Source organism: Carettochelys insculpta, chromosome 22 (assembly GCF_033958435.1).
Source record: "Carettochelys insculpta isolate YL-2023 chromosome 22, ASM3395843v1, whole genome shotgun sequence".
NCBI classification, from domain to species: domain Eukaryota; kingdom Metazoa; phylum Chordata; order Testudines; family Carettochelyidae; genus Carettochelys; species Carettochelys insculpta.
In genome coordinates, this window is record NC_134158.1 from 11,043,126 (window position 1) to 11,168,672 (window position 125,547).

General features: G+C 64.4%; 7 protein-coding genes across 18 annotated transcripts; 2 read left to right on the forward strand and 5 right to left on the reverse strand.

Moving 5' to 3' along the window:
• Positions 1-22,023: 22,023 nt before the first annotated feature.
• Positions 22,024-29,648, reverse strand: LOC142025122 (class I histocompatibility antigen, F10 alpha chain-like). Of its 2 annotated transcripts, none has more exons than XM_075017647.1 (8): positions 29,551-29,648; positions 28,018-28,278; positions 26,308-26,586; positions 24,114-24,389; positions 23,550-23,666; positions 23,205-23,237; positions 22,687-22,816; positions 22,024-22,156 (listed from the first exon to the last, which is right to left on the reverse strand). In XM_075017647.1, exons 1-7 carry the CDS (start codon positions 29,642-29,644, stop codon positions 22,707-22,709), a joined length of 1,170 nt encoding a protein of 389 aa, XP_074873748.1. In that variant the 5' UTR covers positions 29,645-29,648; the 3' UTR covers positions 22,024-22,156; positions 22,687-22,706. The 2 variants fall into 2 exon arrangements, with proteins under 2 accessions (XP_074873748.1, XP_074873747.1); XM_075017646.1 differs by having other exon boundaries at positions 22,026-22,156; positions 22,683-22,816.
• A 3,031-nt stretch (positions 29,649-32,679) lies between these two features.
• Positions 32,680-41,551, reverse strand: LOC142025131 (major histocompatibility complex class I-related protein 1-like). 2 transcript variants are annotated; one of them, XM_075017663.1, is made up of 7 exons: positions 41,435-41,551; positions 39,743-40,000; positions 38,774-39,049; positions 35,170-35,445; positions 34,607-34,723; positions 34,276-34,308; positions 32,680-33,254 (listed from the first exon to the last, which is right to left on the reverse strand). In XM_075017663.1, exons 1-7 carry the CDS (start codon positions 41,493-41,495, stop codon positions 33,181-33,183), a joined length of 1,095 nt encoding a protein of 364 aa, XP_074873764.1. In that variant the 5' UTR covers positions 41,496-41,551; the 3' UTR covers positions 32,680-33,180. The 2 variants fall into 2 exon arrangements, with proteins under 2 accessions (XP_074873764.1, XP_074873765.1); XM_075017664.1 differs by lacking the exons at positions 32,680-33,254; positions 34,276-34,308; positions 34,607-34,723; positions 35,170-35,445 and adding an exon at positions 38,220-38,542.
• A 3,141-nt stretch (positions 41,552-44,692) lies between these two features.
• LOC142025173 (HLA class II histocompatibility antigen, DM beta chain) lies at positions 44,693-52,122 on the reverse strand. The gene is made up of 6 exons (XM_075017727.1): positions 51,822-52,122; positions 50,273-50,549; positions 47,595-47,881; positions 46,950-47,066; positions 45,893-45,928; positions 44,693-45,626 (listed from the first exon to the last, which is right to left on the reverse strand). Exons 1-6 carry the CDS (start codon positions 51,871-51,873, stop codon positions 45,616-45,618), a joined length of 780 nt encoding a protein of 259 aa, XP_074873828.1. The 5' UTR covers positions 51,874-52,122; the 3' UTR covers positions 44,693-45,615.
• A 2,133-nt stretch (positions 52,123-54,255) lies between these two features.
• Positions 54,256-67,991, reverse strand: LOC142025146 (class II histocompatibility antigen, M alpha chain). 3 transcript variants are annotated; one of them, XM_075017692.1, is made up of 6 exons: positions 67,428-67,991; positions 65,112-66,759; positions 60,044-60,304; positions 59,425-59,706; positions 55,174-55,302; positions 54,256-54,557 (listed from the first exon to the last, which is right to left on the reverse strand). In XM_075017692.1, the coding sequence occupies exons 2-6, from the start codon at positions 65,248-65,250 to the stop codon at positions 54,553-54,555; spliced, it is 816 nt and encodes a 271-aa protein (XP_074873793.1). In that variant the 5' UTR covers positions 65,251-66,759; positions 67,428-67,991; the 3' UTR covers positions 54,256-54,552. The 3 variants fall into 3 exon arrangements, with proteins under 3 accessions (XP_074873793.1, XP_074873792.1, XP_074873791.1); XM_075017691.1 differs by having other exon boundaries at positions 65,112-67,991; XM_075017690.1 differs by lacking the exons at positions 65,112-66,759; positions 67,428-67,991 and adding an exon at positions 63,774-64,438.
• A 1,029-nt stretch (positions 67,992-69,020) lies between these two features.
• On the forward strand, positions 69,021-84,909 carry BRD2 (bromodomain containing 2). Of its 7 annotated transcripts, none has more exons than XM_075017627.1 (12): positions 69,021-69,170; positions 76,989-77,289; positions 78,789-78,926; positions 79,026-79,167; positions 79,433-79,644; positions 79,946-80,317; positions 80,797-80,925; positions 81,006-81,254; positions 81,616-81,842; positions 82,907-83,217; positions 83,815-83,937; positions 84,066-84,909. In XM_075017627.1, exons 2-12 carry the CDS (start codon positions 77,017-77,019, stop codon positions 84,194-84,196), a joined length of 2,307 nt encoding a protein of 768 aa, XP_074873728.1. In that variant the 5' UTR covers positions 69,021-69,170; positions 76,989-77,016; the 3' UTR covers positions 84,197-84,909. The 7 variants fall into 7 exon arrangements, with proteins under 7 accessions (XP_074873728.1, XP_074873727.1, XP_074873725.1 ...); XM_075017626.1 differs by lacking the exon at positions 69,021-69,170 and adding an exon at positions 72,993-74,336 and having other exon boundaries at positions 81,655-81,842; XM_075017624.1 differs by lacking the exon at positions 69,021-69,170 and adding an exon at positions 72,996-74,336.
• Positions 84,910-106,833: 21,924 nt separating this feature from the next.
• Positions 106,834-111,009, reverse strand: LOC142025129 (HLA class II histocompatibility antigen, DR alpha chain-like). 2 transcript variants are annotated; one of them, XM_075017660.1, is made up of 5 exons: positions 110,589-111,009; positions 109,243-109,503; positions 108,027-108,308; positions 107,673-107,823; positions 106,834-107,006 (listed from the first exon to the last, which is right to left on the reverse strand). In XM_075017660.1, exons 1-5 carry the CDS (start codon positions 110,992-110,994, stop codon positions 107,003-107,005), a joined length of 1,104 nt encoding a protein of 367 aa, XP_074873761.1. In that variant the 5' UTR covers positions 110,995-111,009; the 3' UTR covers positions 106,834-107,002. The 2 variants fall into 2 exon arrangements, with proteins under 2 accessions (XP_074873761.1, XP_074873762.1); XM_075017661.1 differs by having other exon boundaries at positions 107,627-107,823.
• A 413-nt stretch (positions 111,010-111,422) lies between these two features.
• On the forward strand, positions 111,423-117,457 carry LOC142025147 (DLA class II histocompatibility antigen, DR-1 beta chain-like). The gene is made up of 6 exons (XM_075017694.1): positions 111,423-111,568; positions 112,942-113,211; positions 113,662-113,949; positions 116,499-116,609; positions 116,742-116,765; positions 117,099-117,457. Exons 1-6 carry the CDS (start codon positions 111,463-111,465, stop codon positions 117,110-117,112), a joined length of 813 nt encoding a protein of 270 aa, XP_074873795.1. The 5' UTR covers positions 111,423-111,462; the 3' UTR covers positions 117,113-117,457.
• Positions 117,458-125,547: the final 8,090 nt, after the last annotated feature.

A 125,547-nucleotide genomic window follows, 5' to 3' on the forward strand; every position in this document is an offset into this window, starting at 1 on the left:
CCCCGCCTGGCCCCCAGCGCACCCCCGCCTGGTGCACCCCCGCCTGGCCCCCGGTGCACCCCAACCTGGCCCCCAGTGCGCCCCAACCTGGCCCCCGCCTGGCCCCCAGCGCACCCCTGCCTGGCCCCCGGCGCACCCCAACCTGGCCCCCGCCTGGCCCCCAGCGCACCCCAACCTGGCCCCCGGTGCGCCCCAACCTGGCCCCCGCCTGGCCCCCGGCGCACCCCCACCTGGCCCCCGCATGGTGCACCCCCGCCTGGCCCCCGCCTGGCCGCCTGATGCACCCCCACCTGGCCCCCGGCGCACCCCAATCTGGCCCCCGCCTGGCCCCCGGCACACCCCAACCTGGCCCCCGCCTGCCCCCGGTGCACCCCCGCCTGGCCCCCGGCGCACCCCAACCTGGCCCCCGCCTGGCCCCCGGTGCACCCCCGCCTGGCCCCCGGTGCACCCCAACCTGGCCCCCGCCTGGCCCCCGGTGCACCCCCGCCTGGCCCCCAGTGCACCCCAACCTGGCCCCTGCCTGGCCCCCGGTACGCCCCCACCTGGCCGCCTGGTGCACCCCCACCTCGCCCCCAGCATACCCCATCCTGGCCGCCTGGTGCACCCCCACCTGGACCCTAGCACACCCCAGCCTGGCCCCCGGCACCCCCCAGCCTGGCCCTCCGTGCACCCCAACCTGGCCCCTGGTGCCCCCCAGCCTGGCCCCCGGCACACCCTGGACTGGCCGCTGTGCCAGGGGGTGGGGGGGAGGAATGCGAGTGACTGGCCAGCCCAGGCCTGGGGCTCTCCCCAGCTGGCGCAACCTGCACGAACCAAACTCCCAGAGTGCCTGTGAGGGGGAAGGGGGCTGCCCCCCTGCTGTCTGTGCCAGGCCCCCCCTTCCTCAGGTGTGGGGCAGAGACTCTGCCGGGCCCTGCGCTCGAGCTGCGGCTCTGCTCTCCTCCCGGCATCCATCGTGCACGGGGCAGGGTCCCCCCTCGGCCGGAGCAGGGATCCTGTTCAGCGTCTCGGGGGCAGAACCGAGGCGCACCAGCCTGGCAGCGGGGGCACAGGTGTTGTGGTAAGGCTGGTTAGAGCCCCTCACCTGGAGCGCCCTCTGCCCCGCCGGCATGTGCCCCAGCCCTTGGGGTCAGCCGGAGAGCGCCGGGGCTCCGGGCTTCGAGGAGCGGTAGTGGCGCTGGTGGAGCGAGGGCCTGATGGCTCCAGGGCAGACCCAGGGCTTTTGGGAGAAATCTCCACCTTCTCGTGGGCACAGAGCCTCTGGGTCCGACGCGTGAGCGGGTCCTGGCCCCCAAAACCTCCTGCTCCAAGTGCCTGTTAGTCCATCAGGCGCCCCGGGACTCCTCGTTGTTCTCCAAGACACAGACTAACCCGGCTCCCCTCTGCCAATCAACGCCAGTGACGACGGCCTGGGCGCACAGCCTGCCTGGCGGCGGCTGACCACAGCGCTTCGGCGGAGGGTTATGTGGGTGTGCCAGGGCAGCCCTGTGCGCACGAGGAGTTGCCTTTGACTGGGCTGGAGAAGGAAAAACCCGCGTCACTGGCAGAAACTGCTCTGGAGCCCAAGAGCCGCAGCGGCTGGAAGCTGCTCGCCTCCAGGGAGGCTGAGCACCTGGTGAGGACGGCCGGGCAGAGCCCCCGGCGGGGCACTCGAAGGGGAGCTCCGGGGCGCCGTCTCCCTGCACTGCGATCTCGCAGCCGGCTCCAGACGGACACAGGCAGTTCTGGTTCTTCAGCCCCTCCCGTGAACGAGCCGCCAGCTGCCCCTTGCTCCTCTGGGCTCACGAGGGAATCCCGCATCTGAGGGACCCGGTTATTCCGACTTCTCGTCGGGTTCTCGGTGCATCCCTGAGACCCCCACCGACTTGTGGGTGTTTGGGGTGAGGGTTCCAGGGCCCTTTTCCTGGCCCTGGCAGCCACAACCTTCCCTGGGCACCTGGGAGTTTTAATCTCGCCTGCGGCCTGCGGAGGGCCCACAGCCACTGCCAGGTCCCATAGCACTGGGCAAAGCTTTGCCCTCCTCGAGGTCTGTGCCCACGCACACAACCCGTTGTTAGAGAGGCCTCGAGTAACCTCCCCGCCAGGGTCTCGGGTATCCTGTCATAGTTACAGGCTTTCCCGGGTCAATGTTGAGCTCTCCGCACCGGTCCTTGAGCACGTGGACACCGTCATGCAGAGTCTGACATCCAGCAACAGCAAGACTGTTCTCCACACCGGCCTGCGCAGGGGAGCTACCCAGCAGCAGTATCCCGGACAAGCCCGTTTACGTCACCCCTCTATCGACGGCAGGTGACCGCCAGACGGGCCTGGTGCACTTCCTTGGGGTTTCCATTAATAAAGCAACCAGCCGGCGGGAGCCCCCACTCAGGACCCTGGGACAATCTCATCCCACCTGCTGGCTGCCTGTGAAAGCCGTCTCGCCCCCCCACCCCCCAGCACAGAGGTGGAGACAGAAACAGCTTTTTTACTGACACTAGCCTAACACACGTACCCGCAGTGGCACATGCAATGTGCCTAAACAAAGGGGCAGTGAACCCCATTAAGCCAGGCGCTGTCCCCAGAGTCTGTGCAGCCAACTTCCCTACTTAGAGCTCTTTATCTGTGCACGCGCGCGCGCACACACACAGTGATAGAAAGTGCACCTCCACCTCACACACACACACACACACACAGGTGATAGAAAGTGTACCTCCACCTCTCTCTCTCACACACAGACACACACACACAGAGTGATAGAAAGTGCACCTCCACCTCACACACACACACACACACACACACACACACGGTGATAGAAAGTGCACCTCCACCACACACACACACATACACACCCCCGGTTGATAGAAAGTGCACCTCCACCTCTCTCTCTCTCTCTCTCTCTCTCTCTCTCTCTCACACACACACACACACACAGAGGTGATAGAAAGTGCACCTCCACCTCTCTCACACACACACACAGTGATAGAAAGTGCACCTCCACCTCTCTCTCTCTCTCTCACACACACACACACACACACACACAGAGGTGATAGAAAGTGCACCTCCACCTCTCACACACACACACAGTGATAGAAAGTGCACCTCCACCTCACACACACACACACACACACACACACACACACACACAGAGGTGATAGAAAGTGCACCTCCACCTCACACACACACACACACACAGTGATAGAAAGTGCACCTCCACCTCACACACACACACACACACACAGAGGTGATAGAAAGTGCACCTCCACCTCACACACACACACACACACACACGGTGATAGAAAGTGCACCTCCACCTCACACACACACACACACACACACAGAGGTGATAGAAAGTGCACCTCCACCTCACACACACACACACACACCCCCGGTTGATAGAAAGTGCACCTCCACCTCAGCTCTCCACTGGCAGTGCAGTCTGGTCCGTACCAACCCAGAGCTCACAGGTACATCAGCACGGAGACTCCTGCCCACCAGGGAAGGATCACTTGCTGGCTGCTTGCCCGCTGCCTCGTGGGTTTGGCTCTCGGCAAAGCCCAGGGCCTGCAGCTACCAGCAGTTTCAGCTCTGGGCCCAGCCACAAGAATCTCAGGATCCCGCACGGATGGATTCTCACCAAAGAGCTGCAGACCTCAGCACAGGTGTGGGTCTTAGTTCTGTCTTTGAACAGTGGGGGAAGGCGGCAGCGGGAGGGCAGAGGGAAGAGGACTTATGGCTGCAGCGCCAGGCAGCCCCAGCTGGTTCAACCAGTTCCCCTTCTAACCCTGCTGCTCCACAGCGCTTTGCTGAGGGGAACCCTGTCTGATCCACATATTACACAACGTGGAGGTTGCCCTGTATCCCCACAATAGTCTTCAAGGGATGGTGATAGTCCACCGTTCTCACCCCGAGTGGGATAGCTCAGTGGTGAGGGCATTGAGCCTGTAAACCCCAGGTCGCACTTCCACCGTTCTCACCCCGAGTGGGATAGCTCAGTGGTGAGGGCATTGACCCTGTAAACCCCAGGTCGCACTTCCACCGTTCTCACCCCGAGTGCGATAGCTCAGTGGTGAGGGCATTGACCCTGTAAACCCCAGGTCGCACTTCCACCGTTCTCACCCCGAGTGGGATAGCTCAGTGGTGAGGGCATTGACCCTGTAAACCCCAGGTCGCACTTCCACCGTTCTCACCCCGAGTGCGATAGCTCAGTGGTGAGGGCATTGACCCTGTAAACCCCAGGTCGCACTTCCACCGTTCTCACCCCGAGTGGGATAGCTCAGTGGTGAGGGCGTTGAGCCTGTAAACCCCAGGTCGCACTTCCACCGTTCTCACACCGAGTGCGATAGCTCAGTGGTGAGGGCATTGAGCCTGTAAACCCCAGGTCGCACTTCCACCGTTCTCACCCCGAGTGCGATAGCTCAGTGGTGAGGGCATTGAGCCTGTAAACCCCAGGTCGCACTTCCACCGTTCTCACACCGAGTGCGATAGCTCAGTGGTGAGGGCATTGAGCCTGTAAACCCCAGGTCGCACTTCCACCGTTCTCACACCGAGTGCGATAGCTCAGTGGTGAGGGCATTGACCCTGTAAACCCCAGGTCGCACTTCCACCGTTCTCACCCCGAGGGGGATAGCTCAGTGGTGAGGGCATTGAGCCTGTAAACCCCAGGTCGCCCTTCCACCGTTCTCACCCCGAGGGGGATAGCTCAGTGGTGAGGGCATTGACCCTGTAAACCCCAGGTCGCATTTCCACCGTTCTCACACCGAGTGCGATAGCTCAGTGGTGAGGGCATTGAGCCTGTAAACCCCAGGTCGCACTTCCACCGTTCTCACCCCGAGGGGGATAGCTCAGTGGTGAGGGCATTGAGCCTGTAAACCCCAGGTCGCCCTTCCACCGTTCTCACACCGAGTGCGATAGCTCAGTGGTGAGGGCATTGACCCTGTAAACCCCAGGTCGCACTTCCACCGTTCTCACCCCGAGTGCGATAGCTCAGTGGTGAGGGCATTGACCCTGTAAACCCCAGGTCGCACTTCCACCGTTCTCACACCGAGTGCGATAGCTCAGTGGTGAGGGCATTGACCCTGTAAACCCCAGGTCGCATTTCCACCGTTCTCACACCGAGTGCGATAGCTCAGTGGTGAGGGCATTGAGCCTGTAAACCCCAGGTCGCACTTCCACCGTTCTCACACCGAGTGCGATAGCTCAGTGGTGAGGGCATTGAGCCTGTAAACCCCAGGTCGCCCTTCCACCGTTCTCACACCGAGTGCGATAGCTCAGTGGTGAGGGCATTGACCCTGTAAACCCCAGGTCGCACTTCCACCGTTCTCACCCCGAGTGCGATAGCTCAGTGGTGAGGGCGTTGAGCCTGTAAACCCCAGGTCGCACTTCCACCGTTCTCACACCGAGTGCGATAGCTCAGTGGTGAGGGCATTGACCCTGTAAACCCCAGGTCGCACTTCCACCGTTCTCACACCGAGTGCGATAGCTCAGTGGTGAGGGCGTTGAGCCTGTAAACCCCAGGTCGCACTTCCACCTTTCTCACCCCGAGTACGATAGCTCAGTGGTGAGGGCGTTGAGCCTGTAAACCCCAGGTCGCACTTCCACCGTTCTCACACCGAGTGGGATAGCTCAGTGGTGAGGGCATTGAGCCTGTAAACCCCAGGTCGCACTTCCACCGTTCTCACCCCGAGTGGGATAGCTCAGTGGTGAGGGCATTGAGCCTGTAAACCCCAGGTCGCACTTCCACCGTTCTCACACCGAGTGCGATAGCTCAGTGGTGAGGGCATTGAGCCTGTAAACCCCAGGTCGCCCTTCCACCGTTCTCACACCGAGTGCGATAGCTCAGTGGTGAGGGCATTGACCCTGTAAACCCCAGGTCGCACTTCCACCGTTCTCACCCCGAGTGCGATAGCTCAGTGGTGAGGGCGTTGACCCTGTAAACCACAGGTCGCACTTCCACCGTTCTCACACCGAGTGCGATAGCTCAGTGGTGAGGGCGTTGAGCCTGTAAACCCCAGGTCGCACTTCCACCGTTCTCACCCCGAGTGCGATAGCTCAGTGGTGAGGGCGTTGAGCCTGTAAACCCCAGGTCGCACTTCCACCGTTCTCACCCCGAGTGCGATAGCTCAGTGGTGAGGGCATTGAGCCTGTAAACCCCAGGTCACACTTCCACCGTTCTCACCCCGAGTGGGATAGCTCAGTGGTGAGGGCATTGAGCCTGTAAACCCCAGGTCGCACTTCCACCGTTCTCACCCCGAGTGCGATAGCTCAGTGGTGAGGGCATTGAGCCTGTAAACCCCAGGTCGCACTTCCACCGTTCTCACCCCGAGTGGGATAGCTCAGTGGTGAGGGCATTGAGCCTGTAAACCCCAGGTCGCACTTCCACCGTTCTCACACCGAGTGCGATAGCTCAGTGGTGAGGGCATTGAGCCTGTAAACCCCAGGTCGCACTTCCACCGTTCTCACCCCGAGTGCGATAGCTCAGTGGTGAGGGCATTGAGCCTGTAAACCCCAGGTCGCACTTCCACCATTCTCACCCCGAGTGGGATAGCTCAGTGGTGAGGGCGTTGAGCCTGTAAACCCCAGGTCGCACTTCCACCGTTCTCACACCGAGTGCGATAGCTCAGTGGTGAGGGCGTTGAGCCTGTAAACCCCAGGTCGCACTTCCACCGTTCTCACCCCGAGTGGGATAGCTCAGTGGTGAGGGCGTTGAGCCTGTAAACCCCAGGTCGCACTTCCACCGTTCTCACCCCGAGTGCGATAGCTCAGTGGTGAGGGCGTTGAGCCTGTAAACCCCAGGTCGCACTTCCACCGTTCTCACACCGAGTGCGATAGCTCAGTGGTGAGGGCGTTGAGCCTGTAAACCCCAGGTCGCACTTCCACCGTTCTCACCCCGAGTGCGATAGCTCAGTGGTGAGGGCGTTGAGCCTGTAAACCCCAGGTCGCACTTCCACCGTTCTCACACCGAGTGCGATAGCTCAGTGGTGAGGGCGTTGACCCTGTAAACCCCAGGTCGCACTTCCACCGTTCTCACCCCGAGTGCGATAGCTCAGTGGTGAGGGCGTTGAGCCTGTAAACCCCAGGTCGCACTTCCACCGTTCTCACCCCGAGTGCGATAGCTCAGTGGTGAGGGCATTGAGCCTGTAAACCCCAGGTCGCATTTCCACCGTTCTCACCCCGAGTAGGATAGCTCAGTGGTGAGGGCATTGACCCTGTAAACCCCAGGTCGCACTTCCACCGTTCTCACACCGAGTGCGATAGCTCAGTGGTGAGGGCATTGAGCCTGTAAACCCCAGGTCGCACTTCCACCGTTCTCACCCCGAGGGGGATAGCTCAGTGGTGAGGGCATTGAGCCTGTAAACCCCAGGTCGCACTTCCACCGTTCTCACCCCGAGTGGGATAGCTCAGTGGTGAGGGCATTGACCCTGTAAACCCCAGGTCGCACTTCCACCGTTCTCACCCCGAGTGGGATAGCTCAGTGGTGAGGGCGTTGAGCCTGTAAACCCCAGGTCGCACTTCCACCGTTCTCACACCGAGTGCGATAGCTCAGTGGTGAGGGCATTGAGCCTGTAAACCCCAGGTCGCACTTCCACCGTTCTCACCCCGAGGGGGATAGCTCAGTGGTGAGGGCATTGAGCCTGTAAACCCCAGGTCGCACTTCCACCGTTCTCACCCCGAGTGGGATAGCTCAGTGGTGAGGGCATTGAGCCTGTAAACCCCAGGTCGCACTTCCACCGTTCTCACCCCGAGTGCGATAGCTCAGTGGTGAGGGCATTGAGCCTGTAAACCCCAGGTCGCACTTCCACCGTTCTCACCCCGAGTGCGATAGCTCAGTGGTGAGGGCGTTGAGCCTGTAAACCCCAGGTCGCACTTCCACCGTTCTCACACCGAGTGCGATAGCTCAGTGGTGAGGGCGTTGAGCCTGTAAACCCCAGGTCGCACTTCCACCGTTCTCACCCCGAGTGCGATAGCTCAGTGGTGAGGGCGTTGAGCCTGTAAACCCCAGGTCGCACTTCCACCGTTCTCACCCCGAGTGCGATAGCTCAGTGGTGAGGGCGTTGAGCCTGTAAACCCCAGGTCGCACTTCCACCGTTCTCACACCGAGTGCGATAGCTCAGTGGTGAGGGCGTTGAGCCTGTAAACCCCAGGTCGCACTTCCACCGTTCTCACCCCGAGTGCGATAGCTCAGTGGTGAGGGCGTTGAGCCTGTAAACCCCAGGTCGCACTTCCACCGTTCTCACCCCGAGTGCGATAGCTCAGTGGTGAGGGCGTTGACCCTGTAAACCCCAGGTCGCACTTCCACCGTTCTCACCCCGAGTGCGATAGCTCAGTGGTGAGGGCGTTGAGCCTGTAAACCCCAGGTCGCACTTCCACCGTTCTCACCCCGAGTGCGATAGCTCAGTGGTGAGGGCATTGAGCCTGTAAACCCCAGGTCGCATTTCCACCGTTCTCACCCCGAGTGGGATAGCTCAGTGGTGAGGGCATTGACCCTGTAAACCCCAGGTCGCACTTCCACCGTTCTCACACCGAGTGCGATAGCTCAGTGGTGAGGGCATTGAGCCTGTAAACCCCAGGTCGCACTTCCACCGTTCTCACCCCGAGGGGGATAGCTCAGTGGTGAGGGCATTGAGCCTGTAAACCCCAGGTCGCACTTCCACCGTTCTCACCCCGAGTGGGATAGCTCAGTGGTGAGGGCATTGACCCTGTAAACCCCAGGTCGCACTTCCACCGTTCTCACCCCGAGTGGGATAGCTCAGTGGTGAGGGCGTTGAGCCTGTAAACCCCAGGTCGCACTTCCACCGTTCTCACACCGAGTGCGATAGCTCAGTGGTGAGGGCATTGAGCCTGTAAACCCCAGGTCGCACTTCCACCGTTCTCACCCCGAGGGGGATAGCTCAGTGGTGAGGGCATTGAGCCTGTAAACCCCAGGTCGCACTTCCACCGTTCTCACCCCGAGTGCGATAGCTCAGTGGTGAGGGCATTGAGCCTGTAAACCCCAGGTCGCACTTCCACCGTTCTCACACCGAGTGCGATAGCTCAGTGGTGAGGGCATTGAGCCTGTAAACCCCAGGTCGCCCTTCCACCGTTCTCACACCGAGTGCGATAGCTCAGTGGTGAGGGCATTGACCCTGTAAACCCCAGGTCGCACTTCCACCGTTCTCACCCCGAGTGCGATAGCTCAGTGGTGAGGGCGTTGAGCCTGTAAACCCCAGGTCGCACTTCCACCGTTCTCACACCGAGTGCGATAGCTCAGTGGTGAGGGCATTGACCCTGTAAACCCCAGGTCGCACTTCCACCGTTCTCACACCGAGTGCGATAGCTCAGTGGTGAGGGCGTTGAGCCTGTAAACCCCAGGTCGCACTTCCACCTTTCTCACCCCGAGTACGATAGCTCAGTGGTGAGGGCGTTGAGCCTGTAAACCCCAGGTCGCACTTCCACCGTTCTCACACCGAGTGGGATAGCTCAGTGGTGAGGGCATTGAGCCTGTAAACCCCAGGTCGCACTTCCACCGTTCTCACCCCGAGTGGGATAGCTCAGTGGTGAGGGCATTGAGCCTGTAAACCCCAGGTTGCACTTCCACCGTTCTCACACCGAGTGCGATAGCTCAGTGGTGAGGGCATTGAGCCTGTAAACCCCAGGTCGCCCTTCCACCGTTCTCACACCGAGTGCGATAGCTCAGTGGTGAGGGCATTGACCCTGTAAACCCCAGGTCGCACTTCCACCGTTCTCACACCGAGTGCGATAGCTCAGTGGTGAGGGCGTTGAGCCTGTAAACCCCAGGTCGCACTTCCACCGTTCTCACACCGAGTGGGATAGCTCAGTGGTGAGGGCATTGAGCCTGTAAACCCCAGGTCACACTTCCACCGTTCTCACCCCGAGTGCGATAGCTCAGTGGTGAGGGCGTTGAGCCTGTAAACCCCAGGTCGCACTTCCACCGTTCTCACACCGAGTGGGATAGCTCAGTGGTGAGGGCATTGAGCCTGTAAACCCCAGGTCGCACTTCCGCCGTTCTCACCCCGAGTGCGATAGCTCAGTGGTGACGGCATTGAGCCTGTAAACCCCAGGTCGCACTTCCACCGTTCTCACCCCGAGTGGGATAGCTCAGTGGTGACGGCATTGAGCCTGTAAACCCCAGGTCGCACTTCCACCGTTCTCACACCGAGTGCGATAGCTCAGTGGTGAGGGCATTGAGCCTGTAAACCCCAGGTCGCACTTCCACCGTTCTCACCCCGAGGGGGATAGCTCAGTGGTGAGGGCATTGAGCCTGTAAACCCCAGGTCGCACTTCCACCGTTCTCACCCCGAGTGCGATAGCTCAGTGGTGAGGGCATTGAGCCTGTAAACCCCAGGTCGCACTTCCACCGTTCTCACCCCGAGTGGGATAGCTCAGTGGTGAGGGCATTGAGCCTGTAAACCCCAGGTCGCACTTCCACCGTTCTCACACCGAGTGCGATAGCTCAGTGGTGAGGGCGTTGAGCCTGTAAACCCCAGGTCGCACTTCCACCGTTCTCACACCGAGTGCGATAGCTCAGTGGTGAGGGCGTTGAGCCTGTAAACCCCAGGTCGCACTTCCACCGTTCTCACCCCGAGTGCGATAGCTCAGTGGTGAGGGCGTTGAGCCTGTAAACCCCAGGTCGCACTTCCACCGTTCTCACACCGAGTGCGATAGCTCAGTGGTGAGGGCATTGAGCCTGTAAACCCCAGGTCGCACTTCCACCGTTCTCACCCCGAGTGCGATAGCTCAGTGGTGAGGGCGTTGACCCTGTAAACCCCAGGTCGCACTTCCACCGTTCTCACCCCGAGTGCGATAGCTCAGTGGTGAGGGCGTTGAGCCTGTAAACCCCAGGTCGCACTTCCACCGTTCTCACCCCGAGTGCGATAGCTCAGTGGTGAGGGCATTGAGCCTGTAAACCCCAGGTCGCATTTCCACCGTTCTCACCCCGAGTGGGATAGCTCAGTGGTGAGGGCATTGACCCTGTAAACCCCAGGTCGCACTTCCACCGTTCTCACACCGAGTGCGATAGCTCAGTGGTGAGGGCATTGAGCCTGTAAACCCCAGGTCGCACTTCCACCGTTCTCACCCCGAGGGGGATAGCTCAGTGGTGAGGGCATTGAGCCTGTAAACCCCAGGTCGCACTTCCACCGTTCTCACCCCGAGTGGGATAGCTCAGTGGTGAGGGCATTGACCCTGTAAACCCCAGGTCGCACTTCCACCGTTCTCACCCCGAGTGGGATAGCTCAGTGGTGAGGGCGTTGAGCCTGTAAACCCCAGGTCGCACTTCCACCGTTCTCACACCGAGTGCGATAGCTCAGTGGTGAGGGCATTGAGCCTGTAAACCCCAGGTCGCACTTCCACCGTTCTCACCCCGAGGGGGATAGCTCAGTGGTGAGGGCATTGAGCCTGTAAACCCCAGATCGCACTTCCACCGTTCTCACCCCGAGTGGGATAGCTCAGTGGTGAGGGCATTGAGCCTGTAAACCCCAGGTCGCACTTCCACCGTTCTCACCCCGAGTGCGATAGCTCAGTGGTGAGGGCATTGAGCCTGTAAACCCCAGGTCGCACTTCCACCGTTCTCACCCCGAGTGCGATAGCTCAGTGGTGAGGGCGTTGAGCCTGTAAACCCCAGGTCGCACTTCCACCGTTCTCACACCGAGTGCGATAGCTCAGTGGTGAGGGCGTTGAGCCTGTAAACCCCAGGTCGCACTTCCACCGTTCTCACCCCGAGTGCGATAGCTCAGTGGTGAGGGCGTTGAGCCTGTAAACCCCAGGTCGCACTTCCACCGTTCTCACCCCGAGTGCGATAGCTCAGTGGTGAGGGCGTTGAGCCTGTAAACCCCAGGTCGCACTTCCACCGTTCTCACACCGAGTGCGATAGCTCAGTGGTGAGGGCGTTGAGCCTGTAAACCCCAGGTCGCACTTCCACCGTTCTCACCCCGAGTGCGATAGCTCAGTGGTGAGGGCGTTGAGCCTGTAAACCCCAGGTCGCACTTCCACCGTTCTCACACCGAGTGCGATAGCTCAGTGGTGAGGGCATTGAGCCTGTAAACCCCAGGTCGCACTTCCACCGTTCTCACCCCGAGTGCGATAGCTCAGTGGTGAGGGCGTTGACCCTGTAAACCCCAGGTCGCACTTCCACCGTTCTCACCCCGAGTGCGATAGCTCAGTGGTGAGGGCGTTGAGCCTGTAAACCCCAGGTCGCACTTCCACCGTTCTCACCCCGAGTGCGATAGCTCAGTGGTGAGGGCATTGAGCCTGTAAACCCCAGGTCGCATTTCCACCGTTCTCACCCCGAGTGGGATAGCTCAGTGGTGAGGGCATTGACCCTGTAAACCCCAGGTCGCACTTCCACCGTTCTCACACCGAGTGCGATAGCTCAGTGGTGAGGGCATTGAGCCTGTAAACCCCAGGTCGCACTTCCACCGTTCTCACCCCGAGGGGGATAGCTCAGTGGTGAGGGCATTGAGCCTGTAAACCCCAGGTCGCACTTCCACCGTTCTCACCCCGAGTGGGATAGCTCAGTGGTGAGGGCATTGACCCTGTAAACCCCAGGTCGCACTTCCACCGTTCTCACCCCGAGTGGGATAGCTCAGTGGTGAGGGCGTTGAGCCTGTAAACCCCAGGTCGCACTTCCACCGTTCTCACACCGAGTGCGATAGCTCAGTGGTGAGGGCATTGAGCCTGTAAACCCCAGGTCGCACTTCCACCGTTCTCACCCCGAGGGGGATAGCTCAGTGGTGAGGGCATTGAGCCTGTAAACCCCAGGTCGCACTTCCACCGTTCTCACCCCGAGTGCGATAGCTCAGTGGTGAGGGCATTGAGCCTGTAAACCCCAGGTCGCACTTCCACCGTTCTCACCCCGAGTGCGATAGCTCAGTGGTGAGGGCATTGAGCCTGTAAACCCCAGGTCGCACTTCCACCGTTCTCACACCGAGTGCGATAGCTCAGTGGTGAGGGCATTGAGCCTGTAAACCCCAGGTCGCACTTCCACCGTTCTCACCCCGAGTGGGATAGCTCAGTGGTGAGGGCATTGAGCCTGTAAACCCCAGGTCGCACTTCCACCATTCTCACCCCGAGTGCGATAGCTCAGTGGTGAGGGCATTGAGCCTGTAAACCCCAGGTCGCACTTCCACCGTTCTCACACCGAGTGCGATAGCTCAGTGGTGAGGGCGTTGAGCCTGTAAACCCCAGGTCGCACTTCCACCGTTCTCACCCCGAGTGCGATAGCTCAGTGGTGAGGGCATTGAGCCTGTAAACCCCAGGTCACACTTCCACCGTTCTCACACCGAGTGCGATAGCTCAGTGGTGAGGGCGTTGAGCCTGTAAACCCCAGGTCGCACTTCCACCGTTCTCACCCCGAGTGCGATAGCTCAGTGGTGAGGGCGTTGAGCCTGTAAACCCCAGGTCGCACTTCCACCGTTCTCACACCGAGTGCGATAGCTCAGTGGTGAGGGCATTGAGCCTGTAAACCCCAGGTCGCACTTCCACCGTTCTCACACCGAGTGCGATAGCTCAGTGGTGAGGGCATTGAGCCTGTAAACCCCAGGTCGCACTTCCACCGTTCTCACCCCGAGTGGGATAGCTCAGTGGTGAGGGCATTGAGCCTGTAAACCCCAGGTCGCACTTCCACCGTTCTCACCCCGAGTGCGATAGCTCAGTGGTGAGGGCATTGAGCCTGTAAACCCCAGGTCGCACTTCCGCCGTTCTCACCCCGAGTGCGATAGCTCAGTGGTGACGGCATTGAGCCTGTAAACCCCAGGTCGCACTTCCACCGTTCTCACCCCGAGTGGGATAGCTCAGTGGTGACGGCATTGAGCCTGTAAACCCCAGGTCGCACTTCCACCGTTCTCACACCGAGTGCGATAGCTCAGTGGTGAGGGCATTGAGCCTGTAAACCCCAGGTCGCACTTCCACCGTTCTCACCCCGAGGGGGATAGCTCAGTGGTGAGGGCATTGAGCCTGTAAACCCCAGGTCGCACTTCCACCGTTCTCACCCCGAGTGCGATAGCTCAGTGGTGAGGGCATTGAGCCTGTAAACCCCAGGTCGCACTTCCACCGTTCTCACCCCGAGTGGGATAGCTCAGTGGTGAGGGCATTGAGCCTGTAAACCCCAGGTCGCACTTCCACCGTTCTCACACCGAGTGCGATAGCTCAGTGGTGAGGGCATTGAGCCTGTAAACCCCAGGTCGCACTTCCACCGTTCTCACCCCGAGTGGGATAGCTCAGTGGTGAGGGCATTGAGCCTGTAAACCCCAGGTCGCACTTCCACCATTCTCACCCCGAGTGGGATAGCTCAGTGGTGAGGGCATTGAGCCTGTAAACCCCAGGTCACACTTCCACCGTTCTCACACCGAGTGCGATAGCTCAGTGGTGAGGGCATTGAGCCTGTAAACCCCAGGTCGCACTTCCACCGTTCTCACACCGAGTGGGATAGCTCAGTGGTGAGGGCGTTGAGCCTGTAAACCCCAGGTCGCACTTCCACCGTTCTCACCCCGAGTGCGATAGCTCAGTGGTGAGGGCGTTGAGCCTGTAAACCCCAGGTCGCACTTCCACCGTTCTCACACCGAGTGCGATAGCTCAGTGGTGAGGGCATTGAGCCTGTAAACCCCAGGTCGCACTTCCACCGTTCTCACACCGAGTGCGATAGCTCAGTGGTGAGGGCATTGAGCCTGTAAACCCCAGGTCGCACTTCCACCGTTCTCACCCCGAGTGGGATAGCTCAGTGGTGAGGGCATTGAGCCTGTAAACCCCAGGTCGCACTTCCACCGTTCTCACCCCGAGTGCGATAGCTCAGTGGTGAGGGCATTGAGCCTGTAAACCCCAGGTCGCACTTCCGCCGTTCTCACCCCGAGTGGGATAGCTCAGTGGTGAGGGCATTGACCCTGTAAACCCCAGGTCGCACTTCCACCGTTCTCACACCGAGTGCGATAGCTCAGTGGTGAGGGCGTTGAGCCTGTAAACCCCAGGTCGCACTTCCACCGTTCTCACACCGAGTGCGATAGCTCAGTGGTGAGGGCATTGAGCCTGTAAACCCCAGGTCACACTTCCACCGTTCTCACACCGAGTGCGATAGCTCAGTGGTGAGGGCGTTGAGCCTGTAAACCCCAGGTCGCACTTCCACCGTTCTCACCCCGAGTGCGATAGCTCAGTGGTGAGGGCGTTGAGCCTGTAAACCCCAGGTCGCACTTCCACCGTTCTCACCCCGAGTGCGATAGCTCAGTGGTGAGGGCGTTGAGCCTGTAAACCCCAGGTCGCACTTCCACCGTTCTCACCCTGAGTGCGATAGCTCAGTGGTGAGGGCATTGAGCCTGTAAACCCCAGGTCGCACTTCCACCGTTCTGACCCCGAGTGCGATAGCTCAGTGGTGAGGGCATTGAGCCTGTAAACCCCAGGTCGCACTTCCACCGTTCTCACCCCGAGTGGGATAGCTCAGTGGTGAGGGCATTGAGCCTGTAAACCCCAGGTCGCACTTCCACCGTTCTCACACCGAGTGCGATAGCTCAGTGGTGAGGGCATTGAGCCTGTAAACCCCAGGTCGCACTTCCACCGTTCTCACACCGAGTGCGATAGCTCAGTGGTGAGGGCATTGAGCCTGTAAACCCCAGGTCGCACTTCCACCGTTCTCACCCCGAGTGCGATAGCTCAGTGGTGAGGGCATTGAGCCTGTAAACCCCAGGTCGCACTTCCACCGTTCTCACCCCGAGTGCGATAGCTCAGTGGTGAGGGCATTGACCCTGTAAACCCCAGGTCGCACTTCCACCGTTCTCACCCCGAGTGCGATAGCTCAGTGGTGAGGGCACTGAGCCTGTAAACCCCAGGTCGCACTTCCACCGTTCTCACCCCGAGTGGGATAGCTCAGTGGTGAGGGCATTGAGCCTGTAAACCCCAGGTCGCACTTCCACCGTTCTCACCCCGAGTGCGATAGCTCAGTGGTGAGGGCGTTGAGCCTGTAAACCCCAGGTCGCACCTCCACAGTTCTTACGCAGGGTGACAATGTACACTGCAACTTGACAAGTGGTTTACAATAGGGGAAGCGCCTGCTTCATGTGCTACCCAGGAGGTCTTGCAAAGAAAACATCTATTTGCATATACACACCCTGAAGCTCTTCCCTTTCCATTACCTGATCCTTAAAGATCACATTCCCCAAGTGTCAGTGGTCTAGTAGTGTGGCGAGATGCACAATGAACGAGAGAGGGCCCAGGTTTCCTGTACAGCCTCTACCCTGATGGAAGGCAGGGGGTGTACTGGGGGTGACACAGGCTTGGGGAAGACTGTTCAGGTCATTGTGTTCCTTTCTGGGATGTTTGAGGCCAAACTCTCCCAGTTTGTGCTTCTGGCCCTGCCACCTGCCCGTGCTAACAACTGTACGAGAACATTAGACACGTGGACGCCAGGGCTGAGGGTAAAAGACTCCTGGCACCAACAGAAAGCTCAAGGGAATCCGAAGAAAGATGGCGCAGTGACCTCCACTTATCAAATGGTGAGCCACAACCAGCAGCAGCTTTCTGCTTCCCAGCACAGCCCCGTCTCCAAGCCTGCCCCAGGACAGCTCACAGCCGAGTAATTTCTTGTGTTAGTCTTGAGAGGGCTGCATGATGGCTGCTGCGTTTCGTCGGCAGCTTTCCAGGTGTAGAGGACGAGAGTGTATCTGGCGCTGCATCATTCTTGATGCAACCCATAAAATTAAGTCCTCAGCTGTGAAACCTGAATACTTAATCTGCTATTCCTGCAAAAGCTCGCGTCCTCCTCCCATGCACCCCGGTCCAGAATAGTCTACCTCCGAGGTACAGGGAAGTACCAGAGGGGAAGCTGTGGGCCAGTGGCCCAGGGAAAGATCACTGCATTAGGGCAGGGGTAAAAATCTCCACCAGCTTCCTCTCCGCTACGGTCCCTGGGCCAGAACCCAGAGTAGTGGGAGGGCCTGGTTTCCTCCCACACTTCCCCGGGGTGTGTCCTACTGAAGGGACAGGAGCAGCCCATAAAGACCTGCTGAAGGGAGTGTGCTTATCTCCAGCCACCAGCTAAGCGTGCACGAGAGAAGGGGTTACTCTGTCTTATCCTGCAACACAGCACTGTCCTCCTGCTCACAAGACAAGTAGGTGGCGTTGGCATGAACGTAACAGCTGCCAGCAGAGTGGGGATCTTGGATCCCAGTGGGACCTGCAGCAACTCTGGACAGATTTGTACTTTTGTATCACTCTTCCTAGCTGTTATTTTGTGTTCATAGACCCTTTGTATTGGACTCCACATTGTATGCAAAACTCAAGGCAGCAAAGGGGCCACCGTGAGTGAGAGGTACACAAGAAAACCTCCAGGGGGGCCAAACAGGGCTTGTCACAGGTGCCAGCAAGACAGAACGTAACAAAGCTAAAGGGAATCCCAAGGAGCAAGGTGCAGTGATCAGAACTCGTCAAATGGTGACCTGTAACGAGCAGCAGATTTCTAGGTTCGTGGATGAGAATGCGCCTGGGACTATATAATTCTTAATGAAGCCCATTAAATTAAGTCCCCCGCTGAGAAAACTAAGGATTTATCTGCTATTCCAGCAAAAAAAATTGCTTCTTCCTCACATGCTCACCAGGCCGAAATAGCCTGCCACAGAGGTGGTCTGTGACTGTGCAGTTCCTAGGAGTGACCCCCCCCTCAACGTGCAAAGACATTTAAAAAGGATACGAGACTCCTATCAAAAGGGCAAGGGAGAAAGATATGACTCCAGGAGATAAAGTGTTTGGACTTCAGGGCTCTGAAGGTCTAATGAGCATTGTGAGGCCACATTTTCTCCAAAGAGCAGAAGCCAAGGTCCTAAAGAAGTGCAGCTCTGATCGTCCTCCCGAGCATCGGAACCCAAACACTCCTCCTGCCACCTACCAGCTCTGTGTTTTCAGGGAACCAGAGCGTGAGCACCCCTCAGCCTTGTGCTCTTGGGGAGCCAGGGAACGCTCCCCCAGGCCTCTGCTGGAACCAAAGACCCCGTCCTGAAGCTGGCAGGAGCAGACAGCTACATCCCACTAACAACGATGACGGGATGAAGGAACCACCCCCAGCCCCATCTGCAAGGGAGAGAGAGGAGTCGTTCTGCTCCGGTAGCACACGGAGTGGGGAACAGCTCTTCCAAAGCAGGAACTGCATGGAACTGGGGGCTACCCACATGCAGCCTCCTGAGCCTGCCTGATGCAATTACCACTGTTAGGGCTGGCAAGCAACCACTCTATTTACCAGTGTAGCTGTTACGGTATTTCTGCGTAGGGAATATAAATCGCTTTCGTTGTAAAACTGGTTGCTGCTTTTCCTGGCTCAGTGTCAGGGGGCGAGATTTTGGCTTCCCCATTCACTCTGCAATAACGCTCCTTGTACCGAAGCTAAACGCTCCCTGTGGTGCCCGGCGCTCCTGTGGGGTTTGCCCCTGGCGTGGGTCTCTGGTAGAATGGTCGTGCTGTGACAGTGGGGATGGGGAGAGGGTGCTGAACCAGGGTGGCAGCTGAGAGTGCTGTTAACCCAGCCACCCAGTCCAAGGGCACCCAAGGGCCAACCACTGAGCACAGGGACATGGAAGGTAGCAGCTTGTAAGGGAGAGCGCGGGGTGTGTGTGTGGGGGGGGGGGCTCCAGGGATGGGAACGGGCACAAGGGAGAAGCGAAGCACCTTTGGGGCACAACTGCCACAAGCAGCACAGGGACAGAATTATCCACACCCACCGAGCCCCCCAGAAATGAGCACACCCCAGAGCAACGGGCAGGCCTGGTGACACGGCCGTGCCTGGGAAGAAGAGGCGAAGTGACTTCACCGGGTGGGTGCATTTAGCGCCGCTCCAGAGGAAAGGCGCTGAGCTCTGGATCACGCGAGGGAGTCGTTAAGGACAACGGGACCGGGGAGCCCAGGAGACCCCGCTCGGGTGGGGAAAAGGCAGCTCAAGCCGGCAGCCCGAGCTAGGGACGCGGGCAGTGCTGCAAGGCCGGTGAGCGCAATCGGCAATCAACCAGCGAGAGCCAGCTGCTCGGGCTGCCGGCCGCCCAGTCAGGCAGGGACAGGAGAGCGCGAGAGAGGTGGAGGAGACAAGGAAAAGGCCAACCAGGCCGGGGCGGAGGGAGGCCCCTCAGGGAGCTAGGGAGGGAAGAGCACCCAGGACCCTGTGCCCCCAGCAGGATTCCCTGGCCATGGCTCCCCGAGGGAAGGAGACCGGCCAAGGCCAGAGCAGCAGAGGCAGCCACGGCCCAAACGTCACAGCCGGGGGGCCCACGGCAGACAAAGGAGCAGCCGCCACACAACGGGGCCACAGGGCCTGAGGAGAACTGGGGGGAGGAAAGGGACAGACGGACGCAGGGCCGTGAGGTGAATCGAGTGGGGCCGAAGGGCCTGAGGAGAACCGGGGGAAGGGACAGACGGACGCAGGGCCGAGAGGTGAATCGAATGGGGCCGAAGGGCCTGAGGAGAACCGGGGGGACGGGACAGACGGACGCAGGGCCGAGAGGTGAATCGAATGGGGCCGAAGGGCCTGAGGAGAACCGGGGGGAAAGGGACAGACGGACGCAGGGCCGAGAGGTGAATCGAATGGGGCCGAAGGGCCTGAGGAGAACCGGGGGGAAAGGGACAGACGGACGCAGGGCCGTGAGGTGAATCGAATGGGGCCGAAGGGCCTGAGGAGAACCGGGGGAAAGGGACAGACGGACGCAGGGCCGAGAGGTGAATCGAATGGGGCCGAAGGGCCTGAGGAGAACCGGGGGGACGGGACAGACGGACGCAGGGCCGTGAGGTGAATCGAATGGGGCCGAAGGGCCTGAGGAGAACCGGGGGGAAAGGGACAGACGGACGCAGGGCCGAGAGGTGAATCGAATGGGGCCGAAGGGCCTGAGGAGAACCGGGGGAAAGGGACAGACGGACGCAGGGCCGTGAGGTGAATCGAATGGGGCCGAAGGGCCTGAGGAGAACCGGGGGGAAAGGGACAGACGGACGCAGGGCCGTGAGGTGAATCGAATGGGGCCAAAGGGCCTGAGGAGAACCGGGGTGAAAGGGACAAACGGACGCAGGGCCGAGAGGTGAATCGAATGGGGCCGAAGAGCCTGAGGAGAACCGGGGGGAAAGGGACAAACGGACGCAGGGCCGAGAGGTGAATCGAGTGGGGCCGAAGGGCCTGAGGAGAACCGGGGGAAAGGGACAGACGGACGCAGGGCCGAGAGGTGAATCGAATGGGGCCGAAGGGCCTGAGGAGAACCGGGGGGACGGGACAGACGGACGCAGGGCCGAGAGGTGAATCGAGTGGGGCCGAAGGGCCTGAGGAGAACCGGGGGGACGGGACAGACGGATGCAGGGCCGAGAGGTGAATCGAATGGGGCCGAAGGGCCTGAGAACTGGGGGGTGTGATGGAGTGGGGGGGGTGCATGTGTGAGTCAGGCTGGATGTCCGAGGCTAGCAGCAGCTCCCAGTGGCTAAGGATGACCCTGGGGCTACAACTGGCAGGTGACACCTCTGCCTGAACAAAGAGCAGGGAGGAGCTGAGAGGGGTTTTTTGAATCGGGGGCGGCAGTGAGAGGCGAGGAAAAGGGAGAGCTGGAAGGCAGCCAGCCTGAGGAGGGGGGAAGCTACACCCCAGAGGGGCCCCCCTCGGGGGTCTTCCCCCCAGGACGGGTTGGAAGGACTGTCTCTGGCTGCTGCACTGTCGCTTCTGTGAGAAACTGGGCATCTGTTGCCTAATAAAGCTTCTGTTGTACCTGCTGAGTGAGAGTCACTCCTGCCAGCGGACGGGGTGCAGTGCAGGGGGACCTCTGAACCCCATCACAGGGGGGAAAGGGACAGACGGACGCAGGGCCGTGAGGTGAATCGAATGGGCCGAAGGGCCTGAGGAGAACCGGGGGGAAAGGGGAAACCGGTGAGTTGCCATTACGGTTGAGTCTCAGGTTATGAGAAACTGAAGTAACACGTTCTCGCGTGAAGTCCCTGACACACAGTGGAAAGAGCTAAGGTGGACATGAAAAATGCTGGCACATTTCTGTGCACTCCTGCGGTGTCTGAGCTGCTCAGAGCTGTTTATCCTCCGGCCTCTTGGCAACGGGAAAAACCTAATGTCCTCATGGGGGACCGAGAGCCACAGTGACGAGGGGAAACGGCCGACCGACACACGAGGGAACTTTCCTTCGATAGTGGCAGGTTCCAGGTCTGGTGCCCATCGCTGGCAGGTGCTGGGACAGTCCTAGGGACCAGCCCTCCTTGGGGCACCATCTCCCCTGAAGCCCTGACGACTGGGGAGCAAACAGCCCAGCTGCTCACACTTCCGTGGTCTGTATTTTATTACTGTAGGATTTTGCTCAATAATCGAGGAAAAGCAGCAAACAAACTATAAACCCCGGACACAGCACCAAACTATCCACCTGCTGCACACAGGCTGGGCCATTAAACCACCCCAAGTCAATGAACAGCCCCTGCGGGGGGACAGGTGACAGTGGCAAGGCAGCGGGGCTGTGCAGCCAGCGGTAGCGCAGTCCCAGGGCAGACTCACTCCCAGCACTGTATCTGCAAGGTCAGTTCCAGCCGCAGAGCGGCCGATGGCTGCCCGGCTGAGGGGGCACTCGCAGCAGAGCTGTCGGCTCCACGAGAGCCCCCTGCCCAAGTCGCGACTGACGAGGTAACAGACAGTCTCCTCCGCGTCCCAGCAGGCAGCGCTCCCGCACGGCAGGTTACATGGGGTGCACACACGGCAAACGCAGGAGGAACACGTGTTTCTCAGGATTACCGGAGGGACCCTGCCCGTGGGATCGTGCCCCCCGCCAGGCCGGTTAACTGCGCGCCGATGCGGGCGTGTGAGCGGCTGTTCTAACGCACTCTGCTCACGGACGCTGGGGGTCTCTCACACACACAGGCCAGACTGCTGAGCTACAGGCGTCTGCACCTGCTAACGCCAGCTAGCAAACACGCAAAGGGCAGGCGCTTGGGCAGGCCGTTCCCGCTGACTCTCAGCGCTCCGGTCGGCTGGCGGGGGGCTCCCAGGTCTGTACATTTGTGAGACCCGGGAGGTGTTGGGCCAGCCAGGCTGACAAGGATGGCAGGCAGAATACACAAAGGCTCCCACGGAGGGGGTCCCTCTGACAGGTGGGCGGCGTGTGTCTGCGTTGCCGGTCTGTTCCCACTGTCTGTTTCCATCCACGTGAGCAATGCCAGGTGGTGGGTGCACCGAGGTGTGCACAGCCGTGCAACACTAGTAGGAAAGCACAAAGCTGTCAACAGACACGTTGCAGAATGCAGCCCGCGGGAAGGACTGCAGGCGGGACAGTCGGGCCGTTTAACGCTCACGGCTTGGGGCCTTCCCTCTAAGCGGGAGAAATAACAAGGCCGAAAGGCACAGACCAGCCAGCGCACCAGCCGAGCCCCTTGGGAAGGAACAGAAGTACCGAGCAGTCACACCAGCACTCACACGTGTGTGCTGGGAGGTGAGTGTGACAGAGGGGTGTGTGAATGGGGGACGATGGTACCAGGGGCTGGGGAAGTGCAGGGGGCCCAGTGGGACATCTCTACAGCCCCGGCCAGGGCAGAACAGGCCTGGCCAGTCCGCTGCCCCCCGGCGCCCAGACGGACGCTTATCGAGTAACCCCAGAGAGCTGCAGATGCCGCGGGAGCCAGATCTGTGCTGGTCAGACCTCAAGGGGCTCTCAGCCTGACCTTGCCCACAGCAGAGCTCCCCCCGTCCAACCTGCAGGTGGCTTTCCCTGTTCCACGGGGCCCACCTGCCTTAGGTGGGGCGAGAGCCCCTAGCTCCCCACGAGCTGGGCAGGGTCTGTCTGCCCCTCACTCTGGGGCCCCAGGCTCCGGGGCTCTGCTCCCGATGACGAGCTGGAGGCGGAATCTTCCCCCACCTTTGCTGCCGAGAGAGAAGATTGTGCAGAGGCGGCGTTAGCTGTGGGGACCCCGGCGAGGGAAGGGGGATGGGAATCCAGCTGTGGGGTCCCCCTGCCGTGCCCGATGGACCCCAAACCGGGCCCTGCTCTGCAACCCCCAGACCCGACAGCAGGACAACGGACGGGCCCCAGGTGTGCTGGCTCCCAGAGCCCTGGGTACGGTCACACTAAGGGCCCAGGGCATACCGGGAGGCTAGCTGAGCTCTGCTTCCAGGGGACCTTTGGCTGCTGTTCGGCTCGTTGGGTGATCGGGGCTCATCTCCACTCACTGCTGGGTGCCCTTAACCACGCGTGGGGACCCCCACCCATAATGCACTGGGCAGCTGGGCCCCGTACCCAGGAGTTACTCACTGGCTGCTGGAGCATAGCTGGATCTGCGGGGGCCTGAAACACAAAGAGAGAATGAGGGTGAGTGCAGGGGAGCAGGGTGACCCCGCTCCCATAGTGATCCCCCCAGACACAGGGCTCCTCCCCGTCAGCCTGCCCGCACCTCGCCCAGGACATCCTCAGCCCAGGGCCTCCCAGCACAGCACATGGCCCCCAGCTAACACACACGCTTGGCCTGCAGTGAGGCCAGACTGCAGTGACCGGCCCTGCCCCATGGACCTCTCCTTGGGGGGCAGTGGGAGAAGCCATCTCCCCTGGGGCCGGCTGGGCCACCCCGCTCCCCAGACCTCCCCACATCCCAGCTCTTACCTGCTGATTTTCTCCTCCACAGCCAGACTCCGACTCCTACGGCTCCGGCCAGACCCAGCGCGACCAGGCCGATGGCAGCCAGGATCCAGGGGGGCAGGGGGCCCTTCTTCCCAGGGGCTGTGGGATGGAGAGGGGCTCAGCTCAACGAGGGGAGCCCTCATTGGGGCAGCCAAAGGCCAGGGCATTGACCAGCTCCCCAGGGCCTCTGCAGAGACCTGGTCCCAGGGGAGGGAAAGGCTGAGCCGGGAGGGGACGGGGATGGGCCCAGAGCAGGGCTCTGCCAGGCACTGCCGGCCGCACACACCACACAGCTGGGCCCTTCCCTCGTAACACCAGCCTGTGGAACTCACTGCCCGGGAGCCCACCACGGCCAGACACTTCACCAGGTTCACAGGGGGATCGGCCATTTCCGTGGGTCACACCAGTACCCAGAGACAGGAGAGATCACACAGGCGCTGGGCAGGAGATGGACTCTGCCGGCACCAGGCTCACGTGGGGTATTCGTAATTCCCATAGGGTGGTGCCCCCCCACTCCAGCCCTGCCGTTCCCGCTCCCCACCATACCCCAAATGAGCGCAGGCTCCAGCAGGCTGGTGTGCTCCACCCGGCAGGCGTAGCGGGGCCCGTCCTCCTGCGGGGAGGTCTCCAGGGACGACTGGGTGTAGTAGGTGCCGTCGGCGTTGGGCAGGATCCCGCTGGAGCCCGTCTCCGCCAGGACGTCTCCTCCGTCCCGCACCCAGGAGAGGTGGATGGGACGCGGGTAGAAGCCCCTGGCCTGGCAGGAGAGGCTGACGGAGCCGTCGGGGGTGTCTCTGCGGGACACTGAGACCGAGGGGGACACTGGGGGAGACACAGCGCGTGAGCCCTGAACCTGGGGCCTGGGACAGCGTAACAGCGGAGAGGTAATATCCCCACAGCGAGTCTCGCTATCTTGCTGTTCACGAGCAACAGTCTTGATCGTCTAGCCTGGCCCCCTGCACATCGCAGCCCAAAGCGCCTCACCCACCTTCCTGCAACAGACCCGACCTCTGGCTGAGTCACTGACGGCCTCTGTCGGGGGGTGAAGATTTCAGGTGTCAGAGTTTCCAGCACTGACACTAGCTGCACCCTGGAGAGGACTGTGAGAAGGTCCCAAGGTCACAGCCCATCGGACTCAGGGGGAAATTCCTCCCGGGCCCCACATCTGGGAGATGGGTAGTCCCTGAGCACGTGGGTGAGAACAAGCAGGTGGACGCCCGGCAGAGAATTCCCGGCAGCGTCTCAGAGCCTTGCTCGGCCAGCGTCCCTTCACCGGCCGCTGGGGATTTCTGCTGCAGGCAGTCTCAGACGAACTGGACGCCACCTGAGGCATTCCCATCATCCCACCCCGCCAGGAACTCCTCCAGCTCAGGCGACGTCTGCCCTCGAACTTACCAGAAAAACCTTCTGAGCGCTTAACAGCCCCCCACCCCACAAACAAGCACGTGCCTGCTGCATGTGGGAATGAGGGTTCCTCTCGTGAGCGCTCTCCCGCCGCCACAGCAAAACCTGCTCCTTGTATGTGCAGGTATGAAGCCAAGCAGGTGTTTTTCTCCTTCTCCCATCCCTCTGCTCCCCACGGGAGGCTGGTCCCGCACGTCAGTCACCCCTCCGATGGCTAAACACCTTCGCCTAATTTCAAGCCAACCTGTTGATGGCCAGTCTGTAGGTATTTGCTCTGGTGCCCACGCTGGAGTTTAAGCGGACTATCTCCCTCAGCCTTTGTAAATCAGCCATTGTTTGGTCAGGGGACAAGACGAACCCTCTCCTAAGGCAGGTTTTCCCTTCCCTGGCTCACAGCCCTTCTCTGCAGATATTCCAGTTGGAATTCAGTGTTCACGTCTGACACGCCTGGTGTGCCCCGTTCACACTGCTTTGTCTAGGGAGCTGGTTAATGCGGTGTCAATCCCCTCTGCCAAGTCACTCAAACAGCTCCCTCCAAGCAGCTGAACTGGGCGGTTGCCAGTACAGGCCTGGGCCCAGGTCTCCTTCGCTGTGTCCTGTCCTGCGCTGTAACAGCTATTCCCTGGCAGGTGGCCACTGGGCCACTCGAACACTGTGTGTGATTGAGGGGCTAAGGGCCAGTTTCCAAACACCCCTCAGCGCCTCACCTGGGGGTTTCGGGGGCCTCCAGGTGCTCCTGTTCAGAAATCCCGGCTGGCCCCATCTGCATCTCCCAACCCTGAAATCTCAAGTCCCTGTCCCAGTCCCTCGGCTGGCGCCAGTAGCTCTGAACAGCTTTGCTCATACGTAACTGCCACATGCATCCGGCTCCCCCGCCCGCAGCCTGCCCACGTCACCCCCACAAACCACGGGGCCTCTTGCGGCTCCGACATGCCAAAAAACTGAACTCACGGCCCACAAGTGGGAAGTCTCAGCCCGACCAGGGAAGGCTGAGGGGGATGGAAACCAAGGAGGAAGGCCCTGTGAATGGAGAAGCCCACGCAGACAGCCCTGGCTTATAACCCTTCTGCAGTAGCCACAACCCACAGCTCTCGGCGTCGGTCAAACTCAAGCTTTAACAAAGGAGGCTGGTGCCTTTGTATGTGTGGGGAAACTGAGGCACGGAGAGGGGACAGGGAGTGACCAGTCAAGGTCACCCAGCAGCAGAACAGGGAACAGAACCCGGCTCTCTTGAGCCCTAGCCCAGCAGGCTAATCACTAGGTCACTCTGCCCCTCCCATGCCAGCTCAGGGACCCGTCGCCCACTCCCCATGGGAGCTGCTCCCTGCTCACTCACCCTGCTGCTCCAGGACATCCCGCCCCTGCTGCACCAGCCTCTGCAGGGTCCACAGGCACTCGTGCTCCAGGTACTGCTGGACCAACTGAGTAAACACTTTGCCCTCCACCTCCCAGCTCTGCTTCTGGAGGACGGCCGGCTGCGCGGCCGCCACCCACGTCCCCGTCTGGTTGTCGAAGCTGATGAAGTCCCTGCCGTCGTAGGCGTATTGGTACCGTGGGTCCACAGGAACCTGACTGCGCAGAGCACAGCCCACGTGAACCTGGTCGGTGTGAATCCCTGCAGGAGAGGGAGAGAGCTCAGCGCATGCCCTGAGAGCTGGGAAACGGGTCCGTAGGGCGGGCGAGTCAGAGGTCGCTCGGCCTGACCAGTGACACTGGCGCTTTGCCACCCCGACCGGCCGGGGTCCTCTGTTAGACCATCTGCCTGTTAACTTCCCTAGCGGCCCCAAGATCTGGTGCTGAAAGGGCAAATGACACCTTAGACTTCTCTGCACCGGTCAGGATGTGACAGACTGATCATCTCTCCGCCTGTGCCCATCCTTGTGGCTGTCTCTGAGCCTTTCCCAGCTGCACCATGTCCCCACCGAGATGCGGCCACCACGCCTGCATGCAGCGTTCCAGGCGTGGGCGCTCCGCGGACGTGTACAGGGGCTGCGTGATGTTTTCTCTCTTGGTTTCTACCCTTTCCCATTGGTTCCCATGTCTGTTTGCCTGGCAAAGGGGGTTTCCGCACAACTGTAATTGCTCATGAAAAAAAATGCAGTTTTGCAACAAATCATTGTTCTCCTGTTGCGGAACCTGAAAGGGGAACTCACAAGGCTGCCTGGCTCCTGGCCTATGTGTGATGGGGTTCAGGGTCCCCCAAGCTCTGCACCCCGTCTGCAGGCAGGAGTGACTCGCACTCAGCAGAACAGCGGGTTTATTAGCTGACAGGACACAGCGTTGTACAGATGAGTCAGTGCAGCCGGCAGAGACAGCCACTCAAATCCACGTTGGGGAGAGGAGGCCCCAAGGGGCCCCCAGAGCCGGGGCCTGGCCCCCTCCACTGTCTCTCTCTCCCTCAGCCCAGACTCACTGCTTCCAACTCGCAGTTCGGATTCAAACCTCTCAGGCTTCACCTCCTCCTCTGTCTCCAGTACAAAGGTGTTACCTGGTCGTCAAGGTTACTCTCAGCAGGAGCCCCACACCCTCTGTGAGCCCCTCTCACACACACACACACACACACAATGATTCTCCTGACACACTCACACACACACTCTCTCTCTCTCTCTCTCTGATTCTCCTGAGATGGAATTTCTGAAGTTTCCTTCCAGTGGACACCTCCCATCTTCTCACTTCCTCCAAGCGGGGATCAAAACACGTCTGGGAGTAACACATTTCCTGTGGGAAGAACACTCCACTTCCAGCCAGGCCTGGTGTGGGCAGTGCCTACCTCAGCGAGGCCCCTGTCCCCACTGGGAGTGATTCTTGGTGGCAGCTGTCGTGCCCACTAATAACAAAAACTCTCAGGCACTCATTGCCAGTGCTCCCTGTAAACTGTGCACTTGGGCAGACACCGAGGAGAACTTCAGATGCTGCCGGGCTCCTTAGCCGAGAGCCCAGAGCTGGCAGCAGCCAGCCACATGTGTTTCTACTGGTGGTGCCCATCCCCACATAGCAAAATTTATTCTGCGGAGGGATGGAATAAGTGAGAGGGGACATTGCTCACCGCGCGTCTGGTTGTGCAGCTGCATCCACCACCTGATATCGACCTCTGAGCGCACATCATGCCCCCAGAACTGCATGGTCTTATTCCTGATATACTCAGCGCCCACGGCCTGCACCACCCAGGCCAGGCTGGGTCTGACCTCTCGCGTGTCACTGCTGTAGTGCGCGATCTTGACGTCGTCCAGCAGGGCCATCATGGTGAACTGGTAAGTTCCCTGTTCGTCAATGAACGCTGTCACCAGCACGGACAGCCTGTGCAGCCCTGGAGCAACAGCAGAGAGGCTGAGACCTGCAGCAGCTTCCCCCCTTGCTCAGGGGACACCAGGGTCACCCTGGCAATCTCCCACCCACACCACATCACCCTGCCCTCAGCCCCACCCTCGGAGGAGAAGCTGGCACCTGTCGGTGACTCGCACGGAGCAGTGAATCAGGGAGGGCTGGCACTCAGCCTGTCCCTCTGAAAGTGGGGGCTTGTTTGGGGTGGGGGTGTCAGACATTGGTGTGAGGAGAGCTGCACCTGCTCGCCCCCAGCCAGGGCTCACCCTGTGCCCCCGCCTCCCCAGCCAGGCCTCACCCTTGCACCCCCCCCAACCCCCACTCACCCCCAGCCAGGGCTCACCCTGCACCCCCTACCCACCCCCAGCCAGGGCTCACCCTGCACCCCCTACCCACCCCCACTCAGGGCTCACCCTGCTCCCCCCACTCACCCCCAGCTAGGGCTCACCCCTCGCACCCCACCCCCCACTCACCCCCAGCCAGGGCTCACCCTGCACCCCCTACCCACCCGCAGCCAGGGCTCACCCTGCACCTCCCACTCACCCCCACTCAGGGCTCGCCCTGCTCCCCCCACTCACCCCCAGCTAGGGCTCGCCCCTCGCGCCCCACCCCCCACTCACCCCCCACTCACCCCCAGCCAGGGCTCACCCTTGCAACCCCCAGCCCCCCACTCATCCCCAGACAGGGATCACCCTTACACCCCCCCCAACCCCCAGCCAGGGCTCGCCCTGCACCCTCCACTCACCCCCATCTAGGGCTCACCCCTCGCGCCCTGCCCCCCACTCACCCCCAGCCAGGGCTCGCCCCTCGCGCCCCCCCCAGCCCCCCACTCATCCCCAGACAAGGATCACCCTTGCACCCCCCCACTCACCCCCAGCCAGGGCTCACCCTTGCACCCCCCCAGCCCCCCACTCACCCCCAGCCAGGGCTCGCCCTGCACCCCCCCAGCCCCCCACTCACCCCAGCCAGGGCTCGCCCTTGCACCCCCCCAGCCCCCCACTCACCCCCAGCCAGGGCTCGCCCTGCACCCCCCCAGCCCCCTACTCACCCCAGCCAGGGCTCGCCCTTGCACCCCCCCAGCCCCCCACTCACCCCAGCCAGGGCTCGCCCTTGCACTCCCCCAGCCCCCCACTCACCCCAGCCAGGGTTCGCCCTTGCACCCCCCCCAGTCCCCCACTCACCCCAACCAGGGCTCGCCCTGCACCCCCCCAGCCCCCCACTCACCCCAGCCAGGGCTCGCCCTGCACCCCCCACTCACCCTCATGGGCGGGTCCAGCCAGGCCCGCCCCGACCAGCGCCAGCAGCAGCGCCCCGACCATGGCCCCGACACCGACACCGGGACCGGGACACATTCCCTTTCACTTTGCTGCTCCCGCCCCGGCCAATCAGAGCGCAGACGGTGGCGGTCGTCACTAGTATCCGGGACGAGGAGTCTGGAACAGTCCAGGTAGACACGCCCCGGCGGGAGCCCCGCCCCGTGCCGGCCACTCAGAGCGCATGCTGTGCGTTTCGTCACTAGTATCCGGGCAGAAGTGTCTGGGAGAGGTTCCCCGGACACGCCCCGGCGGCGACTCCGGCCCCGTGCCCTAGGGGCGGGTCCGCGCCGCTCGGGGCAGAGCGGGGCTGGTACCGACGTGGGGCAGGGTGGTGGGGCAGGGCCAGGCTCGGGAGCCTGGGGTCACTGCAGGGTGTGGAGCCAAACCCAACGCTCAGGCTGCAGACGGGCCCAGAGCGGGGACAGGCAGGACCCCCCTCTGCCCCCCACCCCATGGGGGAGCGGGGTTTCATTCTCACCCTCTGACTGCTCACTGTGAGAGACCAGCGACAGTGCTGGGGCTTAAGGGAGGCTCCTGTGCCTGCCTTTGCCAGGATCACCTCTGGAGTCTTTTTAGAAACTCTGCATTGCATTGCATTGCATTGTATTGCATTGCATATCAGTGCATTGCATTGCATTTCAGTGCATTGCATTGCATTTCAGTGCATTGTATTGCATATCAGTGCATTGCATTGCATTGCATTTCAGTGCATTGTATTGCATTTCAGTGCATTGCATTGCATTGCATTTCAGTGCATTGCATTGCATTGTATTGCATTAACTCCCCGTCCTGTCCTGTCCCGTTTCCGGTCCGGGGGTCAGCAGTGTGACAGTCCACATGTCCTATTTCCTAATTCTGCCCTTTCACAGCTGAGCTCCTCCACCACTCCTTGACCTCTGCCTTCCACGTCACGCTCACCGAGAGCTCTCCATCCTCTGCAAACAGTGCACCCCGCTGGTTACCCCGTTTAAGTTATTCTGTGAGTGTCCTGTCCAGCATCGAATGGGGCTGAAGGGCCTGAAGAGAAGCGGGGGAAAGGGACAGACGGACGCAGCGCCGAGAGGTGAATCGAATGGGGCCGAAGGGCCTGAGAACTGGGAGGGAAGGGACAGAGGGACGCAGGGCCGTGAGGTGAATCGAATGCGGCCGAAGGGCCTGAGGAGAACCGGGGGAGAGGGACAGACGGATGCAGGGCCGAGAGGTGAATCGAATGGGGCCGAAGGGCCTGAGGAGAACCGGGGGAAAGGGACAGACGGATGCAGGGCCGAGAGGTGAATCGAATGGGGCCGAAGGGCCTGAGGAGAACCGGGGGGGAAAGGGACAGACGGACGCAGGGCCGAGAGGTGAATCGAATGGGGCCGAAGGGCCTGAGGAGAACCAGGGGGAAAGGGACAGACGGACGCAGGGCCGTGAGGTGAATCGAATGGGGCCGAAGGGCCTGAGGAGAACCGGGGGGAAAGGGACAGACGGATGCAGGGCCGAGAGGTGAATCGAATGGGGCCGAAGGGCCTGAGGAGAACCGGGGGGAAAGGGACAGACGGACGCAGCGCCGAGAGGTGAATCGAATGGGGCCGAAGGGCCTGAGGAGAACCGGGGGAGAGGGACAGACGGACGCAGGGCCGTGAGGTGAATCGAATGGGGCCGAAGGGCCTGAGGAGAACCGGGGGGGAGAGGGACAGATGGACGCAGGGCCGAGAGGTGAATCGAATGGGGCCGAAGGGCCTGAGGAGAACCGGGGGGGGGAAGGGACAGACGGACGCAGGGCCGAGAGGTGAATCGAATGGGGCCGAAGGGCCTGAGGAGAACCGGGGGAAAGGGACAGACGGACACAGGGCCGAGAGGTGAATCGAAGGGGGCGAAGGGCCTGAGGAGAACCGGGGGGAAAGGGACAGACGGATGCAGGGCCGAGAGGTGAATCGAATGGGGCCGAAGGGCCTGAGGAGAACCGGGGGGACGGGACAGACGGACGCAGGGCCGAGAGGTGAATCGAATGGGGCCGAAGGGCCTGAGGAGAAATGGGACCTCCCCATTCACAACAGCTGGAGCTCAGAAAGCGTCAGATCCAAAATGCGACCCACAGCCCTGTAAGAATCTGAGATGATGGAGGTCCTGGGCTGGCGCCAGCCTGCACAACTCCTGGTCTTATCTGAAATAATGCAAAACCGGTCACAAGGTAGAACTGGCCAAGAGAATAGCCAGTTCTGCATTCCCTGAGCCAGGCCGGAGCGGGACATCCCCTCGTCCTTCGTAGCTCCGGCTGCACAGACACGCTCGCCTCGCGCTGGGCTGACAGCGTGGGACTCGCAGCTCGGCGCTGTGCAGAACGCGGGAGCTGGGTGGGAAGAGGGTTTGGTGCACAGCTCCGATGTGAGCCTGGCCAGAGCACAGACTTTCCCTTCCGAGAAATCGTTGTCCTCACGGCTCTGCCTAGGACCTCTCAGGGGCGTAGGGCGAAGCGCCGTATTTACTGGTGAGACGTGTCTCGCTCACGGTGGTATCGTGTGCACGGGACACGTTACACTCGTGAGCTCACATGCGCACATTCCACCTGCTTCTGGTTAGCAGCTCGTCGCTCCCTGTGGCTTCAGCAATCATACGGGTGAGATCGGGGAGGGCTGGGGGCCGTTTTCTCCCCATCCAGATCCAGATGGATGCTCCAATGTTGAGGAGACCTGGGGTCCCCCTACAGGACAGTGTACAAGAATAGCGGCCTCTCTCGCACGCCAGGCTACACCAGTTAATCATCCCACGCACGTGCAAAGACCTATCCACCCTTGGCTGCTTCAGCCAACCCTGGCGCCTCCCTCTGGGCACCACCTTGGCGCTGCCACACCCATCCTCAGAGAGGCCCTTTGAGTCTGACTGCCAAGGTCAGCAGGACGCCTGGTTCTCCCCGTGACAGGTCGTCACTGCCCGTGGGTCTGGCCCTATTCCCCCTCCAACTGTTGCAGCTGCTTGGGGGTGCCGGCCTCCCACGCCTCATTCACGCAGCAGTCAAATGGGAGGATCCAACCTGCTACAAGGACGTTCTCTTTACCTGCATTATTCTCAGGGACCATTGCACCAAGATTTGATCCAAAAGATTTAATACTAGGGCCTCTATATGCATCTATTTACATCCAGAATCACATACACACATCTAAATTATATACAAATATACACGTACAAAGTTAACGAGAAAATGGTACAGAAATTTAGCTACGACATCAGCACTCGGGGACTGGGATTTGGCCCCTTTGCCCCTCGCATGCGGGTGGAACAGCCCATAATTCCCCTCCGTGGGGCTCCTGCCCTGCTCTTTGCCTGCTTGTTGGGCTCTGTGCTGGTTCCTGCAGTCGGACAGCAGAAGGGCCCGTCGCTGACGCAGGCGGCACGGCCCCTGCAGAGACGGGAGATGGACTTTTGGCCAGAAGAGAAGCGGAGTCGGTGCGGCAGAAGCAGAGAACACAAACACTTCAATTCAGCTTCCTCGCACTCAAATCCCAGAGGGGGGAATTGCTGGAACAGCCCAGTGGGAATCTCCTCAGGGCAGGGGGTCAGAAGACAGATCTGCCAGCCACACCTCCCTGCCCCTACCTCCGTGTCCCCACGCTCTGGCACTCAGCTCCTGACGACGAGCTGGAGGCAGAATCGTCCCCAGTCTTTGCTACAGAGAGAGAAGAAATCGTGCAGAGACGGCGTAAGCCGTGGGATCCCTGCTAGGGAATGGGAACGGGAATTTGCTCTGCGCTCCCCCCACACTGCACCCTCCCCGCACCCCAAGCGATGTCCTCTCTGTGCAGCGACCTGCCCCAGGCTGGATGGACCCGGGGTCCAACCCCAAAGGCCGTGTGTGAGCCGGGTTGCACCCGCCCCGACACGCCCCAGGGCTCTGACTTCCCCAGGCTCAGCGCTCCCAGCGACCTGCCCTCGGAGCGACAGTGGGACGCCTGCAGCCCAGAGCTGCTCCCTGGGGGAGGAGAGTTACTGCTCACGTCCAGGCACTGCTGGGCTCCCTTCCCCCGTGGGACCTGCCCGCCCTGATGCACAGGGCAGTGGCGGGTTTAGAGCTACTGGCGCCCTGTGCACCTCCATTTCCCACCCGCCCCACGGACCCGCAGGGCCCACCGGGCACCACTGGGACAGACATGGAGTGGGGGGGGGGTCGAGCTGAACCCACACCCCTTCCTGCTGCCCGCACCCCTCATGGCCCCTCGATCCGGAGCTGATCACTGGGACCCTGCATGCTGTGCGAGCCCAGCCCCTCAGACCCAGGCTGCCAGGGGACAGAGCAGGACCCTGGGCTGGAGACGGGGCCCCTGAGCACGCGGCCAGCCGCCGAGTGAGGCATGACACCGGCAGGGTCCCAGGCTGTCAGCAGAGCGCCCAGGCCCAGGGCTGGTGGCCAAGTGGGACTGGGAGCCAGCAGCGGAGCCCCCAGGGAGCAGCAGTACCAGCAGCCGGGATCGGGGTGGCTGGGTGCAGGGCTGGGACCCCAGTAGCCCCACACCCCCTTACGTCCATGCCTGTGAAGCCCTGGGCACAGGCCAGCGGCAGAGCCCAGCCCAGCGCTCCCAGCAGCCCTGGTTCCCGGCTGATGTCTGGGGCCTCAGGCCTCTGCACCGTTTGTTTCATGGTAAATCTATCCCGGCACTGGGCGTCTGGGCCTGTACCCGGGAGTTACTCACTGGCTGCAGGAGTGTAGATGGGCTTCAAGGGGCCTGAAACACAAGCAGAGAGTGAGGGTCAGTGCAGGGGAGCGGGGTGAACCCTCCCCCATGGGAACCCCCTCCCCTGTGACCTGCGCACGTCTCACCCAGGCCAGGCCCCCCAGCATGGCACACGGTGCCCAGCCATGGGCACAACCCACTCTGCCCCCAGCAGGGCTGGGCTGTGGCGATCGGCCCTGCCCCACGGTCTCACCCCACCTCTCCTTGGGGGGGCAGTGGGAGGAGCCATTCCCGCTGGGGCTGGCTGGGCCACCCCACTCCCCAGACCGCCCCACATCCCAGCTCTTACCTGCTGATTTTCTCCTCCACAGCCAGACTCCGACTCCTACGGCTCCAGCCAGACCCAGCGCGACCAGGCCGATGGCAGCCAGGATCCAGCGGGGCAGGGGGCCCTTCTTCCCAGGGGCTGTGGGATGGAGAGGGGCTCAGCTCACCGAGGGGAGCCCTCACTGGGGCAGCCAAAGGCCAGGGCATTGACCAGCTCCCCAGGGCCTCTGCAGAGACCTGGTCCCAGGGGAGGGAAAGGCTGAGCCGGGAGGGGACGGGGATGGGCCCAGAGCAGGGCTCTGCCAGGCACTGCCGGCCGCACACACCACTCAGCTGGGCCCTTCCCTCGTAACACCAGCCTGTGGAACTCACTGCCCGGGAGCCCACCACGGCCAGACACTTCACCAGGTTCACAGGGGGATCGGCCATTTCCGTGGGTCACACCAGTACCCAGAGACAGGAGAGATCACACAGGCGCTGGGCAGGAGATGGACTCTGCCGGCACCAGGCTCACGTGGGGTGTTCGTAATTCCCATAGGGCGGTGCCCCCCCCTCCAGCCCTGCCGTTCCCGCTCCCCACCATACCCCAAATGAGCGCAGGCTCCAGCAGGCTGGTGTGCTCCACCCGGCAGGCGTAGCGGGGCCCGTCCTCCTGCGGGGAGGTCTCCAGGGACGACTGGGTGTAGTAGGTGCCGTCGGCGTTGGGCAGGATCCCGCTGGAGCCCGTCTCCGCCAGGACGTCTCCTCCGCCCCGCACCCAGGAGAGGTGGATGGGAGGCGGGTAGAAGCCCCTGGCCCGGCAGGAGAGGCTGACGGAGCCGTCGGGGGCGTCTCTGCGAGAAACTGACACCACAGGGGGCCCTGGGGTGGGGGGGAGGGTGTGAGCCACATGCCTGGGGCTGAGACCATGTAGCAGGCAGAAGACAAAGACCCCACAGCACGGTGAGTCCTCGTGTGTGAGACCCGCCCCCACTCACACAGACTTGTGACGGAAGCTACTGAATTTGGTGGAAATCTCTGCAAGCTCATTCAGACTGCACTAACCCCTGCTCACATCGGTGTCGCTGAACCGTGTGCCGTCCTGCACTGTCCTGCAGGCAGCCTGTCAGCGGCCCATCACCAAACCACCAGGCTGGCTCAGCCCAAACGCCCCTCTTGCCCGGGGTCCTGTCGCCCCAGAATGGCCCATGCCGGGCGCCCCGGAGGGAGTGAACAGCACAGGGAATAACTGAGTGATCCCTCCCCATCACAAGCAGCAGTCAGGGGCACCCGCCCTGCCCAGCCCGGCTAACAGCCATTGAGGGACCCACCCCTTCGCTAGCCTGTTGTCTCAGCCTCTTGTAGTCCTGGCCTTCACAACACCCTCTGGCAAAGCGCTTCACAGGCTGGCAGTGCGTTGGGGGAAGACTCACTTCCCTGGGTTTGGGTTAAACCTGCTGCCCATTCATTTCAAAGGGCGAGCCCCTGTGATGTGAGACAGCAGATAACGCTGCCTACATACTCTCTCCATGCTGGCTGCCACTGGAAGGGCCTTCACCTTGTCCCCTTTAGTCAGCTCCCTCCCAAGCTGAAAAGACTCAGCCTTTCTGCTCACTCCTCAGATGGCAGCTGTCTCTTCTGCCCAACCATCTGTGGCCTTCTCTGAACTTTCTCCAGTGCCATCATACCTGTTTTGAGAGGAGGTGACCACACCTGTATGCAGCATTCGGGAGGTGGGCGTTCCACGGCTTTATACACAGGCAAGAAGATATTCTCAGTCTTATTCCCCATCCGGTTTTTTAATGATTCCTGACACCCCGTTTGCTTTTGTGACTGCTGCTGGGCACAGATTCGATGTTTTCGGAGCACTACCTACGACGACTCCCAGCTCTCTCTGGAGCGGTAACAGCTCGCTTAGACCCCTCGCTTTATACAGATGGTTGGGACTTATGTTTTCCAATGTGCGTCACTTTGCATTTATCAGCTCTGAATCCCATCAGCCAGCTTGCTGCCCTGTCACCCACTTTTGTGAGATCCTGGTGACGCTCTTCACAGTCTGCTTTGGACATAACTGTCTTGAGCAGTTTTGTGTCATCTGCAGATTTGGCCACCTCCCTGCTCACCCCTTTTTTATAGATCACGAATGAATATGTGGAATCAGACTGGTCCCCGGATGCACCCCCGGGGGATACAAATCGCTGCTGCTGTCTATTCTGAAAGCTGACCACTTACGCCTCCTTTGTTCCCTATCTTTTAACCGGCCGCCATCCCGGGAGAGGTCCTTCCTTCTTCTCCCGGAGCAGCTTACTTTGCTTAATGGTCTTTGGTGAGGGACCTTGTGCGAGGCCATTTGTGGTACATCTTTACAGATCATTTCCAACCCGTTATACGTTTGCAAAGGGGGCCAAGCTGAGGTGTGTACGTAATGCTCACGAGTCACTCGTTATGGCTGTATTTCCCGAGTGCCTGTATCACTTTGCACTCGGAGTATGAACATTAGGTGTGTGTCTGTATCGCATAGATCAGCTCCTGGAGCAACACCCACAGCACAGCTAGCCAGAGTGCCTGGCAAGGGCTGTGAGGCAGACTGGCCCATCAGGGAACATGCAATGAAGCACGAACACAGCTACACTGAAGAGACTTGCTGCAAGCCTTGAATCTGGAGTGTGGGCCAGGGCACCTGCCTGGAAAGGCCTGAGTCTGCTCAGGCGACAAACTCCATTTTGCAGCTGTACTTTTCTACAGAGAACAATGGAATTCCCTCCACGTGGCCCAGGTCCGGGGAGCTTCCTCCACTCTGACTTCAGCCCAGCTTCTCACCTCTGGAGGATCTTTGCCGTAAACTGTGCTTGCATGAGGGACGGGTGACCCATCCCAGCAGCGGACGTGTTCCAGAGACTTGATTTAAGCCAGCAGTTTATTCCATCTCTGCCACAAGCCTGACCCAAGAGCTTTGCCACTGGCACGTGTCATTTGATTCTTTTAACAATTTTAACTTTCTTTCTTTCAGTAAATCCTTACAAGTTAGACACTAAGGGGCCGGCTGGCAGCTTTCTGGGCCAGCGCTGAGTCCTACATCGACCTGAGAACGTGGGTGACCCCTTGGGATCAGAAGAACCTTTTCGGACTTGGTGAGGCGGGTTGCATAATCTCTCATCTGCACAAGGAGCAGCGCTGGTGGTGGCACAGAAGAACCGGGGTTCCCAAGGGGACGGCTTGCTGCCCAGCGTGGCAAACAGAAGAGCTTCTGCGTGGCAGGCTTGGAGCCTGATAGTGTACGTAACCCCCTCTCTAAGCAACTGGTTCTGATTGGAGCCTCTCAGCGATGCCCCCAGACCCCTCCTTCGGACAGTCTTTCTGAACGTCTACGTTCGCCATATCCCTGCCCATACCCAGATGGCCATTTAGGGCACTGAGAGCCAGGTTTGCAATGCCTTTTGTCGCCGATCCCCTGTGAACTCCTGGGGAAACAGGTGCCTTCATTTGGACACCCCGGGTGGCCCCATCAGCCGCTTCAATCCCTTTGACGCGAGGCCCCGTCCCCATCCCCAGCTCTGCCCTTGGCTGCGGATATGTCAGCTCTGGGTGCAAGGCATTCGGAACAAGCCTTTAATTTGTATAACAACAAAATGCAGAGCAATACCCCGCCCCCGCCCCCAGCGCTGCCTCCTTCACGGCCACGACGGCTGTGCCTTTCCCGGCTCCGACTTGCCCAAATGAACGGACTCACAGTGCAGAGTGGGAATGTTCCACCCCGGTAAGGGCAGGCTGAGGCACGCAGAAGCCAAAGGGGAAATCCCTGCAGAACAGGGATGCCCCAGCAGCCACACCTGGCCAATAGCACGGCTGTGCCAGCAACCATCCGGACCTCTCGGAGTCCCTTCCTGCCCTGTGGTTCTGTAACTCTGACACTCGCCACCCGTCTGGTTGTCCTGCTCCATCCACCACTTGGTCTCAAGCTTGGCTGAGCTTGAGGTACCTTACAAAGGAGGTCAGCGTCATTATCCCCACTGTACAGACACAGAAACTAAGGCACAGAGCTCGGGAGCGACTTGATGAACAGGACACCGGCAGAACTAGGGCCAGAAGGCCAAGGTCCTGAGTCCCAGGCCAGTGTGCTGACCACTGGGACAACCTGCCCCTCACAGGCACTGCCCCCTGGAGTCCCTGTGCACCAGGGCCCACTGAGAACTCACCAGAGCTCACTTACCCTGTTGCTCCAGCACCACCTTTCCCTGCTGCATCAGGCTGCGCAGGGTCCCCAGGCACTCGTGCTGCAGAAACCGCTGGACGTACTGCGTGTAGGTCCGGCCCGTCTCCCAGCGCTGCTTCTGGATGAAGGCCAGCGGCGCGGCCGCCACCCACGTCCCCGTCTGGTGGTCAAAGCTGATGAAGTCCCTCCCGTCGTAGGCGTACTGATACCTCAAGTCACGGGCGGCCTGGCCACTCAGTGCACAGCTCACGTGAACCTGCTCCGTGTGAATACCTGCAGGGGAGGCAGAGAGCTCAGACCCTGCCTTGTGAGCTGGGAAGGTGGGTCACAGGCAGGTCCATCAGTGGCTACGAGCCAGGCTGCGGGGAGGTTGTCCCTCTGCTGTCAGAGGCTGGGGATGGGTAAGAGGAGAGGGATCGGCTGACGATTCCTGGTTCTGTTCATTCCCTCCGTGGCTCCTGGCACTGACCACTGCCAGCAGACAGGACGCTAGGCTGGATGGGCCTTTGTGGACATTCTTAGGATCTCCAGCTGGAGCAATTCTGAGCAGACAACTCTCGCATCTCCATTCAGAACAACCCCGCTCGGATTTGTCTAGTCTGGAGACGAGATGACTGGCCGGGGACCTGCTGACAGCTCTCAAGGACGTAAAACATTGCTGCAAGGGGCACGGAGAAAAATGTTCTCCTGAACCCCTGGGCACAGGCCAGCAAGCAATGGGGTTAATCTGCCACCAGGGAGGTTGAGCTTGGACCTGAGGAAAACCCCCGAGCTGTCAGGGTGGCCCAGCGCTGGGGTCGGTTGCCTGGGGAGGTGGTGGAATCTCCATCGCTGGAGATCTTTAAGAGCAGGTTAGACGAACCCCGGCCAGGGATGGTCTAGACGGGGCTTGGTCCTGCCACGAGGGCAGGGGCTGGAGTCGGTGATCACCTTCCTGCCCTGTGGTTCTAACTCTCAGACACTCACCGCCCGTCTGGTTGTGCAGCTGCATCCACCACTTGGTCTCAACCTTCGAGCCCAGATCGTGCCTCAAGAACTCCTGGGTCTTTTCCTTGACGTACTCAGCGCCCACGGCCTGCGCAACCCACGCCTGGGCGGGCCGGACCTCTCGCGTGTCACTGCTGTAGTGTGCGATCTTCACGTCGTCCAGCTGGGCCATCATGAAGTAGCGATGGGTTTCTTCATCAGTGACGGCTGTGACGAGTATACCCAGGCGGTGGTGCCCTACAGTCACAGCAGAGAGGTTGACTTATATAGATGCACCCCGGCTTGCTCAGGAGAAGTGAGAGTCACCCCGTGGGGAGCAGCAGAGACCTCCCAGCCCCGTCCCCACCCTGGGCTGGCTGACTCGCACTGGAGCTGAGGGGGGAGCAGGAAGGACAAGCTCTTAGCCTGCGCCTCTGGAAGCCGGTGGCTTGTTTGGGGGCGTTAGCTGCCCCCCTTGCTCTGAAGCTGCGAGGGGAGTACGAGCAAAGCGTCCCCAGCAAAACCTGGGGCATTTGTGGCCCAGGGGCCTGTCTGCAGTGTCCACAGAGGTATGTGTGTGTAATGTCTGCCTGTGTGTGCACCGGGGTGGGGGGTCGTGCGTGCAGGGCCTTCGGTGCTTACTGAGGTTTACTGAAAAAATCCCTGGTAAGTTTGGTATGTATTTATTTTACCCTGATAGCGGCTCACTCGGCGACACACAAATTTGACTCGGACAACATTTCCCAAAGTGGGGCACGTGAAAGGATTTCAAGGGGTACACGGCAGAAAAGGAGGTACTAAAAATCAGGAGATCAGCACCGGGACAGCACCGGGAGGGGAGGTACGCCCAAAAGGGGCACGCAAATGGGTTACGTTTGGGAAACACCGGACTATGGTCACAAGCTCGGAGCTGTGCCAGTGGGCGGATGCGTTCGTGTCGATAATAAATTAGCCTACCGGGAGCGCGAGGCTGGCTGTTAACCTAGGCAAGGGAGAAAAAGCACAGATGTGTGAATGTGGTCAGAGGGCAGATCAGGAAATAGACTCAGAACTAAAGTCCTTTTGTATTTAGTATTCCGACTAGTCCCTCTTTGTTTCTGTTTTCTGCCCCCGCTTCTCCGGCGTGAACCCCAGTACTGCACCAGCCCAGACAACTAGGACGTTAATAATTGCCACTGTTTTGCAAAGGCCAAGCAAAAAGCAAACGAAATAGCTGAAAACAAAGGGCCTGAGGCAGTGCAACCATATTTCCCAACGGGAAAACCAAACACCGCGAACTCTCCACAAGACACCCCACCCCTGCACACACACTCACCCTAGCCAGGCTCCCGCAACTGGGCTCACCCTGCGCCGCCCCCCCACACCCACAGCCACAGCCAGAGCTCACCCCGTGCCCCCCTGTTCCCCCACACACACCCCCAGCCAGGGCTCACCATGCACCACCCCAACCCCCTCCCCCACACCGACAGCTGGGCTTCAGCCTGCGCCCCCCAATTCACCCCAGCTGGGCTTCACCTTGCACCCCTAATTCACACCAGCTGCGCTTCACCCTACACCACCCCAACCCCCCCAATTCACCCCCAGCCGAGCTCACCCTGGGACTCCCCAATCCCCCCCAGCCGGGCTCACCCTGCGCCCCCCCCACTCAACCCCAGGCGGGGGTCACCTTTCGCTCCCAGCCCTCCCACTCACCCCCGTGGGCGGGTGCAGCCAGGACGCCCCCGAGCAGAGCCAGCAGCAGCGCCCCGGCCATGGCCCCGACACCGAGTCACTGTCGAAAGTGAAAGGAGCACCCTCTGGCGAGATACACCGTCCCTCCCCGCGCCGGCCAATCAGAACGCAGGCCGCACCCTGTCATCACCAGTATCCGGGCAGAGGTGTGTAGGAGAGGCCAGGTGGACACGCCCCCGAAGTGAGGCCTGCCTCTTTCCGACCAATGAGAACTCAGTCTGAGACCTTTCATCACCAGTATCCGGGCAGAGGCGTTTGTGCGAGGTTTGGCGGGCTCGCCCTGGCGGAAACCCCCCTCCCGATTGACCAATCATGATGTTAGCAGCCGTCTTCATCATCAGTATCCGGGTGGAGGTGTGCGGCGAGGCGCGGCGGACACGCCCCGGCGATAGCCCCGCCCCGTGCCCGGCCCACGTGGGGCTTGCGGCGGCCCCTGGCCCCAACCCTCAGGCTCCGGGGCTGCGGCCCGAGCGGGGTCAGGCAGGAACTCTGCGAGCGGCTCTTTTACCCGCGCCGCTGCGGGCCTGAGCGGGCACGGCTGGGTGGGGCTGGGCCGGGCTGGGCCGGGCCGGTCGCTGGGGGGTCAGGACACCCCCTCCCCGTCGGAGGGGCAGTGAGCTGGTCACAAGCGCTGGCAGGGGGGTGGGGCTGCACCCCCTGCCCTGTGGGGGTCCCCATCACACCCAGGGTCAATGGGTCCAGCCCCTGCTTGGGGGGCGTCACCCCTTCCCTGCAATTGTGCGGGGGACAGTCACTGGCTGGGATGCTACAGCACATCTGGCGGCTGAGCTCTGCAACTTTATCCTCACACACAACTATTTCAGATTCAGTGACAATATATACCTTCAAATCAGCGGCACAGCTATGGGTACCCGCATGGCCCCTCAATATGCCAATATTTTCATGGCTGACCTAGAACAACGCTTCCTCAACTCTCGTCCACTAACACCCCGGCTCTATTTACGCTACATTGACGACATCTTCATCATCTGGACCCATGGGAAGGAGACTCTGGAGGAATTCCACCGGGACTTCAACAACTTCCACCCCAACATCAGGCTCAGCCTGGACCAATCTACACAGGAGATCCACTTCCTTTACACTACCGTGCTTATACACAATGGACACATCAGTACCACCCTGTACCGTAAACCCACTGACCGCTACTCCTACCTCCAGCTTCCATCCCAGACACACCACACGATCCATCGTTTACAGCCAAGCACTTAGATATAACCGCATTTGTTCCAACCCCTCCGACAGAGACAAACACCTACAGGATCTGCACCAAGCATTCCTGAGACTGCAATACCCACCTGAGGAAGTGAGAAAACAAATCAACAGAGCCAGACGTGTGCCACGAAGCCTCTTACTACAGGACAAGCCCAAGAGAGAAGCCAACAGAACACCACTAGCCATCACCTACAGTCCTCAGCTAAAACCTCTACAGCGCATCATCAGGGATCTACAACCCATCCTGGACAATGATCCCCCACTTTCACAGGCCTTGGGAGGCAGACCTATCATTGCTCACAGACAGCCTGCCAACCTAAAACAAATCCTAACAAGCAACTATACACCGCACCACAGTCACTCTATCTCAGGGACCCATCCATGCAACAAACCTCATTGCAAGCTCTGCCCACATATACACACCAGCAACATCATTACAGGACCTAACCGGATCAGCCACACCATCGTGGGCTCATTCAGCTGCACATACTACCAATGTAATTTATGCCATCATGTGCCAGCAATGCCCCTCTGCCATATACATCGGACAAACTGGACAGTCTCTACGTAAAAGAATAAATGCACACAAATCAGACATCAGAAATGGCAATATACAAAAACCCATAGGAGAGCACTTCAATCTCCCAGGACACACAGTAGCAGATTTAAAAGTAGCTATCCTGCAGCAAAGAAATTTCAAGAACAGACTTCAAAGAGAAATTGCTGAGCTACAATTCATCTGCAAATTCAATACCCTCCGCTCAGGATTAAACAAAGACTGTGAATGGCTGGCTAAATACAAAAGCAGCTTCCCCTCTCTTGGAGTTTACACCTCCAGATCTACTGATGACAATACAACTCAGCCTGCCTGACTGAGCTACCCTCGTTATCCCCAGCCTTGCTCTGGCCTATTTATACCTGGCCTTGCAGATTTCCAGGACCAGCATCTGAAGAAGTGAGTTAACTCACGAAAGCTCACGCTCTAAAGTTTTCTTTTAGTCTATAAGGTGCCACAGGACCCTTCGTTGCTCTACAGATCCAGACTAACACGGCTACCCCTCTGATACTTGGCTGGGATTAGCGCTCTCTCTCTCTCTCTCTCTCTCTCTCTCTCTCTCTCTGTGTGTGTGTGTGTGAGAGAGAGAGAGAGAGAGAGAGAATTAACCCTTTCCTTGACATTGCCAGGCCTTGGGCCCTGGTGCCCTCAGCCATGTAGCAGGGCCTGTAACAGGCTCCTGGCCCTGGGGATCTTGGGCACGTTGGTCCGTCCCAGGTGCAGAGTTAGTGAGTGGGGGCTGGGGCGGGTTAGGGAAACGTGGGGCTGCTGCCCTGGGACATCAGTGTTGCCAGGTCCTTCTGGCCTGCAGCTCCTGACGCAGCCGTTGCAGGGCCACGCACCTCCCCAGGATGTGGGGTGATGAGCCCCCGGCCTTAGCACCTGCCTGCGTCCTGCGCGCCCTGAGCCATTCCAGCAGGGATCCACCCCCACTCCCCACACTCCCTTTGTGGGTGGCCAGGTTCATTGTCCTGCAGAATGCTGCTGTCCTGGGTGGACGCAGAGAGATGCCACCAGCTGCAGGTGATAACGTGGTGAGCCAACAGCAAAGGAGGAACCCAGGAGTCCTGGCTCCTCACCCCAACCCCAGTTCTAACCCCCTCACCCCCAGTGCCCTCCCAGGGCTGGGAATGGACCCAGGAGTCCTGCTCCCAGCCAAGTGCGGTAGCTGCACCCTCTGCAGTTGTGGGACGGGGCCAGCAGCTGTCCCCTCTGCACTGAGAACGGGCCCTTCCCAGCTTGCCCAGGGCTCCTGGCAGAGGGCACGCAAGGGGGCAGGGGTGCTACTCCCACCATGGAGGGAGCCCCCCGAGCCAGGGGAGCAGCTGACTGAACAGTGACATAACGGGCAGCATCTCCCCCACCCGCACTGAGCTGGGGTCCCCGGGCCCTGCCCCCGCCCCCCACCTGCAGCAGGACGCGAGCCCGGCGGCTGGAGACCAGGTTTATTGGGCGACAGGGACACAGCGCAGCACAGACATCAGCAGCCGCCGGCAAATCTGTCTGGGGCGAGGGGACCGAGGGGGTCACACCCAGGGCCCAGGCCTGACCCGGCCTCCCCAGCCAGCCCCTCCTCTGGCCTTAGTCCTGCTTCCTGGGTAAGAGGTGTCACCAGGCTGCCCCGGGCTCAGGTTAGGAAGGGCATCGGCCATGGGGCACGGGAGGGAGGCCGTCCCACCAACGCCCCCGTCACCACCTAGCTATTGCTGCAGGGCCCAGGGAAACTGAGGCTCACACCCGGGGTTCCTAACGTCCATTCGCCACATCTCTCCCTGCTACCGGACCGGGGGGCCAGACCTGGGAGAGGCTGGGGATCAGAGCAGGTCCTTACAGCTGTACAGGGTGGAGGCTCTGCCTCTGTGGGGCTGGGGTGGATATCGGGGTTCCTCTGTTCCTTCGGGGGCCCAGCTGTACACAGTAGGGTGCCTGGTGGCAGTGTGTGTGGGGTCAGGGGCTCCCAGAAAGGAGGGGATATGGTGAGTAGGTCCCTCCATCCATCTCTGGGGCTCACAGGCACTGTGTGGTGTGCCAGGAGGCGGGGAGGGCAGTTGTATGGGCTCCGGGGCAGGTCAGGGAGGGGCTGAGAATGAGGGCTGGATTCAGGTCGTTATAGCTCTGTATTGGCCTGCTGGTCCGTATAGGCCAACTGGCTCTGGTTGGGAATGGGGGGCCCCACGGTGGGGGGAGAGCATGAGGTGCTGGTCCACATGAGCTCCGCGGGGGGTGGGTCTGAGCCGTCCTTTCTGTGGTGCCGGGCTGGCCCGGAGACCTGGCCTGGCCACGCGGTTCCTGACTGCGTCGGCGTGGGGCGATGGATCCGCCCTGGAGGCCAGGGGATCGGAGCCCAGGGGCGCTAGGTGCTGCCTGCAGGGTAAACGCAGAGAGAGAGGTGTGAGCGGATGGACAGACAGAGAGACAGACATGGCAGTGCGGACGGACGGATGGACAGATGTGGCAGTGCGGACGGACGGATGGACTGACGGACGGATGGATGGACAGACGTGGCAGTGTGGACGGACGGACGGACGGAGGGAGAGAGTGACACAGAACGGCAGAGGGATGGGATGGGAGGACAGAGGGCCGCGTGGGACAGACGGACGGAGGGACACCAGGCGGCCGGTGGCCGATACCTCTGGGATAGTTGTGTCCTGCGAGGGGCAAATAAGCTGAAAGGCGAAAGGAAAGAGAGTTAGTTGGGGGGCCCCGTCCCCACCCCATGCACCCGGCCCAACCAGCAGGGGGCGCCGGGTGCACACCACCACCTGCAGCAGGGCTGGGGCAAACGCCCACCCCCAGCAGCGCGGGCAGCAGGACACACGCACACCCAGCACCCCCCCCCCACACACACACACCCCAACAGCGGGTAGCAGCAGACAGACAGACAACCCCAGCAGGGCGGAGCAGAACACCCACCCACACACCCTGCAGGACACACCCATGCCAGCAGGAGGCAGAGACACACACACACCAGCAGGGGGCAGTGACACATACCCCCACCCCAGCAGGGGGCCGTGACACACACACACGCATGCACGCACGCACACACCCAGCAGGGGGCAGTGACACACACATGCATGCACGCACGCACACACCCAGCAGGGGGCAGCAGGACACGTGCACACCCGGCACCCCCCCCCCCCACACCCCAACAGCGGGTAGCAGGAGACAGACAGACAACCCGAGGGCGGAGCAGAACACCCACCCACACACCCTGCAGGACACACCCATGCCAGCAGGGGGCAGACACACACAGCAGGGGGCAGTGACACACACACACACACACGCACACACACACACACACACACACACCCCAGCAGGGGGCAGTGACACACACACACACACACACACACACACACACAGCAGGGGGCAGTGACACACACGCACACACCAGTAGGGGGCAGTGACACACCCACAGACACACATACCCACACCCCAGCAGGGGGCAGTAACACACCCAACCACACACACACACCAGCAGGGGGCAGTGTTGTGCACACAAACACACATCCACGCACAGCAGCAGGGGGCAGTGACACACCCACCTACCCACACACACACCCAGCAGGGGGCAGTGACACACGCGCACGCACACACACACACAGAGCAGGGGGCAGTGACACACACGCACACCCCAGCAGGGGGCAGTGACACACACACACACACACACACATGCACACGGCTCCTTACCCGGGGGAGGCGCCCGCCACCAGCACACCAGGCCGCTGAGGAAGAGGATGAGGCCCAGGCAAAGCACCACGACGGCCGCGCTGACCTTCACCGTCAGCCCTGGGGACAGGCCGGGACCTAGGGGCACACGGGGGGGGTTAACGGGGGCGTCCACCAGCGCCCCAGCCAGAGACCTGCCCAGACCCCCACCCCAGATGCAGCCCTAGGCCCTCCGCCCCACTTCCTGCCCCACAGTGCAGACCCAGGACCCCCTTCCCCTGCCCTCACTGGGCCTCCCCACGCATCTCCCCTCCTCGTACCCCTCCTGACTGTCTTCCGCCTCATACACCTCCCCCGCCCTGTACCCCTCCTGACCCTCCCCCGCCTCGCACACCTCCCCCCACCCTCTCCCCACCTGACCCTCCCCCGCCTCGCACACCTCCCCCCACCCTCTCCCCACCTGACCCTCCCCCGCCTCGCACACCTCCCCCCACCCTCTCCCCTCCTGACCCTCCCCCGCCTCGCACACCTCCCCCCACCCTCTCCCCTCCTGACCCTCCCCCGCCTCGCACACCTCCCCCCACCCTACCCCCTCCTGCCACCCCAGCCTGACCCTCCCCCACCCTGCCCCCTCCTGCTGCCCCCACACCCGCCAGCCCAGCTCACTCCAGTCCTCCTGGTGGGGCTCCGGCAGGCTGGGGTGCTGCACGTGGCAGGTGAAGGTGTCCCCCTGCTTGGGGGTGGCCAGCAGGCTGACTCGGGTCTGGTAGGTCCAGTCGCCGTTGGCCATGCTCAGGCTGCCCGGCTCCCGGGGCTCCAGGGGGCTCCCGTTGTACAGCCAGGACACCAGCGCGCCCGCCGGGTAGAAGCCCCAGACGTAGCAGGTCAGGTGCACGGCCCCCGTGGGGTTCGACAGGGCGGTGGGGACGATGCGCACGCGGGGGGGGCGCTGCGGGGGCAGGCAGTGTGTGGGCCGGCGCCTGGTACCCCCGTCCTGCCCCGCACACGGGGATCCGGCCCCAGCCTCGTACCCCCGGGTCGAACCCACAGCACCCCCGTAGCCACGGGCCCCACGGCTCCCTCCCCCCCACCAACTCCCTGCCACGGGCCCCACGGCTCCCTCCCCCCTACCAACTCCCTGCCACGAGCCCCACGGCTCCCTCCCCCCCACCAACTCCCTGCCACGAGCCCCACGGCTCCCTCCCCCTCACCAACTCCCTGCCACGGGCCCCACGGCTCCCTCCCCCCCACCACAGCTCGTGCCCCCACCAACTCCCTGCCACGAGCCCCACGGCTCCCTCCTCCCCACCACAGCTCCTGCCACGAGCCCCACGGCTCCCCCCCCCCACCAACTCCCTGCCACGAGCCCCACGGCTCCCTCCCCCTCACCAACTCCCTGCCACGGGCCCCACGGCTCCCTCCCCCTCACCAACTCCCTGCCACGGGCCCCACGGCTCCCTCCCCCCCACCAACTCCCTGCCACGGGCCCCATGGCTCCCTCCCCCCCACCAACTCCCTGCCACGCGCCCCACGGCTCCCTCCCCCGCCACCAACTCCCTGCCACGCGCCCCACGGCTCCCTCCCCCGCCACCAACTCCCTGCCACGGGCCCCACGGCTCCCTCCTCCCCACCACAGCTCCTGCCACGAGCCCCACGGCTCCCTCCCCCCCACCAACTCCCTGCCACGAGCCCCACGGCTCCCTCCCCCTCACCAACTCCCTGCCACGGGCCCCACGGCTCCCTCCCCCCCACCAACTCCCTGCCACGCGCCCCACGGCTCCCTCCCCCGCCACCAACTCCCTGCCACGCGCCCCACGGCTCCCTCCCCCGCCACCAACTCCCTGCCACGGGCCCCACGGCTCCCTCCCCCCCACCAACTCCCTGCCACGGGCCCCACGGCTCCCTCCACCCCATCAACTCCCTGCCACGGGCCCCACGGCTCCCTCCCCCCCACCAACTCCCTGCCACGAGCCCCACGGCTCCCTCCCCCCCACCAACTCCCTGCCACGGGCCCCACGGCTCCCTCCCCCCCACCAACTCCCTGCCACGAGCCCCACGGCTCCCTCCCCCCCACCAACTCCCTGCCACGGGCCCCACGGCTCCCTCCCCCCCACCAACTCCCTGCCACGAGCCCCACAGCTCCTGACCCCACCAACTCCCTGCCACGAGCCCCACGGCTCCTGCCCCCACCAACTCCCTGCCACGGGCCCCACGGCTCCCGCCCCCACCAACTCCCTGCCACGGGCCCCACGGCTCCCACCCCCACCACAGCTCCTGCCCCCACCAACTCCCTGCCACGAGCCCCACGGCTCCCTCCCCCCCAACCAACTCCCTGCCACAGGCCCCACGGCTCCCTCCCCCCCACCAACTCCCTGCCACGGGCCCCACGGCTCCCTCCCCCCCACCAACTCCCTGCCACGGGCCCCACGGCTCCCTCCCCCCCACCAACTCCCTGCCACGGGCCCCACGGCTCCCTCCTCCCCACCAACTCCCTGCCACGAGCCCCATGGCTCCTGCCCCCACCAACTCCCTGCCACGGGCCCCACGGCTCCCTCCCCCTCACCAACTCCCTGCCACGGGCCCCACGGCTCCCACCCCCACCACAGCTCCTGCCCCCACCAACTCCCTGCCACGGGCCCCACGGCTCCCTCCCCCCCACCAACTCCCTGCCACGTGCCCCATGGCTCCCTCCTCCCCACCACAGCTCCTGCCACGAGCCCCACGGCTCCCTCCCCCCCCCGCCAACTCCCTGCGATGGGCCCCACGGCTCCCTCCCCCCCACCAACTCCCTGCCACGGGCCCCACGGCTCCCTCCCCTCCACCAACTCCCTGCCACGGGCCCCACGGCTCCCTCCCCCCCCCCCACAGCTCCTGCCATGGGCCCCACGGCTCCCTCCCCCCCACCAACTCTCTGCCACGGGCCCCACGGCTCCCTCCCCCCCACCAACTCTCTGCCACGGGCTCCACAGCTCCCTCCCCCCCACCAACTCTCTGCCACGGTCCCCACGGCTCCCTCCCCCCCACCAACTCTCTGCCACGGGCTCCACGGCTCCCTCCCCCTCCCACCAACTCCCTGCCACGAGCCCCATGGTTCCCTCCCCCCCACCAACTCCCTGCCACGAGCCCCACGGCTCCCTCCCCCCCCCACCTCCCTGCCACGAGCCCCACGGCTCCCTCCCCCCCCACCAACTCCCTGCCACGGGCCCCACGGCTCCCACCCCCACCACAGCTCCTGCCCCCACCAACTCCCTGCCACGGGCCCCACGGCTCCTGCCCCCACCACGGCTCCTGCCAGGGGCCCCCCAACCCCCCCAGCTCTGTACCCCGCACCCCACTCACTCAGCCGCTGCCCGGTGTGGGCCCAGAGGTGCTGGCTCTGGCTCTCGCAGTCCTGGCGCCCCCTGGCCATGCGCTGGTGCCAGTGGGGGTCCCGGTTGAGGACTTCGGTGAGCTGCTGGGCCACGTCGTTGAGCAGCCCCATGTCGCAGGCCTCGAAGCGCTGGTGCCCCGCGTTGTAGCACACCAGCGGGTTCTTGTTGAAGACGAAGGCGAAGCTGAACCACAGCACGGAGCCGTTGGCTGCCAGGGGGCACTCGGTGGCCAGGTGCACCAGGAAGGCGCCTGCAGGAGACAGGCACAAGGTGGGACAGAGCCGAGCGGGGGCCGGGGGGACAGAGGGCGGGCAGCACGTTGGGGGGCGTGGCTGATGGGACTGGGACCACAGCAGGGCATGCTGGGGGGTAAACCCCGCCGAGAGAGGGCGTCTGCACAGCTAGAGCCCCACAGGGAGCGTGTGCTGGGAGCCCTGGGGGTCAACTTCCCTAAACTCCTGGGGGCACAGACTGGGGTTAACCCCCCCACAGCCCCTACGGCACAAAATGGGGTGGTACCCCCAACCCCACCACTAGGGGCACAGACTGGGGTAATACCCCCCCACAGCCCCTTGGGCACCAAATGGGGTGGTACCCCCAACCCCACCACTAGGGGCACAGACTGGGGTAATACCCCCCCACAGCCCCTTGGGCACAAAATGGGGTGGTACCCCCAACCCCACCACTAGGGGCACAGACTGGGGTAACACCCCCCCACAGCCCCTTGGGCACCAAATGGGGTGGTACCCCCAACCCCACCACTAGGGGCACAGACTGGGGTAATACCCCCCCACAGCCCCTTGGGCACCAAATGGGGTGGTACCCCCAACCCCACCACTAGGGGCACAGACTGGGGTTACCCCCCCCACAGCCCCTAGGGCACCAAATGGGGTAATGCTCCCCCTAGGGCACAGACTGGGGTTCCAGCCCTAGGACAGTGTTTCTCAGCTGGGGGCGCTGTACCCCTGGGGTACCCCGAGGCCTTCCCGCGGCTGCAGCTACTCATGTAGCGCTGGGCGCTGCTTCACAGCGGCCACGTACAAACGCGGTAAAGCCGGTCCCGTCTGAACGTCCCCCCGGCAGTGACGGGTCTCGCCTGCCCCGCGGCGTTCCCGGTCCCGGCCCCGCGGGTGAGGACGCGGCTGCTGGCAGCGCTGGTAAGTGAGGGGCGACTCGGGGGCCGCGGTCACCCGGACAGGGCGCAGGGCCCCTGGTGCCTTGTGGGGCGGGCGGGGCTTCGTAGCACGGCTGAGAGGCGCTGCCCTGGAGCCAGGGACCGGGGTTAACCCCCGCCCCCCACACGGGGACCCTGGGGGGAGCTGAGGGGGGGGAGCCCAGGGAATTGGGGGGCGGGAACCCCAGCAGGTGAAGGGGCGGGGAGCCCTGGGGAGTTGGGGGACGGAGAGCCCAGGGGAGTTGGGGGGCGGGGACCCCGGGGAGCTGAGGGACGGACAGCCCAGGGGAGTTGGGGGGCGGGGACCCCGAGCCCCCCACCCTGCCTGTGACCCCGGCGGCGCCTCACCTGCTGCGTGGGGGCTGAGCGCCAGGACCAGCAGCCCCAACACCTGCCTCATTGCCCCGGGGCGCGGGACCGGTCCGGCGGGGTTCCGGGGGCTGCGCTTCTCTGCCGCCTCGGGGCGAGACTGGGGGAGCCGGGTCCGCTGCAGAGGGGCCCTCCTGGGTCCTGGGGTGCAAAACTCGGGGGGGGCGGGTCCTGGGTCTGCAGCGGCCTCTGGGGGCCGGGATTTGGGGGCACAGGTCCCGTCCGGGCTCCGCGGGAGGGTCCGGGGCCTCAGGTCTGTTCCGGGCTCTGTGGGGGGGTCCGGGGGCGCAGGTCCGGTCCGGGCTCCGCGGGGGGGGAGGTCCGGGGGCGCAGGTCCGGTCCGGGCTCCGCGGGGGGGGGGGGTCCGGGGGCGCAGGTCCGGTCCGGTCCGGTCCGGGCTCCGCGGGGGGGGGGGGGTCCGGGGGCGCAGGTCCGGTCCGGGCTCCGCGGGGGGGTTCGGGGTCCGGGGGCGCAGGTCCGGTCCGGGCTCCGCGGGGGGGGGGGGTCCGGGGGCGCAGGTCCGGTCCGGGCTCCGCGGGGGGGTTCGGGGTCCGGGGGCGCAGGTCCGGTCCGGTCCGGGCTCCGCGGGGGGGGGGGAGGGTCCGGGGGCGCAGGTCCGGTCCGGGCTCCGCGGGGGGGTTCGGGGTCGGGGGGCGCAGGTCCGGTCCGGTCCGGGCTCCGCGGGGGGGGGTGTCCGGGGGCGCAGGTCCGGTCCGGGCTCCGCGGGGGTTCCGGAGTTTGGGGGCGCTGGTGTCTCCCGCCAGGTGTCGGCTCCGGACCCCTCCGCCCCCCGCCGGCCCGGACCAATGGCAGCTGGCGGCGCGGCCGCGTCACCAGTCGCCGGGTGGAAGCGGCGGGGCTCGGAGCCCGGCGGGGAGATGCTCCCTGGGGCCCGGCCGGGCAGCCCACGGGCCGGGGCTGTGACGCGCACACGCCCGGGCCGGGGGGGGAACTGAGGCGCGGCCATGGGGCCAGGTGTGCGGGGAGGGCTTGGCTGCGGGGGAGGGGGGGAGCTGCGTCAGGAGACCCCCGCGGGGAGACATGGGGGAGGAGAGGGATCCCAGCGGGGGGAGCTGGGGGAGGGGAGGGAATTCCAGCCGGGGGGGGGCGGAGCTGGGGGAGGGAATCCCAGCGGGGGGGCGGAGCTGGGGAGGGGATCCCGGGGGGGGGGCTAGGGGAGGGGAGGGGACGGGATCCCAGCGGGGGGCGGGGCCGAGCTGGGGAAGGGGATCCCGGCGGGGGGAGGGCTAGGCGATCCCAGAGGGGGGGCTAGGGGAGGGTAGAGGATCCCGGCGGGGGGGGGGCTAGGCGATCCCAGAGGGGGGGCTAGGGGAGGGTAGGGGATCCCGGCGGGGGGGGGCTAGGCGATCCCAGAGGGGGGGCTAGGGGAGGGGAAAGGAGGGGATCCCAGCAGGGGCTGGGCTAGGGGAGGGGAGGGGACGGGATCCCAGCGGGGGGCGGGGCTGGGGAAGGGGATCGCAGCGGGGGGGAGGGCTAGGGGAGGGGAGAGGAGGGGATCCCAGCGGGGGGTGGCCGAGCTGGGGAAGGGGATCATAGCGGGGGGGGCTAGGGGAGGGGAGGGGATCCCAGCGGGGGGGGCCAGGGGATCCCAGCAGGGGGGCCGAGCTGGGGAGGGGATCCCAGCGGGGACTGGGCTAGGGGAAGGGATGGGATCCCGGCTGGGGGAGGCAAAGGAATCCCAACAGGGGGGCCGAGCTGGGGAAGAGGATCTCAGCGGGGGGGGGGCTAGGAGAGGGGAGGGGATCCCAGCAGAGGGGAGGGGATCCCAGCGGGGGAGCCAAGCTGGGGAGGGGATCCCAGCGGGGGAGCCAAGCTGGGGAGGGGATCCCAGCGGGGGGCGGGGCTGGGGGAAGCTGCGGTGGCCCAGGCCAGGCCGGGGGATGGGCCCCACACCTCCCAGCAGGGATTTCACTTCCCCCACGGGTGTGCGGGGTGGGGGTTGCAGGCCTGGGTGTGTCTGAAACCCCCTCCTGCTGCTTCCCCTATTCTGGGTCCCACTTCCCCTATTTCCTCGCAGGGCACCGGCGCTTCCCCTGCCAGCGGCTCTGCACCCAGTGACGCTACCGCGCCTCCCCCGCCAGGGAAGGGGAGCCCTGCGTGACCCCAGGACCTCGGCGCTGGCAGCAGGGGGATGTGAACCTCCCGGCGGGCGCAGGGCAGAGGAAGTTTTGGGTGAGAGACACTTTCACTTCCTCTGGAGAGACAGAGACTGGGATCACCCAGAGGCCCTTGGCTGAGCAGTGTAATGAGTTTGGTGGGTCTCAGCCCAGGTGGGAGCCAGGCACGGTCAGGGAGCGCCCCTCTGCCCAGGACCGAGTCCCCGCATGACAACAGGGCATGGGGGGTGCTCTGAGGGGCGGCGCCCGACACTCAGGAGCAGAGATGCGACAGCTCCAGAAAAGAGACCTTTATTAGCAGGCTCAGGACCAGGCGCAGGCACGGAGCCTGCCCCAGGCGCGCAGCACCGCTGGGGACACCGCGCGGCACCCCGGAGGACAGGCTGTCACTTCGGCACTGGCCGGGCTCCCAGGGATGTGCCCCATGTGTAGTGAGTGTGTTTGGTCTCAGCACCACGCTGGTCTGGGAGCTACCCTGACCCCAGTTCCCACAGGCTGGGGAGCAACAGGAGGGGTTCGGGGCACGTGGAGCATCTCCTGTAGGTCTTCAGGTGTTATCGGCTGCTTGCAGCTCAGTCTGAGGGTGAGAACAGATTCAAAAGTTGGGACAGAACCCAGGAGTCCTGACGCCCAGCCCCTGCTCCAACTACCAGCCCCCACTGCCCTCCCAGCGCTGGGGGGAGAACCCAGGAGTCCTGGCTCCCACCCCCCTGCTCCAACCACCAGCCCCCACTGCCCTCCCACCGCTGAGGAGAATCCAGGAGTCCTGGCTCCCAGCCCCTGCTCCAACCACCAGCCCCCACTGCCCTCCCAGCACTGGGGAGAGAACCCAGGAGTCCTGGCTCCCAGCCCCTGCTCCAACCACCAGCCCCCACTGCCCTCCCAGCACCAGGGAGAACCCAGGAGTCCTGGCTTCCAGCCCCTGTTCTAACCACCAGCCCCCACTGCCCTCCCAGTGCCAGGAGAACCCAGGAGTCCTGGCTCCCAGCCCCTGCTCTAACCACCAGCCCCCACTGCCCCCCAGAGCTGGGGAGAGAACCCAGGAGTCCTGGCTCCCAGCCCCTGCTCTAACCACCAGCCCCCACTGCCCCCCAGAGCTGGGGAGAGAACCCAGGAGTCCTGGCTCCCAGACCTGCTGCTCTGACCCTCCCAGTCTCCTCTCCCCACCCCAGCTGGGGCAGCTCCAGGCATACCTGTGGGGCTGGGCCGTCGGGACTTCAGCAGGAGAACCACCCCAGTGACCAGGAAGAAGATTCCCAGGGCAATGCCCACTCCACACAGCACAGTCTCCAGCAGCTCCGAGGGGACAGGGTACTGGGGCACTGGGGGAGGGGTACACAGTGTTACACTGCTGAGCCTGGCAGTGGGGGGGGTACTGGGGCACTGGGGGAGGGGAACAGGGAGTCACACTGCTGAGCCTGGCAGTGGGGGGGGTCTGGGGCACCGGGGGAGGGGTACAGGGAGTCACACTGCTGAGCCTGGCAGTGGGGGGGGGTCTGGGGCACTGGGGGAGGGGTACAGGGAGTCACACTGCTGAGCCTGGCAGTGGGGGGGGTACTGGGGCACTGGGGGAGGGGTACAGGGAGATACACTGCTGAGCCTGGCAGTGGGGGGGGTCTGGGGCACTGGGGGAGGGGTACAGGGAGTCACACTGCTGAGCCTGGCAGTGGGGGGGGGGTCTGGGGCACTGGGGGAGGGGTACAGGGAGTCACACTGCTGAGCCTGGCAGTGGGGGGGGTACTGGGGCACTGGGGGAGGGGTACAGGGAGTCACACTGCTGAGCCTGGCAGTGGGGGGGGTCTGGGGCACTGGGGGAGGGGTACAGGGAGTCACACTGCTGAGCCTGGCAGTGGGGGGGGGTACTGGGGCACTGGGGGAGGGGAACAGGGAGTCACACTGCTGAGCCTGGCAGTGGGGGGGGTTCTGGGGCACTGGGGGAGGGTAGAAGGTGGCAGAATGCTCAGCCCAGGGTCTCCTGGCAGGGGGCAGGTGGGAGTTATGGGGTGCACAGGCCTAGGGCAGGGAAACACGGGGGATCCTGGCAGCAGTGGGGGGAGGGGGAGGTGTTGGGCATATCTGGCAGTTGGGGGAGGTGATTGTAAGGGGGAGATTGTGGCACAGAGGGAAGGTCAGGGTGCTGTGGTGAATCAGGGAGCAGATGGGGGACCCCTCACCCCAGTAGGCGACAGTGGAGAAGTTGCCCCAGGGCTGTGTGACAGTGCAGGTGGAGGGACACGCCGGGGATGGAGGAGTGGCAGGGCGCAGGGGAGGTTGGGGCACAGGGGGATGTCGGGGCGCAGGGGACCCTCACCCCAGTAGGCGACGTTGGAGACATTGCCCTGGGGCTGTGTGAGGGGGCAGGTGTGGGGGACGTGCCGGAGATGGAGGGGTGTCGAGGTGCAGGGGGATGCCGGGGCGCAGAGGGATGGTGAGTTTGGGGTGCAGGGGGATGCCGGGGTGCAGGGGGACCCTCACCCCAGTAGGCGACGGTGGAGAGGTTGCCTGGGGGCTGCATGACGGTGCAGGTGGGGGGACGTGCCAGGGATGGAGGAGTGTCGAGGTGCAGGGGGATGCCCGGGTGCAGAGGGATGGTGAGTTTGGGGCGCAGAGGGATGGTGAGTTTGGGGCGCAGAGGGACCCTCACCCCAGTAGGCGACGGTGGAGACGTTGCCCGGGGGCTGCGTGACAGTGCAGGTGGGGGGATGTGCTGGGGATGGAGGAGTGTCGGGGCACAGGGGGATGCCGGGGCGCAGAGAGATGGTGAGTTTGGGGCGCAGAGGGATGGTGAGTTTGGGGCGCAGAGGGACCCTCACCCCAGTAGGCGACGGTGGAGAGGTTGCCCGGGGGCTACGTGATGGTGCAGGTGGGGGGACGTGCCGGGGATGGAGGAGTGTCGAGGTGCAGGGGGAGGTTGGGGCACAGAGGGATGGTGAGTTTGGGGCGCAGGGGGATGCCGGGGCGCAGGGGGACCCTCACCCCAGTAGGCGACGGTGGAGAGGTTGCCCGGGGGCTGCGTGACGGTGCAGGTGGGGGGACGTGCTGGGGATGGAGGAGTGTCGAGGTGCAGGGGGATGCCGGGGCGCAGGGGGACCCTCACCCCAGTAGGCGACGGCGGAGAGGTTGCCCGGGGGCTGCGTGACGGTGCAGGTGGGGGGACGTGCCGGGGATAGAGGAGTGTCGAGGTGCAGGGGGATGCCGGGGCGCAGAGGGATGGTGAGTTTGGGGTGCAGGGGGATGCTGGGGCGCAGGGGGACCCTCACCCCAGTAGGCGACGGTGGAGACGTTGCCCGGGGGCTGCGTGACAGTGCAGGTGGGGGGATGTGCTGGGGATGGAGGAGTGTCGAGGTGCAGGGGGATGCCGGGGCGCAGAGGGATGGTGAGTTTGGGGCGCAGGGGGATGCTGGGGCGCAGGGGGACCCTCACCCCAGTAGGCGACGGCGGAGAGGTTGCCCGGGGGCTGCGTGACGGTGCAGGTGGGGGGATGTGCCAGGGATAGAGGAGTGTCGAGGTGCAGGGGGATGCCGGGGCGCAGGGGGACCCTCACCCCAGTAGGCGACGGCGGAGAGGTTGCCCGGGGGCTGCGTGACAGGGCAGGTGGGGGGATGTGCTGGGGATGGAGGAGTGTCGGGGCACAGGGGGATGCCGGGGCGCAGAGAGATGGTGAGTTTGGGGCGCAGAGGGATGGTGAGTTTGGGGCGCAGAGGGACCCTCACCCCAGTAGGCGACGGCGGAGAGGTTGCCCGGGGGCTGCGTGACAGGGCAGGTGGGGGGATGTGCTGGGGATGGAGGAGTGTCGGGGCACAGGGGGATGCCGGGGCGCAGAGAGATGGTGAGTTTGGGGTGCAGGGGGATGCTGGGGCGCAGAGGGACCCTCACCCCAGTAGGCGACGGCGGAGAGGTTGCCCGGGGGCTGCGTGACGGTGCAGGTGGGGGGACGTGCTGGGGATGGAGGAGTGTCAAGGTGCAGGGGGAGGTTGGGGCGCAGAGGGATGGTGAGTTTGGGGCGCAGGGGGATGCCGGGGCGCAGGGGGACCCTCACCCCAGTAGGCGACGGTGGAGACGTTGCCCGGGGGCTGCGTGACAGTGCAGGTGGGGGGATGTGCTGGGGATGGAGGAGTGTCGAGGTGCAGGGGGAGGTTGGGGCGCAGAGGGATGGTGAGTTTGGGGCGCAGGGGGATGCCGGGGCGCAGAGAGATGGTGAGTTTGGGGCGCAGAGGGACCCTCACCCCAGTAGGCGACGGCGGAGAGGTTGCCCGGGGGCTACGTGACGGTGCAGGTGGGGGGACGTGCCGGGGATGGAGGAGTGTCGAGGTGCAGGGGGAGGTTGGGGCGCAGAGGGATGGTGAGTTTGGGGTGCAGGGGGATGCCGGGGCGCAGGGGGACCCTCACCCCAGTAGGCGACGGTGGAGAGGTTGCCCGGGGGCTGCGTGACGGTGCAGGTGGGGGGATGTGCTGGGGATGGAGGAGTGTCGAGGTGCAGGGGGATGCCGGGGCGCAGAGGGATGGTGAGTTTGGGGCGCAGGGGGATGCTGGGGCGCAGGGGGACCCTCACCCCAGTAGGCGACGGCGGAGAGGTTGCCCGGGGGCTGCGTGACGGTGCAGGTGGGGGGATGTGCCGGGGATAGAGGAGTGTCGAGGTGCAGGGGGATGCCGGGGCGCAGGGGGACCCTCACCCAGTAGGCGACGGCGGAGAGGTTGCCCGGGGGCTGCGTGACAGGGCAGGTGGGGGGATGTGCCGGGGATAGAGGAGTGTCGAGGTGCAGGGGGATGCCGGGGCGCAGGGGGATGGTGAGTTTGGGGCGCAGGGGGATGCTGGGGCGCAGGGGGACCCTCACCCCAGTAGGCGGCGGCGGAGAGGTTGCCCGGGGGCTACGTGACGGTGCAGGTGGGGGGACGTGCCAGGGATGGAGGAGTGTCGAGGTGCAGGGGGAGGTTGGGGCGCAGAGGGATGGTGAGTTTGGGGCGCAGGGGGATGCCGGGGCGCAGGGGGACCCTCACCCCAGTAGGCGACGGTGGAGAGGTTGCCCGGGGCTGCGTGACGGTGCAGGTGGGGGGATGTGCTGGGGATGGAGGAGTGTCGAGGTGCAGGGGGATGCCGGGGCGCAGAGGGATGGTGAGTTTGGGGCGCAGGGGGATGCTGGGGCGCAGGGGGACCCTCACCCCAGTAGGCGACGGCGGAGAGGTTGCCCGGGGGCTGCGTGACGGTGCAGGTGGGGGGATGTGCCGGGGATAGAGGAGTGTCGAGGTGCAGGGGGATGCCGGGGCGCAGGGGGACCCTCACCCCAGTAGGCGACGGTGGAGAGGTTGCCCGGGGGCTGCGTGACGGTGCAGGTGGGGGGATGTGCCGGGGATAGAGGAGTGTCGAGGTGCAGGGGGATGCCGGGGCGCAGAGGGATGGTGAGTTTGGGGCGCAGGGGGATGCTGGGGCGCAGGGGGACCCTCACCCCAGTAGGCGACGGCGGAGAGGTTGCCCGGGGGCTGCGTGACGGTGCAGGTGTAGACGTCGCCCTCCTGCGGGGTGAACTGCAGGTAGGAGAAGAGCAGGAAGCCCAGGTCCTCGGTGGGGTAGTAGCGCGTGGTGCTCACGCCCTGGCTCACCGCCTCGCCCAGCCGCTGCCATGACACCGTCGCGGAGGCCGGGAAGAGGTTGCCCACCTGGCAGATGAGTGTGTTGGGCTTCCCCAGCTCCAGGGGCTGGGCCGTGAACACGCTGGCCATGGGGGTGCCTGCGGGGAGAGGGGCAGGTGAGGGGGCCTGCGGGGAATGGGGCACTGGGGGTGCCTGGCGAGAGATGGGGTGTGCTGTGGGGCGAGGGGATAGGGCCACGGACACCCGGGTGCCATGGGGAGGGCGTGTGGGCCCCTTAGCCTCAGCCAGGGCAGTAGCGGTGACCCCGAGCACCGGGCGCGCCGGGGGAGGGGCTGTGGGGAGAGGCCCCCGGCATGGCGGAGGCGGAGCAAGGGGGCCATGGACACTGGAAGACCTGCTGTGGAGCAGGTCATGGGTGCTGGGGGGGCCCAGGACCCGAGGGAGGGGCTGTGGCGGGGCCCGGCAGGCTGGTACCTCTGGCCTCGGGCAGCTTGCCCTGGGTCAGATTGGTGAGCAGGTGGAGCAGGTCCTGGCACGTGCTGGAGTCATTGCGGATCTGCTCAGGGCTCTCCTGGTCGCCCAGCCAGGGCTGGAAGTCGGGCAGCCGGGGCTCCCAGCGCGAGCCCGGGAAGTCGAAGGAGAAGAGCAGGTCCCCGTCGAAGGTGTCGGCCAGGCCCCGGGAGGGGCGGTCCGGCTGGCAGAAGAGCACGCGGGACAGCAGGTGGGCCAGGGGCTCTGCGGGAGAAACGCCCTGCCGGGGTCAGCCCTGGGGCACGCTCCCGTGCCCTGTGCGCCGCTGCGTGCCAGGCACACCCCCTGCCATGCACACGCCAGCCTGCACGCATGCACCGTCCCCACGCTCTGTGTGGGGTCAGCCCTGGGGCACGCCCCCTGCCATGCACACGCCAGCCTGCACGCATGCACCGTCCCCACGCTCTGTGCGGGGTCAGCCCTGGGGCACGCTCCCATGCCCTGTGCGCCGCTGCGTGCCAGGCACACCCCCTGCCATGCACACGCCAGCCTGCACGCACGCACCGTCCCCACGCTCTGTGCGGGGTCAGCCCTGGGGCACGCCCCCTGCCATGCACACGCCAGCCTGCAGGCACACACCGTCCCCACGCTCTGTGCGGGGTCAGCCCTGGGGCACGCCCCCTGCCATGCACACGCCAGCCTGCAGGCACGCACCGTCCCCACGCTCTGTGCGGGGTCAGCCCTGGGGCACGCCCCCTGCCATGCACACGCCAGCCTGCACGCACGCACCGTCCCCACGCTCTGTGCGGGGTCAGCCCTGGGGCACGCCCCCTGCCATGCACAGGCCAGCCTGCACGCATGCACCGTCCCCACGCTCTGTGCGGGGTCAGCCCTGGGGCACGCCCCCTGCCATGCACACGCCAGCCTGCATGCACGCACCGTCCCCACGCTCTGTGCGGGGTCAGCCCTGGGGCACGCCCCCTGCCATGCACACGCCAGCCTGCAGGCACGCACCGTCCCCACGCTCTGTGCGGGGTCAGCCCTGGGGCACGCCCCCTGCCATGCACACGCCAGCCTGCACGCATGCACCGTCCCCACGCTCTGTGCGGGGTCAGCCCTGGGGCACGCCCCCTGCCATGCACACGCCAGCCTGCACGCATGCACCGTCCCCATGCTCTGTGCAGGGTCAGCCCTGGGGCACGCTCCCATGCCCTGTGCACCTCTGCGTGCCAGGCACGCCCCCTGCCATGCACACGCCAGCCTGCACGCACGCACCGTCCCCACGCTCTGTGCAGGGTCAGCCCTGGGGCACGCCCCCTGCCATGCACACGCCAGCCTGCACGCACGCACCGTCCCCACGCTCTGTGCGGGGTCAGCCCTGGGGCACGCTCCCATGCTCTGTGCGCCTCTGCGTGCCAGGCACGCCCCCTGTCATGCACACGCCAGCCTGCACGCATGCACCGTCCCCACGCTCTGTGCAGGGTCAGCCCTAGGGCACGCCCCCTGCCATGCACACGCCAGCCTGCACGCATGCACCGTCCCCACGCTCTGTGCGGGGTCAGCCCTGGGGCACGCCCCCTGCCATGCACACGCCAGCCTGCACACATGCACTGTCCCCACGCTGTGTGCAGGGTCAGCCCTGGGGCATGCCCCCTGCCATGCACACGCCAGCCTGCACGCACGCACTGTCCCCACGCTCTGTGCGGGGTCAGCCCTGGGCCACGCCCCCTGCCATGCACACGCCAGCCTGCACACATGCACCGTCCCCATGCTCTGTGCAGGGTCAGCCCTGGGACACGCTCCCATGCCCTGTGGGCCGCTGCGTGCCAGGCATGCCCCCTACCATGCACACGCCAGCCTGCACTCACGCACACACGCTCTGTGCAGGGTCAGCCCTGGGGCACGCTCCCATGCCCTGTGCGCCTCTGCATGCTGGGCACGCCCCATGCCATGCACACGCCTGCATGCATGCACACCCTGAGCACGCTCAGGTGCCAGGCACGCTCCTGGGCAGGCACTGTGCATGCACTAACCTGTGCACACTATCGCACTGGTCATCCTCTTGTGCACACACCATCTCGCACGCTCCTGGTGCATGCACGTTCACACTGCTTACACAACACTACACATTGTCAAACACACGATTCACAGCCTGTGCACGTTGTCCATTCTCTGTGATCACACAAGTTCACCCACTTCCCTCGTGCATGCACCACCATTTACCTGCAATCACACACATGCACAGGGGCACAGCAGCTACTTTAGACACACCCTCTGTTCACACAGTCCCCAGGCACACTCAGCCACAAGCACAGCACAAGGCTGCTGTCCCGCACAAACCACACATCACAACCCACGAGTAAGCACAGTTTCCCCCTGCACACAAACCTCACCGAGCCCCCTCAAGGCTGGAGCTCACAGCCCCGGAGTTAGCAGGCCAACGCTCAAAGCACTGAGCTCTCACACCAGCACCCACACACACTTTGCACCCCCGGGTGCACAATCACACGCACAAGATCCGCCCCAAAGCACGCTGCCACTTGCACAGTAGGAGAGCGGCGGCCCTGTGAGTCTGCTCCATCAAAACGAAAGGGCAGCGCAGGGGTACTCTGAAGACAAACCCAATAGTTTATTCGGCGGTGACCCACTTCCTGGGTCTGCCCCAGGAGCGCTCACCACCCAGTACGCTGCTGTGTTACTCTTTGCAGGGCTCCCGGGCCGCCTTTCTGTTCTATCCCGTTTACATAGTTACACACCGTACAGCCCGACACGCACGCAGCAATTGGGAGGAACACAACATCACACGCACTGACAGAGTGGGGATAGCTCACACACGCACACACTCAGACAGTGAATGGCTAACCCTGGGAAGCTCTTGGTCTCACACACACCCTGCTCACACACAACCTCTGTGCATGTCCAATTACACACTCCTTTACACAACCCCTGACATCTCCCCACACACACGCGCGCACACACTCAGCCAGTGAATGGCTAACCCTGGGACGCTCTTGGTCTCACACACACCCTGCTCACACACAACCTCTGTGCATGTCCAATTACACACTCCTTTACACAACCCCTGACATCTCCCCACACACACGCCCACACACACTCAGCCAGTGAATGGCTAACCCTGGGACGCTCTTGGTCTCACACACACCCTGCTCACACACAACCTCTGTGCATGTCATTACACACTCCTTTACACAACCCCTGACATCTCCCCACACACGCGCGCGCGCACACTCAGCCAGTGAATGGCTAACCCTGGGACGCTCTTGGTCTCACACACACCCTGCTCACACACAACCTCTGTGCATGTCCAATTACACACTCCTTTACACAACCCCTGACATCCCCCCCACACTCTCCTGAGATGCATCTATGCACCATATCCATACACACACCCAATTCCACACACTGTCTTCATGGGCACACCATCATTCGGTCCCCTTCTGCACAAGCACACAACTTTATGTGCACACAATCACACACAAGCGATCCCCCTGTGCACAGAAAACACACACAATCCCCATGCGTGCGCACACACAAAAGCCTCTGGTGCTCACACACAACCCACAATCCCCTTTTGCATACACGCACTCACGCAATCCCCTCGCACACACACACCCCTTGTGCATACACACTCACACGCAATCCTCGTGCGCACACACTGCCCGCACAATGCACCCCCCCCGCCGCGCCAGTAGGGCCCGCGGGCCGCTTTTACCGTCCGTGGCGGCGATGGCCGCCGCCCCCCGCAGCAGCCCCAGGGCCAGCAGCAGCCCCCAGCAGCCGGGCGCCTCCATCCCCGCCGGGCCGCCTCTGTGGCCCCCGGGCCGGCCGCGGCTCCCGGGCAGCCCGGGCCGGCTGCCGGCCAATCCCCGGGCGCCCCGCCGCCTCCTGGCCAATGGATGGGCCCCGCTAATGTCGTCACCGGTTACCGGGCAGGGGCCCGCCGCGCCATGCCCCGTGGCACTGATTGGCAGCTGGGAGGGGGGCACGTGAGAGAGCCCGAGGCCGGGAGAGAGCGCGTGAAGGAACGGCCTGAGTCCCGTGTAGACAGAGCCTGCTCCGGAGTCACCCCGGATAGCCCCTGCTCCGGAGTCACCCCGGATGGCCCCTGCTCCGGAGTCACCCCAGCTACAGCCTGCTCCGGAGTCACCCCGGATAGCCCCTGCTCCCGAGTCACCCCAGCTACAGCCTGCTCCGGAGTCACCCCGGATGGCCCCTGCTCCGGAGTCACCCCAGCTAGCTCCTGCTCTGGAGTCACCCCAGCTACAGCCTGCTCCAGAGTCACCCCGGATAGCCCCTGCTCCGGAGTCACCCCGGATAGCCCTTGCTCCGGAGTCACCCCGGATGGCCCCTGCTCCGGAGTCACCCCAGCTACAGCCTGCTCCGGAGTCACCCCGGATAGCCCCTACTCCCGAGTCACCCCAGCTACAGCCTGCTCCGGAGTCACCCCGATGGCCCCTGCTCCGGAGTCACCCCAGCTAGCTCCTGCTCCGGAGTCACCCCGGATGGCCCCTGCTTCGGAGTCACCCCAGCTACACCCTGCTCCGGAGTCACCCCGGATAGCCCCTGCTCCGGAGTCACCCCGGATAGCCCCTGCTCCGGAGTCACTCCAGTCCCAAGGCTGGGGTTGCCAAGGTGCTGGTACTCAGTACCAGCAAGTACTGCCAGGGAAAAAACCACCGGCTCCGTATAATCGCTACGCCGCAGAGGGGGCTGGATTCACCGGTGGCTCTAGTGACAGCGTGAAATTGACTTCAGCCTGGCGCTGACCGTGCTCGGGCAGCTGGAGAATCCCCCCCCCGTGGGGAAGTGGAGTGACTATGCTGAGGGTCCCCTCCCATCAGCGAACCATCTGAGCTCTGCGGAAGCGCTGCAGCTCCACCACTTGGCAGGCTGAAATGCAGCCAAGCCCCAGGAAAATGAACCAGCAGCTTCCGGGCTGGACGTCCTGCCTGCGTGTGAGTGTCAGAGCTCACCAGAACCGGCTCGTTTTACCAGCCAAGCGAAACTCACGCCCGGTGCAGGGAAAGTGCAACAAGGAAAAGTCATTTACTTGTTCCCGTGCCGTGAAACTGGGGTCGCCCCACGGAACGAGCGGGCAGCAGGTTCAGAACCAGCACCAGGGAGATTTTCTGCACGCGGCGCTCCGGGTCAGAGGAGGGTGTTGTGCAGACCAGGGCTCTGAAAGGCATTAGCGTCCAGGGAGGCGAGGTCCATCTGCGGCTGTGAGCCAGGCTGTTCAGGAGGGTGTCCCTCTGCTGTCAGCGGCTTCCTGGCTGGTCACCTGTCCTGGTCCCCCCCGGAGCACCTGGCATTGGCCGCTGTCGGCAGACGGGCGGGATGGGCCTTTGCTCTGACCCCGTGTGGCCGGTCTCGTGTTCTTAGTCTTACAAAGCAGGTGGAGTGTGATTAACCAGCGACCTGGTGGAGTCCCATCCCGGAGGCCTTGCAGCTCTTTCTAGGGGCGTCTCTCACTCGGTCAGGCCGGTGGGTGCGAAGCCGGAAGTGCGTGGAATTCTCTGCCCTGGGGTGTAGAGGAGCTCAGACGACAGTGGACCCTCTCGGCCTTCATGCCTATTACTCCAGCTGCGCCTGGGATAGAGATGCTGGCGTGTGCCCTGGGACAGGTGTGCCGTGGCTGGTTCTCGCCTGACGTCTCAATTCCGGGGCTCACGAGGCTGAGAGAACCTGGACTTCCATTCCGCAAACGTGCGCTCCTAACCCAAGTGGTTGTGGGGAAATGGCAACGAGGCAACAACTCCTAATGGCTCAAGGAAACGCGCAGAAACACAAGGCACAGGAAAAAGAGCCTGGCGTGTATTATCCCCTCGTTAGCTGGCTGGATGTCTCACCCACGCCCCTCTCTCCGGCCGCTCCGGCTCACAGCAGGTTCGTTCTCGGTGCGATTGTCAAATCACGCTTTGCTGTCTCCCGGCGCGCTGCTCCAGCTCACAGAGGGGTTAACTCCAGGTAGTCCCGTACCCTGTGCTACAGGCCCTACGGTCACAGAGGCCCCTTCGGGCAGGGTGTCACCGCTCGCCCCACGCTCACCTGGAGTGCGCCCCACGGTGACGAGCTGAGTCGAGGAAACGCTGGAGCCATTTATCCCTGACCCTGGCAGCGCTGTGCTCGCTCTTCAGGGTGACTCCTCCTGAGCCAGTTGTGCGTGGTAGGAAGCCCTTTTCTGTAGGAGCCTTGCGCTGAGTCCTGGGCTAATGTTCTGGCTTTGCCGTCACTCGATAACCAGTAGGACGTCTTCATGTCAGCCTCCCGTCCCTGAGGCCGTTGATGGCTGACCAGCCCGACGCCAGAGCTGCTGGTCTCGTCGCAGCAGGGACGGGTGTCGGCAGCTGCTGGAGGGCGCAGGGCAGTTTTTGCCGCCCTCCTTCTCTGCCTCTCCCCATCTCGCTGCGACGGGACTTCTCACCCTGCGCCACCCTCGCAGATCATCCCTCCCCACCGGGGCCGGGCCTGGGTCGGGCTCTTCCCCGTCCACGCCGACGCTGCACTTCCCCACGTGTGCCTTCAGCACCTCTGTCGAGCGCTTCCGCCGGCCCCCCAGCGCCGCTGCCTCCTCCCTCCGGCTCGGGAACCAGGGCCTGCTGCAGGAGGCACCGCTCAGACACCCAGGCCAGCGGAGCTGGGGGTGATGGGTAATGGCGCCGGTCACGTTCCAGGGCGCCGGTGGGACGTCACAGGCCCTAGCGACAATTAAACAATTAAACAATTTCGCTGGGAGCGGAACAGGCCTCCCCGGGACCCGACTGCCCTGTTGCATGAAACTCCCCTGCCCAGCAGGTCGTTGTGCAGCAGCTTGGGACGCGGATCTCCTAACCTCACCGAGAACGCCTGTACCCTCGGCGGTGTCACTGGCCGGCACAACTCGGAGCCGAGCCCTGGTCCCGGGCGGGAGGGTGCACTGCGCAGCTGAGTTCACATCGTACTGGGCTCTGGAGGGTTTGTTGTGGCTGCCCTGTGCCTCGCCCACACTACTGGGCTAACAGGGCATGAGGTGATGGGGTTCAGTCCATCCCGGCTGCAACAGTATATACCCTTTCTTTGTTAAATCGCATCTCCAGCGGTGCAGGAGAGGGGACTTAGACTAAAATCTTGCAACCTGCCCTACGGCCTGGAGCCAGTTTAGATCAGGTGCTAGACCCCAAAATCAATTTGCTTTTAAATTCCTTCCCACCCAGCGTTAGACCCAATCCCCTCACATGCGCTAGACGCAGCAGGGAAGCAGCATTCAGTGCTTCACAGTGCTGGTCTATCTCCTCTGACAGGGAACAGCATGAATTTTGCAATATGGGATTTTCATATTCTTCACCATTCCTTTGCTTTGCACAGGTGCAGGTAATATTTCACCTACGTGATGCTGTCGTACACGGCTGCGCCTTGCATTGCTCAGGCTCTCGCATTGCCTGGTTATTTCTCGGGCATGAGTCTCAGTTCTTACAGGGCATTGCAGCAGTGGCTATTGTGTGAGCATCCTCGGCTTTACGCCGTGTCTAGCTGTATTGTTCTATTCCGGCTGCCTCCTGCGTTGCACACGCCCTGGGCCCTGAACAGCTGCACTGAGGCATTAGCAGCTGGCGCTCCCGCCGTGCTCAGTGCAGAGAGGCCTTACACCTCAAGCTGTGCTCAGGGGTACAGACGCGAACGAGCCCTGGGCTCATCCCAGCGTGCGTGAGAGTGACATCACGCGTGCGTTTCCAGCTCAGTGAGCACAGGACCATGTGAAACCGCTTCTGCCCTTGTGCCGTGCTCAGGGACTCTGATCCCTGGCAATGTCGCCCTGGGGACCGGCAGCACAGCCCCTGTTCCACAGCTGGGCCTGGCCCCCCTTCTCCCGCTCCTCTCTGTGGGGCATCTGCTGAATGCTGCAGGGTTGGCTGCCAGTGCTCCCAGTCCCCTGGGGAGTCCAGCTGCAGGGGTTGCTTGCATCATCCCCCCCCCAGGAGTTACTGGCAATCCCTGACCCCCCCAAACTGCAAGCGTTCCTTGCATTGCCCGCCCCTTGCAGGGGATGCTTGAGGTGTTCCCCCATTGCAGAGCTCATTTGCAGTGTCCCCCTTTCTGGGCCCCACACAGCAAGGCCTGCTTGCAGTAGCTCCCTTGCATGAGTACCTTGCAGTACCCCTCCCCACACCGCACGGGCTGCTCGCAGTGCCCCCCCTTTCCCTGCCCCACACCCCACGGGCTGCTCACGGTGCCCCCCCTTTCCCTGCCCCACACCCCACGGGCTGCTCACGGTGCCCCCCCTTTCCCTGCCCCACACCCCACAGGCTGCTCACAGTGCCCCCCTTTCCCTGCCCCACACCGCACGGGCTGCTCGCAGTGCCCCCCTTTCCCTGCCCCACGCCCCACGGGCGGCTCGCAGTGCCCCCTTTCCCTGCCCCACACCGCACGGGCTGCTCGCAGTGCCCCCCTTTCCCTGCCCCACACCCCACAGGCTGCTCGCAGTGCCCCCCTTTCCCTGCCCCACGCCCCACGGGCTGCTCACGGTGCCCCCCCTTTCCCTGCCCCACACCCCACGGGCTGCTCGCAGTGCCCCCCCTTTCCCTGCCCCATGGGCAGCTCGCGGTGCCCGTCCACCCCCCCCAGCACCGCGGGTTTTCCCGCCTCCGCCAGGTCCCCTCCCCCCCTCACGTGGCGCGCCCCGGGACACCGCCTGAGTGACACGTGCACCCCCGCCCCGCGCGGCTCCGCAGCGGAAGCCCATCGCGCAGGCGCCCCTCCCGGCGCATGCGCACCAGCTGCCGCGCGCGGCCGCCATGCTGACATTGACCAGCCGGAGGCCGGGGGGGGGGCCCTGGGGGCACAGCCCCTCCCCCCGCAGGCTCCGCCGCTCGCGCCCGGCCGGCTCGCGGCCCCGCCCCCCGCGGCTTTCCCGCCACCCGGCGGGAGGGGCGGCCCCCGAGAGGGCAGCGCGCGGGCGTGTCACGTGACGGCGGGGAGCCAATCGGCGCGGCGGTGACGTAGGGGCGGTTCCCTCCGCCCCGGGATGCGCCGGGCCCCGCCCGGGCGGGGCGCCGCGGGGATCTCGGCCGGGCGCCGTCGGGGGCCGCGGCGATGGGAGGCCGCGGGCCGGGCCCGCCGGGCCGCGCTGCCGGTGAGTGCGCGCCGCGCGCCCTCCGCGAGCGGGGGGGGGGATGGGAGCGCCACGTGGCGGGCCGAGCTGTCAATCAGTCGTGGGCCCGCCCCTTCGCCGCCGTGCCGCCAATCGGGGCCGCGCACGGCGGTGATGGACGGGCGGGTGTGGGGAGGGGGGGGTCGTGGCGCCGACCCACGCGTCACGTGCTGTGCTGGGCTGCGGGGGCGCCCCATTGTCCGGGGCCGAACGGGGCGGGGGGCAGTTAATAGGTGTGGGGCAATTAGCGCCATTTACCCTTGTCTTGATGAGGGAGAGGGGCTGTTGCTATGGGGCGGGGGCAGTGAGAACACGGAGGGTGGGGGCTGAGGGGTTGCAGGATCCCTATGGGGCAGGGCTGAGAGGGGCCGTCGCTGTGGGGCGGGGGCAGTGAGAACACGGAGGATGGGGGCTGAGGGATTGCAGGATCGCTGTGGGGCGGGGGCAGTGGGGGCTGAGAGGGCCCCTTGGTATGGGGTGGGGGCAGTGAGAACACGGAGGATGGGGGGCCGAGGGGTTGCAGGATGGCTATGGGGAAGGGGGTGTGGGGCCGGGGGGTTGCAGGATGGCTATGGGGGACAGTGAGAACACGGAGGATGGGGGCCGGGGGGTTGCAGGATGGCTATGGGGAAGGGGGTGTGGGGCCGGGGGGTTGCAGGATGGCTATGGGGAAGGGGGTGTGGGGCCGGGGGGTTGCAGGATGGCTATGGGGGACAGTGAGAACACGGAGGATGGGGGCCGGGGGGTTGCAGGATGGCTATGGGGAAGGGGGTGTGGGGCCGGGGGGTTGCAGGATGGCTATGGGGAAGGGGGTGTGAGGCCGAGGGGCCGGTCAGGCGGAGGGAGGGGGAAGCCGCCCTGCGGGGGGTCGCTCTGGGGAGACGGGGTGCTGGGGTTCCCCTTTCTCTCAGGACTTGGGCGAGGTTCGGTGGGTTGGGGGTCGCTTGCCGGGGGTCTGGGATCCCCCCAGTCCGGCGCAGGAAGCTGGCAGAGCCTCGCGGCCAGGGTGTGCCGCAGCCCGGGACACATGGGGTGTTTGCCCGCGGGTGGCAGCCTGGGGCTGCTCCGGGGCGGGGGGAGCCGGGCGCCGCTGCGGACGGACGGGGCTGCTCCCGGGGAGCTCCGGGGCGGTGCTCAGCACTGGCGCCGCTGCGGGCGGACGGACGGGGCTGCTCCCGGGGACCTCAGGCCAGGCCCAGCGCGAAGCCGCCCTGGCATCCCAGGGGCCGGGCTGGGGAGCGCCGGGGTACGGGGCCTGCGCTGGCGGGGCTGCAGGGAGGTCCCCGCCGCTCGGGCCGCGGCGCAGCGGCCTGGCTCGGCGCGGCGCGGGGCCGGGAAGTGCTGTGTCACGGCGGGAGGGGGGAGCGGCCCTGCCCGGCCTGGGACCGCCCAGCACAAAGGCCTGGGATGACTCATGCGCCTCGTTGTCCGCCTCGTGTCCCCGCCCGGGGGGGCGCAGCGCAGCGCCGCGCCGGGGGGTGCTTGGGCGGCGCCCCGGGAGCTGCGCTGGCCCGGCCGGGGCTTGCCACGTGCAATGGCGGCTGCGCTGCGGTGCGGTGCGGTGCGCTGCGGTGCGTTACCCTCTCCGCGGCGAGCGGCGCTGGCCCGGCCGGGGCTTGCCACGTGCAATGGCGGCTGCGCTGCGGTGCGCTGCGTTACCCTCTCCGCGGCGAGCGGCGCTGCCCGGGCGGGGGCGGGGGCGGGGGCGGGGGCCCAGGCCCGCAGCAGAGGGCCCCGCAGGTCACCCCGCCATGGGCCCCCCGTCCCCGCCCTCGCAGAGCTCCCCGGGGCGGAGGGCGCTGGGCGCTGCCGAGATGGCGGCTGCCCGCGCCGCGCAGAGGGCCGGAGCGCGGGCCGGAGCGGGGGCAGGGCGAGCGAAGCCCCTTCCCAGGCCGGGGCCGCGGGGTGTCCCCTGGGCAGGGCGCACTGCGCGCGCGCGCGCGGGGAGGGGCCCCGGCGTCCCGTCGGTGTCGGTCACCCCGGCGCTGGGGGCGCCCGGCTCGTCCCTGACCGCGCTGCGCCCCCTAAGCGGAGCCAGAGGCGCTGCCGTGTCCTGGGCGTGCGAGTGTGTGTGGACGGGACACCGGCGTCCACACTGGGGGCTCGGCTCGCGGCAGCAGCGGCGGGAACTCCCGGGGTTCTGCCCTCGTGGCACTTGTGTTCTGCAGCGGCGGGGCCGGGGCCTGGGCCTCTGCTTGGGGGCTGCTGGCAGGGGGTCGGGGCTGCTCGTGGTGCCACGAGGACAGGGGGGTTCTGACGGGACTGGGGGTGATGTCTGTGCTGGGCGGGTGCCCCGGCGGAGACTGGGGGGGCTCTGACGGGACTGGGGGTGATGTCTGTGCTGGGCGGGTGCCCCGGGGGACTGGGGGGTTGCTGGGCGGGTGCCCCGGGAGGACTGGGGGGTTCTGACGGGACTGGGGGTTGCTGGGCGGGTGCCCCAGGGGAACTGGGGGGTTGCTGGGCGGGTGCCCCGGAGGGACTGGGGGGGCTCTGACGGGACTGGGGGTTGCTGGGCGGGTGCCCCAGGGGAACTGGGGGGTTGCTGGGCGGGTGCCCCGGAGGGACTGGGGGGGCTCTGACGGGACTGGGGGTTGCTGGGCGGGTGCCCCAGGGGAACTGGGGGGTTGCTGGGCAGGGGGACTGGGCGGCTCTGATGGGACTGGGGGTGATGTCTGTGCTGGGGGGTTGCTGGGCAGATGCCCTGGGGGACTGGGGGGGGTTGCTGGGCGGGTGCCCCAGGGGAATTGGGGGGTTTCTGGGCGGGTGCCCCAGGGATTGGGGGGCTCTGACGGGACTGGGGGTGATGTCTGTGCTGGGGGGTTGCTGGGCAGGTGCCCCCGGGGATTGGGGGGCTCTGACGGGACTGGGGGTTGCTGGGCAGGTGCCCCAGGGGACTGGGGGGCTCTGACGTACCGGGAGGTGCTGGGCGGGGGACTGGGGGGCTCTGATGGGACTGGGGGTTGCTGGGCAGGTGCCCTGGGGGGCTCTGACGGACTGGGGGTTGCTGGGCGGGTGCCCCGGTGGCTGGGGGGCTCTGACGGACTGGGGGTTGCTGGGCGGGTGCCCCGGGGGGCTCTGACGGGACTGGGGGTGATGTCTGTGCTGGGGGGTTGCTGGGCAGATGCCCTGGGGGACTGGGGGGGGGTTGCTGGGCGGGTGCCCCAGGGGAATTGGGGGGCTCTGACGGGACTGGGGGTTTCTGGGCGGGTGCCCCAGGGGAATTGGGGGGCTCTGACGGGACTAGGGGGTGCTGGGCGGGTGCCCCGGGGGACTGGGGGGCTCTGACGGACTGGGGGGTGCTGGGCGGGGGGCTGGGGGGCTCTGGGGGTGCTGGGCGGGTGCCCCGGGGGACTGGGGGGCTCTGACGGGACTGGGGGCGCTGTGTGTCTGAGCGGGGGGGGGTTGGGGTACCTGTGGGGGGGGCTGGGGCTGGGGGGGGGGCGGTGGTTGACGTTCCGGGGGGTAGTGGGGGCCCGGGGCCGGAGTGGGAGGGGGCCCGGGGCTGCGTTTCTGGCGGCAGTTGGGTGCCCCGTGTTGTGAGGTGGCTCCGGGGCTGGGGCTCAGCGCCTGTGGTACTGCGGGGCGCGGGGGGGCCGGCGTGGGGCTGCGGGGCTCAGTGCCGGGTGGTACTGGGGGTACCCCGGGGGGCTGCGGGGCCCAGCGCCGGGTGGTACTGGGGGTACCCCGGGGGGCTGGGGGGGCCGGCGTGGGGCTGCGGGGCTCAGCGCCGGGTGGTACTGGGGGTACCCCGGGGGGCTGCGGCGCCCAGAGCCGGGTGGTACTGGGGGCAGGCGGGGGCCTGCGCCCCCGCCCGTTGTGAGGGGCCGGACCGGGGTCCTTCGGCGGGAGACGAGCGCCCCGTTTCCCCGGCACCCCGAGCCGAGGCCGGCGGAGGGGCGAGGTCCCGCCCGGCCCCGGGGTCCTGGCGCGAGGCGAGCGGCGGCGGCGGCTGCATTGTCCGCCCCCTGCGCCGCGGCCGCTCAAAATGGCGGCGCTGCCCCCGCCCCTCCCCCGCGGAGCGAACAACAACGTCCAACGGCCAGCGCCAACCGCCGCCCCGCCCCCACGTGACCCGCAGCCAGTCAGCCGGCCCCGAATGGCAGCGCCGGCCAATAGGGGCGCGCGCCGCCTGGGACGGCGGCTGGGGCGTTCGGCGAGGGGGCGGGGAACAGGGGGCAAGTGACTGACGGTCGCGGGGACCCATCGGAGCGCGGCGCCTCCCAAGCGTCCGCCCAATCAGCCGGCGAAGCGGCGAGCTCCGGCGGCGGGGTGAGATCACGGCCGCCGCTGCCCAATCAGAGTCGAGCCGCTGTCTATATAAGGAGGAGCGGGGGCCGGCCGAGAGGCGCCATTTCGCTGAAGCGGAGGAAGGAGCTGGTCGAGGCCTGGGCCGCGAAGGGGGCGGACTCAATCCGGATCCATCCTCCGCCAGGCGGCCCCCCACCCCCGCCTCCACCCCGTCGACGGGCCGTAGCACCTCCCCGGCTTCCGTAGAGACCCTGCCTGCGGCCTCGAGGGCCCGCGCAGAACTCCCCGGTCCCTGGCCGCCAAGATGGAGCCGGGCCGGTGATCCCAGTACAATCCGGTGTCATCCGCCTCCCCGGCGGGAACCGTCCGTCCCGGGACCGGCCTCTACGGGCGGAGCAGGCGCCGAGGGACCCCGCGAGCCCTATATTGACCGGATCCCCACAGGATTAGGAGCCCGACGGGGGCTCCGAAGAGGGGGTCCCCCAGCCCCCCTCCCCGCCGCCGCTGCCGCCATTTTCTGGGCTCCCCTCGATGTAGAGGCCGGCGCACGGTGCTGCTCGCCTAGCTGGAGAGCCGCTGCTGCGCATGGGCCCGGCCGCCGCCGCCGGCCGCTAGCCTGACCTCGGCGCCGGGCTCCGAGCCGCCGGCCGGGGGGAGGGGGGCCGGCGCATCCCCCTCCCCGGCGCCTTCCCCCGCCGGCCTCGGGCATGCTCCGCAGCAGGCGCCGCTGCCCCCCGCGCTGCCCCCGCAGCACGTGCCACTAGGCGGCCCGCTGCCCCGGCAGCCCGGCAAGGTGGGGGGCGCCCCCGAGGACGCGGAGCCTGGAGGAGGCGGCGGGCCCGTGGGAGCGGGGCCCTGGCGAGCCGCAGGCATGTTGCAGAATGTGAATCCCCACACCAAGTAGGTACCGGGCGGGGGGGGCGGCCGGGTTGGGGGGGGCGCGTTCGCGGGGCCCCTGTCTGCTCGTTGCAGAGCGCTGCGCCGCAGGGGCGGCTGGGGCTTAGGTGCACGGGCGCTTTCCGCTCGGGGTGAGCGGGGCCCCGGTGCAGAGGCCGCTGGAGGCAGCTCGGAGCGTTGCGCGCCGCTGGGGCTTCGCGCCCGTCCCTGCTGCCAGCCTGTGCCCCCGGTTGGGTCTGAGGGGGCCGGGTCCCGCTCCGGAGCGTGCGCCTGGCCCGGTGCCGCTGCGCGGGGCGGCGCTGTTTACATGTAGCGAGTGCTGGCTTTGTCATGTAAATGGGAGTGCCAGCCGCTGCCCGGTGTGGCGCGCGAGGCCGTTGTAACTGAAGTGGGGGTGCTGGGCTGTGTGGCAGCCGGGCGGGGGGGGGGGGAGGCGGGTTCGGCAGCACGTACCCCAAGCTCTGCTGCGGCGCGCTGGCTCTTTCGGGCTCATTGACCCAGAATGGGTTCCGCCGCGCTGCGGGGAGAGACCCTCGTGTTACCGATTGCTGGGGTGGGGGGTCTGGCCTGTCGCAGCTTGTCCCCCTGTCCTGCTGTTACTCTGCCTCGGGGTCTTGGGGCAGTGCCCTGAGAGAGGGCCGCGCTGCCTTGGGAGTGGGCTCCGGCGCTTGCTGCTGGCAGGGGTGACCTGTGTGCAGTCACGCTTGTGGCAGAGGGAGGAGAGGTGCAGCGGTGGGTGAGTCAGGCGCAGGCCAGCCCTGGGTGTGTGGCCAGGTTGCTCTTGGTCGGCTCCCATCACTTCTGGGGAGGGGAGGGAGGGTGCTCCTGGTCCGTGGAGTGGCTTGGTGGGGGCTTGTGTGGGATGTGTGTGACCTGAACGAAGGCAGGACTCCTACCGTCATCCTTTCTGCAGCCCCACTTTTTATTTTATTTTATTTTTAGTGGCCCAGGCAGCACAGGTGAGGTCAGCCTCTGCTGGGCCCCAGCCTTCCCACAGGGATCACCTGGGGGAGGACCTGATGCTGAACCCAGCCCAAACAGAAGTACATGGAGCCTTGCTGGGCTGACTTCAATCTCCTGAGAGAGTATAAACTGCTCAGGCTTGGATCAGACCCGCCAAATGCCTTTTCTCTCAGCTCCAGTCACTCCTTCGGCCATTGCTGAGTAAGGGGTGGGAGCGGCTAGCTTCTTGCTCACCCAACAGGGCAACCCCTGGGGGTCTTGTGCCTGCCCTCATGGGAATTCCCCTCCTGGCTAACGAGGCACTGCCATGGGGTGACTGCTGGGAGCCTCCCAAGTGTTAGGGGAGCATTCCTGTCTCTAGGTGATAGCAGTCGAGTACCAGGTGCAGCTTTGCTTTTGCATCTATCCTGAATCAATGGGTCAGCTGTCCACATCAGCCCATCCCTGGGGCTGGGGGGAGGTTTTCCCTTACAGTCCACAGCACTGGGGGATAGGGAAGCATCTTAATACTGCAAAATCATTGGCAATGAGCAAGAGGCCAAGGTGTAATCCACCCTCAGCTTTTGCAAACTGGAGCCAGGACACAGATGCCCCCCAAAGTTCTGATTGTAACGTCTCCTTAGTTGTTGCAGGACTATGGTTAGAGGGCCCCATAGCAGCCTGGTGTCACAGTTAGGGTTCTTGCCATTCCCTGGTTGTGTGCGCCCCTAAGGAGAGCAGCTGGGGGGTGTGGTTCCTTGGAGCTTGGCCCTGGGGGTGCCCCCCTTTGTCTCGTTCCTCATGTCTCTGGCTAGTTTACACTGCACAGGTTGGTGTAGCAGGAGTGATTTGGTTTATTTGGGGGGGGGGGGGACTTCTGACCAAGTCACAGCTCATTTGAATGGCGTGGCCAGGGCTGACCTAGACATCTGGGTCCCTAGGCTGAAGAGGTCTCCGCCCTGGGTAAAAGGGCTTGAGATACTAATGCTTCTCTTCCGCATTTATTGCTGGATTGCCGGAAAGTGGAAGAACTCATGGGCTCAGAATACTACAGAGATGTAGTTCTTGTCCCTTCTTTACACAGCAACTTAGGGGGAATGGTTCCAAGAAATAGACAGGGCTTTCCACAGCTCCAACCTGTTGCCTTTTGTTTCCAGGCATAACGTGGGTGTGCGCCAAAACCTTGGCTCTGCAGCCCGCAGTCTCTGGTACTTACAGTAGCTGGTGACACTCTACTGTTGTATGTGGTATCACTATCGGGCAGCAAGCTCACGGGGGTGTGAGCTGTTAAGAACTGGGGTTCCTGCTCCCTGGAGAGAGTTGGGAGGGCAGGCCTGGGCTGGAGGTCCCCCCATGTCCCCACCTGTGGCTTTCACTTTAGCTACAATTCATGGTCTCTGGGTGTCTGAGAATTGACCACTTCCCTGAGTACCAGATCGCCTTTGTATACTATTATGTCCGCCTGTCCCTTGTTCCTGGCGCTCCAAGGTAAAAAGAGCAGTGCTCTCGGGCCTAATCCCGCCCTGGGTCGGACACCTCTCGGCTTTGCTTCTGGACTGCCTTTCCGAAGGGCTTGTTCCTATACCCAGTACCCTAGAGATGTGTCCTGCACTTGTCCTATCCTTAGACCCTTTTGCTCTAAGCAGTAAGGGTTGGCATGAGCTCCTGGGTCCTAGAGCTGCCCGCTTAATGGTGTCTTTGCTACCTTTTCAGGATTTTGGGGGAGGGCAATACTGGGCTCATGGGCCTGGCAACGGAGTCAACCCCTGGCAAGCGGATCCGCAAGCCGTCCCTGCTCTACGAGGGTTTCGAGAGCCCCACCATGGCGTCAGTTCCAGCCCTTCACCTGCCTCAGGTGAACCCTCCGCCACCGGAGGTGTCCAACCCCAAAAAGCCAGGCAGGGTCACCAACCAGCTGCAGTATCTCCACAAAGTGGTGATGAAGGCCCTGTGGAAACACCAGTTCGCCTGGCCCTTCCGCCAGCCTGTGGATGCTGTCAAGCTGGGCCTGCCGGTAATGAGCCCTGGGGGCTGGACATGGGGAGTGTGTGAGGCCCAGGGGCGGGAGGCGTGTGTCTGTGTCCCCAGTTGAGCCTTACTGGCTGGGGGTAGGGGTGTCTGCAGTTCAGGGGTGTTAGGGAGATGCAGCGTTCTAATCCTGCTTGACTGTGTGGGCTGATCTAAAGTATTCCCTCTCTAGTCTGGCAATCCCAGAGGCAGCACTCTTCCATCTCGGTTCTGTACCAGAAAGATTGAGCTACAGGTGCCTGGGCTGTGCAGTCCCCGCCCCCTGCCCCTGACCTGTGGCTTTCACTCAGCTAGTTCCATGCTGTGTCTGAGCTGAGGCTCCCCAGGTCCCTGTAGATCCGGCCTGCTTGGCTTGTCCTGGGAGGTTTCCCGGAACAGCCACCCCTCCCTATTGCTCCCTACAAAGGTATGGATGAGATGATGCAGCCGCTTGACAGATATCCTGGACGCTTCCCCACTTAATCTCTTGTGCCCTGAATGCGTTTTGCAGATTCCCATCCATGAATTTGTAGAAGACATCACGTGACCCCAATATTAAACGCCAGCCCCCCGTGCACCTGTGGCGCCCAAGGATTTAAAGCCCAGAGGTAAATTCCACTTAGGTTTGCTCTTTCCTTAGTGTCACAGCTCCCAGTTGTTGTCATACTGCACCTGGGACCGGGGTACTCCAGGTTGTTAGGCAGCACGTCCTGGAATTGTTTTCATCCGTGGGCAAAATACATTTTATGTGCCCCAAGGCACGTGTGGACGTGTACCACCAGTAGAAACACGTGCTGCCAGCGGTGGGCACTCTGCTAATAAGCTGTGTGCCCCTAAATCACTCCTGGGTGGCCGTCCAAGTGCTCGGCTTAGAGGGAACACCACTTTTAGGTCCCCAGGATGTCAGCCATTCACTGTCACCAGCTGTCCCCATAGCTTAGCCTTCCCCCAGCAGAATTGTTTTCTGCCCTGGGATGTGCGGAGGTCCTCATTCCCAAGACATGAAGAAAGCGCTTCGTACCCAGTGCTGGGTGCAGGGTTCTTTGGAACGCTGCTGGCATCTTAGGAGGTTTCCCTGAGGCGATACAGCCCCTGTCTTTTCTCAGGTGACTTGGGTGTAGAGACCAGAATGAGACCTGTGTGCAAGTGACATCTCGCAGTTCCTTTGGTCGTGTGCTGCTTGGGGGTATTTCTGGGCTAGGGCACCATCTCCTCTCCAGTGATTGTCTGCTCAAGGTTAGGCGCTCTGGAGAACCCAGCAGCCCTGCCAGGCAGGACAGGAAGGGAGGTCTGGAGGAGCCTGCGCTCTGCGGTGTCAGCTTGCTTGGCTCGTGGAGGGGCCTGCTGTTGAGGCAGTCTGCTCTGCTTCCTGGAACAGGCTGTCATGAGTGCTTGGGATAGGCAGGCTGGGAGCTGTGCCCCCGGGGACCAGACGTGACTGGGATCCTTGTTGTAGGACTCGGACATTGACTGACCTCCCGGCCCCTTGTGCTCTTCTGCCGGCAGGATTATCACAAGATCATCAAGCAGCCAATGGACATGGGGACCATCAAGCGGCGGCTGGAGAACAACTATTACTGGGGGGCAGCGGAGTGCATGCAGGACTTCAACACCATGTTCACCAACTGCTACATCTACAACAAGGTGAGAGCGAGGCAGCCTCCCTGCAGCGCTGCCGTCCAGGGGCTGCCGTGGGCCCCGTTCCTACTCCCACTCATCCCTCCTCTCTGCCTTGGCCTGCAGCCTACGGATGACATCGTGCTGATGGCCCAGACCCTAGAGAAGATCTTCCTGCAGAAAGTGGCTCAGATGCCTCCGGAGGAGCAGGAGATCGTCATCACTGTGGCCAAGAACAGCCACAAGAAGGGGGCTTCGCGGGCGGCAGGTCGGCATGTTCGTTCCAGGATGGGGAGACAAGCAGGGCTTGGCGTGGGGGTTCCGGTTTGGGTTCCGGTTTCGGGAGAGGCAAAGCGCAGACACAGAGGAACGAGTTCCCCCCCAGGAGGGGAAGGGGAGGCCTTGTGGCTGGGGAGAGCTGGTCTGGGGGCCAGGACAGCTGGGTTCCCTGTTGGGCCGGTCCTCGTGTGGTGGTGACTGCATTCCCAGATGGGTGCGGTGCTGGTGCTAACTGGCGCTTGCGTGTTCTCCAGCTCTCCTGGCAGGGGCAGTTGCTGCAGCTCACCAGGTACCTGCAGTCTCCTCAGTGTCGCACACCTCGCTCTACACCCCCAGCACTGAGATCCCCACCACGGTCCTCAGTATCCCACATCCCTCCGTGATCTCTGCCCCGCTTCTCAAGTCGCTGCACTCCGCCTCCCAGCCGGTGCTGGCTGTGCCCGCTCCCACGCAGCCTGTGGCCAAGGTAGGCCCCCACCTGCCTGCTCGTGGTGGGGCGCACGGGGGTTTGCCTGGGCTGTGCTGTCTGCAGTCAGGCCTGCTGTGGAGTGGGTGGTGTTAGTCAGGGAGCAGGGGCTGCGGTTTGCAGAGGGGGCCATGTCGGAAGCGGGTGGCTGTAGGGTCCAGGGTGCAGTGGGTCACATGCAGCTTCCCCTGGCGGGATGGGTGTGTGGAGGTTTGGCTGCAGTTGGTCCTATATGGCCACAGTATTGGGGGGCTGGTCCCCCCTGCATCAGCACTCACAAAGCCCTGTGCCTGCCCCACAGAAGAAGGGTGTGAAGCGGAAAGCAGACACCACCACCCCCACCACCACAGCCATCATTGCCACTAGTGGGGAGTCGTCCCCCTCAGCCACCCTTCTGGAGCCCAAAGCGGCCAAGATCCCCACGCGGCGGGAGAGTGGGCGCCCAATCAAGCCCCCCAAGAAGGACCTGCCCGACTCGCAGCAGCACCAGACCTCCAAGAAGGGCAAGTTGTCAGAGCAGCTCAAGTATTGCAACGGCATCCTCAAAGACCTGGTGTCCAAGAAGCATGCGGCCTACGCCTGGCCCTTCTACAAGCCTGTCGATGCCTCGGCCCTGGGGCTGCACGACTACCATGAGATCATCAAGTGCCCCATGGACCTCAGCACCATCAAGGTGCGGCTGGGGGGTCGAGGGAGGGAGGGAAGGGAATGCCGGGGAGCATCCGGGTGTTTTTGGAGGCCCCCGCTGGGGATGGGAAGCTCAGTACAGCCTGGGACCTGCCCTTGGAAGGAGGCATGTGAGAAGCCCCAGTGGCACTGGGGTGCAAGCTGGGGTCTCCGTGGTGCAGGTCTTGGGGAGGTAGGTCCCCGATGGGGAGTCTGGAGGTTGCCCTGTAGAAGTTGGAGTCGGAGAGTATCAGGCTTGCTGTGTTGGTCTTGGACCCTGTCTAACCTTGGGTGTGATGGGAGTCGTCCTGCCAGGCCCTGCGGCAGCTGGCTGTCCTCAGCAGATGCTGGGTGGCTCTGGGCAGTGGCTGGTTGGTGTGAGCCCTTTGCCTGCAGCCCAGTCGGGGGAGAACCTGGGGGTGTGGGGTCTGTGCCCCTGCCCGGGCGCAGTCGCCCCTGCTCAGTCTGTTCTCTGCCCCGGTGCAGCGGAAGATGGAGAACCGGGACTACCACGATGCGCAGGAGTTTGCTGCCGATGTCCGGTTAATGTTCTCCAACTGCTACAAGTACAATCCGCCCGACCACGATGTGGTGGCCATGGCGCGCAAGCTGCAGGTGAGCGCCTGGGGCAAGGGCCCGGTGACGATCCACCTTCTGTCTGGGGCTGAGCCTCCGCTGACCCCCTTCTCCCACAGGACGTGTTTGAGTTCAGCTACGCCAAGATGCCAGACGAGCCCCTAGACACCAACCCGCCCTCTGCTGCGTTGTCCGGCGCCCTCTTGAAATCCTCCTCCGATGAGTCGTCCAGCGACGACGATGACGAGGATGATGAGGACGAGGACGACGAGGATGAGGAGAGCAGCAGCGAGAGCTCGTCAGAGAGCGAGGAGAGCTCGGATTCGGAGGAGGAGCGAGCCAACCGGCTGGCTGAGCTGCAGGAGCAGGTGAGACCACTGAGCCTGGCCAGAGGGGGTGTGGGGCAGCCAGGGCTTAGCTTGGTCCATCCTGCAGCACATGGCGCTATTTGGGGGGCAGCTGTCTTCTAGCATGGGGACTGCTCTTTGTCCCGCTCATCCTGGGGTGCGGATTGTCAGTCCCTGGCTGTGCCCTGGCCCCCCTGCATGGGGAAGCAGCCCTGCCGCTGGGAGGTGTAGCGCTGCCTTGCTCCCTGACGCGTCTCTCCCCAGCTGCAGGTGCCCAGTTCAGGAGCAGCTGGCTGCCCTGTCGCAGGGTTCAGAGTTAGCAGCCGCTTCTCTCTCTCCCACCCCCGTCTGGGGTCCCCTCTCACTGGTGTGTTCCCCCCAGCTGCGGGCGGTGCATGAGCAGCTGGCTGCCCTGTCGCAGGGCCCGGTCTCCAAGCCCAAGAAGAGGCGGGAGAGGAAGGAGAGGAAGAAGAAGAAGAAATCAGACAAGCACAAGGGCCGGGGTGGCGACGAGGAGGCCCGGGCGCGCCAGGCCCAGCTCAAGAAAGCCAAGAAGGCGGGAGGCAGCAGCGGAGGGACCAGTGGGAGCAGCAGCAGCAGCATCACCAAGTGAGCGGGGCAGCCTGGGGATGATGGGAGTGCGTGGGGGTGACAGGACGGCCCATATGCCACCCCGCAGGGGCGCAGCTGCATGATGACTTTCTTTCCCCGGCGGATCGACCGTGGCGATGTCCTTGTGTGAACAAGCCAAACCGTGTCTGACAGCTGCCTGCCCTGGTTCCCGCCAGCCCAGCAGCTCACGCCTGGATTGTGAGCCCTGTCTGGCGTTCCTGTGCTGCCGCAGCTGGGGCTTCCTGCGACCCTCTGGAGTAACTGACTGTGGGCCCTCATCCCCTCCCTAGTGAATGCCAAGGCAGAGCCCACCCCAGCAGCTGTCCTTCCGTGGTGGGAGTGTCCATCGGGGTGTCGCGTTGTGCCGGGGGAGGTGGGTTATGTGCCTCCCATGGGAGGTTGGTCTGGGACCGTCAGAGCGGGTTGATTTCACTCAGCAAGTAGGAATTCTGGGCTCCTGCAAAGGGGGCATTTCTCCGTAGGTGAGAACCATTAAAAAATGTTGATTTGCACCTGAAATAAGCTTGTGCCAAACTTGGTCTCAGGAGGCGATACGCACCATTGCTGTGCGTTATCTGCCAAGGGAAGCGGGAGCAGCGCGTTATTGGCTAGCTTTGCCGTGCGCTGCTGTGAGAGATGTTGGAAGGCAAGTGAGAAAGGCGCAGCGCTCTTAGAAGGGTTGTTCGGTTCGGTGAAGCGTTAGTTGTAACTAACCGTGCTGGGAGAAAAGGGGCCCCGCAGAACAGCCTGGGTTTAAAGCTGGTGTTAGTAACCAGAGGGTCTCAGGTTAGTTAGTGAGTTGAACTGCTGGTGTCTGGGCGCTGCGTCCTCCTGGGCTTTGGGCCGGGCAGGTCTCCCTCGCACACCTCAGTCCTCTCCGGAGACCAGAACAGGAGTAAGCAGCTTTGTGCTGCGTGTCCTGTTCCTGGCTGCCGCTTCTGGAGAGGCGCTGCAGCGTGGTGGGCGGCAGGGCTGATGTCTGGCTCGCAGGGGCACTGGCTGCATGGATGCCAGGGCCCGGGGGGGTCTCTGGCCAGGCGTGACCTCTCGTCTCCGCGCAGGAATCCCAGCAAGCTGTCGAAGGCAGCGCTGCCGGCGCCCCCCGCGCTCTACGACTCCGAGGAGGAAGAGGAGAGCAAGCCCATGACCTACGACGAGAAACGCCAGCTCAGCCTGGACATCAACAAGCTGCCGGGCGAGAAGCTGGGCCGGGTGGTGCACATCATCCAGTCGCGGGAGCCCTCCCTGCGCGACTCCAACCCCGAGGAGATCGAGATTGACTTTGAGACGCTCAAGCCCTCCACCCTGCGGGAGCTGGAGCGCTACGTGCTGTCCTGCCTGCGCAAGAAGCCGCGCAAGCCCTACAGCGAGAGTGAGTGCGGGGGCTGGCAGGGCTCCCTCCAGCGCGTACGGGCGCCCCGCTACCGAGTCTGTGCTGGGGCGGGGTTCAGGTCCCTTCCCTGCCGCAGACCCGTGTGCTGAGCCTCCTGACGCTGGTGAGCGACCAGTCCGGCCTTCTGCTCGCAGGGGAATGAGCGAACTGTCGAGATGCCTGCCCCAGGGAAGCAGGAGATGGGGGTGGGCGAACCAAGGGAGTGGGGAGCCTTGCAGGAAGGGGGGAGCTGGGAGGCTTAGGGGGCTTAGGCACCTGCCACTGAGCTGGAGCCTGGTGGGGGTTGTGTGGTTAGTGGGGGTGTTGCCTGGGAGCCTTGCAGACAGGCCCCTGCTGTCGTGCCTTTACGCTGCTCCATAAGCCTTACCAGGGAGGGGCGTTAGGGGCGCCGAGCGCTCTCCTCCCTGCGTGCACAGTGGGGTGGGTGGGGCGAAGCGAGGGGATCCTTAGGATGGCTGGGTGCAGCAGCAGGCTTGTCTGTGCCCCTTGCTGGGCTCAGGGAGCCTGCCAGGCCCTGTTCCATAGGCCAGCTGCCCGCAGGGAGCTCTCTGAGCCGGTCCCTCCCTCGCCTTGCAGCCATGAAGAAGCCGGTGGGGAAGACGAAGGAGGAGCTGGCCCTGGAGAAGAAACGGGAGCTGGAGAAGCGACTGCAGGACGTGAGCGGCCAGCTCAACTCCGCCAAGAAGCCCCCGAAGAAGGGTGAGTGCTGGGCAGGAGGTGCGAGAGTCCGGCTGTGGGCACTTCCTCGGCCACGTCCCGGTGTCCCTGCCGGCCCGGGGAGGGTGAGCGAGTGGTCTGTTGTCTGACTGGTTCCTTCGTCCCTGCAGCCAACGAGAAGCCGGAGTCAGCCCAGCAGGTGCCCGTCTCACGGCTCAGCGCCACCAGCTCCAGCTCGGACTCCAGCAGCAGCAGCTCCAGCTCCTCATCCTCGGACACCAGCGACTCGGACTCGGGCTAGAGACGCAGCGGCGCAGCCGGGTGGAAACACGGGCAGGTTCAGGAGAGGCTCTGCAGGACCGGACCCCATGTGAACCGGACTGAGCGGCTCCACCCGGTGGGCCGTGTCCCCGGGGCAAGGGGCGGGCACCAGTGACTGCTGCCTGCGTGGACGGGGTGCCCCAGCGTTTACAGTCCCGAGGCGCCTGCCTGCCGGATACGGCCTGTGCAGGCCCCGGCGCGAGCCCGGCCAGGTTTTACTGTTTTGCTTTGGTTTGGTTTGATTCCCTCGCCTGGGACGTCTCCTAGGGCAGAACTTGGGTTTTAAAAGGTTTGGGTTTGCTCTCGGAGGGCGGGGCCTGGCCGGACAGATGGGAACTGCAGCCCTTTGCCTGCTCCGGGCTGCGTCGCTGGTCCCCGTCCCCCTCTCCGGGGAGGTTTATTTATTTGAGCAGCAGGTGGGCGCACGGGGCCCTGCAGAGATGGGGTCACCTGCCCGGCTCCAGGACTGCGCAGTGTACAGAGCCCGCTGAGGGCGCCGCCCGGGCAGCATGCTCCTTACGGGGGAAGGGGGGGCTGTTTTTTATGTTGCTGTACAATTGTTTTCTACTTTTCCTTCCTGTTTTCCGTCCCTCATCCCCTGCCCGCCCCATCAGACCCTGAGGGCGGGTCCGACTGACTGGCTCTGTTCAGCCCTTCCAGCCTGGAACATGTAAATAAAGAAAATACTATTGAGGGGCCTCTCGTCTCTGCCCTGCCACGGCCTCTGCTCTAGCTGGCCTACAAATGAGTCCGACCTGCAGAGCTGCGGGTGGAACCCCGGAGTCCGGGCTCACTGCCCTAGACAGAGCTGGCAGTGCAGCCCAGGGGTCTTGCGGGCAGCACCAGGAGGGGCAGAGAGCCCGTGGGCGTCTGCCAGCGGCCAGGTCCAGTGTCCCTGGGCTGGGATGTTCTACGTGCCACAGGCCAGTGTGACGTGGTGCCCTCTGTGTCTGCCCGGGCTCTGCCCCGTGGTCACTGCTGCTCTCCAGCGCCGGCACAGGGGTGCAAGGAGCTGCTGCACGAGAGCTGGGTGCTGGCTCTGGCACCAGCACCCATGGGGGGAAGCTGCAGCTGCTGTGGGCAGTTGGGGGGGGTTGCAGCCTGGGAGGGTGTTGTATGGCCATTCCCATGGGCTGTGACCCTCAGCCAACTAGCCGGGGGTGTGGGCGGGGGGGCTGCCCTAGTGCAGTGGGGTGTGCCTGGAAGAACCTGACCTGAACTGAGCCCACACCCTGCGGTTCTGGTCCCAGCTCTGCCTTGTCTTAGGTACAGGCCTGGCACCCCTGCCCTGCTCCCAGCCGGCAGTGGGGACTGGCTGGGTCAGGGCCCTGCCCCTCCTGCCTGGGGCGCTGGGTGAGTCAGTTCCCTCGAGAAGCACTCGAGCATGGGGCCTCGCAGCTCCCTGGGGCCTGTGCACTAATTGGGCCAGGCTGTTGGCTGGCCTTGTGCCCCTCTCCTCTCTCGTACTCCAGTGCTCCCAGCCAGCAGCGCCCCAGTTCTGGGCCCGCACAGGCGCTTGCCCAGTGCTCCCAGCCAGCAGCGCCCCAGTTCTGGGCCCACACAGGCGCTTGCCCAGTGCTCCCAGCCAGCAGCACCCCAGTTCTGGGCCCGCACAGGCACTTGCCCAGTGCTCCCAGCCAGCAGCACCCCAGTTCTGGGCCCGCACAGGCACTTGCCCAGTGCTCCCAGCTGAGCCAGTCCCACGTAGCGCATGGGAGCAGCTACCTTCCTGCTGCCCCAGGCTCTCCGGGCGAGAGGTGGTGGGTGGGGTGGTGGCGCTGGGGGCAGAGCCTGTCGCTGTGCAGGTGAGGAGGTGGGGAGCCCTGCGCCTTTCCCAACAGCTGCCAGCGCCCCCGGGTGAGAGACGACCTGCAGCCCTCCAGCACGGGGCTGGTCAGCCACGGACGCGCTCTCGAAGGGCCGGGCGACGTGAAGACGCCCCACTCGTGGAGTGGCTGCTGGGAGGTGGAGCAGGATCGGCAGGTGCTGGGTCCGTTCTAGGCAGTGTCCCGCTGTCTGCCACACCCGGGTCCCCGTGCGTGGAAGGGAGAGGGACCCCGCCTGTGCCTGGCCCTCCTGGCAATTCTGGCTAGTGCCTTCTCCCTGCCTGCCCTTGGAGCTGCGCCTGTGTCCTCCCAGGCTGGGGATTCCCCTTCCCGCCTCCTGCTGGGGTCAGTGAAACCCTCGTTAGCCGCACCACTTGGTCAGCAAACTGCCTCTGCATCAGGTGGCTTTGGCTGCCGCCACCCCCCCCATCCCCCCGGGTCTGGGGCTGGCATGTCCACCTGCCAGCGGGATGTGATTTCCATGTACCAGTTGTGTGTCGGTCGACGCTGCCACCCAGTCTCGCGCGCTGTCTTGTTGCTGGCTAGTTGCCCCCTCTAACTGCAGTGAACGGGTGAGTTGGGGGGCAGGGCTGGGGCTCGGCTTCTGTCCATCCAGCTGGACGTGCTGGTGTTAAGATCTGGGGCTCCCCTGCAAGGCCCCTTAGGGTACAGCTGCGCTAGTTGGGCAACGGACCTGCTCAATGTCCACCGTCCTGGGTCCATTCCACGCTGGGGGGGCTGTAAAATGAACCCATTGCAGACCCCGGGCTGCTCCCAAGGCGTAAGGGGGTGGGTATGGGGGTCCCCGGCATGCTATGCAATTGCTGGACTTGAGCATCTCTGCGCAACCCAAAGGTGTAGCGTGACCTGCCGCTATGTTTGCCGTGGCGTCGCGGGCAAATCCACCCCAGTCGCACCACACACGTTTGCTATGGCCTCGCGGGCAAATCCACCCCAGTCGCACCACACACGTTTGCTATGGCCTCGCGGGCAAATCCACCCCAGTCACACCACGCACGTTTGCCATGGCCTCGCGGGCAAATCCACCCCAGTCGCACCACACACGTTTGCTATGGCCTCGCGGGCAAATCCACCCCAGTCGCACCACACACGTTTGCCATGGCCTCGCGGGCAAATCCACCCCAGTCGCACCACACACGTTTGCCATGGCCTCGCGGGCAAATCCACCCCAGTCGCACCACACACGTTTGCTATGGCCTCGCGGGCAAATCCACCCCAGTCGCACCACACGTTTGCTATGGCCTCGCGGGCAAATCCACCCCAGTTGTACCACGCACGTTTGCTGTGGCCTCGCGGGCAAATCCACCCCAGTCGCACCACACACGTTTGCCATGGCCTCGCGGGCAAATCCACCCCAGTCGCACCACACGTTTGCTATGGCCTCGCGGGCAAATCCACCCCAGTTGTACCACGCACGTTTGCTGTGGCCTCGCGGGCGAATCCACCCCAGTCACACCATGCACGTTTGCCATGGCCTCGTGGGCAAATCCACCCCAGTCGCACCATATGTTTGCCGTGGCGTCGCGGGCAAATCCACCCCAGTCGCACCACACACGTTTGCCGTGGCCTCGCGGGTAAATCCACCCCAGTCGCACCACACACTTTTGCCGTGGCCTCGCGGGCAAATCCACCCAAGTCGCACCACACACTTTTGCCGTGGCCTCGCGGGCAAATCCACCCAAGTCGCACCACACACGTTTGCCGTGGCCTCGCGGGCAAATCCACCCCAGTCGCACCACACACGTTTGCCGTGGCCTCGCGGGCAAATCCACCCCAGTCGCACCACACACGTTTGCCGTGGCCTCGCGGGCAAATCCACCCCAGTCGCACCACACACGTTTGCCGTGGCGTCGCGGGCAAATCCACCCCAGTCGCACCACACACGTTTGCTGTGGCCTCGTGGGCAAATCCACCCCAGTCGCACCACACACTTTTGCCGTGGCCTCGCGGGCAAATCCACCCCAGTCGCACCACGCACGGGCTGAACCCTCAGCACTTGGCTGGCACCAGCCCCGGTGCTGCCTTGGTACCGCCCCGTCCCTCCCAGAGAGCGGCTGCCTTCTCAGCCTGTTCCCAAAGGACGGGGCTCGCCTCCCACTCCTCAGGGCAGCAGCGGGTCCGGCCTTGCCCCTGTGACTGGCTCTACTGCCCCAAGAGCCAGTCCTGTTCCCCTCGCCAGCTCTTCAGAGCGGCTTGTCTCCCCCGCTGCTGGTTCGCAGTCACAACACGGTCCTGTCAAAGGGGAGAGAGCTGCCCTAGCGCAAAGACTTTCTCTTCACCCCCATTATGCCTGGGGACGGCGACGACGTAGGTGGAAGGTTTCCACGGGGGGAAAAGGAAATGCAAAGTTGTAAGAACTTCATGCAAGGTAGTGAGAGATTTATTTGAGGGTTACCCTTCCTGCTGCCAGCTCCTGCGCACGCTGGTGCCAGACCAGCTTTACCCGTCCCTCTGGCCTCTCGCCCACACCCCAACCCTGTGGCTGGGTTCTGAGCAAGCCCCTCTGCCAGGCGTTCCCGCACCTGGCTCGTCAAGGCCGATGCCCCCGGTCAGGCGATGGACTGGGCCTGGGCCTGATCCTCGTCCCTGCCCAGCCCCCCCCGGTTCCAGCCCAGCAGGAGCGGTTCTGGCGCGTGGCCGTTGTTTGAAATCAGCTCTTCTGGAATAGCTTCTTTCAAAACAAGGCTGCTGTGGAGGGACACCCTGAGGGTGCTGCTTGTGTCCGTTCCAAGCCCAGCTTCCCGCTGTGGGCCGGAGCTGAGAACGTGGGTTGCGGGGTCACCTGCGCCTGAGACGCTGCTCCCCTGGCCCCACGCGGGGGGCCCCACAGCCGACTGTGCAGGTGCTGCTGGGGCCTGTGTGCAGCTCGCACCCTTTCTGTGCGGACGCAAGTGGCACATCGCACAGACAAGCGGATACGAAGGTAGGGACCGATTTCACGTCGTGTCACTCACGTCTGTCCCTTCACCCCCCTCGGTCGGAGCCGCTGGTACCTGAAATCCCGCAGCCGGAGCCCGGGGTCGCAGCCGGCCTGAGGGGCACCGCTGTGGCGGGAATCCCAGAGCCGCGCGGGTGGGCACAGACTGGAACCCCACGGACGAGACCAGACGTCCGGTCCCAGAGGCGCAGGTACCTGGTCTGTGGCAGGAGGGTTTGTGCTGCAAACTGCCCCACGGGGACGCTCGAGGCCCCTGCCCCTCTCCTGGCCTTCCCCGGCTGGGGCTGCGCCTCCCTCCGTGCCCTGCAGAGGGCGCCCTGCCCCTTCGCACGAGGCTGGCTGCTGGCTGCTGGTGCTGGGAGGTTCGTGCCAGCAGCGGCTGCAGGAGCCTGGCTGATGGCCGTGGGGCGTCCCTGCTGCGCCTGGGCTGGGTTTGCCTGGCTGCTCAGGCTGGCTGCGGTACCCCTCGTGCACTGTCACATCTGAACTGAACCCCAGGGGCGTCGTTCTCTGGGCCCCTGTCCACCTTTGCGGTGCTCCGTGACGCCCAGCGAACAAGGTACTTACCGAGCACGTAGTCTCTGTTAATACTATCGCCCCGGCCCGAGTGGGGCCCAGTCCCTGCGTGCGAGAGGCAGGGGCTCCGTGCGCGTCCTGCGACTGAGAGCTCGGGAATTGCAGGTTGTGTCCAAGCTCTGCTGAGGGAGGGCTCGGAGCAAAGCTAAGAAACCTCTCCCGGCCGTTGGTGAAAGTGCAAAAGCCCCGCAATGAACGGCCCCATCTAAAGAGCGATCGGTCTGTGACCTCCCAGCATTGGATACCCCCCTTGAGTCGGCGCAGGGCACTGGGGGACACGATACCGTATCTGCTAGTGCGTCGTGTTACTGGATTGTGAGGCCCGTGGCTGTCTTGCTGTGAAGGGCAGCGCCCGCTTTAAAAGTGCCGTTGAGCGTGAAGGGAAATCGGCCCAATGACCGTGTGTGCGGGAGGGAGAGGCAGGTGGAGAGAGGTACAAACGCACACAGAGCGTGAGGAAACAGGCGGCATAAAAAGCTGGTGAGCGCCCTGCAGCAAGGACGCAGCGAGGTGCCAGTGCTTGTGGGCACTGCCCTGGGCGCAGGGGTGCGAAACGTACCGTCGGGGGGTCATTGCTGGACCGTTACCGAGCTGGGAAAGGACGGCGGCTCTTGCCCTCTTGGGTGCCGACCCCGAGCCAGGCTGTGTGTGTCTGTGCCATGGGGGAGGGTTTTAAGCAGCAGCCGTTAGCAGCAGGGCCCCCGCTTTGGCGCGCCAAGTGCAGACGGCTCGCTCGGCCTGGCCTGGCCCTGGTGTGAGGGACAGGGTGCCAGCCCCCCAGGGGTCGGTGCCTTTTACACCCCGGTGCAGACGGCTCGCTCGGCCCGGCCTGGCCCTGGTGTGAGGGACAGGGTACCAGCCCCCCAGGGGTCGGTGCGTTTTACACCCTGGTGCAGACGGCTCGCTCGGCCCGGCCCGGCCCTGGTGTGAGGAGGGTGCCAGCCCGCTAGGGGTCGGTGCCTTTTACACCCCCGTGCAGACGGCTCGCTCGGCCCGGCCTGGCCCTGGTGTGAGGAGGGTGCCAGCCCGCCAGGGGTCGGTGCGTTTTACACCCCCGTGCAGACGGCTCGCTCGGCCCGGCCTGGCCCTGGTGTGAGGAGGGTGCCAGCCCCCCAGGGGTCGGTGCCTTTTACACCCCGGTGCAGACGGCTCGCTCGGCCCGGCCTGGCCCTGGTGTGAGGAGGGTACCAGCCCGCCAGGGGTCAGTGCCTTTTACACCCCGGTGCAGACGGCTCGCTCGGCCCGGCCTGGCCCTGGTGTGAGGAGGGTGCCAGCCCCCCAGGGGTCGGTGCCTTTTACACCCCGGTGCAGACGGCTCGCTCGGCCCGGCCTGGCCCTGGTGTGAGGAGGGTACCAGCCCCCCAGGGGTCGGTGCATTTTACACCCCGGTGCAGACGGCTCGCTCGGCCCGGCCTGGCCCTGGTGTGAGGAGGGTGCCAGCCCTCCAGGCGTCGGTGCGTTTTACACCCCGGTGCAGACGGCTCGCTCGGCCCGGCCTGGCCCTGGTGTGAGGAGGGTGCCAGCCCGCCAGGGGTCGGTGCGTTTTACACCCCCGTGCAGACGGCTCGCTCGGCCCGGCCTGGCCCTGGTGTGAGGAGGGTGCCAGCCCCCCAGGGGTCGGTGCCTTTTACACCCCGGTGCAGACGGCTCGCTCGGCCCGGCCTGGCCCTGGTGTGAGGAGGGTGCCAGCCCTCCAGGCGTCGGTGCCTTTTACACCCCGGTGCAGACGGCTCGCTCGGCCCGGCCTGGCCCTGGTGTGAGGAGGGTACCAGCCCCCCAGGGGTCGGTGCATTTTACACCCCGGTGCAGACGGCTCGCTCGGCCCGGCCTGGCCCTGGTGTGAGGAGGGTGCCAGCCCTCCAGGCGTCGGTGCGTTTTACACCCCGGTGCAGACGGCTCGCTCGGCCCGGCCTGGCCCTGGTGTGAGGAGGGTGCCAGCCCGCCAGGGGTCGGTGCGTTTTACACCCCCGTGCAGACGGCTCGCTCGGCCCGGCCTGGCCCTGGTGTGAGGAGGGTGCCAGCCCCCCAGGGGTCGGTGCCTTTTACACCCCGGTGCAGACGGCTCGCTCGGCCCGGCCTGGCCCTGGTGTGAGGAGGGTACCAGTCCGCCAGGGGTCAGTGCCTTTTACACCCCCGTGCAGACGGCTCGCTCGGCCCGGCCTGGCCCTGGTGTGAGGAGGGTACCAGCCCCCCAGGGGTCGGTGCGTTTTACACCCCGGTGCAGACGGCTCGCTCGGCCCGGCCCTGGTGTGAGGAGGGTGCCAGCCCTCCAGGCGTCGGTGCGTTTTACACCCCGGTGCAGACGGCTCGCTCGGCCCGGCCTGGCCCTGGTGTGAGGAGGGTGCCAGCCCTCCAGGCGTCGGTGCGTTTTACACCCCGGTGCAGACGGCTCGCTCGGCCCGGCCCGGCCCTGGTGTGAGGAGGGTACCAGCCCGCCAGGGGTCGGTGCGTTTTACACCCCGGTGCAGACGGCTCGCTCGGCTCGGCCTGGCCCTGGTGTGAGGAGGGTGCCAGCCTGCCAGGGGTCGGTGCGTTTTACACCCCGGTGCAGACGGCTCGCTCGGCTCGGCCTGGCCCTGGTGTGAGGAGGGTACCAGCCCGCCAGGGGTCGGTGCGTTTTACACCCCGGTGCAGACGGCTCGCTCGGCCCGGCCTGGCCCTGGTGTGAGGAGGGTGCCAGCCCGCCAGGGGTCGGTGCCTTTTACACCCCGGTGCAGACGGCTCTCTCGGCCCGGCCCGGCCCTGGTGTGAGGAGGGTGCCAGCCCGCCAGGGGTCGGTGCGTTTTACAAGTGCCTGGTAGTGCCCCTGTGGCTCCTCTTTGGGGCATGTCCCCAGGGGCTCCCCGTGAGGTGCCCAGTGCGGCCGCGCCCGGGGGACAGAGCCCTGCAGCCGGCCGGGCCCCTGGAGCGCTGGCAGGTGATGGGTGAATGGCCCCTCGGTGCGCAGCCGACTGCCCCCGGGTTCTCCTTGGCGCGCCGCCGGTGCAGCAGCTCTGCGTTTCCTGACCTCCACGCCTGCCTCGGCCGCCCCCTCCGGCCTTTACCTGAGCCCTGGCCTGTGTTCAGCCCGGCTGCTCCCCGCGCCGAGGGGAACCTGCCCGCAGGGCTCCGCGGCCGTCGTTTCGCTGCGGGGAGAGTCCGGCCGGGGCATCTCCCCTCCGCGCGGGTCAGTCACTGCTCTCTCCCTGCTTTTCACCCACCCCCCCGCAGGGCGCGCTCGGCACAGCCCGGGGGAGATCCGCCCACGCTCCCAACGTGGGGCGCTCCTGGGAGAGGCCTGTTTGCCCCCCGAAGTGCCCCTGCAGTTGGGCTCTCGGGGGCACAGGTCCCCGGTCGCCGGGCGACACTTCCAGCAGAAGGCGGGAAACACCTGTCTGCTCCTCCCAGTGCCCCAACGTGTGAGCCTGAAGCCCAGCCCGCACGAAGGGGAGATGGGTCTCCGACAGCTCCCAAGGGGCCCAGACGGGCCTGGCACCCTTACCCGGGTGGGTGAGTGTCCAGCCACCGTGTGCCCCTGGGGTGAACACCCTTCACCTTCACACCTGGTGGCAATTGGCTGACGCAGGTGGAAGGTGCAACGAATCCCCATCAGCAGCCGCAGGCCTGGAACCAGAGACCTACAGTTGGACGTGGCAGGGCCTTACAGGGCAGTGTGCAGAACACAGGCTGAACCTGATGCCATCGGGGCCTCAGACAGGGCCTCGCCGGCACAGGGCAGGACCGGGGCAGAGCTCACTCAGGGCACCGCGGGCTGCCATGACGGCATTACGCCCTCCAGGACAGGGCTCGGGCCCCGTCGTGGCCATCTCGGAGACCTCCCACTACCGCTGGCTGGGGAACCGCCCACGTCTGTCGGTGGGACTGGAGCGGCTGTGGCCGTATCTCGGGGCGTGGCGCTAGACGAGGGCTCGTGCGATGTGTCCGGGGTGGAAGCGGGAGGCGTGCGGACGAGAACACCGGTCGGGTGGTTCCCGGCAGAGAGCGGTACTGGTCTGACCGTCAGTGGTGTGCACGGTGGTGTCCAGGAAATGGGTCTGGTGAGGACTGGCCAGGGCTGGGGTGGATGGTGGGGGGCGGGCTGTTTGAAATCCCACCGGGATGCCTCATGAGTGTCCCGTACCAGGGCGCCGTATGAAGGATGTGGTCGATGCAGCGTAAGCAGAGGAGGGGCACTGGGAGCAGGGAGCTGAGGAAACAGCGTAAGTCCCCTGTAAAAACCTGGGTGCACTGTGGGGCCATGCGGGTGCCCGTAGCAGCGCCGCTGACTTGGGTTGTAAATGGTCCCCAAATCCACAACCCCTGTGGGTGAGGACAAAGTCACAGAGCTCAGCCACGCGGTGGCTGTGGCACCATTGGAGGTGGAGTCCCTGGTGGCACATGGGTGCAGAGGGTGCCTGGCCTACCTCCCCGGCGGCGGGGATGGTGCTCAGGAGTCAGCAGCGTCTCGGGGCAGCGAGACGTGCTGGTAGCGCAGGGCCGGAGCAGACAGTCAGCGTAGCAGCATGGTCCTGCTGTAAGGACGCCCAGGCTGGAGACGCTGGGAGGGAGGCCTGGGGGTTTCCGAGTTCGTGGACCAGCTGGGTGGTCGGCCGTGCGCTCGGCTCACAGGGAACGCAGGCTGGGACGCAGGACCGGCATTCTCCCGCCTGGCCACGTGATGCTTCGTGCCCTGGTACCAGCACAGCCTGGGACGGTTTCCAGCCCTGTCCCGAATGAACGCTCCCTCCCCTCCCCCAGGGCTGCTCACTGGGGCACCTGGAACCCCACAGCCGGAAGGATTAAAGCCGCCCTTGGGAAGCTCAGACCGACGCGGGGGCAGGGGGGGTCTGGCTGAGAGCTGGGGCAGTGGTGTGCATGCTGGGGGGCAGTGGGTACATGGGGGGGCAGACCCCAGTGTTCTGGGGAACCCCACTCCACCTGTCCCGTGTCTGCCCCACTGAGCATCTTCCCCAAGGCCCCGCCCCTGCCTTGGAGTCCGGCCCCAGCCCCCACCTCACAGCCTTGCCCCTGACCGGTTTTCAGGCTCCTGCACTTGCCTGTGGGCTGCCCTGGGGCTGGGGGCTGAGGCTTCTTGTCAGATTTTTGGGAGGGGTCTGAATGTGCCTGTTGTGATGGGGGGACAGTGAGCGCGGGGGGGGCAGGGGTGGGGGGCAGCTGCTTCAGCATTGTTACTGAGTGTGCTCAGCCAAAGCCAAGCAGCAAATGGGGGTGGGGACTGACCCTTTCTGCCCCCCCATCAGACATCACCTCGTCCCAGGGCACAGCAAAATCCCGTTTTTTTGGCAGCGGGCTGGCAGGAGCTGAGCCTAATGCAGGCATCTGAGTGCGTCTGTCTGTCCGTCCATGAGTCCATCCATCCGTGCGTCTGTGAGGCCGTTTGTTCAGCAGCAACTCCCAAACCACCGTCGCTGGGACGGCCGAGCATGGCCGGCCCCTTCCTCTGGCGCTCCCTGAAAGCCGGGCCGGGGTTGGGCTGTGCCTGCCTGGAAGGGCGCAGTCCCCCAACCTGTGAAAGGGGGAGCAGGGCCCAGGCACCCCACACGTGGACACCTGGCCCTCTGGGGCGGGAAGAGCCTGCCTGGGTGCGGTGAGGTGGGTTTCGTACCCTCTCACCTGCTGGGGGAGTGGCGCTGGCTGTGGCCCAGGAGAGACAGAGCATGCAGGGGTTTTGGGGGTGGCTGGCTGGGGTCCTGGGGAGCAGGTCTCTGATGGGTTCGGTGCCGTGTAGCAGGGGACCGACCCCTTCGGACGTAGCCCGGGCTCTCCCCAGTTCAGCCTGATGCGACACTTTAAGCTGTGGTTTCCCAAACTGGGGGGCACGAAGAAATTTTGGGGGGGGGTGAGGTGACCCAGCCCCCCCATCCTTCCCCACCCCCCCAAGAAAGACCCCACCTTTGCTTCCGGCTCAGTCCTGGCCATTTACACGGTGACCCGGCGCAGCCGCTGTGACAAGCAGCCAGCCTGCAAAGACCCACGTGGAGGTGGCTGCCTCCTGCGAAGGTGAGTGAGTGTGGGGTGGAGAGGGGAAGGAAGAGGATGGGGTTAGATGGGGGGGGCTGGGGGTGCCTGGCTCTGGGGGGGGAGGGGCTCATGTGGGTCAGGTGGCCGGCTTGGGCTCGGGCAGCTGGCCTCAGCAGCATGGGGCTTAGGCAACTGGTAGGCGGGTGGCTGGCCCTGGCTGGGGTGTGCAGCTCAGGCACCTGGCCCCAGCTGTGTGTGGGTTGGTCAGCTCGGGCAGCTGGTGCAGGCAGGTCTGAGGCTGGCATGGGGCTCGGGCAGGTCTGAGGCTGGCACGGGGCTCAGGCAGACGGGCAGCTGGTGCAGGCAGGTCTGACAGCTGGTGCGGGGCTCAGGTAGGAGGGCAGCTGGTGTGGGCAGGTCTGAGGCTGGCACGGGGTTCGGGCAGGTCTGGCAGCTGGTGCGGGGCTCAGGCAGGAGGGTAGCTGGTGTGGGCAGGTCTGAGGCTGGCACGGGGTTCGGGCAGGTCTGGCAGCTGGTGCGGGGCTCAGGCAGGAGGGTAGCTGGTGTGGGCAGGTCTGAGGCTGGCACGGGGCTCAGGCAGGAGGGCAGCTGGTGCAGGCAGGTCTGAGGCTGGCACAGGGGTTCGGGCAGGTCTGGCAGCTGGTGCGGGGCTCAGGCAGGAGGGTAGCTGGTGTGGGCAGGTCTGAGGCTGGCACGGGGTTCGGGCAGGTCTGAGGCTGGCACAGGGGTTCGGGCAGGTCTGAGGCTGGCACGGGGTTCGGGCAGGTCTGAGGCTGGCACGGGGTTCGGGCAGGTCTGGCAGCTGGTGCGGGGCTCGGGCAGGAGGGCAGCTGGGGCTGCACCAGGCACCCACAAGGGGCCAAGAAAAACTCTTTGTGCTTATTGTAAATTGTAGATAAGGTTTTAATGTTGGTTTGGTGTTTTTAACTGACGCGTTGAATTGGGTGGGGAGGGGCTGGAGCTGGTAAATGAGGGGTGGGGGTGGGGGTGGGGGTGGGGGGTGTGAGGGTTTCTCGAGAATCGCAGGGGGACGTGATGCTGAAAAGTTGGGGACCCGCTGCTGGAAGTGGCGCCCCCAGACACCAGCTCTGCCGCAGGGCCCTGGGCACTAATGCTCCCAGCGCTGCAATGGGCCCTTCGGGGGCAGGCGGGAGACCGGGGCCCCAGGAGCAGCTCGGGGCCCAGAGCAATCGCTCGGTCGGCTCTGCCCCGGCACTGAACCCACCGCAGCCGGTCGGGGACACTTGTGTGAGGCGGGAGACAGCCACCGGGGGGCAGCATGGCCCAGCACAGTGGGGGCGGGGTGGGACCCAGGACTCCTGGGTTCTCTCCGCAGCTCCGGCAGGGAGGGGGCCCTGGGACTGGGGAATTGCTAATCCCCAGGCACCAGACCCTTTGTCGGGGACATGGCCAGCTGGACTCCCCCCACCCCTGTACTGGGCGGCACTGGGGTCTGCTGGGGCAGAGCCAGCCTGGGAATTAATCTTGGAGAGAGGCAGCGGCTGCCCCAGCAGCTCAGAAAGAGCCCGTGGAGGGGCCTTGGGGGTCAGTCTGCGTGGGGAGGGCGGGAGGGGCTGGCCCACGCAGGGAGGCGCTGTGGGCTGGGGCTCAGGGCAAGGCTGCATCTCTGAGAAGCAGAAGGGGGAGGGCTGGGTGGGTTACGCTGTGCCCAGGTGGCGGGATGGGATGGGATGGGATGGGGCCGGGGGAGAAAGGGAGGCTCAGAGCCAGGCTGGAAGGGCAGAACAAGGTGGGCTCTGCAGGGCCAGTTGTGGGGCTGGTTCTGGCAGTGGTTCAGTTGTGGGCACAGCCAGTGGGGTTGCAGCTGGGACCGAGCTGGTGGGGTGGCAGCGGCTTTGGAGGGGAGGGTTGTAGCTCAGACAGAGCTGGAGAAATGGTCCGGGGAGAAGGATGACATTAATGAGGGCAGATACCAAGTACGATCAGGCGACGTCTGCGCTGCAGCGGCTCTTTCAGGTACAAAAGGGCCCCAGAACAGCAGCTCCGGCTAAACCCCGCGCTGGAAATCGCAGCGCTGCTCTGTGCAGTGTTCCGGTTCCAGGACCCCGCGTCCGACGCGGGGCAGCGGCAATGGGGCAGCAGCCCCTTACTCGGACCTGCTGAGCGTGTGGACGGCGCCGAGGTCGAAAGACGCTACGGCGCCCTGAACGGTACCGTTTGCGTTGCGCACGTGGCAGAAGTTATTTCGAGTTACGGGCGCCTGCAGCCACGGCCTCCCAGCCTCCCGCACGGGGTGGGAAGTGTCCGGCTAGAAGGGAGCACAGCGAAAAGGGATCTCGGGGTGTGAGTGGACCACAAGCTACGTACGAGGCAGGAGTGTGACGCTGTTGTGCAAAGAGCGATCGCGGTTCTGGGACGTGTTAACGGGAGTGTCGTGAGCAAGACACGAGCAGTCGTGCGTCCGCTCGGCTCTGCGCTGGCTGGGCCTCGGCTGGAGGGCTGTGTCCAGCTCTGGGCGCCGCAGTCCGGGAGAAAGGGAGCAGGCCCAGAGAAGAGCAGCAAGGGAGGGTGAGGTCAGAGCTTAGGAAAGAGCCCCGAACGGTCAGGGTGGTTAAACGCCGGGTCCGTCGCCCGGGGAGGTGGTGGTGTGTCCCTGGCTGGAGCGATGTAAGAGCAGGCTAGACGGGTACCCCACAGAGATGATACCGCGGGTGCTGCCTTGAGGGCAGGGGCTGGACTCAATGGCCTCTCCAGGGCCCTTCCAGTTCTCTGGGTCTATGATTTTGCCTGAGCATCGTTGCCGGTGCCTGTGTCTTTGGCAGGGCCGCGTGCCCCGGAGAAGAGGTGGCGGAGTTGCCTTCGGGAGGTAGGGGTCGGCGGGCTCCTGGGTCTCGCGGTAGCAGTGGGGTGGGGCTGCGGACTAGGCATTTGGGGTGCAGGGTGCCCCGTGCTGCAGTCGACAGATCTGGAGTGCAGGAGTGGGCCGGGGGGCAGGGTGGGGTGTGGGAACTGCTCAGGAGTTTGGGTGTGGGAGGGAGCTCTGGGCTGGGGTGTGAGAAGTGGGGAATAGAAGAGGGATGGGACATGGGTGCGGGGGCTGGGAGGGGGATGGGGCTGGGACACAGGGGACGGGGGGATGGGAGGGGGCTGGGGAGGAGTTGGGACAGGGGGTTGAGGTTCAGGCACTTACCTGGGGCAGCTGCTGTGGTGGGGGAGAACAGACGGCTCCCCACAGCTCCCATCCCCACAGCTCCCATGGGCCAGGGATCAGGTCCAATGGGAGCTGAGCTGTGCGGTGGGTGCAGAGCTGGATGGACCCCTCCCCTCTGCTGCTCGCTGGGGTGATGCTGCTCCGGGGGGGAGCTGCCCCCCCCCAGCACAGACCCCCCCAGCCTGGAGCCCTGGGCTGCATCCACCAAAGCCCCTTTCTCAGTGGGGCCTGGCTGGAGAGGGCTGTTCCGGCCGGGAACTCTCCCAGGTCTCTGCCGGCTGAGGGTCGCCCTAGCCAGGCTCTGACCCATCCCCATTGCCCCCCCCCCCAGTGTGACAGATGCTCTGACTGCAGCGTGGGGCCTGGGCTGCCGGCGGGTTAGGACTAGCAGAGCCGCTCGCGTCACCCGTGCCCAAGGCCTTGTCCCTGCTGTGAGGGTGTCGGGCACTCGGCCAGGGGCCGTCATGGGAGGGGGTCCTGCGGCCTGTGACAGGCCCCTTTGGGTCTGAGCAGGAGGCCTGTGCGCTGGGGAGAGGGGGAGGGAGATCAGCAGAGCCGCCCCCCCCCCCAGCGGCAGCGCGTCTCTGGGGGGCCACACGTGCACAGAGCTAAATGTGTTCCACCCCCGGGTGGGCAAAGCCAGAGGGGGCAGCGAGTGGGGCCGGGACCCCCAGGGTCCATCCGGCTGCAAGGGGAGGGGGGCTGAGCCCACTGGGGGCTCTGTCCCCGGCTCCGGAGAGGAAGTGGGGTCCAGTGGTTGGAGCGGGCAGGGCGGGGGACTGGCTCTCCGGGGTCCGGCCCAGCCCTGGGAGGAGAGTGGAGTCCAGTGGGTTCAGCGAGGGATTTCTAGGGCAGGGGTGGGGAACCCATGGGCCAGATCTAGACGGCGGCTTGCCTGGGTCTCTGCTCGGGGCTCCCCACCTTGCCATCCAGCCAACGGGCTCTGCCGGATGGGGCAGGAGGGAGCAACTGAGGCACCCCCCTCCCCGCGGCTGGGGGAAGGGCAACACAGGGCTCCCTGGAGGGGCACCGCCCCCAAGCACCGCCTCAGCTGCTCTGATTGGCTGGAATTCCAAGGCAAAAGCCTCTTCAATGAGCTGCCATTTCCCCAGGAGGGGGAGGGCCTGGAGGGGGCAGTGTGGGGAGGTGTCTGTCCCCACCCCCCTCCTTCACCCCCTCCCACCCAAACCCCCCCCCTCCTCTTCCTCCACATCCACCCATCTCCTGCTCCTGCACCCTCCCCCTCTCGCACCCAGCCCCCCACCCTCTCTGACGCAGTGGCTGGGTGGCCCAGTGTGGGGAGACAGACTGAAGAGCAGTGAGCTGTGGGGCCTGCCCCTCGGTGGGGGGGGCTGGCTCTGATGCAGTGAGCTGTGGGGCCTGCCCCTTGGGGAGGGCTGGCTCCGAGGCAGTGGCTGGGTGCCCCTCCAGCGTGAGCAGCAGCCCCACTGTCTGTTCGCTGGGCGCTGGGCTCACCGTGCCCTGGCGACGGGTGACGCAAACCCTTTTCTCCCTCCCCACTGGCCGGCCGGTGGGAACCGCACCGCTGGGAGCACTTCTCCAGCCCGCCAGCTTCCCCCTTTCACTTCCCCCAGCGCTGGCCTCAGCCCGGTGTGGGGCTGCAGGGGGAACCGAAACCCCGGGTGTCTGCCATGAGACCTCCGCCCCAGGGGGCACGTCAGCGGGGTGGGGAGCTGGCCTGAGCTGCCTGCAGCCCCTGGCAAGTCTGTGCAGCGCCTGACACGGCGAGGTCCTGCCCTGAATCGCTGGGGCCTGGGGGAGGGACGGGCCTGGGGGAAGCCTCACTTCAGCTGGGGGTGGGGGGTACGTGCAGCTCCTTGACTCCCAGGGCTGGAACCAAAGCAGGACCGACCCCCATGAGCTCATCCCAGCCGGGACCTAAAGCCGGCCAGAGCTGGGGATCCCGCTCCATCTCTCGGTGACGTGTCCCAGGCTTCACCGTCATTGTCACTGCCACTACGGGGAACAGCCTGTCTCCAGCCTCGCCAGAGCCCACACCAGGCGGCTGAGGGCAGCTATCAAATCCCGCTCCCTCTTCTGTTCTGCAGGCCAGCGAAAGCCACAAGAGAGCCCAGCCGGGCCGAGGCCCCGGCACCATGTGATAGCCACACAAACAAGGACGAGCACCCGGCAGGGAGCTGGAAAGGCCAAAGTACGGGTGGCTGAGAAAACGCACCAGCGGCCTGGAGGACTCGCTGCCACCAGATGTCAGCTGGGGCCAGAAGTGGAACAAGTACCCTGAAAGTTACTTGAGTAAAAGTACAGCAGCTGGGGGGGGTGTACTTAACTCTGAGTCACCAGTGCCCCTCTGGAAGACTACTTGAGTAAATGCCTCATCTTGGTAGTACTCCAGTACCCAGAAGCGAAAGCAGCTGCACTTTTACTCAAGTAACTTTTGGGTTCTTCTTCCACCGCTAGCTGGGGCCAGGCCCTGAGTGGGAGTCACGCAAGGACTGCTGGTTTATCCAGACTGTAAGGGTCTCCCTCATGTTAGGGCCAAGCAGTATCTTACTGCCCCGGTGTAAATCTAGGGCACGCCCACATCCCGAACCCTGCGCACAGGTGTGGTCTCCTCACTTCGAAAGAGAGATTTTGGCATTAGACAAGGCTCAGAAAAGGGCAACCAAAATGATACAGGGCTTGCCCGGGTCCCCTGCGCGGGGAGGTGAAGGAGACGGGGACTTCTCAGTGTAGAAAAGACGAGAGGGAGGGGGGATATGATAGAGGTCTATGAACGCCTGAGCGGGGTGCAGAGGGCGAATGAAGAGAAGGTGTTTACTGGTGCCCATAAGGTAAGAACTAGAGGACACCCAATGAAATTAACAGGCAGCAGGTTTAAAACTGATCAAAGGAAATTCTTTTCCACTCAGCGCACAGGTAACCTGTGGAACTCCTCGCCGGAGGCGGCTGTGAAGGGCAGGACTATAAGATGGTTCAAAGAAGAGCAGGATAAATTCCTGGAGGTGAGGAACAGCCATCGGTGGCTGTTAGCCAGGGGTAGGGGTGGTGTCCCTGGGCTCTGTTTGTCAGAGGCAGGAGATGGATGGCAGGAGACAAATCACTTGATCGTTGTCTTCGTCCCCCCCCCCCCCCCCCCCCCGGACACCTGGTGTTGGCCGCTGTCGGCAGACGGGACGCGGGACTGGATGGGCCTTTGGTCTGGCCCAGTGTGTCCGTTCTTATGCTCGTTCTTACATTCGCCTGTGTCAGGGCCGGAGCTGAGCTCCAGCTATGGGGTTAAAAGTCCCCAGGGGAGGCTAGGCTGCTGCTGCCCCTCTGCCCAGAGCAGCTGGGTCTGGCCCCCCGGGAGCTGGGACACCAGGTTAGAGGGGCCCCTGGGCTGAGGCACCAGGGTCCCTGCACCTCAAAGAGCTGGTTACACTCCTGAGGTTCCCCATGTGCCCCAGGCCAAAGCCTGACCCAGGGGCTTGGGCTTGGTGGCTGGGTCCCAGGAAGGTTCTTGTCCAGGCATCTTCGGGCTGGCAGAGTGTGATGGAGTCGGGGGGTGCAGGTGTGTGACCCCTGAACCCCATCACACAGAGCCACTAGGGTGGCAAAGCCCTGTAGGGCCCCATGCAGCGATGAGGCAGACAATGGGCCTGCAAGCCCAGGCTGGGGCCAGTCTGGCCGTGGCAGGCGGACAAGGACCCAGACCAGGCTGGGTTGTAGGTGGGGGCTCTGCTCTGAAGAGCTTACAGGTGTGATGGGGTTCAGGGGTCCCCCTGCACTGCACCCCATCCGCTGGCAGGAGTGACTCTCACTCAGCAGGTACAACAGAAGGTTTATTAGACAACAGATGCCCAGTTTCTCACAGAAGCGTCAGTACAGCAGCCAGAGACAGTCCTTCCAACCCGTCCTGGGGAGAAGACCCCGAGGGGTGCCCCTCTGGGGTGCAGCTTTCCCCCTCCTCTGGCTGGCTCCTTCCAGCTCTCTCTTCCCCTAGCCTCTAACTGCCGCCCCCGATTCAAACCCAGCTCAGCTCCTCCCTGCTCTTTGTTCAGGCAGAGGTGTCACCTGCCAGTTGTAGCCCCAGGGTCATCCTTAGCCACTGGGAGCTGCTGCTTGCCTCAGACATCCAGCCTGACTCTCACATGCACTCCCCCGACTCCATCGCAACAGGCTAGAGCAGCCAGACACAGGTGGGCTCATCTGCTCCATGTCCCAGCTGGGAAGGGAGCCCTAGCCAGGGAGGGGTTTACCCCAGAGCACACAGCGCACAAAAGGCAAAGTGGGAACAAACCCACAAGTCCAGGCTTCCAGCACCTCCCCCTCTACCCACCTGACCCCCGAGCGAGGGGATAGAACCCAGGAGTCCGGGCTCCCACCACCTCCCCCTCTACGTGCCTGACTCCCCAGAGCGAGGGGGTAGAACCCAGGAGTCCGGGCTCCCATCTCCCACGTAGGGGGTCCCATGGGCGGCCCTGGGGGAGCTGGCATGGGGGAGGGCCGAGCTGGGGCCTCACACATGGGACCCAGGCCTGGGGGCAGTTCAGATTCAACCCCTACCCTGCCCCCGCCCTGATATCAGTCTGTGCTCAGCTCCGCGGGGCAGAGGGAGCCTGGCTGCTGTTCTCTGCGGGGGGGGCAGGTCCGAGCCCTTGCGGGGGGCTCACCTCTGCCCCCCCCAGGCCCCCTTCCCGCCCAGCATCCGCACACAGCTCAACCTGTCCCCGTGCAACCCAGCCAGGCTGCTCCCTGCCGGAGACCGATGACGCTGCCGGGAGCCGTGCGCTGATTGGCCGGGAGGGGGTTACTTGAGTTCAAGGTGAAGGTCGGGGAAAGCCCCGCGTGCTGGGAAGAGCGCTGGGCGGGGGGGCGGGGTGTGATTGTGAGGAGCCCCCCTGTCCGTACCACATACTCCAAAATGCCCCTGGCCAGGTGCCTGGAGCCCTGCGTTGGGCCCCACTGCCCAAGCCCGGCTCTGTCCCGCAGGGCTGCCCGGCTTCCCTGCACCCCCTGCCTGCACACCACCAGGCTGGGCTCCAGCCGCAGGGACCCTTGTGGGGGTCTGAGGCGACCCACAGAGCAATCCATGGGGCCACACCCCAGAGAGCAGGAGAACGACACCTCAGTCCCCTCCTGCCCCACCTCATTGCCTAGGGGCCCAGGGCCAGCAAGTTTTGTGGGGCCTGGGCTGGGGAGCAGGCTGGGGTGTGGGGGGGGCCTGGCAGGAGGGAGGCGCAGTAGGGATGTGGGGTCTGGTGGGGAGGGTAGTGATGGAGTGGGCTGGAGGTGTCAGGGCTGGGCAGGAGAGAGGGTGCAGGAATGAACTCAGGGTGCGGGCTCTGGGCAGGAGGGTACAGGAGTGAACTCCCATTCTATGTCCTGAGCCGTCCTCCCTGTGGCTCTGAATGGCACACACTTGATAGGGGCGTGGGTGCCTGTCTCTATTTGGTGGACAGCCAGGTCAGTGCATCTGGGTCGGTCAGAGAACAGCTGTTGATGCGAATGAAGCACCTCCTTGATCTCCGTCTGCTGGGCAGGGGTCAGCTGGTCTGAGAGGGGAATAGACTCCAGCAAGGAGCCGGCTCCAGTCCTTGTGAGTAAATCCACCAAGGGATCATCCCCCTGCCCCTCCCAGTGTCTGCACACGGCCAGCACCAAGTTCTGTCTGTCCCAGTAAGGTTTCATCATGTTCACATGATAGACCCGGTGGCTGTGGGCCCGGTTCGACAGTTCCACCACATAATTCACGTCATTTAGCTGTTTGACAACCTTGAAGGGCCCATCCCAGGCCGCTTGCAGCTTGTTCCGCCGCACAGGTACAAGGACCATCACTTGATCCCCGGTGGCATAGGCTCGGGCCCTGGCGTTACGGTCATACCAGACCTTTTGCTTCCTTTGGGCCATGGAGAGGTTCTTCCTGGCCAGGCCCATGAGCTCGGTGAGTTTTTCCCGGAAGGACAGTACATACTGTACCACTGACTCCCTTCAGGAGAGGCCGTCCCCTCCCACTCTTCTCTGAGCAAGTCCAAGGGTCCCCGTACCCTCCTTCCGTACAGCAGCTCAAACGGGGAGAACCCCGTGGATTCCTGGGGCACCTCCCTGTATGCAAACAGCAGGTGGGGTAAGTACTTGTCCCAGTCATGGGAGTATTGATTCATGAAGGTTCTCAGCATCTGCTTCAGAGTCCCATTGAACCTCTCCACCAGCCCATTGGTCTGCGGGTGGTAGGCTGTGGCCCAGGTGTGCCGGACCCCACACTTGTCCCACAAGCTTTGCAGTAGGGCCGACATGAAGTTGGACCCCTGATCTGTGAGGACCTCCTTGGGGAACCCCACTCTGCTGAAAATGGACAGCGGTGCATCCGCCACGGTGTGAGCGTCGATAGAGGTCAAGGCCACTGCTTCTGGGTATCGCGTGGCAAAATCTACCACTACCAAAATATGTTTCTTCCCCGAACGCGTTGCCTTGCTGAAGGGTCCCACTATGTCTATAGCCACTTTCTGGAAAGGCTCCTCTACGATGGGCAGTGACCTCAAGGCAGCTTTCCCCTTGTCCCGGCTCTTCCCCACCCTCTGGCAGGGATCGCAGGACAGGCAATACAGACGGACAGCTGCAAAGATCCCTGGCCAGAAAAAGTTCTGTAACAACCTTCTCCTGGTGCGGTGGATCCCCTGGTGTCCTGCGAGCGGGACATCATGGGCTAGGTACAGCAACCTGCGCCGGTACTTTTGGGGAACCACCAGTTGCCTCTGGACCTTCCATGGCTCCGCTTTGCGTCTGGGAGCCCATTCCCGGTACAGGAATCCCTTTTCCCACAGGAATCTCTCCCTGCAGCCCTCCCCCAGCTGTGGAGCTGGGCTGAGACTGGCCAGTTCCCTCAGCTTCTGCAAGGAGGGGTCTCTCTGCTGCTCTGCCTGGAATTCTTCGGCCGGGGCAGGGGCGGATGCTACTTCCCCATCCCTGCCTGGCTCCAGCACCCCTGGCCTGTGAGATCTGGTTTTTGGGGGCCCCCTTTCTCTCAGGGTTGGCCCCTGTGGCTTCTGTGGCTTTGGCTGGGTATCTACTCTCGAATCTGGGGAGAGCACCCCTCATTTTCACAGATGGGGGCCACAGAGCAGGCATTCAGTGACTATCCCCAGGTTCACAGGGAGTCTGTGCCAGAGTGTGAACAGACTGCAGACGTCCTGGGTCCCAGCCTGGTGCACATAGCGTACCTGTAGGTATGCGGAGGGCACATGCACCCCTCCCACGCTCTGTTCCACCTCCAGCTCTTGGGAGGCTCCTTCCTTCTCCTGCGCTCAGTCAGCCACTACGGGGAGCTCATCCATGGGTGCAGTGCATCCCACACCTGACACCAGTGTGAAGGGGTTCAGGGGTCCCCCTGCATTGCACCCCGTCCGCTGGCAGGAGTGACTAACACTCAGCAGGTACAACAGGAGGTTTATTAGGCAACAGATGTCCAGCTTCTCACAGAAGCGTCAGTGCAGCAGCCAGAGACAGTCCTTCCAACCCGTCCTGGGGAGAGGAGCCCGAGGGGGGCCCCTCTGGGGTGTAGCTTCCCCCTCCTCCGGCTGGCTCCTTCCAGCTCCCTCTCCCCTCCAGCTTATAACTGCCACCACCAATTCAAAAACCCCCTTTGACTCCTCCCTGCTCTGTGCTCAGGGCTGAGGTGTTACCTGCCAGCCTAGGTTATAGCCCTAGGGTCATCCTTAGCCGCTGGGAGCCGGTCTGCTTGTCTCACACATCCAGCCTGAGTCTCACCTGCACTCCCGCCCCCCCCACTCCATCACACATGGGATGAGCTCACAGGACTTCCTGAACCATCCCTGAGCCACAGCCCAGCCTGAGACTAGTCTGATGTCACACAAGGGGAAACTGAGGCACGAGACGGTGATATATTCAAGGCCAAGCAGCAAGCCAGTGACAGAAGTGGGATTAGAATCCAGACTCTTGGCTCCCAACCCTCAGGCGTAATCCACCAGACCCCACTTCCCTTCCAGAGCTGTGATAGGACCTAAAAGTCCTGGATCCTTCCCCCTTCCTTATATCAACTTCCCTTAACTCCCTGGACTGGCTGCTGTGGGCACGGTGCAGACACGACAGGTTTTTAACCAGCGACTGAAAACGCAGAGATGTCACCAAAAACCCCACTTTATTGCTGTTACAAAGCTGCAGGGTGAGCTCCGGGCTGCAGAGCTGGTGTGATGGGAGTGGAGTGGGGTACAAGGGGCAGAGCTGGGGGCAGTGCGAGTGCATCATGTGATGGCACCTGGAAAGGATTCGAAGCCCCGGCTCCTTCTGTGTTTACCTGAAAAGCAGAGAGAGGCTGTTACCAGGAGCCCTGGGCCCAATGTGAGGCTGGCAGGCATCAGGGCTGCCCTAGCTTTTAAAGGCCGGGCCGGGCCCAGCGCGCTCTGCTCTGCAGGGTCAGGCCTGAGCTATTGCTGACCGGGGGTGGGGCTGGCCCCTGGGGCTGGCAGCACCTGGGCGGATGTGGTCGGTGGGTTTCATGACCTCTCACCAGCACATGCGAGGAGGAGCCAGGCCGTGGCACTGGGGGCACGGCAGGGCCTGTGGGAATGGCCGGCGTGATGTCTGGCTGGCCAGTGGTGACAGCGGGGCTCTGTGTGACAGGCGTGGTGGGGGACCCCCTCTAGGGCTGTCAGTTGCCCTGGTTTGGCTCCCCCAGCTATACCCCGAGAAACCTCCCATATTGCAGTGGCTGTGTGCGGCACAGTGCCCAAGGGTGTCTGAGCGGGTTCTGGATGGACCCAGAAACTGGCTGGCTGGGGGACACAGCATGGGAGGCTCCCCAGTAGGAGGGGGGTGATTTGAAGGGACATAAAGGGTGTGTGGGGATTTCCACAGGGGTGCTGATTGAGGGCATGGCTGTGGCTGGTTGGGAGGGGCACAGCAGGTGTGGGCTACCCAGGGGTGTTGGGGGCAGCTGCCCCCCCCGGCAGCGTCTGCTCACAGGGGGCCCCGCGGGTTGCGAGCGGCGTTCATCTTCATGCCCTTGATGATGAGGACGGTGCCTGCGATGATGCCGATGATGCCCACGGCCAGGCCCAGGGCGCACACCAGGGTCTCTGCGGTCTCGGGGACGGGGCTGGGCCCCTGGGCCTCTGGAGTGAGGGGGAGAGAGGGATGGGGTGTGGGGTGAGGGGCTGTTCCCACCTTCCCTCCCCAGCCGGGAGAGAACCCAGGTGTCCTGGTCCCAGCCCCTCCCCCCAAGCCATTAGCCCCCACTTCCCTCCCCAGCCAGGAGAGAACCCAGGTGTCCTGGTCCCAGCCCTGCACCCAGCGGGGGCCCCGGCCCCGGCCTTACCCCAGAGCTTGGTGAAGGGCTCGGGCAGCCCCTCGTGCTGCACCCGGCAGTGGTAGAAGTCGCCCTGGCTGGGGAGGAAGGGCAGGTAGGAGAACTTGCGGAAGGTATCACCCGGGCGGGGGTAGAAGTCGGTCTCGTAGACGCCCTCGGTCACCTCCTGCCCGTTCCTCAGCCACATCATGGTGAGCACAGGAGGGAAAAACTTGTCTGCGAAGCAGATGAGGACGTTGGGCTCCCCCAGCTCCACGGGGTCTTGGGGGAACACGGTCACCTCCGGGGGCACTGGGGAGAGAGGAGTCAGTGGGGCCCATTGCCTGCCCTGAGCCAGCCTGGCCCTGCCCTGGGTTGGGTGGGAGCCAGTGCCCCCTACAATGTACAGGCCTCTGTCCCATTCCCCAACCCCTGAGCCAGTCAGTCCCTGGTGCTCACATTACAGGGCAGGGTTTCCCATAAGAACGGCCATACTGGGTCAGACCAAAGGTCCATCCAGCCCAGTATCCTGTCTGCCGACAGTAGCCAATGCCTGGTGTCCCAGAGGAGGTGAACTGAAGACAACGATCAAGTGATTTGTCTCCTGCCATCCATTTCCCGCCTTCGACAAAAGGCACCATCCCTTACCCCTTGCTAATAGCCATCTAGGGACCTGACCTCCAAATATTTATCGAGCTCTTTTTAAAAACTCTGTTAGAGTCCTGGCAAGGAGTTCCACAGGTTGACTGTGCGCTGTGTGAAGAAAAATTTTCTTTTATTAGTTTTGAACCTGCTACCCATTAATTTCATTTGGTGTCCCCTAGTTCTTATATTATGGGAATAAGTAAATAACTTTTCTATGTTCACTTTCTCCACACCATTCATGATTTTATATACCTCTATCATATCACCCCTCAATCGCCTCTTTTCCAGACTGAAAAGTCCCAGTCTCTCTAGCCTCTCCCCGTATGGGACCCTTTCCAAGCCCCTAATCATCTTAGTCGCCCTTTTCTGAACATTTTCTAACACCAATATATCTTTTCTGAGGTGAGGAGACCACCCTCCCCCCAGGGCCGAGGGCATCACCAGGGCCAGCTGAGATCCCTGCCCTGATGGCTCCGAGAGCACAAGGGTAGGACAGAGGAGCTACTGTTTTTAGGGTGCATCAGGTACTGGGGAGGTACCTGAGGCAGGGCAGGGGAGGGCCCAGGAAAGGCAGAGAAGTCCCCCCCATCATGTGGTGTACCGTTCCGTGCCCGCGAGTGGTTGGACCGCTTGATCAGAGTCTCCAGGTTGTGCTTCACCACAGCGGTGTTGGCCAGGGCGCCCTGCGCCTCGAAGCTGGCGAACTTGCCGAAGTCGGGCAGGCGCCAGACGGTCTCCTTCTGCTCCAGGTCCACGTGGAAGATCTCGTCCTGGTCAAACTCAAACATGTACTGCCCGGATCCCTCCTGCTGGGGCTGGTCCGTGTGCTGGTAGAAATTCACCTGGGAGAGCATGTGGTCCACTGTGGGGAGACGGGGCTCAGGACCAGCTGCACCGACCACACCCCCAGGGACGGGGCTCTGAGCACCTCTCCTGAGGCCCATCTTCCCGTGCAAGGGAAAGCAGCAGCAGGAAGTGCAGGGAACCCTGCGTCAGGCGAGTGGCTTGGGGTCAGCTCTGTCTGGAGGGGACAGCTCCCTGCTGTGCCCCCCGATCATTTGTCCTCACAGGTCCCCCAGGCAGGGAGCGTCCAGGCTTAGGCAAGGGGACAGGGCCCTGGTGCGGAGCAGCATGCATGTGGGCGGAGCACATGGACGTTTCATTGCCTGTCTGTGCATGGGGCTGGCTCCATTTTCCAGTGTCGCCCTGACCTGGCTCCCCGGGTTATGTCACCCCCTGCTGCCAACACTCACCCCCCGGGGCCAGGCACAGGGGTCCCTGGAACGCCCCAGCCACAGACCTTTGAGCTGCTCTGGGGGAGGGGTCAGACACTCCCCAGGAGGGGGAGGGTCTGCTGGGATGTCTCAGGGCCCAAGGGAGTTGGGCACCCACATCCTGGGGAGCCAGTTGCTGATCCCCCGCTCAGCCAGCCGGATCCCACAGAACAAGGGCAAAGGAGGGACCAGAGGCTGCGTCAGCCTATAAGGTGCCACAGGACTTCTCACGGTTTCTGCGGAGACAGACTGACACAGCCGCCCGCTGACACCTGTACTCTAGCAGAGTCCCAGAGTCCAGAGGCTCTGGAGCTGCTCTTTGGGGAACGCTCCCCCAGTCCCCCCATGCTGGGCGTCCCCTTCGGGATACCAGGCCCCAAGTCCCTGTGGGGAAGGGGGGCTCGCACCCACCCACAGCAACAGGCCCCCGCCATCCTCCCCTCCCACGCCCAGCTGTGGGGTGAGATCCCCCTGGAGCCCCCACGTGCAGATCAGTTCCCTGACCCATACCTGCCCACCCTGTCCTCTCTACGCTACGGGGTGAGCCCCATCTCCCTTCAGCCCCCACGTCCCCGCCCTGGGAGGGGGAGCCTGGCACTCTCAGGGTTAAGCCACCCATTGCTTGTTGTCCCCCCACCCCAGGCGTCCCCGGGTGTCCCCGCCCCGCCCGTACCTGTGACCGCCGCGGCGCCCGGCAGGGCCAGCAGGGCGAGCAGGGCCAGCTGGGCCATGGGGACGCCCCGTCCTGCGCCCATCTCTGCCCGGCACTGGGCTGGACGCGGGCCGGCGGCGCTACGGGCTGGGGGCACCTGGCACACCCCGGGTGGGTGGGGGCGGGGCCGGCGGGGCGGCGCCCAATGGCAGAAATCCCTGCGCCGTGACCAGGCTGTTACCGGGCAGAGCTGCAGCGCCGAGCACCGCGCCGAGGAGATGGAGACGCTGCAGGCAACGGTCCCTCTCCTCTCCCAGCCACGTGCGGAGTAAACTCTACTGCGCACCGAGGTGCGGGCGGATGTGGACCACCAGTAGGAAACCCCCTGGCCGGGGTGCTGTGCTGATGAGCCGGGCAGCGCTGGCATCTCCTCTGAGCGGCCGGCCAAGGTCCTGGCCCCGGCTGCTATTTTCACAGCGTCACCACCTCACTGGCTAAACGTAGCCAGGCAAACCAGAACCCCACCCCCATGCGCCCCACCGGCCTCCAGCTGGGAGCAGAGTGTTGAGGTGCCAGGCCCAGGGCTCTTGCAGGGGGTCTTGTTCTGGGGGGGCTGGTCCCCGGCTGGCCCCGGCCCATGGCTGGGTGAGTCCTGCAGCCCGAACCCGGGCCCTGCTCCGCCCCACCAGGGACAAGTGTGGAACCCAGCCCGGCTGGGGCCGGCTCTGCCCGGCGACTGATGACGCTGCACACACGCGGTGCTGATTGTCCGCTGGGCGGGAGGTGCCCAATCCCGGGCCATGGGCAGTGCTGGGGCGGGTGCTCGGCGCTGGGCAGAGAGGGGCTCGGGCTGGGGGTCCCCACGACTTCCCAGATCTCTCCCTGCAGAGCAGCGATGGGGCAGGGTCGGATCCTGGGGGCCGGAAGCCGCTGGGCCGGGGCTCTGCTAGTCACACTGGTGGTGCTGAGACCCGACCTGGCTCATTGCATGGAACCCCCAGGTGAGCAGAGACCCAGCGCTCTGGGGAACCCCGTCCCAGGCAGGCGCTGCGTGTGGGGGGAGGTCAGACCCGGGGAGCCCCGTCCCAGGCAGGCGCTGGGTGTTTGGGGGTGGGGGTCAGACCCCGGGAGCCCTGTCCCATGCAGGCGCTGGGTGTGGGGGGTCAGACCCCGTGGAGCCCGTCCCAGGCACGGACTGGGTGGGGAGTCAGACTCCAGGGAGCCCCGTTCCAGGCAGGCGCTGGGGATGGTGTCGGTGGTGTGGGGGTGCAGAGGGAGGAGTGTGGGACGGGGGAGGTGCAGTAGAGGGGTATGGGATGAGGGAGGTCCGATGGGAGAGGGATGGGATGGGGGAGGTGCAGCCGGAGGGGGATGGAACGGGGGTGCAGCGGAGGGGGATGGGACAGGACGGGGGGTGCAGCGGAGGGGGATGGGACGGGACAGGACGGGGGGTGCAGCGGGGGGGATGGGATGGGACGTGGGGGTGCAGCGGGGGGGGATGGGATGGGATGGGACGGGACGGGACGTGCAGCGGAGGGGGATGGGACGGGACGGGGGTGCAGCGGAGGGGGATGGGACGGGACGGAGGGTGGAGCGGGGGGGGATGGGATGGGACGTGGGGGTGCAGCGGAGGGGGATGGGACGGCGGGGTGCAGCGGAGGGGGATGGGACGGGACGGCGGGGTGCAGCGGGAGGGGTATGGGATGGGACGTGGGGGTGCAGTGGAGGGGGATGGGACAGGACGGGGGGTGGATCGGGGGGGATGGGATGGGACGGGGGGTGCAGTGGAGGGGGATGGGACGGGACGTGGAGCAGGGGGGGATGGGATGGGACGGGGGGTGCAGTGGAGGGGGATGGGACGGGACGGGACGTGGAGCGGGGGGGATGGGACGGGACGGGGGGGTGCAGCGGGAGGGGGATGGGACGGGACGGGGGGTGGAGCAGGGGGGATGGGACGGGACGGGGGGGTGCAGCGGGAGGGGGATGGGACGGGACGGGGGGTGGAGCAGGGGGGATGGGACGGGACGTGGGGGTGCAGCGGAGGGGGAAGGGACGGGACGGGGGGTGCAGCGGGAGGGGGATGGGACGGGACGGGGGGTGCAGCGGGAGGGGGATGGGACGGCGGGGTGCAGTGGAGGGGGATGGGACGGGACGTGGGGGTGCAGCGGGAGGGGGATGGGACGGGACGGGGGGTGCAGCGGGAGGGGGATGGGACGGCGGGGTGCAGTGGAGGGGGATGGGACGGGACGTGGGGGTGCAGCGGAGGGGGATGGGACGGGACGGGGGGGTGCAGTGGGGGGGATGGGACGGGACGGGGGGTGCAGCGGGGTGCTGAGCGGGTGCCTGGGGTGTCTCATGGGGTCCCGCCGCCCAGGGCGATACGTGTACCAGGGGAACTCGGAGTGCCTCTACACCAACGGGACGCAGCAGGTGCGGTACCTGCAGCGCTACCTCTACAACGGGCAGCAGTACGTGCACTTCGACAGCGAGGTGGGGCTGTTCGTGGCGGACACGGAGCTGGGGCGGCCCGCCGCCGAGTACTGGAACAGCCAGAAGGACGTGCTGGCGGACAAGCGGGGCGCGGTGGACCGGTTCTGCCGGCACAACTACGGGGTGGCGGCGCCTTTCACTGTGGAGCGCAGAGGTGAGCGGGGTCGCTCTGCCCCTCCCCCATTGGCGGCGCCCCCCGGGCCAGAGCCGGGGCTGGGGCGCGCGGCTGCCGGGGGCGGGGCGGGGGGGTCGGTCTCTGGCTGGGGCCGGTGTCGCCCCCGGCCGGGCAGAGCGGAGCCCCCGCCCGGCTCAGCCCGTGAGCACTGACCGACCCCCCCGGCCCCGGGGCAGGCGGCGGCTCCCCCCCCCCCCCTCGTGGGGACGGGGCAGAACTTCCCCCTCCCGCGCCGGGGGTCCCTGGCTGGGGGAGCAGCCCCCGGACTCAGCCCCCACCCGTGCCCGGGCCGTGGGTCGGACCGTCCTCGGGGAGCAGAGCGCTGCCTGGGCCCGGCCTGCCCCGGCCAATGGGGAGAGACCCCCCCTCGCGGGGGGGCGGGGCGGGGGGGCACCTGCTCTTCCTGACCGCCCCTCCCCGCCCCCCCAGTCCCGCCCAGGGTGAAGGTTTTCCCCGCGGCCGCGGGGTCCCGGCCGCAGCCCGAGCCCCGCCTGCTGGTCTGCTCGGTGACGGGCTTCTACCCCGGGGCCGTGGAGGTGACGTGGCTGAAGAACGGGCAGGAGCAGAGGGCCGGGGTGGTGTCCACGGAGCTGCTCCGCAACGGGGACTGGACCTTCCAGCTGCAGGTGATGCTGGAGACGAGCCCCCGGCGCGGGGACCTCTACACCTGCCGGGTGCAGCACGTCAGCCTGAGCAGCCCCCTCGCCGTGCAGTGGGGTGAGCGCCGCGGGGTGTCCCTGGGGGATGGGCCTGGGGCACCGCCCCGCTGCGCCCTGGGGGGATGGGCCTGGGGCACCACCCCGCTGCACCTGGGGGGGATGGGCCTGGGGCACCGCCCCGCTGCACCTGGGGGGATGGGCCTGGGCACAGCCCCGCTGCACCCTGGGGGGATGGGCCTGGGGCACCGCCCCGCTGCACCCTGGGGGGATGGGCCTGGGGCACCGCCCCGCTGCACCCTGGGGGGATGGGCCTGGGGCACCGCCCCGCTGCACCTGGGGGGATGGTCCCAGGGCACCGCCCCGCTGCACCTGGGGGGGATGGGCCCGGGCACCGCCCCACTGAACCTGGGGGGGATGGGCCCGGGCACCGCCCCGCTGCACCTGGGGGGGATGGGCCTGGGGCACCGCCCCGCTGCGCCTGGGGGATGGGCCGGGGGCCCCCCTGCACCCTGGGGCAGCACAGGGAGGTGGTACCCACCCATCCCCCTCCACCAGCACTGGGCCCTGGGTGAGGAGCCTGTGCCAATGTTTCTGTAGCTGCCCCCCCGCCCCACCCCGGCTCTGAGCCCAGCGCTCCCCAGCCTTAGACACCGGCAATCACAGGGCTGCCCACCCCCACTGCAATGCAGCCACCTCTGGGGTGGGGCGTGGCTTCCGTTTAACACCCCCACAGCCACACCCCTGCAGTTTGGGACAGGAAGTGAAGAGACCGTCTCCAGGGACACCCCCCAAGCCCATTCCCTCAGGGACTCAGCCCCCATCCTGGCCCCCCCCATGCAGGTTTGCTCTCATGCTTGTGGGCAGAGGGGAAGGCTCTGGCCCTAGAGGGGATGTTCCCTTGGGGTCTCCCAGCCGGCCCTGGGAGAAGCAGCTGGCAAACACCCCAGGACCCAGCAGGACATAGCCCGTGGGCCCTTCAGGTTCTGTGCCACTCCCAGAGCAGCCCCTCCAGCCGGCCCCCCAAGCCCAGCCAGCGTCTCCCAGTGCACATGGGATCGGCAGAGTTCAGCTGTCACGAGTGTGGGGTCCCCAGGCCCTGGCCCCCACCCTCAGGCAGAAGAGACTCACTCAGAAGGGAGAATGGGGGGTTATGGGGTGTCAGGGACACAGCGCAGAACAGACTGGTCAGCACAGCCCAGTGTGGGGAGAGGAGCCCAGAGGGGTCCCCAAGTGAGTCCCTGGTCCCCTTCTGCCCTCCCCAGCCTGCCCCACCCCCAGCCCAGCTCCACTTCCTCCAGCCAGGCCCCTCCTTCCGCCTCTGTCCTGTCCCCGGGGAAGGAAGGGGTCACCTGGCTGCCTGGGTTATAATGACCCTGGAGCCCTATTGTCTACATGTCAGAAGTCATCCCCCTGAAGCTGCCATTATCACTGTGCACTGATGCTGTGCCTAGGGAAACTGAGGCACACCCCTTTGGGCACCAGGAAACACATGCAACGAACCAAGGGAACAAAACCCTCACATCACACCCGTGTGTGCAAAGCCAGGCTCTCGGGGCGCGAGCGGGTACCCAGCTTTGGGGGGCTGTGGACGTAGCTGGTGGGGCCTGGACCCAGCACACGGCTCCAAAGCAGGGAGGCCCCAGAGAGCCTCTGTGGGTGTCAGAGCTGCTAATGGGGTACGCTGGGAAACGGCTGGAGCCCCCAGCCCCAGTCAGACACGCAGCACGACACCTTTCAGCCCAGGCTCCCGGGGCGCAGTGCGGTGATTGTCTGTGATGGGTGTAACCCCACCGCTGGCAGCCCCATCTCTGGCACAGCCCCCCCGCAGCCCGTACCCCAGTGCCTGGAGCCCCTGGAATCCCACGCTGCCCACGCCAGCTGCACTGCCGGAGAGTCAGTGTTACAAACTGCCAGTGGTGCTCACAGCATCTGTCTGTCCTCCCCCTGCCTTCCTCTGCTAAACCACCCCGCCCTGCTCCCTTCCCCCAGCCTCGGGCTGCCACCCAGCAGGGAGAGCAGCCTCCGCTGCAGGGCCTGGGCACATCTCAGTCACGGGCCAGGAGCCCTGACACGAGGCAGAGTCCCAGAGGAGCTCCTGTGTGTCCTGCCTGCCTGGCGCTGGTCCCTGGCGCAGACGGACCCGGTGTCCCCCGGCCCTGCCCCGCCCGGCGCTGGTCCCTGGCACTGTCAGACCTGGAGGCCCCTGGCCCTGCCCCGCCCGGCGCTGGTCCCTGGTGCAGACGGACCCGGTGTCCCCCGGCCCTGCCCCGCCCGGTGCTGGTCCCTGGCACTGTCAGACCTGGAGGCCCCTGGCCCTGCCCCGCCCGGCGCTGGTCCCTGGCGCAGACGGACCCGGTGTCCCCCGGCCCTGCCCCGCCCGGCGCTGGTCCCTGGCACTGTCAGACCTGGAGGCCCCTGGCCCTGCCCCGCCCGGCGCTGGTCCCTGGCACTGTCAGACCCGGTGTCCCCCGGCCCTGCCCCGCCCGGTGCTGGTTCCTGGCACTGTCAGACCCGGAGGCCCCTGGCCCTGCCCCGCCCGGCGCTGGTCCCTGGAGCAGTGGGACCCGGAGGCCCCGGCTCTGACCCGTCCCTGTCCCTGTCCCCCAGAGGCGCAGTCTGACGCCGCCCGGAGCAAGATGCTGACGGGGGTCGGGGGCTTCGTGCTGGGGCTGATCTTCCTGGTGCCGGGACTCGTCATCTACCTGAAGAATAAGAAAGGTGAGTGGGTGGCTGGGGGTGGGTCCAGGTGTCGGGGGGGTGCGGGGGGGCTCCAGGTGTCGGGGGGGTGCGGGGGGGCTCAGGGGAAGCTGGGCCTGGCTGCAGGGCTCTGACTGTCTCTTTGCTTTTCAGGGCACCCCGTTCCCCAACCCACAGGTAAAGTCACCCCCTCCCCTGTTACACCCCCCTCCCCCACACTGACCCCAGGCTGACCGGGGCGCCCATGGGTGGCTGCTCCTGCCCCTCACCCCATGGCCTCGCCTGGCTCAGCCCCTGGGCAGTGGGGCGCTGGCACCGCAGGAGGGTTGTGGCTCCCTCGGTCCCCATTCCGGCCTGGCCCCGAGCTGCTCATGGCGCAGAGGGTCCCAGCTCTGTCCGAGCGCGTCCCAGGCCTGCGGCTGCCGGGCAGAGTGACTGGGGAGCCCTGGGCCTGGCACAGACAATCCCCCACCTGTCCCGGCCAGGGGCTGATCTCTCCTCTCCCTGCAGGGATCCTGAGCTAGACCCGGCGTCGGACCCCGGCCGGCCACAGGAGCGTGTGGGGGTCTCAGCCAGCGCCGCGCCCGGCCTGGGGACGCAGAACTGGGGCTGGGCCCCTCTCCTGCCAGCGGCTGCTCCCTGCGCTGTGCCCGGTTCCCGTCCGCGCTGCCCCCGCCTGGGGACCCAGCCCAGCCCCTCGGTCCCAGCAGGGCCTGGGGCAACCCCCTGCGTTACCCCCGCTCAGCCCCACGTCCCATCTCGCTTGTCCTTGGGGGCCTTTGGGGGGACACGGCCCTACAGCCTGGGGGAGGTCAGATCACAGCCCGTTGCTGGTATAACTGCTGCACCCTAATAAACCGTCCAGCCCCCGCCGGCTCCGTGCTCACTGCTCCCCGGGCCGGGCCGGGCTCTGGGAGTGGGGGAGGGGATGCACAGACCAGCAGCAGTGGGGGAGGGGATTCCCCCTACAGACACCGAGGCCCTTTAGCAGCTGGAGATGGTGCCAGGTGTGGGGCAGGGGACATCACTGGCCGTAGGGAAGAGGCAGGAGCTCTGGGGGTGGCTCTGAAATTAGGGTGACACTGGGGGGAGGTTACAGGTTTGTTCCCAGGCTGGCTGAGCTCCTTCCCCAGGTGTGAGGTGTGCAGGAAGGGGGAGGGGAAGCCCATTGGAGGGAGGCCCCCCAAGTCCCCTTCCAGGGTACAGGCAGCTGCAGCTGGAGAGGGGTTCCTGTCCCAGCCTGGCTGGAGCCACCCGCCTGGCACACCCAGCCCCAGAGCTCTGCAGAGCGGTAGCAGAGCCAGGGGGTAGCTGGGGGGCGCAGTTCTTATCTAGCATTTCAGCCCCCCAGGGGTCACTGTCCCTTGGCCCAGAGACTCCCTCCCCTCCAGGGCCAAGTCCCACCTCCCGCAGAGAGTCCCACGCCTGGTGGGGGGGTGATGTCCCACCCGCCTGGGAGAGAGCTGGGCAAAGGTCCCCAGGTGGGGGGCAGTGCCTGGGGAGCAGAGCTGGTGGCTGGGAGGAACTGGGGTCCTCACCTGGCGTCTGAGGAGGAGAGAGCTGGAGCTTGGCCCAGGGGCCCCCTGCAGCCTAGCTGACCTCTGCCCGTCTCTCACCCTGTCTGCTCTGGCATCCCTCCTGCCTGCCTGTGCCAACCACGCCATGGGCATGTCCCTGCCATTGCCAGGCCAGGGGCTCCGAACCCTCAGGGTCCACCTCCCAGGGGTGCACTGGCCAGCGCTCCGGGGGGCTGCAGACCCAGACGTCCAGCTAGGGAGTGTAGATACAGCGGGTGCAGACTGCAGGCAGACTGAGACCCCAGGGGGTGTGTGATGGGGTTCTGGGGACCCCAAGCTCTGCACCCCGTCCGCAGGCAGGAGAGTCTCTCACTCAGCAGGAGAACAGCGGGTTTATTAGCCGACAGGACACAGCATCGTACAGAGGAGTCAGTGCAGCAGGCAGAGACAGCCAGTCCCATCCATGTTGGGGAGAGGAGGCCCCGAGGGGCCCCCAGAGCTGGGGCCTGGCCCCCTCCTTTGTCTCTCTCTCCCTCAGCCCAGACTCACTGCTCCCAACTCCCAGTTCCAATTCAAACCCCTCAGGCTCCACCTCCCCCTCTGTCTGCAGTACAAAGGTGTTACCTGGTCGTCAGGGTTACCCTCAGCAGGAGCCCCACACCCTCTGTGAGCCACACACACACACACACAGGTATCCCCCACTCCATTACATCTCTCCCCCCTTCCAGACCAAACTGAGCAGGGTCACTCAGCCAGTGACCTGGGGAAGTTTGGGGCCCTCCCCTCGTGATTGGGCATCGGCTGCACCCTCAGTGCTCCCCTTGATGTGCACCACCTCCATGTCGTAATCCTGCTGGGGGAGGCTCCAACTCAGGAGCTTGGTACTGGCCCTTTTCATGTGATGCAGCCGGGCAAGTCCCTTTCGTTCCCTCAGGTTGGTCGGTCTCCCTGCTTCTGTCTCTGGTCCATCAGCCACGCTCTCAAGTTGGGCAGGCAGAGCCCATACAGATGCTGCAGCACCAACAGATCAAATAGTTCTTCTCTGGTCTGGGTCCTGCCCCATCTGACCACCAGCCCATACAGCTGCTCCGGCCAATGTTTGGAATTCAGTTACAGTCCAGTAAAGGAAGGTACAAATGCTTCCACCCTTGGCATTTAGCCAGACCACCAAAATGGTTGTGTGCCTCAGTTTCCCCTTCCATGCCACACAATAGGTTTGGAATGTTCCTCCTCATGTGAGAGGTTGCAAGACTAGTTACAGGGAACAATGGTGACATTTCAGAGTTACAGACTCCTTCAACATACAACTTATAACATACAACTCATGCTTCTACATTAATGTCATCATGTTAAATGGCTTTTTCCAAACATTCAGTGCATGGTACAATTCTACAGCTTTTGGTAGCAGCACCCCTTGGCTACAGCAGTCAGCGTGAGTAACAGAACAAACCCATTGCAACTGCACATTTACATTGCTCTTTGGTACACCACAACCTTTGTGCAACATCCTTGAGAATCTGGTATTTTGGGGATAAATGGCTGAGGCCTTTTTTAGCACCATTAAGTTCTAATCTTCTCCCTTGCCCCCTGGGGTGGAAATTTGATCTCTCTGGCTGTGCCCTCCCTTCTAATAAGAGCTGGGCCATTGATGATCTCAGGGAGACGGCCCCCTCCCAGCCAGCCTGGAAATTTGCAAACCAAACTGCTTTTTGAGAGTTGTTTTGTGAGTCCCAGACGCAGAATCCACATGAAGGAATCCCTGTTTATCCCTTACTGGCCCACCAGGCCCAAAGCTCCTTTGTCCTTCCACCTCCAACTACTGCCTCCCCATGGATTCAGAAGTCGAATCCAGTATGAGAATATAAGTGTTTCCACCATCTGGAGATGGGGAATTGCTGGTCCTGTCCTGCATTCTACAGAGACTGAGTGTGCAGCCGTTTTACTTGGTTCTCACAGGGCTGCTCACATTTCCTGATAGTTTTTACTTTACTTGCATTAACTTCCAATTCCTGAGAAACTTTTACCCTGCCTGCTTTGGACCCTTCCAGAGCACAGCCAGTGGTTTTACACTTAGGCAGATCCTGGCAATCAGGATCTGAAACAAACTTCTCCCCAGGCAAAGGGCTGCTCTGGTGCTTACAGGCAAGCACCTTTCCTGTTCACTCTCCTTCACCTCACTCCCATTTTCTGCAGTCCCCACAGACGGGTTAGGAAAAGTTTCAGGGAAATTCTTTTCCTCAAGAGCTCCCCCAAACAATAACTCACCCCTGTCTGGCTCCACAGGGGCACGGCTCCCTTGAGCCACAACCAGCTCCTGGGTTTCACCTAAACCCAGGATCACTTCTGGCCCATCAGGCAGATTCCCACATAATCCCCCTTCAGGCAGACAGCCAGTACCACCGGACAGAAGATTAGGGTCCCTTTCCTCCCTTCTGCTACCAGATCCTTTATCTTCATCACTCAGCATAACTCCATTGCCCGTCTGTTCTTGTGTCCTGGCGAGAGGATGACTCTGGTAGGACAGAGCCCTCTCACCCCCTCCCAGTAACACCTCAGCATCAGGCAAAGAACAAGTACCAGAATTGTCTGGTCTCTGGGATTCCCTGATGATACTAACTGGATCAGACCGAGTTAAAGCATCATCCCCCCTGAGAGACACAGAGGTAGGCCCACTTCCCATCTGGGCTTCAGCTGCCCTCAGATCCAGCTCTGGGATCTTGGCTCCATCTCGAGCCCCCACAGGCTCAGGCAAAGGATTCACTTCCCCAGAAGCAGAAGCACTTTTCTTGCACCAAGGACCAGTGTCCTTAGCAGGGATACCACTGCCCATCCCAGAGCCATTCCCTCTGCTCCAGCCCCCATGGCTGGATTCAGAGACACACCTGGAATGCTCTTTTCTGGTGGTTCCTTCTCCAGACACCCCAGGCTGGGGAATCCTCCTCAGACAATGGGCTAGTTTCCTCATTGGCACCTTTTCCAAATGCAGGCTCTGCTCTCTCCCCAGGCTGCTGCTGCTGTTCAACACAGACAGACAATGGGGGACACTCTCTCCTTTCTCCCAGCCTCCCGGCTGGTCTCCACACACACAAGGTGGAGCAGCTTCTCTCACAGACAACTTGCCATTCCCAGTGGATCAGCTGCTTTCCTGCACAGACACACAGGCACCTTCCTCGGCCCAGGCCTGGAAAACTCTTCGCAGGTCTGTCTTGGCCACTAGCAGATGATGGGTTGGAATCGCTCCTTCCCTCCTTGAGCTGTGGCAGCCCACTCGCTTCAGAGATTCAGGCAGTCCAGGGTTTCCTGCCCCGATCCGGGCTCACCTCTGCAGGATTTTCCTTAACCCTCAGCTCTGCCACTGCACATCCATGCTGCCTTGTCCAGCTTCTTTAATCTAGATTCAGTTTCCAGGTGCTGCCACTTCACAGCGGAGTTGCTCAGCGTGGTTGCAGGCTCTCAGGCTGATGTCCTCTGCACCCCACGATTCCTGGAAGAATCCCTTCAGTGTGCCAGGCTCCTTGCGGGTCACAAGCTCCCCGGGGTTAGGCCGTAGGCCCCTCTGCCCTCTGGGACCGACTCCAACAGACTCCCAGCGGAACCCCTTCTTCAGTGTGACACCCGCTCTCAGGGACCATGAGCACCCTGTCTTGGGAAGGACTCATTCAGCGTCAGCCTCCTCAGGGGTCACTTGTTCCTGGGGGTTGGGCCCTCGGCCCCTCCACCTTCTGGGACCGACTCCAACAGATTCCCAGGAGTAACCCCTCCTCGGGTGTGACACCCCCTCTCGAGGACCACGACTGCAGTTGCTCGGGTTCAGCCACAGGCCCCTCTGCCTTGGGGAGCTGCACCTCACTGCCCTTCAGCACACCTGGGTCTCGCAGGCCCCTCTTCTTCCTCCGTGGCGCCCGTCACTTACTACTGGATGCTCCATCCTCGGGGTGCAGAACATCCTACTCCTGACACCAGTGTGATGGGGTTCTGGGGTCCCCCAAGCTCTGCACCCTGTCCGCAGGAGGAGAGTCTCTCACTTAGCAGGAAAACAGCAGGTTTATTAGCCGACAGGACACAGCATCATACAGAGGAGTCAGTACAACAGGCAGAGACAGCCAGTCCCATCCATGTTGGGGAGAGGAGGCCCCGAGGGGCCCCCAGAGCTGGGGCCTGGCCCCCTCCTTTGTCTCTCTCTCCCTCAGCCCAGACTAACTGCTTCCAACTCCCAGTTCCAATTCAAACCCCTCAGGTTCCACCTCCTCCTCTGTCTGCAGTACAAAGGTGTTACCTGGTCGTCAGGGTTACCCTCTGCAGGAGCCCCCCACCCTCTGTGAGCCACACACACACACACACACAGGTATCCCCCACTCCAGCACAGGTTGTGACCTCCGACAGGCCCCCCAGAGCCTGTCTGCCTGCTGTTATTACTGTAAATCCGTGCCCACAAGCTCTGCCCCACAGTGTGGAATGCCCCTCACTAGGCACCCAGCCCCCGCCCTGTGCACCTGGACAGGGGTTCCTGGCTTGGGGAGAAGAGATGGGTAAAACCAGCAACCAGCAGGAACTGCCTGTCTGCTACATGGGGTGTTCTATGGGCCGAGTTCTCCCAGCAATGGGTCTGTCCATGGGCTGTTCCATGGGCCAAGTTCTCCCAGCCCCCGGCACAGACAGGAACCTTTGGGACCAGCGGGTCTGTCCATGGGGCATTCCATAGGCCAGGTTCTCCCGGCAATGGGTCTGTCCATGGGGCGTTCCATGGGCCAAGTGCTCCCCCCTGGAACAATGGGTCTGTCCATGGGGCGTTCCATGGGCTGAGTTCTCCCAGCAATGGGCCTGTCCGTGGGGCATTCTGTGGGCCGAGTTCTCCCGGCAATGGGTCTGTCCATAGGGTGTTCCATGGGCTGAGTTCTCCCGGCAATGGGTCTGTCCATGGGGCATTCCATAGGCCAGGTTCTCCTGGCAATGGGTCTGTCCATGGGGCATTCCATAGGCCAGGTTCTCCCGGCAATGGGTCTGTCCATGGGGCGTTCCGTGGGCCGAGTTCTCCCGGCAATGGGTCTGTCCATGGGGCTTTCCATGGGCCGAGTTCTCCCGGCAATGGGTCTGTCCATGGGGCGTTCCATGGGCTGAGTTCTCCCAGCAATGGGCCTGTCCGTGGGGCATTCTGTGGGCCAAGTTCTCCCGGCAATGGGTCTGTCCATCGGGTGTTCCATGGGCTGAGTTCTCCCGGCAATGGGTCTGTCCATGGGGCATTCCATAGGCCAGGTTCTCCCGGCAATGGGTCTGTCCATGGGGCATTCCATAGGCCAGGTTCTCCCGGCAATGGGTCTGTCCATGGGGCGTTCCGTGGGCCGAGTTCTCCCGGCAATGGGTCTGTCCATGGGGCGTTCCATGGGCCGAGTTCTCCCGGCAATGGGTCTGTCCATGGGGCGTTCCATGGGCCGAGTTCTCCCGGCAATGGGTCTGTCCATGGGGCATTCTGTGGGCCAAGTTCTCCCGGCAATGGGTCTGTCCATCGGGCGTTCCGTGGGCCGAGTTCTCCCGGCAATGGGTCTGTCCATGGGGCGTTCCATGGGCCAAGTTCTCCCGGCAATGGGTCTGTCCATGGGGCGTTCCGTGGGCCGAGTTCTCCCGGCAATGGGTCTGTCCATGGGGCGTTCCGTGGGCCGAGTTCTCCCGGCAATGGGTCTGTCCATGGGGCGTTCCGTGGGCCGAGTTCTCCCGGAAATGGGTCTGTCCATGGGATGTTCCGTGGGCCGAGTTCTCCCAGCCCCCGGCCCAGACTGGGACCTTTGGGACCAGCGAGTCTGTCCCTGGCTGAAGCACAGAAAGTCCCCAGGCCCGTGTCTCTAGCCCGCCCATGTGTGTTCTGTGGCCCATGCCGAGCCCCGGCCCAGCCCGGCCAGTCTGCAGAGAGCCCCCGTGATGGGGGAGGTGTCTCTGAAGGGGTCACAGACCCAAGCACTGCAGTGATCCCCTCGCCGTGGCTGGGTGCCCAGGGGAGCCCCCATTGGAGCAGCTCATGGGGTACACGTAACCCGTCCCCGGGCGTAACCCTGCGTGGGCTCCACAGACTGCGCCCTGGTCTGTGCCAGTCTCACCTCCCCAGGGTGACAGCACGGACCCCGGTCGCCCCCTGTCTCCCAGGGGATCCCGGGCTCAGGCCTGGCCCGGCCCAGGACCCAGCGAGGAAACACAGTTCCTGTGGCTCATCCCACACCCTGCCCTGGGGCCCAGGCTCCGTCCCCATCCCCCGGCCTTTGCCCGTCTCTGGCTGCAGGCGGGGAGTGGACAGAACACACGGGGGACGTGCCCAGCACAGACCGGCTGCAGGGTGAGAGTCGGTGTCCCCAGCAGAGGGGAGCCCAGAGCTCTCCACAGCCACCCAGGGGCCGATCGCCCACCGGTACCCGCGCGGCGGGGGCTGCCATGGCCGGTGGCTGCCCTTACTCCAGCACAGCCGTGATCCCCCCGCCGGCTCTGCGCTGTTTCCCTGTGACGCCAAAGAGTGGGCCTGGGCCCCAGTGGGCAGCGGGGCAGCCAGCGCGGTGCAGGCCAGGACTCTAACAGCACCAGGACGGGGCCAGGGAAGCTCAAGGCCAGGTCCGTGTGTGGCTGTTCCCAGGCTGGGAGCACATGAGGAGTCTGGGTTCGGTTCCCTCCCTCTGGGGCGCCTGGCGCTGGCCGCTGTGGGCACACAGGGCACTGGGCTGGATGGGCCTTTGCGCTGACCCAGTGTGGCCGTGCTGAGGCCCCCTGAACGACCCAGCTGCCTGCTGTGAGGTCCCCGGTGGGTGGGGCCCCACCCTTCCCCTACACACAGCGTGGGGTGTCAGTGGGGTGCTGGGTGGGGTGGTGAGCAGGGCATCCAAGCAGGAGCTGCCAGGTGCAGAGCCCCCACTGCTGCCCATAGGACAGGCTGGGGTGAGTCCCCTGGTTTTGGGGAGCCCCAGGGTGACCTGGGGGGGCTGGTGGAGGACCTGGGCCCAGCGGCTGGGATTAGGCACTCACTGGTGAGAGGAGGCAGAGTGAGGCGGCTGCAAACCAGTGGGGCAGGATGGGGCCCCACCCTTCCCCTATGGCCCCTCCCCTGAGAACTCAGCTCGGGGGTGCAGCGGGGTGCTGGGTGGGGCTGGCAGCAGCAGCTGGTCCTCTGCACTCCCCAGCTGTGGGGTGGGAGCCGCACAACCCAACTCCGGCTCTGCCCCACTGGCTCCTGGCTGCGTCACGCTGCTTCCTGCTGCTGGCGAGTGGGGGGGGCAGTTCCCCCTTCTACCATTTCCCCACCCATGACACGCCGGGGAGCAGCGTGGGTTGGGGTTGGGTTTCTCCGCTCCCGCCAGTGCCAGCCCCCCACCCACTAATCCCCAGCTGCGTCGGTCGGGGAGGGGTGGGAATGGGGCACACACCTGACTTTGGGCAATGTTTAAAGTGGGGGTCAGTTAGACGTGGGG

Coding starts and splice junctions, on each gene's coding strand:
- LOC142025129 (XM_075017660.1), bottom strand. CDS start 110,994: ATGCCAGCGCTGCCCGGCTCATCAGCACAGCACCCCGGCCAGGGGGTT. Junction 108,309..109,242: donor CCACTCGCGGGCACGGAACG/GTACACCACATG, acceptor CTCTCTCCCCAG/TGCCCCCGGAGGTGACCGTG. Junction 107,824..108,026: donor GCCCTTCACCAAGCTCTGGG/GTAAGGCCGGGG, acceptor CCCTCACTCCAG/AGGCCCAGGGGCCCAGCCCC.
- LOC142025147 (XM_075017694.1), top strand. CDS start 111,463: ATGGGGCAGGGTCGGATCCTGGGGGCCGGAAGCCGCTGGGCCGGGGCT. Junction 111,569..112,941: donor TCATTGCATGGAACCCCCAG/GTGAGCAGAGAC, acceptor CCCGCCGCCCAG/GGCGATACGTGTACCAGGGG. Junction 113,212..113,661: donor TTTCACTGTGGAGCGCAGAG/GTGAGCGGGGTC, acceptor CCGCCCCCCCAG/TCCCGCCCAGGGTGAAGGTT.
- LOC142025131 (XM_075017663.1), bottom strand. CDS start 41,495: ATGGCCGGGGCGCTGCTGCTGGCTCTGCTCGGGGGCGTCCTGGCTGCA. Junction 34,724..35,169: donor GGAGCCTGCGCTCATTTGGG/GTATGGTGGGGA, acceptor TCCATCCCACAG/CCCCTGGGAAGAAGGGCCCC. Junction 33,255..34,275: donor CATCTACACTCCTGCAGCCA/GTGAGTAACTCC, acceptor CTCTCTCTGTAG/CAAAGACTGGGGACGATTCT.
- LOC142025146 (XM_075017692.1), bottom strand. CDS start 65,250: ATGCCTTTCAGAGCCCTGGTCTGCACAACACCCTCCTCTGACCCGGAG. Junction 59,707..60,043: donor CAAGCTGCCCGAGGCCAGAG/GTACCAGCCTGC, acceptor CTCTCCCCGCAG/GCACCCCCATGGCCAGCGTG. Junction 55,303..59,424: donor CTCCGCCGTCGCCTACTGGG/GTGAGGGTCCCC, acceptor CCCCTCCCCCAG/TGCCCCAGTACCCTGTCCCC.
- LOC142025173 (XM_075017727.1), bottom strand. CDS start 51,873: ATGAGGCAGGTGTTGGGGCTGCTGGTCCTGGCGCTCAGCCCCCACGCA. Junction 50,550..51,821: donor GCTCAGCCCCCACGCAGCAG/GTGAGGCGCCGC, acceptor TGTCTCCTGCAG/GCGCCTTCCTGGTGCACCTG. Junction 45,929..46,949: donor GTGGCGGGCGCCTCCCCCGG/GTAAGGAGCCGT, acceptor TTCGCCTTTCAG/CTTATTTGCCCCTCGCAGGA.
- BRD2 (XM_075017624.1), top strand. CDS start 74,308: ATGTTGCAGAATGTGAATCCCCACACCAA. Junction 74,337..76,988: donor AATGTGAATCCCCACACCAA/GTAGGTACCGGG, acceptor CTACCTTTTCAG/GATTTTGGGGGAGGGCAATA. Junction 83,938..84,065: donor CAAGAAGCCCCCGAAGAAGG/GTGAGTGCTGGG, acceptor TCGTCCCTGCAG/CCAACGAGAAGCCGGAGTCA.
- LOC142025122 (XM_075017647.1), bottom strand. CDS start 29,644: ATGTGTCCCGGTCCCGGTGTCGGTGTCGGGGCCATGGTCGGGGCGCTG. Junction 26,587..28,017: donor GCTGCACAACCAGACGCGCG/GTGAGCAATGTC, acceptor CCTCTCCTGCAG/GGATTCACACCGACCAGGTT. Junction 23,667..24,113: donor GGAGCCTGCGCTCATTTGGG/GTATGGTGGGGA, acceptor TCCATCCCACAG/CCCCTGGGAAGAAGGGCCCC.